We start from the raw sequence: 144,179 nt of genomic DNA, 5'->3' as shown, positions 1-144,179 counted from the left end.
CCAAATTCTAAACTTGATTTCAGTGGGTCTACTCTGAATCTGATTTAGGTAGATCCAACCATGCGTTTTTAGGCCATTGCTTTTCATATGTACGTTTATGCAGGTTGAGTCAATTAAATAACCACTTTCTCGGCTGAGATTTCTTGATATATTCTGTGCAACACTCAAAATAGTGAGGGGTAAGATGCTGTATATAGTGCATTGCTATATTTGTTATCATGTTATATGAAATGGTGCCTTCGTGCCAGTGGATCTGTCTCATGGTATCAGTTGCGAGCTCGGTGGCTGATCTAACAACAGCAGGAGGGCTGTGAACCTGGCAATCAGTCAATGTGGTGCTATGGGTCTGATTGCTCAATTAAACTCGCTACAGTTTGTGCCTCCTGATGTTCTGCGGGATAATGGGGGGTGATTGACAAACCAACACACATTTGAGCTTCTTCAGTATCACTCCGCCGCCGCCCAGCATGTGCAATCTTTTGATTTAGAGATACTCAGCTCATTCCCTCTTTCACGATCCCAATCTCCTTTCTCAGTGTGTATGTTCAGCAGCTGAGTAAGTCCTGGTGGTAGTTATACTGGCTGTCATTATGAGAAAGGACGTCTCTCATTTGTTACGATCCATAAGAACAGAGGAAGCTGCCATCTACTGAGTCAGACTATTGCTCCATCTAGCTGAGTACTGTCCACACTGACTGGCAGTGCTTCACCGGGAATCTCTCCCAGCCTAACTTAGAGATGTTGGGGATTAAACCTGGGACCTTCTGCATGTAAACCAGATGCTCTACCACCCTCCACTCTTTTCTCTCCTGTGCCACCCTTTTCAGGTCTGTATGTGATTCCATCTGGGCTGCCTCCATGTTTCAGGTGATCCTTGCCAAAGTATAGTGGCTATCACAGTGGCTGCAGTAGGCAGCACCAGCAGTGTTCCATTAAATGTTGGTGGCGTCATCTAGAGCTGCCACTTGAATATTCCACAGTATCTTCAGCATAATGGTTCCTGGGGCACTGTGGTAAATTAAAGTGGCAGGTCACACATCCTGCCAGCTGGTGCTGATCAGAGCGCCAGGAAAGAAAGAAAAAAGCATTTATTGGGGAGTCGTGAGTCGCTGTCAGTGGTGGGCCTTGTGCTGAGGCTGGGCTTGGGCTTGGGCTTCATCTTTAACTTGCTTTAAGAAATTACACCTAAAGATAGACAGAACTGTCATTTTCAGTTTCTCTCACTTTCTCATTTTTCCATTTTTTAGACCATCACATTTCTGCATCAGTTCCCATTGATTTGTTTTGGGGTTGTTTTTTTAAGCTGTCAAAAAAATAATAATCAGCATCTTAGTGCGGATTTCTCCTATTATACTTATTTTTGCATGCAATTTTGCCTAATATACACATTTTCCAAGCAATTTTAACTAATATAATGAATTTTTGTACATCATTTTCACTTTTTTGTGCATGCTTTTTTGTGCATGCTGTTATATGCAAATATGCAGATTTTGTACCCATTTTTTGGATGGAGAACAAAATTTTGAGAAGTGCAATTTGAAAGAATAACTTTATGTATTGTTCTGGGATGTGCCAATTATGTAAGCCTTGCATTAAAATGTAGACTGGATCAAATTACTGTCTCATCAACAATTGTATCTATATTTCCCTCCTGCTATTTTCCACTCAATTCTTCCTTCAGCTATAGCTCCTGTTTTCTAGTATATACTCTGCAAAAGCTGGTTTCTTCACCTTCTTTTTTACCTTCCAGCAATCCTTGCCCCTGTACTGCCCCAAAAGATAGTGAATGCAAATGAAATATTTGGCATGCAAAACCTGGAATGATTAGAAAAAGTCATCTCTTAAGTGCTATACCACATCAAACAGCCAAGCGACAGGGCTGAAGCAGGTTTGCACGTTAACAGGAAGCACCAAGAGAGTATCTCTCACCACTAAGAAAATCCCTGGAGACTCATCAAAACCTCAAAGTGAGTTCTTATGTTACTAAGAAGTGGTGATAAGCAGATAGACTGGTGCTTTTGCATCTTCTCAGTGTTTCAGTGTATTGTGTAAACCATGGGTAGGCAAACTAAGGCTTGGGGGCTGGATCTGGCCCAATTGCCTTCTCAATCTGGCCCGTGGACGGTCCGGGAATCAGCGTGTTTTTACTTTAGTAGAATGTGTCCTTTTATTTAAATAAAATCTCTGGGTTATTTGTGGGGCATAGGAATTCATTCATTATTTTTTTTCAAAGTATAGTCTGGCCCCTCATAAGGTCTGAGGGACAGTGGACTGGCCCACGGCTGAAAAAGTTTGTTGACCCCTGTAAACTGTAAATGAGGAAGTTTCTTGATCATGAAAAGATGCTGTGCTCTCAATATAGGTACAATGTTCATGTATCCCTGCAAAGAACATGTGCAAATGTTTCTTTTTATACAGCACCTGATTAAAAAAAAAAAGGTCATGCTTGTAACTTCTGCTGAAACTTCTTGGTATGTTGACATCGGGAAAGCTTTGTTGGCTCTTCACAGGAAGGGAATTCCTGTGAACAATCACTGAGGAATTTTTCTACATGTCTTGCTATCGGGACATGTTCCATTTTTAAAAAGTCAAGATGGCATTCTTAGCACATCTAATACACTGGTCTTGAAAGGCCAAGGCCTAAGAATAGGCTGCCCCTCTGGCTTCAGTCTGGTTCTTTAGGATTTTAAATAATGTTTCCCTCAACTTTGGTTGTTTTGCCAACTGTGGCCTTGTCAAGAGAAGGCTTATATCAAGAGAAAAGGGAAAGAAAGAAAGAAACTAAAGAAAGGTAGAAGGTAGAATGACTTCTAGCTCTCTGTCTCTTGCTTTCCTTTCCTTTCTTTTTCTTTTAGGTGTCTCATTCTCTTGTCTTTTTTCTTTTTTAGACTAAGTAGCTGCTTTATCTTGGTATACAGTGGTACCGTGGTTTATGAACTTAATCCGTTCTGGAAGTCCGTTCTTAAACCAAAACCGTTCTTAAACCGAGGCGTGCTTTTCCTAATGAGGCCCTTCCACCATTCGGATTCCATTCTTAGACTTAGACATTAGTAAAGTTCTCAAACCAAGACACTATTTCCAGTTTTGCAGAATTTGTAAACCAAATCGTTCTTAAACCGGACTGTTCTTAAACCGAGGAACCACTGTATTATAAAAAAGACACTTTGCAATCAGTATGGTTTGTTTGTTTTTAGGTGGAGAGAGGGAGAGGGGGGGTTATATAAAAATAAGAAGGCATATTTCACCTCACGGGCACATACATTGGTTACATTTAGCCAGGATTACTGCAATGCGCTTTATTTAGGGTGGCACTTAATGCTGCCCCAAAAGCTTCAATTGGTGCAGAGTATGGCAGCCAGAATTCCTGTATGAGCTAGGTAGTCAGGCCCTATTTCACTGACCCTGTGCCACTTAGATTAGCCACCTATTCATTTCCTAAATTTCATTTAAGGTGCTGGCATGAATCTTTAAAGCCCCAGGTTGCCTGAAGGACTGCCATGAACCTGCTTGAGCTCTAAGACTGACATATGGTTCACCACATGAGAATGTTAGGTTGGCAAATATCAGAGATGGGGCCTTTTCTGTGCTGGCCCCATATATATAGAAAACCTTATGCAAAGTGCTAGGTATATCCCTTGCTCTGTTGGCCTTTCAGGAAGCCCTAAACACGTTTTATTCTGGTCTGCATTTTATGACTCCTATATTTTTAACTTGCTGCTGTCATTTTTCATGCTGTTGTGTCGTTCCTTTATTGTGATTTCAATAATTTGGCTCTAGTATATTATTATTTTGACAATGTTGTAAACCATTGCATGGGGGTAGATACTGGGTGCGCTGAAAAGCAACTTGAAAATATGTATCAAAGAAAGAAAGAAAAAGAAAGAGTGAAGGTAGATGAACACGGGAAATGGACAAATACAGCTTTAAAAGACAATTAGACAAATTCATGAACAATGAGAGATTAGAGAGGAAGACACCCAAACATGGTAAAAAAGAAAAGAAAATCCAAATCACGTTGCAGTAGATCAGGGTGCGGATAGGCCCAGGGTCTCATTTTCTACTGCCAGAGGCCACATGCCAGTGGTGGGTGAGGCCAGAGGCAGAAGTAGGTGCTTTCTACAGTTACAGTTTTTTACACTTGGCCCCTGAACCCGAGTTCCCCAACCCTGCTAGGGGCTAAAGGTGGACCTGAGTTCTGAAATAGCTGGAGATTCTGGCTCAGGAACCACTAGTTCCCCATGCCCAGGAAAGGGAAAAGACACTTGAAACTTTGAAAAGCAGATTCTGCCTAGCCTTGGGAATTTGCAGTCCAAAGTTGGAGAAGGAGTATCAAAAACCCAACTCAACATGCCCAAATTCTTGGGCACCCCCTGGATGCCTGGTTGCCAACCTATTGATCCAAGAGATTGCAAATGGCTATAGTGCAGGACATGGTGTCTATGATCAGCATAGTTTATTAAAGGCTTTAAAAAGCAGAGGTTTTAAAAGCCTCCCCCCCTCCTCTTTTGTGCTCTTTAGATAATGGCTTTTCCCCATTCTATTCCATGCAAACATGCATTTGACATTCGGATTAAGTGTGTTTCATTTCTGAGGGTATAGTTCATTGAGTATTCAAAGCCTTCAGAACACTTTTAATGCTACTCTTTTCAGCTGGCATGCTGAATCGGGCAGGTTTCGCCATGCCTTCTTATCTGAGCTATTAAGAATTCCTCTCCGAACGAACCCCACACGTCTCCTGTTTTACATGCTCATGACTTTCCTGCAGGGAACCTGTGGCCCTTGAGCAGGGCAGTCTGGAGCAGGTCGGGCGCCCTGGCGCTGAGACACGGAGAATGCCCCGGCGCCCCCGCCCCCACAGCGCCTCGCCTGGTTTCTGCACGGCTCCGCCGCGCAGCACCCCGCCTCCTGGCCCGGCACCCTGGCGCACCGTGCCTCCAAGACCTTACCAAAGCCGGCCCTGCCCTTGAGCAGCACGTGGACCGCAGGCTAATATAATTGGGGTGGGAATAAAAACCTGGGAAAGGTAGTGGCAGAGAATGAGGGGGAGGGGGAGAGAAAAAAAGGATGGTAGAAAAAGAAAGGGGTACTTAGGAAGCTGCCTTATACTGACACAGATCAAGCTCAATACTGTCTACACAGATTGACTCAACAATTATCCAGGATTTTAGATAAAAGTATTTTGCAGCTATACATGAAGATGCTGAGGACTGAACCTTCTGCAACCCACACAGATGCTCTACCACTGAGCTGGGACCCTTCTCCATTTTTAGTTCTGATTTCACCTGTTTTACATTCCAGCCTCATGCATTATGCCCCACCCCCACCCCCACAAAAAATTAATGAATGCCACAGTTGCCAGGGATAAGAAAAAGTTTGACACCCCTGCATTCTGATTATATATCATTTTCTAGCCAGTATTGTCTTTCTCATTTAAGAAACACTGTATCCCCCTGCACTACTATTTGCTTTCAAGGACTTTGATTACAGACACAGTATTTTGATGGTCAATGAGGCTTATATGGCCTTTCATGCGGAAAATGCATAATGGTGTGGTAACCTTGTTATCTCCCACATCATTCTGCCTCTAATAGAACTTCCCTTAACCGTTCTCATCAATCTCCACACATGGTTGGCACTACATGATGAAGAAGTTGAAATTTGCTCTCAGATTTGATTGTACTGTTATCCATGTTTGGTTTATGTTATCGAAGGACTGTCTGCTTCATGCTCCACATGTTATCAGGGCTGTTAAAAATAATAATTACAGTAGGGTTTTTTAAAAAAGTGTACAACTGCGGTATTTAAAATGTACACCAAAAAATATGAACATTTTTGTAGAAACAGGTTGGTTAAAAAGAGAAAATCATATTGTTAAGCCCTGGTTAAACAGTTCAATTTCTAGAAGACATGTGAAAAAGACAGGGATGGTTCCTGCCAGGCCTCTACAAGTAGGGAGTTCTTGCCACACCAAAGGTTCAGTCCCTAGTGGAGGCCTTCCAAACCTCAGGGGTATTAGGAACCATCAAAAGTGCCCCATCAGAGGATTACCACAATCAAGGTGGGGCATATGGGACCAGGTGACCCTTAAGGTACTTTGGGGCCAAGTTGTTTACGGCTTTGTGATTTAACACAAGTACCACGAAGCTGTTCCTGTGAGCAGTCTGGCCACTGCATTCTTCCAGACCAGAGCGGAGGGCAGCCCCACATAGATCTCATTGTAGTAATCAAGTCTTGAGGCTACCAGTGCATAGACCACTGTGGCCAGATTGTCACACTCCTGGCCCCAGAGCTTCAAATGACAGAGATGGATCGTGGAGCACTGCCAGACCATGTACCTGGTCCTATTTCCTTTTTGGTGTGTGTGTGTGTGTGTGTGTGTGTGTGTGTGTGTATTTGCCCAGGTTGATCAATACTTGGATTATTACTGGAAACAAGGCCTTTTTATAATGTTGCATATTTATTGTGCTTACTTCATTGGCTTTTGAAAATGGATTCTTATAGGTTTATTGCTGGCATTAATTTTATTAGTTTGAGATAAGCTGATCTGAGAGCCTTGGCTGCTGAAGAGAAGGATGGAAGTATCTCAAAAGAGGAGTATAGGAAGCTGCCTTATGCTGAGTTAGAACTTTGACCCATCTACCCAACAATATTGTCTACCCTGTCTGGAAGTGGCTCTCCAGGGGTTCAGGTGGAGTTATACCCCAGCCTACCAGGAGTTGGAGCTGGATGTTTCTGCATACAAAGTAGATGCTCTACCACTGAGCTATGGCTCCTACCATAAAGAAGTAGGTCCTAGACATCACACATATCAAAGAATTTTAGAATTAGGGGTGAGTTTGGGGGTCACCTAGTCCAACCTCCTGTTTGCTGTGCAGGAATCTTGCAACTACAGTAACCAGACAGAAATTTGCCCAACCTATGTCAGTGCAAGAGAACTCACCACTTCCTGAAGAAGTCTCTTCCACTGTCAAGCAGTTACAACCAGCAGGAAGTTTCTTCAGATGTTTCACTGAAATATGATTCCTTGCAATTCCCACCCATTACTGTATTGATGTAGTAGCCTTGTCCTCTGGAACAGCATGCCAAAGGTTCTGTCTCCAGAATGTTTAGGTAGGGCCAGGAATGCTCCCTGATTGAAACCTGTGGAGAGCCACCTCCAGTCAGTGCAAAGGCAATACTGTGCTAGATGAACTGGTGGTCTGATTCAGTATAAGGCAGCTTCTTCCTCTTTTCCTATATTGTATGTGAGAGCCCTTCGGGATATTGGATGAGGTCAATCTGGTCTTCCACCCCCACCCAGCCCCACCGTGTCTTCTCCAGACTAAGTACATCCAGCTCCTTCAACCATTCATCAAACTACCTAGTCTGATTCCATCCATTTGGTTCCTCATGCCACCTTCCCCCTAATAATCACCTGGGAACTTCACTTGGGAATCACACAGAAATGCTTATTTCTGGTTTTACACTTTACAGAGAAGCATATGGTTAAGTGTTTTTGTGGAATCAGGACTTAAAAGACAAGCTGCCATAAACATATCTAATAAGTAAGTGTCAATGAAACATACCACTGGAGAACAAAGTGAAGTTTCTCATATCTTTTCAGAATTCCTTACATTTGGAACAGATTACCTTTTATCTCACTGGTGTATTCATTCCGTCGCACTCTGATGTTCGCCTGCCAACTTTTCAGATCCCTAAAACAGGTCCTTTTGGCAGCTGTAAATGCTTTTCCTTTTTTTTTTAACCAACAGCAACAGCACTTGAAATGCATCCAACTCTCCCACAGTTGTAAAATCTTGCAAATTGAAAAACCATGGATCTCGAGGGATGACTCTGTTGAAGATCATGTTTAACCTTGTTCTAACATCCTCTTGCTGTCTGAGATCCTGATCATGCTTATTAATATCCATGGAAACCCAGAGTAACCAACTCATGTCAGTATGAAATATTCACAAGCCAAATTCTAATTTACATATATATAAGAAAATAAATTTAAAATGATTTAATTGACCTTTTAAATAAGGTGGAAAATGTAAATTAACTTTTTTATCCTTCAATATTTGCTTTCCAACAAGAAGGAATATGTGTATGCATGTAGTGTGGGTATATGTATAGATTACAGATGTGCATGGCCCTCAAAATTCACCTTGTGTCTATATCTGTGCACTTTAAAAAAACACACCCAAAAAACCTTATCTGTTTCCGAATTGCATTGTGCTCTTTTGCCTTCAGTCTGTGCTTTGCGTTCAGAGCCACTATGGGGAAAATAAATGTTTTTATTTTTCTCCTTTCTCTTTAATGGGGAATCTACAAATAGCTATACCTTTACCCTCTTTTGGCTAAACTAAAACAATGTCTGTGAAGCATTCTGACAGCTACTATATCTACAAAGGTATTACAATTAGGCAGACTGAATATATTATTACTGCATTTTGTTTTGAACTGTGATTTTGTACCTGCATTAACACTCAACTTGTATAAATATTGTTATTATTCATCTGAAAGAAAGAAGCAAGCAGTTTTAGAACACCGTGCTCTTGGGTGTTATACCATTTGCAAACACCCGTAAACTTTCCACTAAATTATCTTGACATTGTTTGATAAGTCAAAACAATGATTTGTCCTGAATTTCAACGAAATGGGAAAACAAAATCATACCAGCCTCAGCTATCAGCTCATTAGGTGACTTAGCAGATATTTATATGATATAGTTACTTATTAGTAACTGCTGTTAATGATGATGATGGTGGTGATGATGATGCAAGAAGCAACACAATACTAAGAATTAAAGAAGAATGTCTGGGTAAATAATGAACTTGTCATGAAATGCTCAGTACCTCCATGAAAAAAAAATCAAGTGCTGTCTATGTGTGCAAACTCTGAGATTTCATTTAGTAATGGAAACATGATAGGAGAGGCTGAATCCATCAGCTCTCTGATTCATCATTTTGTTTTTGCTAAGAAATTAGATGCCACCACAACAATTGCTCAGCAGCACACAGTACTTAACAAATCCCCAAACATGTTGTTTGCCAGTATTGGCACTGAGGCAGGCTTTCCATGCTGGCCCATCACATCAGTGGTTTATTAGTCACCGATACTGTCCCTTCCCAGCATCAAGAAAATGTCCTTTTCATGACGATAGAAATAGCCTCATATTCCAGAACAAGAACAAGAAAAACTTTGAGGCATAACTTTATTTATTTGTTTAGGGCCCAATCAGAGCCAATGTTTTCTATCCTGCTGTGGGTGTTAAATTAGCAGAGCCAACCTATTAAGATTGGCTGGTTGTCAGTTGCTGCTTGCTATCATTTGGTTACTGCATTTCTTGTAAATATTTGGAGCTTTACAGACAAAAGTCACAGGCTATAATACTTGCATTTCAATTTTTTTTGGCATTAAGTTTCACAGTTTACATGATTCCCTCTTCAGTGTGTGTGTAGTTTGTTCCCCTATATTTTAGCAATGCTTAGTTCATATAATAAATTAATTACTATATAAACTAAGTGTTTTATTTTATGAATTACTCTATACTGATGTGCCACGCATGTTTGAAAAAAATAAATACAGTAGTTTATTATTGCTCACAATCTTATTCTATGTATTTGTAAGGCAGGACCCCAAAGAAGAGCTTAAAGCTCATTGGGATTGATATAGTAGGGGGTCTCCCTCGCTCTTCAGATTATCTCTTGCATACACACATACACACACACACACACACACAGAGAGAGAGAGAGAGAACACACACACACACACACACACGAGAGTATGAGAGACAGAGACTGTCCTGCCCCGCTCCCTTTTTGTGAAGCTCAGATATGTATACTAGAGCACAGGATTTGGCCAAGCCCTGAGACAAATCGGGGATATTTGAGGTCTGGGGCAAACACAGCCACAAATCACTGCAAGTCAGAATGGATTGGCTCAGAGTGATCAATGGTTGTCAAGGGGTGGGCCATTCGGAAGGAAGTAGATGCAAGCAGCAAATTGCAAACTGCAACCTGGTGTGGAGGAGTGAACTGAAGATTGGAAAAATGAGAGACGTTCATAGATTTGAGCTGCACTCCCCATTGATTTCAGTAGGAGAAATGCAAGCTTGTAGTTAAATGCTTAATATTGAAACCAAATCAATGTGACTTAAAGTGCCTGACTTTAGCAATATCACACCTAATTTAGAGCATGACAGAATTCAAATACAAGCCCCATCCTCATGGAAACTTACCATACCCCTCAACAGTCCCGATTTGGCCAGGACAGCCATGGAATTAGTTAAGCTCCCACAGTTTCTGCCTTGCTCCTTGGGGTGCCACAATTTCTCCTGCTAATGAAACAACCCCTGTGTTGCAGACTTGAGTCAAAATACCAAAAAAGAGGCAACATGTCGACCAATTCCAACGGGCGAAATATAACTGTTTTTATCTTTATAAACTATAACGACATGCGAGACAGTGATCCAAGGTAATCATACTGTTTCGGTTTGATCTTCTTCAGTTTTTTAACTACAAAAAAATAAATCAAATAAATATATATCATTAATTATGTCATACATTATATTAAGGCCAATGGCCAGCATGAACACTTCCTCCTGGCCAGCTGACGGGGGTCACAGAAGCAGCTATTGGGGCAGCAGCAGCAGCATTGAGAAGGAGGCATGATGGTTCCTCCCCAAAGCCTCTTTAGCACTTACTAGGCTTTGGGAAGAAGACGGGTGGACTCTAGGACCTTGTCAGAGCCCTCACACTTCTTGCCCAAAGCCATACAAGCCCCTCCTTTTCCCGCTTTCTTCAGGTGAGGGAGAAGGGGCTTGCCCACCCATCACACCGCTCCCACGCCTCTGTGTTGTTTTGCCCAGGCAGTTGTTCAAAATGGTTGTGTAAAACAGTGACTTGGAAAACAACACCCCAACCCCACCTCACTCCATTCTGCCTCCCTCCACCCCTGCAAAATGGAAAGCTCTTGAAATAGAAAAGTGTCCAGGAAACATGGCAGTAGATGAAAAAACACCTTCTGCTGATTCTAGCAGCAGCAGCAGTAGCAAAGAGCCATCGAGACCCCAGGAGGGACAGAGAAATAAAAGCCACATCATGCAAGGCTTGGGAGACAAGGATGAGGTGGGGGGGGGGAGAGAGAAACTACCAACTTTTTTCCAATTTTGAAAACTAACAAAACAAACTTGAAATGGTTTTCCTTTCCACCAGTGAGAGGTTGGATTCACTCACCCACCCTTTTAAATATTTGTGTACAACAGTAACCCCCAAGATGCATTTGTAATGGGGGGGGGAGAATAGTAGATATAACAGTGGAGTAACCAGGATGAGGAGGACTGAAGCTGGAGGGTCTTGGATTTTTTTGATTTTTTAAAAAAGAATTCCATTCCCTCAGAGCTTGATGCTTTTCAGCAGCCAACAAGAAGGAGATTGAGTGAAAAGAATGCAAAACAATAAAACTTTCTCCTGCAGGTTGTCAACTTTACCCTCCAATGTAAGCTTGCGGGGACAGGACTACATCGCCTCTTACAAAGCACTATGATTACTCATGGAGAAAAAGTGGGACGGGGAGCACTGAGAATGGCAGGTCACCGCCCCTTCATTGCAAGCCTGTCCAACACCAAAGTTTGTGGGCAGGACTATTCCCCAACCAGCCACTTCATGGCCTTGCTCCATTCTCGGGGAACTGGCACGTTTCTCTGTCCCAGCAATGGCGGCCCTAGCTGCAAAACCACGAGGAAGCTGAAGGTGGAGTGGGTCCTCCTGCAGAGTTTGCAAGGGGTCACATGGGGGAGGGGAGCTTGTGGAATCCATTTGTTTGTTCAAGCCAGTCAGTTTCACAAATCCCTGATTTTCATCTGAGTCATGTTGAAAGGCATGCTTAAGCTGTGCTCCTAAAGCCACTCCCTAGAGAATAATTCCCATTGAATTTGTCAGAATTTAGGCTGGAGTCCTATCACCCTGCTTACCTGGGAGTCAGCCTCATTCACTGACAATGGATGCACTATTATTAGTAAATTTGTGGGGGGCTGCACAGCATGTGAAATATTGCTACTGTACATTAGCATATCATAAAAGATTATTTCCCTCCTTTGCAAATTCAAATGAAAACGCACAGTTAAAGGCTTCAGCTTTTTATCATTATTATTTTGCCTTGCAGAGGAGCAGTTCCATTTATAATTGTTTCCTGAGAGGCAGAGGGCTACAATTGGGACAGTGTGCGACCTCTGGGATTGGTGCAAAATGGCTATTCATACAGCAACAATAACAGTGCCTCTGATTATGGCCTTGGATGGGCAGATAAGTACCGTAGCTATTGACTCATAGTGGCGGCCAATGGCACGAAGGCTGCACACACAAAAATCACAAATAATAATAAAAACCAAACCTGAAACGCTTCAGGTGCATGCTGGGCATGATTGACTGTCTCAAGCTGTGGGCATTAAATGAAGAAAGATCTTTGTGCCAGATAAGCGTGACTGCCTGGTGTTCATCAGTACAAAAGGGTTAGCAACATCCTTCTCTCATAAATCTATTTTGCACACGTTTGGGGCCCTTTGCAACCTGAAATCAGATGTAACGCAAAGACAGCACAAAATGTGGCTGGAATCTGCTTCTGGGGAAAACCAACCAGAGGCTGGTTTTTTGTTTTTTCCTTTTCAAAAAGAAAAGCCCACACGGAATGGAGCTAAGAAGAAACGGGGAGGTTTTTAAACATCCCTTTGTTATGTGCTCGAATAAGCAAAGCTATTAATTATATAGCACAGGCTGTACAATAGAAGTGACATTTGGATTAGAGAGAAATTAGATCCAGAGTTTCCATAACAGGGGATTCCAGCGACACCACACTTCCCTTATAAAAAGTTACCCTGCGCGAAATACCCAGTAGCTTGTCAGGATTATTTGAGAGCTAGGTGAGCAGCAATTCACCCCCACAACACCTTCTTCAGGGTTGATGCCAGCACCTGGCATCCTTGGGCAGCTGCCGGTGCCCCTATGCCTAGGCAGAGCCAACTGTTGATGACTGCCCTTGCCCTTGGGGGCTGGCTGCCTAGAATATATTAGGAGCATTGCAGGACATGAAAACAGTAGCTACCTACATCAAGTCACTTGGTGCTGCTGGGAGCACTCCTGTGCTGCCCTCTACCACCAGGTAAATCCAGCTGGTCCCACTGACAGAGAAGGATGGTCTAAACACTGAGCCTCCAGGGATTGGCGATCAGAAGGTCAGTGGTTCAAATCCGTGCAATGGGGTGAGCTCCTGTTGCTCTGTCCCAGCTTCTGCCAACCTAGCAGTTCAAAAGCACACCAGTGTAACTAGATAAATAGGTACCGCTGTGGCGGGAAGGTTAATGGTGTTTCCATGTGAAGTAGCAGTTTAGCCATGCTGGTCACATTAACCAGAAAGCTGTCTGTGGACTAACGCCGGCTCCCTCGGCCTGAAAGCAAGATGAGTGCCGCACCTCATAGTCGCCTTTGACTGGACTTAACCATCCAGGGGTCCTTTACCTTTACCTTTGTTGACTTCCATGTAGGCAACAGGATAACACCCCCCTACCCAGTGGACCTGAGGGTAGCAGCCTTGTTAGGGGGTTTATGACAAGCCTTGGAAATATCTATATCTCTGATCAGGCCCTTTACCTTTTTACCTTATATTTGACATTATTCTTCCACCCGTTTTTATATGATTATGATTACTGTATTATGATTACATTTTCATTTCACCCACCTTTTCCCCAGGCACTACATTGTTCTCTCCCTTTCCATTTGTCCCATTCCTATGAATTAGGTTACATTGAAAGACAGCGACTGACCCAGGGTCACCCAGTGAACTTCATGGCTAAGTGCGGATTTGTACCCTGGTCTCCACACTGAACCTTGATCTGTTTTATTTCAAATATTGAACAGATCAGTAATTTGTTTTTAGTCTTCTTGCAAGCAGACCTGTAAACTTGGTTACAGAGTGGCATATGTATATTCAAAATAAGAACACAACAATAGCTCCATGGGACCAGACCAAAAGCCTATCTTCCAAAAAACTCTCTTCCCCAAATGGCCAACCAGATGCCTAGGGAAAGCTCATTAACAGGACATGAGCCAAATAGAACTCCCTCATTTGAAATCCCTGGCAGTTGGTATTCAGAGGCAGACTGGAGCTTCAATGTAACTGTCATGACTATTAGTCAATGATATCTCCATGACTTCAAAACTGTTCAGATTGGTAGCCATCTTGCAATAGCAAGTCCCATAGTTTTAACTCTATGCTGCATGGCAAATGGCTTCTTTTTAGTTTTCAAAGAACAACAACAACATAAATTCCCCAAGGATTAAAATGAAACAAAGTGTTAAGGTCACACCTCATGTACAACATTTGGTTAAGAAACATATATATATCTCAGTGCCTATGACAAAAAAAATGCTTTGGTTATTGTGGTTCTTAATATCTCTATTTTTAAAAAAGTGCAATGTCAGGAACGAATGAAGCTCAAGTTTCTAACACTAAATAATACCGTATCTAAATAGGAAATCTAGCTTTATGACCCATGTCTCTAAAAGCCCATTATCAAGAGCGGTGATGCATTAAAAAGTTTATGAGGTCCACCATACAACATACCACTTCAGGTTTTGTTTTTAATTCTTCAGCAGTTATGTTTTTTTTAAAAAAATTATACTAGGTTATCAATATAAGGAAGAAATTGCTACAAATCAGCCATGCCATCTAAAACTTGGACCTTCACCAGTTTGGTTTTCTAATAACAGGTGTTGCCTGTTCAGACCCAGAAACCTCCCCCCTTAATAAATTCACACATGACTCAAATTTTGGTTTGGTTTTTGGCAGAATTTAGGCCACAACTTTATTGATTACAGAAAATGAGTTCGACTGGTTCGACTAGCTCCCTGCACCCTTGCAGGTAGCACTGACCCAGAGCGCTCTCATAGGTCAGCCAAGGGTGAACACCTGAGGTAGGTAGAAAGCCCTGGAACAGACTATGTCCACTCCCCCAGATGCTCCCCTGGACTCAGGCCCGGGCACAACCCCCTCTTAGGGGTTGTGTAAACCAAGTTGAGTCCCTGGATTCCTTTAACGGAATACCCTTCACATAGGGATGACGAGACCGTTCTCCCATCCCTATCACCTCAACCAGAGCCTATCTGCAACCTTACAAGTTGTGACGATTTGCTATGCGGTGGCAGGCAAAACCCAAATGGCAAGAGCCAATCAGCCAAGTGGGGAAAATTCCTGCCGTGCCCCTGTCCCAATGACAGTCGACACACAACGGCATAGCACGGTCAATCACAAAATGCCCTAAATATAGGGAGAGGTGGGCGGGCGTTCTGATGCACGTGCCGAAAGAGGAAGCTCTGGGTCACGTGCATAGGTATATATAGGTCCCTCAGTCCATTTAGACTGCACCCTATTGGCCAAATTAAAACCAGCAATGAGGGACCTACCAATCGGGTGTTGTGACTGTCCAATAGACCTACCCACAACCAGGAGGTGAGTCTCCAGGTCTCCAATGTGGTGTAGTGGTTAAGATTGGTAGACTCGTAATCTGGGGGACCAGGTTTGTGTCTCCGCTCCTCCACATGCAGCTGCTGGGTGACCTTGGGCTAGTCACACTTCTCTGAAGTCTCTCATCCCCACCCACCTCAAAGGGTGTCTGTTGTGGGGGAGGAAGGGAAAGGAGAATGTTAGCCGCTTTGAGACTCCTTTGGGTAGTGATAAAGCGGGATATCAAATCCAAACTCTTCTTCTCTTCTCTTCACCGCAACACTCCTCTTTTAGGGAGGACACGCTCTGCCAGTTGGTGTAGACAATACAGAACTAAATGGACCAATGGCCTGACTCAGTTTAAAGCAGTGTTTCTCAACCAGTGTGCCTCCAGATGTTTTGGGACTACAACTCCCACCATCCCTAGCTAGCAAGACCAGTGGTCAGGAATGATGGGAGTTGTAGTCCCAAAACATCTGGAGGCACACTGGTTGAGAAACACTGGTTTAAAGCATCTACTTATGTCCCCATTCCCTGTGATCCTAAGGCCCCTTGCTTCCCCTTGGCCACTAATCACATTGCATCTACGTACATAACATCACGTCTAGTTTTGCCCTTGGAGAATGTGAATAGTGGATCAGTGGTTATTCTGGCATCCTTCATCCAGTTCAAAATGCTATGATCTTATATGTGCACCCTAGAATTCTTTGTTCAGTGAATTCCCACAGCATCCTCTTTCATTCCCTTGCTTCCTTGCTTTAGTCTAAGCATGCTGTTTATTCAAGACAAATACGGAGTATCTTAGCATGAAAATGAACTACATACTGTTGGTTGTATTGGAGTGAGGCCACATGTCTACCATTTGCTCTTGGGCTAGCTTGGGGAAGAGCTGGCGTGCCGGACATGATACAGATCAGTGACTCACCCAAACATTTCCCCTCTCCCCATGTGGCCATTGCTCACTTCATTTTGTTACAAATCTAAAGGCCTTGAGAGTAAAATCAGAAGGAGAAAAAGGTGATGCTTGTGTGATGAGATTTGTTAGTTGAGAAATATTTTGCATTACCGCATTGTCTCCCCCCCCCCACCCCAGCACATGTAACACTCCTTTAAAAAGGACCCTCCTACTTTGCCCTCTGCCTCTTTTTCTGCTTCCATCCTTACCCCCACCTACAGATTGTTCTCTGAAACCAAGGTCACATGTTGTAACTTTTAATGCCAAGGAATAAATTTTATTCTTCCAAATACACTTCCCTTTTAAAAAAAAGGGGGGGAATCCATTATTTGTCTTTGTGATTTCATAGCAGCTGGGCCTAATAGTGCTTCCTACCATTAAAGCACTTTTTTCCCCAGGATGGTTAGCGATGCATCACATGCAAACACAAGAATTCAGAAGCAGTTTTAAAGAAGGAAAATATAAAGGGAATATTTCACCACCCAAAGGCGCAGAGATGCAGCAGTAGAGAAGGAAGGCTGTGTAGGGCCCCAACCCCCTCAGGGATATTTCATGACTCTCCCTGAACGTTTAGTTTCACTTTACCCCTTCACTCGTGGAATCATAAGAAAAAGCATTTCAGGAAGCTTTCTACCCCATGGCTCACTAAGATGCAACTGATTAAGCTCTCTTCCCCTGTTCTTCTTCTTCTTCTTCTTTGGCGATCACTCGTAGCCGAGTAAGATTGTCTTCCATAAACACGGTTTTAACAATGTGTCCGTAAGTGACTGTGGAGGCCAATTCTGGATCCACACATCCTTCCACAGTGGGGACATTGGTTTCCAGGCGGAAGTTGATCACGGTGTGGATTTGCCAAGCGTGCCTTCCTCTTAGCATGTTATTATTAAACCTGTAGTGGTAATAGAACTGGGGTACCTATGCTGTGACTCTTTTATTCTGCTATGGATCTAATAGCAGCTTTCAAGAGGGAAGGAAAGAGGGAGGGAGTGGATTTAAATTTGGAAATGGCACAGGAAAGTGCTCACCCTTTCCTTCACTACCATTCTGTATTTGGGTAAACACATCAGGCAGTCTAATGGTATCTCATTTTCTCTGGCCATCACAGTCATAGCTGCCAAGTCACCCGACAATCACAGTCATAGCTGCCAAGTCTCCCGTATTCACTGGGAAACCCCTGTTTTTCCAGCCGTTCCCAGCTGGAAAAACAGATTTTTTTGTTTTTTCCTGGTTTACTTACTGGCCGGGGGAGGCTCCTTCTTTGCATGTCTGGAGTCTCTGGACATGCGCAGAAGCGATTTCTGGTGTGGCGGCCATTTTGGAACTGGGCAGAGCATGCTCAGAAGTGACTTTCGATGCTGCTCTGCCCAGTACCAAAATGGCCGCAGCGCGACTTCCGGCGCTGTGGCCATTTTGGAACTGGGCAGAGCATGCTCAGAAGCGACTTCCGGTGTTGCTCTACCCAGTTCCAAAATGGCGGCAGCGCTACTTCCGGTCTGCCGATTCCTTATTTTTCCGGCAGGAACTTGGCAGGTATGATGACAGTGCACCAACCTTTTCCCCTTGACAAACCTTTGCACTCACATGGTCTCCCAGGACTATTCTCAGTCAGAGCCAGCCCTAACGTCAGGTAGAGGTAGATTACTACCTCAGGTGGTGAATAAAGGGGATGGGTAGCAGTAGCAAGAGGTTGGAGAACAAAACTGCATGTGCCATGTGGCTTTCCTTATGCTACCCTGTTACCCTCAGGACTCTCTCCTGCTGTGAGTGCCCACAGGCCCTGTCCCTACCTCTCTCCACCTGGTCTAGGGCGGGGCCTGGAAGGCCTCATAAAGGACTGCTGCCGCTGCTCTGCTGCTGGTGCTGCCCAGGACTCTCTCCTGCTGTGAGTGCCCACAGGCCCTGTCCCTGCCTCCTTCCACCTGGTCTAGGGCGGGGCCTGGAAGGCCTCATAAAGGACTGCTGCCGCTGCTCTGCTGCTGGTGCTGCCCAGGACTCTCTCCTGCTGTGAGTGCCCACAGGCCCTGTCCCTGCCTCCTTCCACCTGGTCTAGGGCGGGGCCTGGAAGGCCTCATAAAGGACTGCTGCCGCTGCTCTGCTGCTGGTGCTGCCCAGGACTCTCTCCTGCTGTGAGTGCCCACAGGCCCTGTCCCTACCTCTCTCCACCTGGTCTAGGGCGGGGCCTGGAAGGCCTCATAAAGGACTGCTGCCGCTGCTCTGCTGCTGGTGCTGCCCAGGACTCTCTCCTGCTGTGAGTGCCCACAGGCCCTGTCCCTGCCTCCTTCCACCTGGTCTAGGGCGGGGCCTGGAAGGCCTCATAAAGGACTGCTGCCGCTGCTCTGCTGCTGGTGCTGCCCAGGACTCTCTCCTGCTGTGAGTGCCCACAGGCCCTGTCCCTACCTCTCTCCACCTGGTCTAGGGCGGGGCCTGGAAGGCCTCATAAAGGACTGCTGCCGCTGCTCTGCTGCTGGTGCTGCCCAGGACTCTCTCCTGCTGTGAGTGCCCACAGGCCCTGTCCCTGCCTCCTTCCACCTGGTCTAGGGCGGGGCCTGGAAGGCCTCATAAAGGACTGCTGCCGCTGCTCTGCTGCTGGTGCTGCCCAGGACTCTCTCCTGCTGTGAGTGCCCACAGGCCCTGTCCCTACCTCTTTCCACCTGGTCTAGGGCGGGGCCTGGAAGGCCTCATAAAGGACTGCTGCCGCCGCTCTGCTGCTGGTGCTGCCCAGGGGAACTTGAAACAGCACAGAGTTCTTTTTAAAATGCTTTTTAAAGAATTTTTTATGTTTTTATCTTCTTTGGGGTGGTAGGTGGGAGGGATTTTTAGTTGGGTGTGGGAATCTGTTAAATTTTAGTGTATTTGTAATTTTTATTGTTTTTGGTTTTATTGTTTTATTGTCTTTTTTGTGTTCTTCTTTTGTTGAGTTCTTTGCTGTTTTTACAGAGGTTTTATTTTGTTTTTAAGGGGAGGGGTCAGGGCTGCCCGGGAGGGGGTCCCAGCAAGCAAAATGGCTGGGGCAGATTCAACAGGGGTGTGTGCACTGGAACAACCAATCTCAGTGGTCACGGGTAGGAGGAGGAGTTACGCTAAGACCAGACCATGTCATTACCGAGGAGGCAGACTTAGTCGTTGTCTGAGGACTATCCCTGCCTCCAGGTCTGGTCCTGACCGGACGGATATTGGAATAGGCAAGGGATACCCACATGACCTGAAGGTGCTGCTGTGCAATGCCAGGTCGATGATGAATAAGACCACCGCCATTCACGACCTGATTGTGGATGGAGGATTTGACCTGGCATGTGTGACAGAGACCTGGTTGGAGGAAGCCGATGGGCCCGTTCTTGGCGCTGCTTGCCCACCAGGTTTCTCTTATGCACAGCAACCCAGGCCATCTGGGCGGGGAGGGGGGGGTGCAGTGATTTTTAGGAAGTCATTAGTTTGCACCAGGCGTCCTATTGGGAAGACCCAGTTCTCTGAGTGCATGTTCTGGAAGTTGGGCAATAGAGGCAGTACAGGATTCCTTTTGGTGTACCGACCTCCCCGCTGCACCAAGGACTCCCTGCCCGAGCTGCTTCAGGTCGTGTCGGATGTGCTCCTGGAGACACCTAGCTTGGTTGTCTTAGGGGATTTTAACATCCATGCCGACACGACCTTACAAGGAGCCGCTCGGGACTTCGTGGAAAGCATGGCCACCATGGGGCTGTCCCTGAATAAGTCTGGCCCAACTCATAGCCGCGGACATGCCTTGGACTTGGTGTTTACCTCTATGGATGTTGGTGATCTGACATTAAGTAAAAGCGAAACAAAAGAAGTGCCATGGTCAGATCACTTTCTGGTGCAACTGGACTTCTCCGCAACCCTTCCCCTCTGCAGGGAGGTGGGACCGATTCGGATGGTCCACCCCCGCTACTTAATGGATCCAATTGGCTTCCAAAGAGTGGTAGGGGATGTTTTATCCCATGTTGATGGCCTTTCAGCTGATTCCCTGGTGGCCTGCTGGAATGCGGAGTTAACCAGCGCTATTGACTGTCTGGCTCCGAAGCGCCCTCTCAGATTGCATGGAGCCCGGACAGCCCTGTGGTTTTCCCCGGCGCTGAGGGCAATGAAACAGTCGTTGAGACGGCTAGAGCGCCAGTGGCGGAAAACTCATTTTGAATCAGACCGGACACGGGCTAGAGCTCAACTTCGAGCCTACCAAGTGGCAATGGCGACGGCGAAGAGGACCTTCTTCACCGTCTCCATCGCATCTGCAGAAAACAGCAGCAGGAGACTCTTCCAGGTGGTTCGCAATTTAGCGGAACCACCTGCTCCATCCGGGCCCAGTACGGGCCACATGATCTCCTGCAATGATTTTGCAAAGTTTTTTGCAGATAAAGTCGCTCAGATTCGGGAAGAGGTAGACTCCACCGTGGGAGCAGGGCCGGGGCGGGGGAGTGCTAGAATCCTGTCTAGTCAAGTTTTGTGGGATCATTTTCAATCTGTTACCTCCGAGGATGTGGACAGGCTGCTTAGACGAATGAAACCAACCACCTGTCTCCTTGATCCTTGCCCATCCTGGCTTATAAAAGCTAGCCAGGAAGGGCTGGGCGATGGGCTTCGCGGGTTGGTAAATGCTTCTCTCCATGAGGGAGCCTTCCCAGACCCGCTGAAAGAGGCGGTTATTAAACCGCTTCTTAAAAAAACCATCTTTAGATCCGGCCAATATGGCCAACTATCGCCCAGTCTCAAATCTTCCATTCTTGGGCAAGGTGATTGAGCGAGTGGTTGCGGAACAACTCCAGGCACGCCTGGAAGAAGCGGACCATTTGGATCCCTTCCAGTCAGGACTCAGGCCTCATCATGGGACTGAAACTGCCTTGGTCGCACTGGTCGATGATCTCCGGCGGGCTAGGGACAAAGGTAAGAGCTGTTTCCTTGTTCTGCTGGATCTCTCAGCGGCTTTTGACACCATCGACCATAACATCCTTCTGGACCATCTAGAGGGCTTGGGAGCTGGGGGCACTGTCATGCAGTGGTTCCGCTCCTTCCTCCTGGGCCGTGTTCAGAAAGTGGTGGTGGGGGATGAGTGTTCAGACCCCTGGGCGCTCACTTGTGGGGTGCCTCAGGGTTCTGTCCTCTCCCCCATGCTTTTTAACATCTATATGCAGCCGCTGGGAGAGATCATCAGGGGGTTTGGGCTGGGTGTCCACCAGTATGCTGATGATACCCAGCTCTACCTCTCTTTTAAATCAGAACCAGTGAAGGCGGTGAAGGTCCTGTGTGAGTGCTTGGAGGCGGTTGGAGGATGGATGGCGGCTAACAGATTGAGATTGAATCCTGACAAGACAGAAGTACTGTTTGTGGGGGACAGGAGGCGGGCGGGTGTGGAGGACTCCCTGGTCCTGAATGGGGTAACTGTGCCCCTGAAAGACCAGGTGCGCAGCCTGGGAGTCATTTTAGACTCACAGCTGTCCATGGAGGCACAGGTCAACTCCGTGTCCAGGGCAGCTGTTTATCAGCTCCATCTGGTACGCAGGCTGAGTCCCTACCTGCCCACTGACTGTCTCTCCAGAGTGGTGCATGCTCTAGTTATCTCTCGCTTGGACTACTGCAATGCGCTCTACGTGGGGCTACCTTTGAAGGTGACCCGGAAACTACAACTAATCCAGAATGCGGCAGCTAGACTGGTGACTGGGAGCGGCCGCCGAGATCACATAACACCGGTCCTAAAAGACCTACATTGGCTCCCAGTACGTTTCCGAGCACAATTCAAAGTGTTGGTGTTGACCTTTAAAGCCCTAAACGGCCTCGGTCCGGTATACCTGAAGGAGCGTCTCCACCCCCATCGTTCTGTCCGGACACTGAGGTCCAGCTCCGAGGGCCTTCTGGCGGTTCCCTCATTACGAGAAGCCAAGTTACAGGGAACCAGGCAGAGGGCCTTCTTGGTAGTGGCACCCACCCTGTGGAATGCCCTCCCACTAGAGGTCAAAGAGAACAATTACCAGACCTTTAGAAGGCATCTCAAGGCAGCCCTGTTTAGGGAAGCTTTTAATGTTTGATGGATTTCTGTATTTTAGAATTTCTGTTTTTTTTGGAAGCCGCCCAGAGTGGCTGGGGGAACCCGGCCAGATGGGCGGGGTATAAATAATAAATTATTATTATTATTATTATTATTATTATTATTATTATTATTATTATTATTATGGAAGTTGAGGTAGGATTCAGTGACCAGTCCAGTTGGCTTTTTCTGTACATGGAGTGGGAACCCATATTTGCCTCAGGCAGCAAAACCTCTGTCTGCAGTCACTTCTTTCGTGGGCTCATTAGAATTATCCTGTGGCCTTGGAAAAGTCACTGTCTCATTTCTCAGCCTCACTTCTCCTATGTGTGAAAGTAGGGAATTGTAACAACAGACGTTGCTGTTGTTGAGGAAAATGAACAATGAAAACTGTGAAGCATTTTGGGAACCACTGGGGAACCCGTGGACTTCTTTAAGAAGTTGGATCGCAACTTCTATTATCCCTGATCATTGGCCATTCTGGCTGAGACTGATGGGATTTGGAGTTGAACATTTGGAAACACCCAGCTTCCCCAGCCCTGCTTTATACAGAGGTAAACAGTAAATATACACTTATATAAAACATAGGTATAGAAATCTTTATTTTTCCCCCTGTGAAACTGAATGAATGAATATGTTGTTGTTGCTGAAATATCTTAAATAAATGTCACAACTAAACAACAACAAAAAGAGACCATCTACATTCTAGAAAACACAATTAACAGCTAAATATCACATCCTCTTTAGCATCAAAGTAAACATTACACATAAAAATCAGCTACAAAAATACAAGGAAAATTACATGTATCACAGAGCAGTGATTAAAAAACAGGAAATCAGCTACCTTGAGGCTTTCATCTGTTAGAACACAGTCAGATGTTGGTTTGTTTGTTTTATTTCATTTTAAATATATATAGATAGACTGTGTTAACTTGGGAAGCAAGCAGTGGATCTTTAAAATAATCTCTGAAATGAGCAAATGTCAAAGCACAGAACTCGCAACCTCTTTTCCCTTTAAGTCTTGCAAATCTGTTATCACAGATGTTCCTAACTTTAAGTATATAGACAGATATGGCTGCATAATGTCGAAACTATGTATAAACTTCCTGTGTTTATGTCTGAAACGTATGTCACTCCAACAGTGCATGAGAGAATCTGGGGCATCTGGGCAAACTTTTTTGCTGGAGGGTAATGTATGTTTTCCTTTTGCTAGGGATACACTGAACTAGATATAGGTTGCAGGCATTACTTAATCCTAGGACAGGGGTGGCCAACTCCCAAGAGACTGCGATCTACTCACAGAGTTAAAAGCTGGCAGTGATCTACCCCCTTTTCAGGGGTTCAGGTCAAGGTTGTTGAGCTTTTTTTAGGGGAGCCAAAGTTGTTGAGCTTCTTTGGGGGGAGCCAGTGATCTACCAGTGATCTACCACAGATGTCCAGTGATCTACCGGTAGAGCACGATCGACCTGTTGGACATGCCTGACCTAGGAGATCCTAAATTACTGCAAGCTATTCCTTACTTATGCTTCGGGCAGTGATGGAAGAAGAACCATTAAGAGAGGAAATGTAATGTAAGAAGATTCCCATTAAAAAGTTGGACCTTGTAGGGATGGGGAAGAAATTCAGTTCAGTTCACATTTAAAGGCAAATTTGAATTCCACTTTCTGAAATAAGGTGTGAAGTGAATATAACCATCCTTCTAAATTTGCGCTTCTCCAGATTTTGGGACAAAGTTTTCCAAAATGTATACATATGAGTGCCAGTGTGGGGAAGTAGTTAGAATATTGAACCAAGGATCAAATCCCCACATCGCCATGCAACTCACTGGGTGACATTGCGACAGTCGCTTATATTCAGTTTAACACACCTCACAGGGTTGTTGTGGTGATAAATTGGGGAGCAGGAGGACTATGTATGACGCTTTGAGATCCTTGGAGGAAAGGCAGGTTGTAAATGCAACAAATAAATGAATATACTAGGTTAAAGTGTAACAATGCACATTAGTGAAAATAACGTATAAAAATGCATTAGAAAATACTGCTTTGCAAAAATGTGTGTTAAGGTAAAATGTCATATGGAGATGTGGACAGGAAAAATTCACACCACAATGCTGATGAATTTTCATAAGGGGAGGGTATGACCCAACATACTCTTTAGAGTCCCATGGACTGCAAGAAGATCAAACCTATCCATTCTTAAGGAAATCAGCCCTGAGTGCTCACTGGAAGGACAGATTCTGAAGCTGAGGCTCCAATACTTTGGCCACCTCATGAGAAGAGAAGACTCCCTGGAAAAAACCCTGACGTTGGGAAAGATTGAGGGCACAAGGAGAAGGGGACGACAGAGGATGAGATGGTTGGACAGTGTTCTTGAAGCTACTAACATGAGTCTGACCAAACTGCCGGAGGCAGTGGAAGACAGGAGTGTCTGCCGTGCTCTGGTCCATGGGGTCACGAAGAGTGGAACACAACTAAACAACAACAACATGCCCCAACATTTCTTTCAGGTGTCATGAACTGGCAGGAAAATGAGGAGGAGAAAGAGGATCCCAATGAGGGGTGTAGCCAGGACTGGGATACACCAGGACAAGCTGGGGATGGGGAAGGAGAGGTTGGGGTGACGGAGGAGGAGGGGATGGCCGTCAGGGCATAGGAACCGGAGCTGCAGGGTCCATCACCAGAGCCACAGGGGCCCCTGTCTTCACAAATATGGCAGGATCTGAAGCACAGGAAGCAGTGGGCAGGGTGCTCCAAGAGGCTGAGGCAGGCAAAAGCCCCCAGCCCAGCTCCTTAGCTGGCCAGGTGGGGCTCACTAGCTCTGGGAGGAAGTGTGTGGAGTAAGCTTGTAACAGGTGAGGATCACATGCCTCAGCAAGGCCAGATGCTGCAATCAGCAGGCAAAATATAAAAAGGCTATGGAGCTGAGGCACTGTGTCTGCTTAACTGCCCATATTGATGGATCTTGACTTGGATACTTCTGGACCTCCACAGGATTCTGCTTCGGGTTTGACTCTGGAATGTATCCTGATTTTACTGGACTTTGGACTTGGCTACTTGGATTGGCCCTCAGCCTTGTTTCCTGACTTTTAGACTTGGCTTGTGTGAATTGACCCTCAGACTTGGAACTTGGGACATGACATACTGACTTACTGTTCAGGACATCAGGTTGGTGGTGGTTCTGCCAGGGGAACTGGAGGTATGCATGATCCAGACCTAGGCTTCCTCACTTCTGCTATCCCTTAGGTTACACAGATCTTTCATAAGCAGCCCCAGTGAAGGTGCTGTGATCTCAGGCAAAACAAGACTCAGGTTGGGTGCAATGCAGGGGAGGCCAAATTCAGGCTGCACTGTTGGACAGTAGGGTTATGATATTTCTTCAGCATGCAACCAACTGAGCCTGAGCCTTATATAGAACAGCTGCTGCATCCCATTTGCTTGCCACACCCCCACTGGAAGATGCCTTTTCAATTAAAGGACCCCAGCCTTCTGCACCAGTCTCACTGGGACCTCTGCAACAAAAACCTCTAAGTCTGGGGACAACAACAGTACATCCTCAGGCTGAAGGGGCACTAGCACCAAAGGCTTGCTTGGTGGAAGTGCTTCTGAAATGGATTCTGCAAGCCTTTCCATCCTGTTTCCAAGGTCTTGTCTTCATCTCAAAGAATAGGAATCTGATTCTGGAGTTGTGACAGGTGGAGGAGGGGCTACTCTGAAAGGCATCTCAGACTTTAAAGCAGCCTTTCTCAAATTTGGGTCACTAGATATTGTTGGACTACAACCCCCATCATCCCTGACCACTGGTCCTGGTAGCTAGGGGTGATGGGAGTTGTAGTTCAAGAACATATGGGGACCAAATGTTGAGAAAGGCTGCTATAGAGGGTTTCATTGGGAGCCAATGGCATGTGTGCTTTCTGGCCTGGGCTCCCTCACTTCTGCATTCCCTCAAGTCACACAGGTCGTTGCCTCAGGGAATGTAGGGGAGTACCTGCTCAGGTAGTTCTCTCAGACCATTAATGGTTATCAGGAGATGATGGGACATGCTCCTTGGCCTGGGCACCCCAGCTTGTTGAGGCTGTCACATGGTCTTGGTGAGATGGCAGATCAATTTCTAGCTATGAACCTAGGTGCAGTTTGTAATGCTAACACAATTGGGTATTTCATAATACATCTCCTAAAATAGCATTTTTATTTGTTTCTTTCTTGTAAGGGCTTTGATAGCATTCATGGAAAGGCCCATTGCATGACCTCTATTGCGCCGAAACATTTTATCAGCGTTGGTGCTTTTCAATTCCAAAATACGGGTCAGTTTGTATTTTAGTTTTTGTGAATATTGTTGATTCAGCTGGACACACATGAAGCATCTCTTCAAGCAGAGTCTATTGATTCTGAAATGAAATTTTGCTTGAGTATCATCTCCTGGGTTGTATCCTCAAACTTATAACTCCTTTAGAAAGTGGAGATGACAAGACAAATGTAATAGGGAAGACACCTGATTAGATTCTGCCTTTGAGATTCCAGCCTAGGAAGCTGAAGCAAACTCTGACCAATCACTAGCGCCCCATGTTATTGTATTCATTTGTTAACATGCCTTTTGAAATGGATAATGAAAGGTTTCATTAATTCATCAATAAATGGGTTTTGACTTAAGCATATTAAGCAGGTGCTGTTTTCAGTACTTCGTGCAATTCTATTGGGTTAGCTTTGGCATTTCTTCTATCTCCCCATTCCATCTTTTATTGTGTTTGTGGCTAGTTGAGTTGAAATCTGGGTGACTACGTGTGTTCATATACATACCTGCATTCATACCCAGTGGGAAACAGCGTAATGTGGATTGGGGATGGTAGAGAACTTTAAAGAAAACAGAAATGGGAGGGGAAATTGCTGGTATCTGTTTATCTGGCCCATATTCAGAATGGAAATCAATCCAGTGAATAAGATCAGTGTTTGCTGCTGTTTGCTTTTAGTTAACAGGCAGTACGTGATTGATTGTGCTACCTCTCCCCCATTTGCGTTGCTTCCTTTGCACTGAAATGTTTGGAGTAGAATCATACAATTGGAGTTGCAAGAGACACCTGGGCTGATGAAGCCCCCCCCCCCATGCAATGCAGGGATTATGTGGAATGAAACAATAACTATTTGACTTACGTAAGTTAACATAGTAATTACATAAATTATGTACATTATGTAATTTAGCTACAGTGGACAGTGAAACAAATAACATAGTTTCTGATGGAAGATGAACTGCCCTGGAAATTGAAACGGTGTGGCATGCAATGAATACAATAAGAAACTGAAAATCGTGCTTGCTTACTTCCCTAATGTGGATACACGCTAGTCCTATTAATGCATTTAGGATGAATGTGTGTTGGCTTAAAATGGGGTAGAGAGCAGGGGACTGCACACAAGGCCTGCCCCCAATGCCTCCCTACCTAGCTCCACTATGGATTTTCCTGCATTCAGTGGCAAGGCCTAAAGCAGGTGTCCCAAACTAAGGCCTGGGGGCCGGGTGCGGCCCAATCACCTTCTAAATCCGGCCTGCAGACAGTCCGGGAATCAGCATGTTTTTACATGAGTAGAAAGTGTCCTTTTATTTAAAATGCAACTCTGGGTTATTTGTGGGGCTTGCCTGGTGTTTTTACATGAGTAGAATGTGTCCTTTTATTCAAAATGCATCTCTGGGTTATTTGTGGAGCATAGGAATTCGTTCATTATTATTTTTTCAAAATATAGTCCGGCCCCCCACAAGGTCTGAGGGACAGTGGGCTGGCCCCCTGCTGAAAAGGTTTGTTGACCTCTGGCCTAAAGTGAATTCTAAGCATACCTCCCCCTTGCATGTGAACCATGTTCTTCTGGCTATACAGTATAAGAATCAACACTTAGAGAATGTGTTTGCTCTTAGAATAATGGAGTGGGAAACCATTTTAAAGAAAACAATGTAGCTCCTCAGCATCCAAATAGTCGGAGTTAAAACTGGGTTTATCTGCATGAAAGGCTCTAGCACTGGAATGGTGCCCCTTCTCCTACTGTAGTCCCTGGACTCTGTTTTTGCTGATCTCTCATTAGTTCCACTCAGCAGTGAAACTCACTGGAAGCAATATTAGTAGGCCTGGGAGACAATGGAATTAGCTCTGTGTCATCAAGATACGTTCTATAAATGGCCCACTTGGTTTGAGGCACAAACCTGTATGGGACTGGGAGTCATAACAGCTTAAACAAGACAGTCTCATATTTTGTTAAATGTGTTTGCTCTAAATGCAGAACACATGATAAGAAGAGGGGAAGGAGGAGTAAAATTCAGGCTGGAACAAAAAAAGTCTTACTGAAGTTGGTGAGTATTTCCAACTGTGATTCATTAACTTCAATAATTCTACTTTGACTTGAACTTTGTTGGCTACAACCCATAGGCTCTAACTTTGGTGAGTCTCCAAGAAAAGGGATGTCCATAATTTAGGGAAATCCATTGAAAAGACCTCTTCTTGCCATGGTGGTACAAACTTGGCACATGGGTAATACCAATGGGAGGTCCAGGCCAGAAAGCTGGTAGACCACCAGTGGTCTGAGAAGAACCCCTTACAAACACACTGGGGGTACTTATAACTCAGTGTGTGCTCTGAGAGAAAGCAGGAAGTGAGGAAGACTAGGTCCGGAAGCTCATTCCACCAGCTCCTGAAGCTGTCCTGAGAATACTTTGTCTGCTTTTTATTTATTGTAAAAATTATTCTAATATTGAAAAGCACCTTGGGTGCCTTGTCAGAAATATAAATGCAATCAATCAATAACAGTTAGGAAAGCACCCTTGGCTGATGTCAATGACGGCAAAAAACTTCTATAAAACGGATATTTGTGTTGCACACTGAAGTTTGCTAGAACGAGACATTTTGAAGTTCTCATACATCATGAGAAACACAGGTTTCTAAGTAGCTACTTCTTGTGGTTAACAGAAGGGGAAATCTTTTTTTTTATGGCAATGCCACCTAAATGCTCAGCATTCAGAGCAGCTTCAAAAGGTATTGCAAAGCTTCATCAGCCAAGTTGCTTCCACAGTCACCTGGCGGTGCTTTGGGGGCAGGACAATATCTGAGATTGCACAATTCATTCACTGTCTTCTGTGTAGCCTGTCCATTTGGAAGTTTGCACTTCTACCATAATGGACATACAAAGACTTCTCCTTTTGAATGTTACAAGGAGCTTCTTCAACCAACTTCTGTCATTCATCTGGAAGCAGTGCCTTCTTTGAAAATCAGGGGCAAAGGAAGCTTCCTTATACTGAGACAGTCCATTGGTCTATTTGACTCAGTACTGTCCACACTAACTGGCAACAGCTCTCTAAGATTTCAGACAATGGAGTCTTTCCCAACCCTTGCCACTAAGCCACTGCCCTTCCCTAGTTACCAGAGGGGCATGATGGGAACACAGCCTTTTGTTCTCTTTCCCCACATTTGACTCACTTCTCCAACGCTGCTCCCGCTGCTCCCGCCTCCCTTGCACAGCCCTTCCATCCTGAGGACAAAATCCTCAAATCAGAATACGGCATGCAGATTGGGTGTATGCATGCAAATGTCTCTGATTTGAATAATTTATTCCATCCCCTGACTACTTTGGAATGTTTGTTTATTTCATTTTTGGGACTGAGAAATGGGGCTTTGCCTAAGGTTGGTGTGTGTGTGTGTGTGTGTGTGTGTGTGTGTGTGTGTGTGTGTGTTTGTGGCTGTAATCTAGTTTGTACTGAGGTTATGGGAGAACTCATTTGGATTTCAGTGGCATCAGATTGAAAAGCATCAGACACTATCTGCTTTCAATAAGGCAGAAATATTCAAGCAGCCTTGTGAATAATCTTGTTTTTTTAGGAGCCATTGCAGAGCCTGGACACATATTCCAAAGCTTTAACTGACCAACTCTGATTGAAGTAAAGTTCTTCCCCTTTCACATTCGTAAAAACTGCTTTACAGACACATTCCTTTATTTCCCAGCAAACTCCCCTAAGCACATTCCTTTCATTTAAAGAATAACCATCTGGACCTCCCATATCTGTTTATATCTATAATGTACTTGGGTATGTTCTGTTCTCCCCACCCCCCACCCCTCTCATTATATCCTAATATTACCATCACAGCCAAAAGACACTGAATCCAGGACATCTAGAGTTCCAAATTACAACTGGCATGTTGCTCATGCAGAACCTGGGAGCTCACTCACAATATGTAGAATTTCTAAAGCCATTGCTTTTTTCCCCTAAGCTGGTGAAGTTTCTAGTCCTTAAGGCAATGGAGGAAGCTGTGAAAGCACATGGGAGATTTCTGCTCAACTCGCTGATGCAAAATGCATAGTGATCATTAGAGTCTCCTTGTTCTATTTATTTAAGTTTTTCTAGGCCATCTGTTAGGACAAAGCCCTCACAAAGCAGATTACATAAAAAAACACTATAGAATACAATGTCACCATTTTTTATTTTAATTTTTTTTAAAACTGCACTCTGGAAAAAATCGGAGGTCAGCAACACATCATTACAGTGGACTAAAATAACTTAAAATAGTTTCAGATCAGCAATGCTATAAATCCTTAACAAAAAAAGTGCAACCTGACACCAGTGTTTTTTAAAGACCCATTACAAAGTCTGTTCCTACACAAATAACGGGAGGGAATTCCACAGATACTGAAGGCACCATTGGTCTCTCATGCCCACACCAATCTTGCTGATCTTACAGGTGGAACTATATTCAGGGCCTCCACAGCTGATCACAAGGCTTGAGCAGATTTGTACAGGAGAACCAGTCCAACATCCCACTGTGTGTTGATACCCTGCATTCCACCCTTCCTGAATTCTAATTTCAAAGAATCACAGGAGTTGGAGGGCACCTCACAGGTCATCTAGTCCAACCCACTCCTGATGCAAGAAATCTATAGCATCGCTAATAGGTGGCCATCCATTTTCTGCTTTAAACAAAGGAGTGTTTCTCTCCTTCCAAGGCAGTCCAGTCAACAGAATTTTGAGTTAACTAAGAGAGATTAAAATTAATTCCAGAAATAAATTGCGCTTGCAGAACCTTTGAGTGCTTTCAATTCTATCTCTATCTTCTCTTCCCTGCTGACACACAGACACACTGATAAAGCTCTGCAAAAGAAGCAATCTTAAGATGATTGTATGTGAGGGTGCATCCAGGTTTGTTTATTTTTGGATGCACTGCTGTGCTTCAGTAAATTCTCCCTCTACTGTACTTTCTTTTTTCCTTGCTGTATTGTTTGTAGTGTTCTGTCGCAGTATTCCATTCTTTGTTCTCATGTTCACTCCAAACTCTGGGAAGAAATCCTGAAATACAAACTCTGGCAACAATTCTATTAGCCATTTTCCTGGGAGTAAGCCCTGTTGAACGATGTTATGAACTTCTGAATGACAGGGGTAGAGATCAGTTTATTTGAAATGCTGCTAACAACACATCATTTATCAGCTCAGGATGCCTTATCCCACTGGTTCAACTTACTCAGCTGCCCTGCTGTTCCAGGACTCCCCCTCCCATTAGTGTGGAACAAGAGGCTGTTGCTAGTGGCCTTAGAGCCTAAGGTTCCTTAGCATCTTTGCCCTTTCTTGATTTGGTTTGTTATCTAAATCAGAAGGGACATTTCGTGATAAGAGTGACAGGTCATTAATTTTTTGAATGGTGTGGAGAATACAAAGAATTGTTTTAGCAGAGTCAACAACCTGCAACCTTCCCCCCTTCACCCAGGGTGTCTATATCACACCCCTTGTCACCTGTGTTATAACAAGGATATTATCAGACATTATATGCAAGTAACATGGAACCCAACTACATGATCAGCTGTGCCTACTGGCATATCTGCTTTGTTGCTGAGTTCTATGGTTTCAGGAAGATGAATCGTATGGGTGAATGCGTCTTCATGTTAAATCAGTTTGTCTCAAGATATCAGTCTGTCTCTTAGTTCTCAACACTTTAAAGGTGATGCCGGTGTGTCACTTATGAAAGAAAAAACTTCTCAGAAAAATAAAGTTATGTAAACATGAGTAGCTTGAAATACATTAAGTTGTGGCCCCTGCCATGTTTCAAGCAAAAATTTTAATGGTTCTATTCATACCAGAGAGGGGGCAGAGATGTCTTCACCCAATTACCAGATTTATTTAAGTTGTCATCAGCGCATACATTGTCATGTGCAATGGCTGCCTGAAATGTACACACCTCGGCTTAACTGCAGCTTCTGTTTCCTAATCAGAAAATGGGAGCTGGTTTGAGGGAAAGTGCATCAAAGAGTAACATTTCTCAAGAAATACTACAGTCTGTGGCTAGCATCATACTCAGCATCAAACACTAGTGGTGGAACCACACTGGAGCTGGAGCAAGCGATATTGTGCACGCAGCCTTCTGGAAAAGAAAACACTGCACTATCCTGGCTTTTCCTTTTTTAAAATTTTTACTTCATCCCATGTGAAGATGGAGGATGGTTTCTAAACTGCCAGTCGACATTTAACATGTGGGTGTGTTCTTTTTTGGGGTGGGTGGGGCTGGGGAGTCATAGCAACAGTGTCATGGTACATGCAATGGTTCCCATACTTAATATTCTGGAAGAGGTGACTCCTTCATGCTAGCCATCACACCAATGAAGATTCATCTGCATGATTTGGAGAGACCATCCTGTCCCATTTCCAAGGAAGCAAGAGACTAGAAACATAGGATAATGCCAGCCAAGTGAGACCATTTGTCGTAACTCAAGGTTTGTCTACATGAGGGATAGGAAACCCTTTGGTGTTGTGGGACACCAAAGGCCCTAGCCAATGGTCAATGGCCAGACCAATGGTGAGGGATGATGGGAGTTTTATTACCCCAACAGTATTTGGTGGGCCACAGGTTCTCATTCCTGGTCTGCATGGACTGGAAGCCACTTTAAAGAGTTTCAGTTGGGGGTCTTTTTCACCCCTGCTTTGAGATCTGAGACATTGAGCTTTGAATCTTCTGCCTACCATGCATGCACACTATCACTGAATCAAATGGTCCATCTCATGCATTGTGAAGGTGGCTATTTGCAGGTTGACTAGAGTGGGAGTTGCTTCTGAAAGTGCACAGATTGCACATGCCTTACCCAATGGAAACACCACCTCCATCCTTTGTGCATCTGGGCTTAGGATAGAGAAAAGGAGGCTTCCCCAAAAGGAGAAGAAAAGAAAAACGAGCAGGGCCTGCGATCCCACTTTGTTGTGTGGCCGAAGATCTCCTGATCCACTCCTGCTTCTCCGTTGCTCTGTGGCAGAGCATCTGCTCAGCAAGCAGAAGGTCTCATGTCCAATCCCCAGTGTCTGTAGGTAAGGCTGAGAAGCTCCCCTGCCAGCAATCCCAGCGAGCTGCTGTCAGTCAGCGCATAGACCATTCCTCAACCAGATGCACCAGCGTTCTAACTGGGTACATAGTAAAGCGTCCCATGTTGCTAAAGAGTGAGCATTTCCCCAAATGCGAAGAACGCCTTTCCCCAGAGCCTGCACTGCCTTTTCAGGGAAGCCCCATGGAAAGGGAGAGATCTGAGGCCTTGCTGTCCCTTTCTGCCAAAAGAGGACAAGTCAGAGCCTCTAGCTTTTCCTCTTCTTCATCCTGCCTGCCTCCACCCTCCCTCCTTCCCCCTCTCTGCTCTCTCCCCTCCCTTCCCCTTTGCCTCCCTCCTCTCTCTCACTCACTCTCTCCTGTTTCTAATTCCTTCCACTAGCTCGAAGCCTCATTCAGCCGCCGTTGCCAGTGGAGTGGAATTGGCTGGGGATGCTGCTGCCGCTGCTCCTCCTGCGCCTCTAGTTGTGAATGGGACTTGCCTCGGCTCGCTTTCCTCTTGCCAGAGGTGACCCAAGGAGAAGCAGGCAGCCGGACTCGCAGGTAAGAGCTGACTCTCCGCTTGCCTCCGCCTGTCCTAGATTGTGGGGTTTTTTTTGGGGGGGGGGGACTTCTTATATTCTCAATTGGAGCGATGCTCTTTGCTGCATCCATGGAGATTTTTTTTTGGGGGGGGGAGGTTATCGGGAAAGGGCTGAGGGTGGATAGGGTGAAGATCTGCAAAGTGGAGGCTGCTGGAAAGAGGGGTTTTGATGGGGGCGCAGAGTTTCCTCTGCCACCGAGGCATCTGAGATTGCAGGGGCGGCGCGGGGAGGGGGGCAAGGGAAGGATTTGGAAGCCCGGGGGTGGCTGGAAACTGACCTGAAGCCAAAGGCGAAGCTTGGAGGGCTGATCGTCGGATTGTAGCTGGCGGCGGGGAGCGGGGAGCGGGGGGCAGAGACAGAAATTATGCACGCAGATCAGACACCTAGACAGGCAAGATCTCTGGGTTGTTTGGGCTCCTCTTATCTCTAGCTGGCTGTGAAAGTGCGTGGACGGTGGAGATAGAGCCATATGGGTGTTGTTGTTTTTCCCCCAAGCAGAACCTCCGGAGCAGCCCAGCAGCGCAGCTGGCTACCCCAGAGCAAAACGCTATAGCTGGCTTGCTGAGCATCAATTTGAGGCAATCAGATCAGTACAAATCGAGGCTCTGCGGGCAGGGGGACATTGCACAAGAAACGGCTTCGGGAGTCTCACGGGTTCTCCTCTCCCTCAAATCTAGACAGCACCCCAGCCTCAAATCTTTGAGGTTTTATCTCTCTCGTTAGGTTTTGTGCAAACGTCTCTCATGTCTGTTACTAGATTCTTTGCAAATATCGCTCTATCGCATGCATTGGCAAATGTTCTTTTTTGCTGGGGGGGGGGAGATAAAGTGGGTCGATAGGAACTGTGATTAACTCTGGGTTACTTCTGGAGCCTTCGGCGGTGTTTTTTGTTGGGGTGGGGGCGGGCGACGGCGGAAAGCAGTCGTGTGTGTGTGTGTGTGTGTGTGTGAAGAAGAAGAAGAATTGTGGGGATGGAGAACCCTTTCAAAACATTATCCCAGAGATTCCCTTTCAGAAGGTGCATGGTTGTTACCAGAGAGAGTTTTTGTCGTTGTTTGTTTGGCCAACCGCTCGCATCTTGCAGCCGCATTCACAAGCTACCCGTGGAGAGGGAGCGAGAGAGGGAGTGATGTGGCTTGGCTGGAAAACCGTTATGCTCTTTGGCTGATGTGTAGGTAATCTCAGCCCAGGGAAGGTGAAATAAATCAGGCTTTGAGGCTGCCAGTCCATCTACATAACGGTCACTTTTTGAATAAAAACCCTCTTCCTGTGGAATCCTCCCCAGAGCCCATCTTACAATCTGACATCACCAGGCAAGCAACTTTACCTTTCTGGGGCGATGCCCATTTATCATCAGTGCCTTTAAATATTTATTGGGCCAGTACCCAAGCAGAGAGGTGCCAAGTTGGCACAGAGTAAGGAATGGGGGGATATCCTTTGTTATATATATATTTGGTACAGTTGCTTTTGCAAAATAAAATAAAAAGGGCAGGTCTCAGTGATGTGACTGAGTTCTTTGCTCTGCGAGGACAAAGGAATCCCTTTAGCAAAATGCAGGTCAGTAGTTCAGGCGAAACAGCAACCTTTAATTTGGGAAAGGAGAACTAAGTGATGTTTTTCTTCTTTCTCTTCTACATCCCCGTGGCTCATAGTTCAGCTAGGAAAGACATGATTCCTGTTGATTCATTTTGATGACACAATAAGAATTTCACGGGCCATTGACCCACTGTTAAGGAATCAAATAATTTTAATGGCTTAATAATGAAACTGCAAAGTAATAAGGCTGCAATAGACCTACTCAGGTAGGCTGAACCAGGAGCAGGAGAGGGATTTCCTCCTTGGCTTTTTGTGTACGTATTTCCCCCGCTTCATGTATCCACTTCTCTGGTTTAGAAGCTGTTTTGTCAGAGTTTGGAAAACATGCAATGCTCATTAGGAGGTAGATCTGAAACACTTGGCCTCTTCTCAGATTCAGTTAAGATTTGTCAACAAAGCCAAAGTTTGCCTTGGTGACCGTCACCTTTTGGGATTTCAGATGCAAGTTATTATTGCAAGCTCCAGAATATGATGGTGATGATGATAAAAGCTGTTTGCTTGCATGCCACGGTCCTGTAGCATTGCATCAGCACATTTCATGGTAAGGCAGTAAAGTAGACTTTAATGCATGGAAGAGTTCTTCTTTTGTTTCCAATCCCAGAAGGCTGTTTCAGCACATTTTAAAAGGTGCTGCACCCCAGAAAATGTAAAATTGGCCACAGTTTGAAAACATTTTGCCTTGTTGCTTCTTGAACAAATAAAGTTAGAGAAGGAAGAATTTCAGTCTGCAAGCTTAAAAAAAAATCAAACAAAGACCTCTATGCCCCCAAGAAAACACCCGTATGATGGATGTTTCCTTGTTCTACTTTATATAATTTATATTTAAAACCCAATCTTCTGATAATGCGACCAGAGGAAAAGGGTGATAGGGATGTGCTATTTATAGGCTTCTTGTCAGTTCTGACTTTGCAGAAAAGAAATGCACAAAGTTTGCACATTTGGGTGAGTTCATTAGCATAGGAACTATTACAATAAGCTCTGTCAAGAGCGAGGCAAAGAAATTCCCTTTGCAGAGATGATAGTTGATCTCTCATTGGTGGGTGGGGTGAGGTCAGCGGACCAATAATCTGACAAAGTGCAATGATTTATGTTGTGGAATTATATATGGAAGATGGAATGCATATAGAATGGTGACAGAGGATGGTGGTTCTTGCGATTTTTTTCTTCTTCACCTGATTATATCATGTATTTCCCCCCATTTATCTGACAAAGCATGTTTAACATCAGCCTAATAGGAGGGGCTACATCCTCGCTAATGAATCGTGTTTAGAGTCCAGGCAACTTAGGCTGCATTTTTATACACACTTCCCTGAGAAATAAGGCCCGTCGAATCCAATGGGAATTACTTCCGATCAAATATACATAGGACTGCAATCTTTCAAAGAAATGCAATTTGACCAAATAAGATAAATTCAATGGAGAGGATTCCCCCCTCCTTCTTGTAAAACAGTTTCACTCATTGTTGAATATGGATCTTGCAGAAAGAGGAATTTTGTAACTCATCAACAAAATTTTGTGAAATTGCAAAGGATGTGCAGATTTCTTTTATTATTATTATTATTAAAATCACATTTAAATAAAAACAAAACAAAAGACAATGAAATGAATTTTAGTTTCTGGAAATGCTAAGAATTCAGGTGTTTTTCAAGAAACCAAACACAAAACCCCAATGTCTTCTGTTTTCAAAACAATTAAATGAATTGTATGTGGGGCACTTGACCAAGAGGTTTTGACAAAGAAAATCACGTTTTCACCTAAACAAATGTCACTGGTCATTTAAGAAAAAGAACAACAACCAGTTTGGTGTCAAATCAGATGCCTATGTACTGCTGTTAATTCACACTTCACACGACCTCTCTGGTGTTTATACCAGTGAGCTTTAAAAAACCCACTGTTTGATCTTCTTTTACTTTTCATTTCCAGCCTCAGTGAACAATTCCTTTGGATGCCCATGGATTCTTGAGTGAGACAAACCCCCATAGGATTTTTAGTCTGCAATAATACTATGGATAAGTTGTTCAATACTGGAGTGCCATAGCCAAATTAAAATGAAATGGATGAGTGTGTCTATTGGTGGGGCAAAATATCCCAAATTTAAACATCAATTAAGGATACAATCCTAAGTAATGTTCTGGAAAGTAAGTACCACCAAGCTCAGTGGAACTAACTTCTGGGTAAACATGTGATTTGTTTATGTGATTTGATTTTGTTGTAAACTGTCCTGCGGCTTGTGCAAAGGGTAGCATCTAGTTCATTCAAACAAACAAACAAACAAACAAACGTGCATAGGGTCAGGCTGTAAATGACAAAGGAAATACAGAAGCCTAAAAATTGTCAGAAGCTGCAATTCTATGTACACTGGGAGTTCTATCTATGGGACTAGTTTCTGAACAGGCATGCATAAGATTGCACTGTGAGAGTGACAGAGTCCTCATGATTTCATCGAGGATATTGTCCCTTGAAAGCAAATCTCCAGAAAGCATAGCAAAAAACAATAACACATTTTACTTCCATGTACACCAAGGGTTAAAAGCTCTTTTAAATCTAATTTTTACTGTGCCTGCTTTGTTTATGAATCCTACCGTAGTTGTTTTTAAGAAAGGGCCTTGTGTTTTGAGAAGGTATTGCTAGACCTAGACCCCCCCCCCAATGCCTTCAGGGGCATTAGCAGGAAATCTGTAGTCCTGTCTATATTTAGCAATTTGTTTCCCTAAGAGCCGGGCCTTGTGTGCACTAGAGGGCGCTGGTGCTCTTCTGTATGTCCTTGCTTGTGGCCCATCTGCTTTTTAGGCCACTGTGAAAAGCTGTTTTGTTACCACCGGCATTGCTTGCCCTCTCAGGGGAGACTGAATTCAATCTCTCTGTGGTTCAGGCTAATGCTCAGGCAGTTTGTCAGAATTAACATCTTTCTAGTCGGTCTTTCTAGTGTTACCCGTTCCCTGCAAACTTCTGGAATTCTGTCACCCTGGATTCTCTGAAGAATGAAGAAGTAGGCATCGGTCCCACTAATATCTTCAATTGTTTTCTCTACTGCAGAGAAAGCATCTCCCCAAGTGCGGCTACCGTTGTGAGGCTCTCCTCCAGGCTGCAGCCCAGGCCAGCCAGAGTCCCTGAATTAGTGATATAACTGAGGCCAGGTTTTATTGGCCAGGGAGAAATTGCCCAGAGGAGGGACAATAGCTCAGTGGCAGAGCACATGCTTTGCCTGCAAGATGGTTACAGGGTTCAGACCCTGACATTTCCAGTTTTAAAAGGACCAGGTAATAGAGAATGGCAGTAGCTCCGTGGTAGAACTGCAGGGGTTTATGGAACGCAGTCTGTGACCTAGTCAGCCCACAACCTCTGATATGTTTTGACACGTAGGCAATGGGACTTACATTTGATTTGGGTCCCATCATCTTGGAACCCATTGAGTGTACACTGCAAATGTTGAGCTATTTACAAACTGGAGCAGTAAAGAAACTCCAAACAATCTCCCCACAACACATACACACTTCTAATTAAGAAATTCAGCATCTCAAGTAAGCTGAAAGAATTCGCTGTAAGGGCTGAGCCAGCAATAAAACATGCTCTCTGATGGTGGCTGCCCCATGATAAAGAACTGTATGGGATTCAATCAACAGGATTTAGCTGGGGGAAAGGATTGCAACTTAAGTGAATGCTGATTTAGTCACCTCGCGTTCTCCAAGGAATGAAATGCCTCTTCTTTCAACTCCTGCAAAATGGTTTATCAAAATACTTAATTGTTCTGGGACGCATCCTGGGCTTCAATAGCAAAAAAATATATCTGTGTGTATGGATTTTAGCAGGAAGGGTTAAGTAATCTAGTCGAAAAGCTGGAACTTCCTACATGCAGAGCAGGTGCTCTACCACTGAGCTATGAGCCCTCCTCCCAATTTGTTGCAGGTGTAGGGAGTGGGCCCTGTATACAAATGGAGGTGGTGGGGGTGGACGACACAGTGAGCTCACAGATCTATGATGACGTATCTCTGTGAGGGATCCCTGTTTTCTTCCTCTTGGCACAACACTGCAATTCAGAAGGGGGCTAAAGTCTTTCACTGGCCACACTTCCTTAGGTTGGGCCGCCTGAAATGCTGACTTATTCATTCTGTACATTTAATGGCTCAATGCAATGTCAACTGGTGAGGTGTGTGCTTTAACTGTGTCACGGACCAAACACCACAGGCACAGCTTCCAGGTCACCCAACTTCAGCTCAAAGGCAGTGCTTTATATTGGGAGTCACACACACACACACACACACACACACACAGAGAGAGAGAGAGAGAGAGAGAGAGAGAGAGAGAGAGAGCTTTATTGTGGCCCATAGACACAAAATGCACAGTGTTTGGAGTCCATTTGCACACTGGGTCACAAGTCACCATGCATGAAATATGAACAGATGTATGGCAGGATAGAGATACAGTTTTGCAGATGCAAACCCATTCATTGTGGTAGAAGCTTTAGTGGACCAGAGGGCTGGCTTTGTCAAGATGGCAGTGAGAAAAACGAAATGAGAAATATGAATTACTATAAATAAGTTGCCTAGCAAACATGTGGGCTAATGTTCTAGAACTTTATTCCATTTTGTGATTGAAGGAGGCTCTGTGATCTGTGTAGGATGGCCTCTTGTTTCATTGTCAAGAAGATAATGTTTTGCATCAAATGTGCATATGCTAACAAGATTGATAGGCAGTGCTATATTTCTCTTATAATGGCAATGGTGCCCACAAGAGCAGAGCTTTGTTTCTAAAAAAAAAAATGTTTAGGGGTACTCTCGTTTTGACTCAAGAAAATCACCATTTTATAGTTCAAATTGGGGAAAAATAAATACAATAAATGGACAAAAGTACAAAGATTCACAAAATGTTTAGGGTATGCATACCTCTGCGTCCCCCCAGAAAAAGGTACTGCACAAGAGAGATGCCAGAATTTAGTTTCTGTGAGATCCAGCTGGGGAAAAAAAGCCCTGTATAGATTCACAAATAACTATAACGGGGGATGGGATTTATAACCATAGTCTCCTGGTCAGCTGCAAACTTTTGATAGGGAATTTCATAGTTCCTACCTTCCCTTCTTAGAAGCCTTTATCTTTAGACTGGAACTCAGCTGCACAGCCCGCCCAACAGAGGCTGCCCCTTGTAAAGTAACCCTCGGTCTGATTAGGCACAGGGCCAGGTTTCTAGGCTGTAAGAATTGCAGTTCAGCATCCAAAGTCCCTGACTTGAGGCCCACTCTTATAAGGCAGCCACTTCACCAGTGGTGGGGATATTTCTTTATGGGGAACATTTCAGGGGCCACATTCCCATTGTGGGCAGAACCTAAGGGGAAAGTGGTTGGAACGATGGACGGGGCTCTCACTGGCTGCACAGAAGTGGCTACAAACCCACTCCAATAAGGCAAGCAATAGGTGTTTTCGGACACATACCAGGTGGAAGAAATACTCCAGGAGGACACAGAGCAGGGCCAGTGAGTGGTGTGACCTGGGGAGCGGGCATGTTCAGGGACAGTCACAAGGACCAGATTGGGCCACCATGCTTGAGATTTCCTACTGGTTTCTCTGTTCCCCCAGCAAGATTGCTACCTAGGTTTAAAATCCAAGGGTAGAGGAAAGAGATGGGACCTGGAATAGTTCCAAAATACAGGATTGAAAATAAAAATAAGAAAAAAAATAATGCCGGTTATAAAAGGGCTAGGGAGATCGGCTTCAAGTTTCAAATATGTATAGCTAGCCCCACAGCTCAAAGCCTTTATGCATTTTGCAAGTAATTCTACTCTGCCACCTTGGCAGCTTAATGTATTGTATATACCTGCATGCCTGGAAAGTCCAATTATATAGATATAATAGTTCTCCCCTGCCATTAAGCACAGGGGGAAGAGAACCTTAAAGAGATGAAGCAGTGTATTTCAGGAATAAGGCATTTTTTTAAGAAAAGCAAAAATGATACTGAATTCTTCCATATTCTAATCATAATTAGAATTATTCTACTTAATTTAATCAGATTTATTCTAGTTAAGAACATGGCTACCTCTCTAGAATTTCTAGTTACTTTAATAGCTGCACCAAGGTACAGGCAAATCTGATTGAGCATTTGAAAGCTGAGTTGAGCTCAAATAATATCGCTGCCCTACCCCCTCCATGTATAGGGCTACGTTTTACACCAAAAGAGGTTTTTGAACTATACAGTATTAAACATGCAATCTGCATGCTAGTGTATATGAGAAATTGCACTAATAGAAGTTTAATTTTCTGATCAAATTGGACCAGAAATGAGGCTTGCTTGAAATAATCAACTAGATAGTAGAAATGTGAATGCTGTACATACAAAAAGATGAGACAGAGGCCTTTGATTATGACCAGAACTAATGAGTTCATTTATGCCGAGTGTGTTCTGACTTTGTTTTCATTTCCAGAGAGCCATTTTTTTTACTGCACATAGTAACATTTATATTCTATGACCAATGGCATACCTCCTACAATTTCCGATGTCTAGTCCAGAGGTCCCCAAACTCACCTCGCTGAGGGCTGGTGCCACCAGCGCCAATCACACTGTGGGCCAGAGTGTGTGGGGAGCGTGCGCCCATATGTGTGTGCACACGCGATTTCTGGCACACTTCCAGGTCGCCAGAACACTGGAAATAGCTTGTGTGCATGCGCATGTGCCTCCTCCAGCCCAGAAGTACCCCAGGAAAGACGCTCGTGCATGCGCACAAGCTATTTCTGACACTCCGGGGACTTGGAAGTGGGCAGCCGGGCCACACCGTTAAGAGCGGGCTGCGGCAGTGGGCGGCAGGGGTCGCTGGGGGCCACATAAAAGACCTCACAGGCCGCATCCGGCCCCCGGGCCTTAGTTTGGGGAAGCCTGGTCTAGTCCATGCTGAGATATATAAACACAAGATCCCAGGTGTCTTCTGTAAACCAGCCCCACTAAGTGCACTTGTGTGTGCGTGCGCATGCGTGCGTGCGCATGACAAGCATGGATCAGGAAAAAGAAAAGAAAAATTACCTTTCCTCATTCCAAGAAACAACTCCTCAGTTGCATATGAGTTAAATGGTGTTAGGAATTCCTGAGAAGGCACCTTCCAGAGAAAGGCTGTTGGATAATGTTACCTCCCAAGAATATCCAGAAAGATCCCCTCAACTCCAACTTCACTGCCCATGAAGAATTCTGGGAGGCCTTTCTTCAGCCCTTGTTTCCATTTGTCAACTACAGTTGACTTAATCAGAAATTATTATTATTATAAGAGTATTCAGGGATTCCTAAATACACTGTATCAATAGATGTGCAGAGGTATAAATAGTTAGCATTGAGGGCGACTGGGCTGAGCCTCCACCAGCACCCGAGGGGGAGGCATTGATTAGCAATAGCATGCTTCATTAACATCCCACTTTCTCAATCATTGTAATTGTGACTCTCCTCTTAAAAAATAAAATAAAGTAGAAAAGGTTTCATCCCAACCTAATCATATCTAATGTGTTAACATTTGCATAATTTCCCCTTTAATGTTTTAAAAAGCAGCAGAGTGGGGTTTTTTTTAAAAAAAAAACATTGTGTGCATAGACTATAATCAAAGTGTTAAACAGTGCAAGGTTTACATTTATTATATGGTGTTAAACAGTGCAAGGTTTACATTTATTATATGAGGTGCTAAATTTACCTTGTGGGGCTCAATGAGATGAGCCTTTCCTCTTCTGTTCTGCCTACCTCACCTTATCATATGAAAGGTAGAAGTTTTCTCCAAACCTCAGGGTCTAGCGTGATTGGCATGAAGAAATAAGTTGCTAATAAAAAATAAAATGTGGAAACCGAGCAAGTGCAGAACATCAACCCCCCTTTTTGTAGGAACATGGTAAGAGTTCTGGTGGATCAGACTGAAAGTATAGGCGTCAGTGGCACCATTGAGAATGAGCCTGTTCAAGGTGGCTCCCCAATTATGGGAGACTTTCCCCACAGAAATCTGCCTGGTGAGAGCATGGTCTTCATTTGTGCATGAGGCAAAAATGATTCCTCATTATCCAGACTTGTGCATCTTAAGCCTCATCTGCACTATACATTTAAAGCACTATCATGCCATTTTGGGGGGAAGCCCCAAAAGAATTTTGAGGACTGTTGATTGTTCAGAGTGTTAAGAGTGGTTAGGAAGCCCTTATTGCCCTGACAGAATGACAGTTTCCCGAGTGGTTTAAAAATCAGATTCCTCTTCCCAGGGAACTCTGGGAATTGCAGCTCTGTGAGGGGAAGAGGGTCTTCTAACACCTTAACACTTTTAACAAACCACAGTTCCTAGTATTCTTTTTTGGGGGGTGGGTGGCAAGAGAAGCCATGACTGTTAAAGTGGTAGAATAATGTCTGGTAGAGATGTTCCCGTAGTTTCAGGAAACTGTACTTCGCTCACCTGTCAATTCCCTTCATTTCCCCTTTTTATACAAGTAAGAATAAAACCAAAAGACCACATATATCAATCCCCTTGTCTAGCTTTCCATACTAGGGTCAAACTCTCTTTTTTAAAAGATAACAAGTGCTTAACAAGACTTTAGGCAGACTTTTCCACTACAGTTAAGTAAAATGCAAAATCTTGATAATATCTGTCCTGGATGAAAGTGCTCATGTACAGATCAGCATAATCCATCCATCCATGGGCCTGGGTGCCCAAAGTCTGCAGATTATCACAAATCCAACAAGAGTCCAAGATTTTCTATTTGCATTTGTGTGTTAGTGAAGATATACATAAGAACACTGAACTTTAGTTAGCCTTCTCTCTCTCACACACGCTGCTTTTTAGAGAAAATGTGTCTGCTGTGTCTTTCAAATTGCCAGCCAAAGAACAGTATATTGTGTTCCAAGCACATGTGGGTAAATTCCTGGTGCCCAGTCTACTGCAGTGATAGGGAACCAGTGGAATCTCCTGTTCCTGCTCTAAAGGCATTTGACATAGCACAGAATAGGTCAAATAAATATATTACTAAATAGGTACAATGTATCTGAATGTTAGGGATGCGGGTGGCGCTGTGGTCTAAACCACAGAGCCAAGGACTTGCCGATCAGAAGGTCGGCGGTTCGAATCCCCGCGACGGGGTGAGCGCCCGTTGTCCGGTCCCAGCTCCTGCCAACCTAGCAGTTGGAAAGCACATCAAAGTAGTAGATAAATAGGTACCACTCCGGCAGGAAGGTAAATGGGAAGGTAAATGGTGTTTCCATGCACTGCTCTGGTTCGCCAGAAGCAGCTTAGTCATGCTGGCCACATGAGCCGGAAGCTGTCTGTGGACAAACGCTGGCTCCCTCGGCCTATAGAGCAAGATGAGCGCTGCAACCCCAGAGTCGTCCGTGACTGGACCTAATGGTCAGGGGTACCTTTACCTTTACTTTATCTGAACGTTGCAGTTTCTCTCAGACTGTGTATGGTTGTTTCTAACTTGTAACCCTGAGTTATTAAGAATTGGTTCTACTGAGGCTGTTATTTTGTCTTGCTTCATATTTTAACTTTGGTTTAATGGTTTGTCGATGGCAACACACGTTTGGTTGATCGGCAATTTGCTGAAGCTAAGCAGGTCCAAATCAGGCTAGGTCCGTGATGAGATATTTCCATGCATATTGCTTTGAATCATAGAATCATAGAATCATAGAGTTGGAAGAGACCACAAGGGCCATCCAGTCCAACCCCCTGCCAAGCAGGAAACACCATCAAAGCATTCCTGACAGATGGCTGTCAAGCCTCTGCTTAAAGACCTCCAAAGAAGGAGACTCCACCACACTCCTTGGCAGCAAATTCCACTGCCGAACAGCCGAGTTCATAATGAAATAAAAAATAATATAAACATATGATGAATTTTAATCTATAGATAGAGATTCATGTATTTATTGTACATCCTATCTCTGAGGTGTACATGATTTATCCCCTTTTAACCCTCACAAGAATCCTGTAACTGTGAAGTATAGTAGCTTTAGCTGAGAGTGAGGAAATAAATGGCCCGTGGTCACCTAATCTATTTCCTTGCCAAGCAGGGAGCTCCACCCAATCAAGTCCAGCAAAAATCCAGTCCACTCATCTCCTTCTTGTGGGTTTCTGATAGGCACTTAGGTGGCCACCGAGAGAATACAATGCTGGACTAGACAGGCCCTTAGCCTGATCCAACAGGGCTTTGCTTATGTTCTTATTCACACACTCAGTAGACAGCTCCAGAGAGAGGTACTGTATGCGTGTTTGGGATCTGCAGTTTTACCCATGCTCAAATAGTTTCCCGATGTGGCATTCACAAGATTTGTACATTTTGTTCAGTCGTCCTTCCTTTGGTTGAAATAATTGAAATCCCTTCTAGGCATCTTGCTGTCACAAATGTACGGTGCACTTAGAAGTGGGCATTTATGATTCTTGACAGCGTAATGGTGTATGAAAGAAATGGAGGAGGACTGCAGTCAGTTTTTCAAATATAATTTAGTGGGTAAGAACAAGATTTGTTTTGTTGTGTATGCACCTTTTTGTGGTGGTTTGTTTTCCTCCCTCTTCGATTTATAGGGATGAGAGTACTTGGAAGGGGTGCTCCTTGGAGTGGAAAATGGTGTGATTAAGAAGAAACGGGGGGGGGGAGACACCCAAAACTATTTTATGCTTCCTTTCCCTCCAAACTAGAAGACTGAGAACACCATTTTACAGGCTTAGGTTGCAATCCTAAACCCACTTTCCTGGGAGTAAGCCCCGTTGAATTTAATAGGGCTTAGTTCTGAGTAGACATGGTTAAGATTGCACTGTTAGTTTCATTGTGATGAGAAAGTTCTTGTTTCTCTTACTTCTCTGGTTTTCTGGTTCTTCTGATTTTTTTTAAAATAACTTGGCAAGTTAAGGGGACAGTCCCACATGCAGCATTCTCTCAAACTGTCCTAGTTTGCCAGGTACAGCCTGGATTTTAGGGTAAAAACCAAAGCAGATATTGTGTTAAATGCAAATTCACATTTAATATGAAGATTAGTGTTGTTGTTTTTAATGCAAATTGGAGGGTTATGACAAAGCTCTGTTCAGAGAGATGCCATTTAAGCAATGCAACCCAACAGGTGATTATTCCTCCTCTGTTGCCATGATTATTCCTCCTCTGTTGCCATTCTTCATATATATATGTGTGTGTGTGTGTGTGTGTATATATATATATATATACACACACACACACAGAGAGAGAGAGAGAGAGAGAGAGAGAGAGAGAGAGAGAGAGAGAGAGAGAGAGAGAGAGAGAAGTTAATACTCTCAAAATATTCTTGGCTGATTTTTTTTGTGCTTCTCCCCCCTCCCCCCTCCACTTCACTCATACACATTGTTATGACCTCTCTTTGAAAAACAAAACAAAGTACAAATATTTACCACCCTTCTCCTTTCTGTACTTGGGGTATTAAATACTCTAGCATACCTACCCACTTAGAATAACACTTCATGCATTGAATAAAGATTATGCAATCACAAAGATGGTAGATTTTAAATTAAGTCTTTCTTTCTCACACACTCGGATTCATCCTTGGTCTTTCTGCCAAGACTGAACACTTCAAAATGGCTTCCTTTAGCACCCACAGAGGCATATGGTGAGTGACAGACATTCCAAAGGGTTGGAATAACCAATGGCCCTGAAAAAGTATTGATCATGAGCCTATTGTCTGCCATAAAGTTCAGAGCTAAGAAAAGGAAGGCTGGGTAAGGCAATGCAGCAGCCTATTTCTCTGTCCACATTTAGTTATAATCTTTACCAATGAAAATAGATATGCCCTTTTTCCATTACAATTTCCTTCCCTTCGAGAAGGCTGCAAGCCTCTCACATTATCTAGCAACTTCTCTGTGCTCTCTCTCATTTGTCCCAGGCAAGCCCTCTCCTTTTCAAAAAGCTTCTGGGATCTTTCAAGCAATGCCATAGTTTAGAAATAATGTGGCAGGAAGAAACACAGAATACAGGGGCTTTGAGGCAGATGATATCTACTAAATCTAACCAGGAGGTTTGAGTTTATAGAGCCTGCATTTCTAAGCAAACCTGAAAGGCTTGGCATGATTTCAGCTCCTCCAAACTGAGCTCTGAACAAGCTTTTATGAACTAAGCCTTTAGGTGAAACAAGCTTTAGTGAACTGAGCTTTCCAAGAGAATTATGTTGTTTTTACCGTCTTCTGCTATTACATTTCATAAATAAAAAGGTGACCCAAGAATGTTCTTCCATTTCTTTGGTTTGAAAATAGCACCATAATTGCATTGCAAGTGGATCCAAAGGAGAATGAAATGTCTGGTCATTTCTAATTTAAAAGTAACAATAAGGATATGGAATTACCTCTTGAGTTCAAAAGTGTGTCTACCTATATAAAATGGAAGGAAACTTAATTTCTCCACCATTTTTCTTTTTTTAGTCTACACTGTTCTTTGGTAGATACTACATCTTTTTTTTTTAAAGTCTACACTGTTGCTTCAGTAGATACTACATCTATTTCCATTGCGAATGCACCAATTTGCTTCTGCTGGTGGTGAAGCACCTGGGGGGATTGCCTGATCTTCCCCAATGTCACAGAGGGGGGAGACAGGCTCTGACTAGCATTGGATAAACTGCTGGGATTCTGGAAGGGGATTAGTTTATACTATGCTAGACAATTTGGACATCCACCCAGCCCATATTTCTTCAACCTGGTGTCCTCCAGATCTTTTGAAATACAACCCCCATCTGCCACATGCAGCATTGCTAATGGTCATGGGAGTCATGGCCCAACACATCTGGAGGGCACAAGTTTGGGGATGGCTGATCTAGTCCAATGGTGCCTACTCTGGGTAGCAGAAGCACTCTAGTCAGAGGGTCACCAACTAATACTAAATCATTTTAAAATAGGAGAAGCCAGGGACTGAAACTAGGACCATTTATATGAAAAGCAGATGCTATGGTTCCTTCTCTAGATGATTATTTTGGCATTGCTAACTTGTTTTACTGGAACAGAGAAAAGAATAACAGCAGTAGTGGCACATGCGGTTGGGCAGAGCCACTTTCCCAACGCTGTTGTTGCTGATGATTGCCTGGACAGGGCTGGGGTAGGGCAGCAATGAGATTTTGGACCTGTGGTTGCAACATCAGGAGCTCTGACATAGCAGTGCTGTTCATGCCTTTAGGACCATGTGGCCAGACCTTGTCACTGCTCGAGCTGAGACCTGTTCAGAAAAGCAGCAAGGATACTTGTGTTGGGATGGAAGACAGCTCCAGCTCAGCACATGCACCACTATTGGATGAATGCCAATGGGAAGACACACCAGCTCCTCTCTACAATTGGAGCAGCTGGGAATTGAATCTGGGATCTTCCGCATGCAAATCCTGAACTCCACAGCTGGGTTATGGCTTGTCCTCATAGAATTAGCTCAGACACAAAATATCCTATGGAAGGAGAGGTAAGATACAGTGATGGTCAAAAAGAAAATGCAACACACTGATTATTCTTATCCAGGTGCGCTGGATAAATGGGTGCAGAAGGAACAGAGTAAAAGAGAGGAACGTGAATGTGCATAGACAGAAAACAAGAGTCCTTAAGACAGCTGAGACTCATAAAATCAGTCAGAGGGATTCTTGTAGACTATCTAATCCAACTGCTTGATGTAGTAAAGCCAGGCCTAAAGCAGCCCCAAGTGATGGTTGTGCAGTCCCTGTTTGAAGACCTGTAGTGATACCTACCACAACCCTTCTAAATAATTGGGTCAGTTGTCAAACTGAAAAGATGGAGACAATCTTGGTTGTGAGTCCTGGGGTACCTGCTCCCTTCCTTGCAGGCTTTTTCCCACATGGGCTGGGAGGGAGGGGCTATGACTGACTCAAGCTACAAAAGCTGAAGCTGCAGAAAAGACTGTTGGGCTGGAGTATTGTTTAGGGAGGGTTGTTGTTGTTATTTGTGTATCTTTAGTTTTAGATCTTATGATTTCTGTGGTAATTGTTCAATTTAGTTGTGTACTTTTTGAAGTGTTTTATTTAATTTTTATAAATAATTTTGCTATGTTTGTAATTATCTAAATACCTTTATTTTGTAAGCTACCTTGAGTTAACGATGGAGAGGCAGCATACAAATAAAATTATGATGAAACTGCTCTTTGGGGAGAGCCTACAGCTCAGTGGTAGAGCATCTGCTTTGCATGTCGAAGGTCCCAGTTTCATTCCCCAGCATAGAAGCCAACTCCTGGGGGCCGTGGGTGCTTGGGCACCCACAACAATATACTGTAAGTGTGTGGGCTGGGCACCCACAAAGTCAATGAGAAAAGCAGTGGTGCTGCCTCTAAGAGAGAAGCATTTCAACTCTGCCCTCTGCAGCCAGCCAGTGTGCATTGGCGGAGAAAGCACACCTCCCCCATCACCACAATCCCGGTGGGGTGCCATCGTGGCTCTCCCCCTCCCGTGCTGGACACCACGCCCCCACAGGCATCATGCCACAGCCTCAGGATTTGTGCCGCACCCCTGCGGGCAGCGCACCATGCCCCCGGGATGCACACCATGCTCCCAGGACACGCGCCAGCTATGAAGCTCCGCCACTGCTAGCAAGGCGCCCTTTTCGGGGAGGGGGGCTCAGACATGGAGGCAGAGCCTCTCTACCTTCAACAGCAAGCCTCTCCCCACAGAAAGGGGTGCCGTGCTGCCTGTGGAGAGGAGGAAGAAGAGGAGCAGCTACCACCAGCCACCGCAGCACGGAATTGCAACATCCATACACACCGGCACATAGTGCATGTGACGTCACATGCAGACATGTGTGTGTGATTTCACATGGAGAGCTGCTGCTAGTCAGTGTAGCCAGTACTGAGCTAGATGGACCAATGGTTTGAGTTAGTGTAAGGCAGCTTCTGATGTCCTTATCATCTAGCAATTTCCTAACATTCAACCAAAATCCAATCTTCTCCAACTTAAGCCCATTAGATGCTACTCTGGGCTCTAGAGCAACAGAGATCAGGGGAGTGCCCAGATGTAGTACCTCCTATCCCAATTAGAAATAACCAGCCTTTTTTTTTTGGCCTCTCTAGTTGCTAAATGTCTGCGGGTGAGAAGACCAAGAGTTTAATCTAAGGCTGTAATTGAGAAGCGGAATGACTTAACAGGCTGCATCCTGTAATGTGACAGATAACAGGAACTAATTGCAGAGATCGAGCGATGGTCATTTAAATATTTTAGAGCTGCAGTATGTGCAAATGTGCTCTTGCATTCAAACATACACAGCTCTTTTCTTTAAGCAAGCGCTGCTGACTTAAAGGGATGCTGTCATCTTGAAAATGATTATATCTGAAAATGGTGTACTTACTGTTGCTATTGATTAATATAACCGAAGGATGTTAGAAAAATCTATTTTCCACAGGCTGTTTATTTTGTAGCATAGCCACTCTTTATGGTATTACACTGTTTGCCTGGAGCTGATCTATTTATTCCTGAAGTATGGATGTTCTCAAAAAACCCTCAGCCACGCAGTTGCTGCTTAAAGTTGTGCAATTGACAGTCACATCTCATGGGGATATGGCCTTCCATAACCACTGGTCACACAATTAAGCCCAAATTCCAATATGTCTGCAACTGGAAGAAAACAGGAGGGTCTCTTAACAATGTAGCTGGCAGTGCCACCACACAACCAGCTATCCATGTGGAACAGATATAGCTAGGCAGGGAACCTTGGGTCTGGGGGCCTGCTCCATGCCACCCTTGGGTGCTTTTCCCTAGATAGACTTTGTCTTTAAACTGTGATTATGTCTATTGCCTGCATGGATGAAGGAGAACTCTCTCTGCCTCTGTACACACACAAACACCTCAGACTTTTGCATGGCTGGAATGCCGCCTATGGCACAAAGATAAGGATCACATCTGTTGCTTCACCCACTTCTACCTCTGACCCTGCCTACCTTAATAAGAGAATTAGACACATTCATGGAACAGAGGGATATAAATGTCTACTAACCATGGTGGCTATGAATATCTGCCCCCCATAATTGGAAGCAGCAGTGCTTCTGAATACCTGTTGCTGGAAACCACAGAAGGGGAGATTGCTCTTGTGCCCAAATTCTGCTTGCAGGTTTCCCATAGGCATCTTGTTGGCCACTGTGAGAACAGGATGCTGGACTAGATGGGCCACTGGCCTGATCCACAAAGCTCCTCTTATGCTCTGATGATGAAAACAAACCATGGCCACAAAATGCAGCTGTAAAATTTGGTTTCCTGAGCTGGGGTCTTACTGACTGTGCAAGATGTTCTCGGTTCCCTCCTCACCGCCTTTGTTTTTGAAATTTACCGTTGTCACAAACAGATTGGGAGCAAATTTCACATGGCTGCCTGACCTGCATTCACTGAAGCACAGCAAATCTAAGCGAGCTTGTGAGTCCAGAGACAGCACCATTAAAATAAAAAAAGCAGATACCCCACAAATGCCAAAGCTGTTGTTAGCTGCTGCTTGCTGGTGTTGCTTGATCGGAGAACACAAAACAACTCTTCCGTCTGTGTCACTAGATTGAGAAGACAGAGCATCCCTTGTTTGCCCCTAGCCATTTATATGAAATCTAATTGTGTGCCGCGAAGACTGTATATGAATTGTCCTACAAAGATCTGCAGCGCTTCGTTTAGTTACATGACATTTCATTTCTCTGTGTTCCTCCAGAATAAGCATTGCAAGCCATATCCTTGATCCTCCTCTGATTTAAAACCAACAGCTCCCTGAAAACCTATTAAATGCTGAAGATTGGTATGTTTCCTGAACTGAAACAGGATAAAGGCAGAATCAATGCTTACATCAGGAGTCTGTTCGGGCCTGCTAGCCTGCATATTTCCTTTGGAATTGAAAGTTAATCCTAAAGGAAACTATCAACTGACTTACCATATCTTATTTGTATCATGATATCCTGAACCAGGTGGCTGATTTAAAACAACAAGAAGCTTCTCAATTGTGTGTGCAGAACACGGCCGGCTCTAAGGCAAGGCTGGGGGGTGCAGGGCGTCAAGGGGGGTGCCGCGCGGCTGCGCCCGCCAGACAGCTGCGGTGGGAAACAGGGCGGGGGCACGCCGGAGCGATCTTCACACCACGGTGCCAGGGTGCCCGATATGCTTAAGACTGCCCTGGTGCAGAACCTACATAACTTGTTAGGGCATAGTTTGGTGATAGAATGACGGTCGCTCTCGCTCTCCCATCAACTGGAGGGCGCCCTTTGCATGGCCGTGTGCAGCACCCTGATCCCTGAGACAACAGCAGAAGTTCCTGGTCTGCCTCCCCACGTCACAGCCCTTTGAGGTTCCCGCCAAACCTCTGTTCTAATGAACCTATCTGTGGCGGGGGGAGGCGGAGCTCTTCACGTAGAATGTCTGCTTTGCAAGCAGAAAGAACAAGGTTCAATCCCAGGCAAGGGTTACTATTTGGTAAATGACCAACTGCCTAGCCCTAGTCTTCTGCTCTTGACTGCTCATCACAAGTTGTAACTTTGGCACAAACTGTAACCTGCACGTAACACTCCCCAAAGACTTTGCTGACCTTTCATGTGCAATTAGCTCAAGGGTGAGGAAGCTGTGACCCTGCAGACATTGTACTACAGCTACCAACTTCTTGACTGTTCCATGTGGGTTGGGATTAAGGAGAGTTGGAGTCCAACAACATCTGGAGAGCCACAGGTTCCCCAGCAGCAAACTAAGTGCTCCTGGTTTTGATTTTTAGTAAGTGTCCTCCTGCATTTCCATTTGCAAACAATGCCAAAAATAAATAAAATAATAATAATAATAATAATAATAATAATTAATAACAATACTATGCAACAAGCTTAGATCTAATGCCGTCATCTTCTGAAGAAGGGAAGCTCTCATAGCCTCTTGGGGATCTTGACTGTGGCAGCTGCCAGGAAGGTTAATGAAGAAGATTTGAATTATTTATGCACGAATATTAAAGAGGTATTAAACCTGAGGAGATGTCAGAAGAATGCCTATTGCTGAATGATCAAGATAGAGCCTTTCCAACATTTCCCATTATGTGTCGCATAATTACTAAAACCTGAGCTGATCCTCAGGCACATTTTATTTTATTTTATTTTTATTTAGTTCATATACTGGGGAACTTTTGAAGCCTAAACTGCTGGCAAGGCATAACGGTGTGCTGTATCTTCAAAGTAAATTCACCAAAGGGCTGAAGTAGTAGTGATCTTGTCCTCTAAAGTTTGATATGGGACACATGGACTAACTTCTTGATCAAGACAGCACAACTTATTTACAACATGAACCTAAATGTTTGCATTGGTGTCTATATTTGAACAGCCAGATAAACATTCCTTCCAATATTTATGGGTGAGGAAGTCTTCAGTCTGGACCATTGAGTATCATTATCAAGTTTGAGTAAGAAACTGTCTATAGGTTAAAAGAGACTCTGTGTAATTCCTTTCCAATATCTTCATTCGGGAAATTCCTGTAATATTTTCATCATTTCATCATCCTGTTTGGTGGTGGGACAAAAGTTTAGTCGTTTAGTCGTGTCTGACTCTTCGTGAACCCATGGACCAGAGCACGCCAGGCACTCCTGTCTTCCACTGCCTCCCGTAGTTTGGTCAAACTCATGTTCGTAGCTTTGAGAACACAGTCCAACCATCTCGTCCTCTGTCGCCCCCTTCTCCTTGTACCCTCAATCTTTCACAACATCAGGGTCTTTTCCAGGGAGTCTTCTCTCCTCATGAGGTGGCCAAAGTATTGGAGCCTCAGCTTCAGGATCCGTCCTTTCAATGAGCACACAGGGCTGATTTCCTTCAGAATGGATAGGTTTGATCCTTGGGACTCTCAAGAGTCTCCTCCAGCACCAAAATCCAAAAGCATCAATTCTTTGGCGATCAGCCTTCTTTATGGTCCAGCTCTCACTTCCATACATCACTACTGGGAAAACCATAGGTTTAACTATGCGGACCTTTGTTGGCAAGGTGATGTCTCTGCTTTTTAAGATGTCTAGGTTTGTCATTGCTTTTCTCCCAAGAAGCAGGCATCCATGGAGTTTTCTTGGCAGGGATACTGGAGTGGGTTGCCAGTTCCTTTTCCAGGTTGATCACGTTTGGTCAAAACATAACTTCTCTAAGTTATTTAAGCCTCTTCGCCATGACAAGGCAGTGATCCATGAAGGGGAAGAATTAACCATATGAATGTCAAATACTTTCACAATCATGGGGCGTGTGGGTGTGAAATGGAGGGTGAGTCATGTTTTATTATGGTTTTTATATATGTTGGAAGCCACCCACAGTGACAGGGGTACATCTATTTATTTATTTATTTATTTACTTACTTACTTATTTACTTATTTGCTACTCCACTATCCAATTTAACTACAATCCTTCTCCCAGTTGGATGTTAAGCAAAGAATGCGGGGAATGGTGGGGGATAATGGATGCTGGTGCATGTGATGGTTAGATGGCTATGATCTCCAACTTTTCTCCTTGCCCACCAACAACTCAATGTGAACGGAATGTGGTTTACTTCTAAGTAAACAGGTTTGGAATTGCAGTGTGCATTTCAGGTAACTTTTCTCATGTTGGTTAGCTGAAGCATGACAGATGTGAATCTATGTGGAAATTGAGTGTATTGTGACATTACTATATTTTGCTCCAAAACCACCTGCTTTGTGGGTTGTACATAGTTGGATATTTTGAGTGAATGTGGTTTGTTTTGCATAGGAGAATGGGCAAATGAAATTGACTTAACTGAGTGGAGTGGATAATAGCTGGGTTTATGATTGCTAAGGAATGATTTGTGAGATGTTTCTGTCTTTTTATTATTATTGGCTTTAATTGAACTAAATCATTGGGGCACACAGCTTAGTTGCAACCAGCTAAAGTCCCATTGATTTCAGTGGGATTTAATTGTGGCTAATTTCTGCTAAATCTAGCCATGTAGCAAGCAGAAATATGCTAAAACACCTGAAAAGGTGGCCATTTTCTTGAAGTTTAATTCTTTTTTTAAAAAAAATAGTGAGGACTGAGAAATGTATTTTAGTTCCAGGTTTGTTTGTTTTTTTTTTTTTTTAAGAAGTAGTGCTGTGAGTTAACTTTCTCATGATTAAGGCAGATGATTATGACAACCTAAATGGTCATTTTCTGAATGAGCTGTAATTGAATTGTGGAAATATAGTAAGAATATATACACAAAAAAAGTTAGAAAGAATACCATAGCGTTCATTGTGTGAACTGGGACTTTATGCGACTGGGACTTTAATTCTGCAAAAGCATAGGGTTTGCTAATGTAGCACTGATCAATAAGTCCACTTGTACCTCCTATGGGTGTCATAGGCAGTGTCAGAAAATATTTCCCCTGAAATCCACTATGCACAAAAAACCATTTGCTCTTCCTGATCAGTTCCTGTTTGCACTAGCTCTGCCTCTTCTACAATGAACACACCTCCTTAAACATGCCCACCTTTCATTCAGTGCTATTACTGGATATTCACCTTCCCTTTTCTGAACAGAAGGGAGAAGCAAAAAGCTTCTCTGTGAGCAAGCATCAACATGACTGATGTAGACACTTTCCCCCCCATGAGGGCTGCATGCCTGCATCATTATTTGGTCTCTTTCCCCACTCTTTTAGATGTGGCAGCCATTTTTTGTAATGCCACACCATGTCAATGACTAAAGAAGTTGGAGTTCTTGATTGGAGCACACACAGACAATGTATAGGACAAGAACTCTGGCCACAGAGATAAAATAGGGCTGGATTGTACATTCTTGTATATATACTTGTAAATCTTTAGATTTCTTTTTTATACATTATTTACATGTTAGTTAATGAGGGTCTCTGACGAATATATATTCAACTTATTCCAGCTGAAGAAGAATTTTCGAAACAGGGCCCAGTCCTGACCATAAACTTCACCTGGTGTATAAACCTCAAGAAATCTATCTAAAGAGCCTTTTTGAAAAATTTTGAATCATTTGAACTATTAATCCAGCACTATTTTATCTCTGCTGCCAGAGTTCTTGCCCTCCTATAAATTTTCTGTGTACAACGGACATTTTTTTTTAGGCCACCCACCTCAACAACAACAAAAAACCCAGCAATTTTGTGAAAGGCACCCACAACCCTTCCTCTAAATTCCAAATGTGCCCGACACCCAAAGAGCTCAGTGATGGCTTTTCATACAGATTGCTCTTCAACACTATTCAAAAAAGCACAAATACATTTTATGATTAGTGAGTATGAATAAAATCTTGCTCAAAACATGAGTTTGATCTTTGAATTTTGAACATACTGTGGAAGCAGTTACATTTCAATAATTATATGAAAAAGAGATATCAAAGCAGGAAAAAAGAACACCTGTAGTTTGTATTGATTCATTATCTTGTTGAAGATCAAAGCATTCCATTTCAGAGCGGTAAGAGATAATGAACAACAAGAGAAAGATGCCTGTTAGCTGAGTTAAAAGTAAATAATTTGGGGGTTTTTTGTTTGAAAATATGAATCAAACTTTGCTGTTTTCCTTCCAAATATCTGTGTCATTCTTTAATATGTGTGTGATCTCATCAAAGTTAATCAAGGTTTCTGTGTCCCATTGTTTGTGGGGATTGTAAATCACCATCACTGAAAAAAATAGCGAGATGTAAAGATGTGCAACTTGAACTGAATCGGGTGAATTATTCACTCACATATTTTGTGTTAGTGTAAGAGCCATTATAGAATAAATATTGGTTTGAGGCTAGGAAGACTGGATTCTAATTTCTGTTCAGCCATCAAATGTACTATGGGTGACTTTGGTCCAATTCCTGTCTCTCAGCCAAACTCTCCTCAAAGGCTTGTTATCCAGAGGAGGACAATGAAAGCCCCAGCTGCACTATACATTTAAAGCAGTATAATGCCACTTGAAACATCCATGGCTTTCCCCCAAAGAATCCTGGGAGCTTCAGCTCATTAAAGGTGTTGAGAGTTGTGAAAAAACCCTATTCCCCTAAGGTTCCAAGAGTGGTTAAACAGGCAATTCCTCTTCACAGGAACGCTGGGACTCCCAACTCTGTGAGGAAGTCTCTTAACCATGCTATGCACCCCTAACAAACTACAGTTCTCAGGATTCTTTGATGGGAGTCATGGCTATTTAAAGGGGCACAATGCTGCTTTAAATGTGCAGTGCAGAAGAGGCCAAATATGAGTGGCCTAGAAACCATATCCTATGAGGAATTGTTGATGGTTCTGGGTATTTTTGACTTGGAGAAGATATGATAGCATATGGTATTAAGCAGTCATATCATAGAGGCCTACAAATATCTGCCACATAGATGAGCAAATGTGTTTTGTTTCTGTTGTTCCAGATGGTAAGACCTGAGTCAAAGGGTTCAAATTGCAAGAAAGGGGATTCCACTAAGCAGCAGGAAGAATTTCCTGACGGCATGAGTTCTTGGACTGTGGAACAGACAGCCCGTGGGTGGGGTGGGGTGGGGAGGGTGGACTCTCCTTTATAAAAGAATTTGGGGTTGGATGAGCAGCTACCAAGGAGCAGTAAATTTCCTCCATCAGTAAGGAGTTGCAATGGGTGGTTCTTGAGGTACCTTCCAACTCTGTGATTCCACGAATAGGAAACACCTTCAGCTCTTCTTAAATCCTTGGGAGAGCAATGAGACACAAATATGGTAAATAAATAAGAACACATTTTATTATCAACGGCATATACTTCAGTCAAAGTGATAACTAGTTAATAAAACACATTTAAGATGGTGCAATAAACGAAACTGAATATTATGATTATTTAATTTTAGTTATTACACTTTAAGTTATGTTTTTTCAATATGGAGACAAAAGTGAAAAGGACTAGTAATACCTATGTAGAAAGCAAAACAAATAGCTTATTGTTATGGAATTATGAACCCCTTCTTCTCTGGAAAGAAAATGACTTTTTAAAAATTTCTTTTGGAAAATGTGTAGTAATAGATGTTTCTATCCATCCTGTGAACATTATTTACCAGTTTAATCTCTACAAAATATTTGAAGTCAGCTATTACATTTATTGATGCCCATAACTTTTCAAAGGAAGCAACAGAAAGATGGGATTTGTTGCACACACAAAAATTACTGCCTGTAGCTTATTTCCAAATTGTTTGTTTGAAATTGCCCCATTCTGAATGAATATACACGTAAGGTGTGTAGATAAAATACTTATGAAAGCATGCTTCTGCACTGTGGTTTATGAAATATGGAGAGCATGCTACATTCAGAGGAGATTGTGTTCAAATAACTTTTGCGGCACCCCTCGCCTGGGCGGGCTTGCTAGGTGCTGTTGGAATGGCGGTTAGCAAGCCTGCTGTTGCGAGGGGATGTGGTGGGAACAGTGCACCGAAAGGAGGCCATTCGGGTACTGCTCCCGCCACCCCCCCTTCGCCTGGGCAGGCTTGCTAGGTGCCGTTGGAACGGCGGCTAGCAAACCTGCTGTTGCAAGCGGACATGGCGGGAACAGCGCACTGAAAGGAGCCCTTTCGGGCGCTGCTCCCACCACCCTGAACATGAGCAGCATGTGGGGCTGCTGGGCGTCCCAACCCAGCGCCCCTGATGGGGAGGTGTCCTGGCGCACCGCGCTACTAAGCCAAATGGAAAGGAAGACCCTGCGTCTCACAAAGTTTGTACAAACAAATTAGGATGGATGTTTGATAACCCAGACATCCAGATGTAAGAAAAGCCTGCTGGATCAGGCCTTTGGCCCACGTGGTCCAGTATCCTGTTCTTGTAGTGGGCAACCAGATGCATCTGGGAAACCTGCAAGCAGGATTCAAGCACAATAACTCTTTCCCCTCCTATGGTTTATAGCAGCTGGCGTTGAGAACCATTACCGCCTCCTGGAGTAGCCATCTATTATGGAAAGCCATCCAAAATTGTACTGTATCATAAAAGCTGGGGGAGGGAGTGAAAAGTCATTGCTTAGCTTCGAAAGCACAATGAAGTGAATTTCAGGAAACCTGCCATGAGGGGAGAGTGTTCCACACCTGGGTTCCTACCACTAAGAAAGCCCTCTCTCTGAAAGTCCACTCCCTCACCTCAGACTTCAGTGGCACCAGAAATTTCATTATTACTATTATCATTTTGCTTCCTAAATAATGATGAAAACAATAATTAAAAGGTTAAATAAAATGTACCTGAGATCATGAAATGAATGTTCAGTCATAACTATTAACTTTGATCATGGTCAATATGTTGGCATCTTTTTAATCCTTTTCTCCCTGCCCCCCCCCTTCCAATTCTACCTTGCTTTGCTCCTAAGTCTTCATTAGAGACAGCCTGTGTAGGCATGTGATTTAGAAATCATGACTTATTAAACTGCCAATTGTTTGTTCTACAAAGGATCACTGGAGACGCCAGCTTTACTGAACTTCTCAGGAACTTAAATTAAAATCAATGAGAAGTGTGTGACTAACATCCCTCATGGAATTCTTTGAGAATTTAAGGGTTATTTTTAATTTGCTAGCAACCGGACTGCTTTATCCACTTTAGAGTGGAGCCTTATCATCTGCTGACTTCAGTTCTTTACTGCTGTTTCCCTACTGAAGCTTCAGCAAGTTATTTTATTCTGTGCATGTTATTTTCGCTGCTCCTGCAGCATCGTTATCAGTTAATAATATGGCTTGTTTTCCATATCTATCAACGTTAGATTTAGGCAAAGCACTCTGCTGGGCCATATTATTAGTTCTCAGCTGCTGCTTCCAAATTATTGGCAACAGCTATATAGCTGCATGAGCCAGCCAAATAAATGTTATGATTCATTGATGTCAATAGGGAAGATAAGGGTGTGCTTAGATCCAGCAGTGACACACAAAGGGGCTGGAATTCCCTGTGGTGGCACATCATTTGCCAGGCAAAGGGGCTAGGATGATGATGGTAGCCCCACATCTGTGGGACAATCAACTCCACCAAACTGGATGCCCCCTGCCTTTGGGCCTCTTGACTTCAGCTCATCCCACCCCACCCCTCTTCCAGCTAGTTTAAGTGCCAGAAGCGCTGGGAGGATGTCGTGGCCACTCCACCCTCCTCATGCATACTGCTACTGCTTCAGTTTCATTCAATGAAATAAGTAGGGCATAACAGCCTTGCACATAGTGCAGGACTGGCATCAGCCACTTCACAACATCAACTTAAAAACCACCCCTTGCGACATACAATGACCAGTAAAAACAGCCAAACTTCACAAAACAGAACAGAGTTGAAAGAAGGTGGTGCTTGGGGACTAAATGGAGGTTGCAAAAGAACTGATAGGTCTTAACAGTCCTTCTCAATGTCAGTAATGAGGGAACCAATCACATTTCCTAAGGGAGGCAGCTTAACAAGCAGGGCATCACTCCAGAGAAGGCCAACTGGAGTACTGATTGTAATGAACATCTTATTGCCATCAGCTGGGAGCAGGGCATCCAGTTACAAATGGGCATCCAGTTTGTATGTGGACAGGTCATCTCTTCAGCTACCTTGGTCCTAAACCATTTATGACTTTATAGGTAATCACCAATGCCTTAAATTGTGCTAGAAATGTAATGGTAACCAGTTGTGCAGAGAAATATACTGGTATAAGAAGATACCCATTCGAAATACTCCCCTATGTAAGAGATTCCCGTGAAACAGAAAACTAGCATAACAGGGGGAGGTTCTAGAACCTTTGATCCTATGGTATGTTTTCTACTTCCAGAGATATTGGGAACTATTCAAAATTGGAACCCCCCTCCCCTCTTATCATCTGAAGTGGTATAGTCCATCCACCCTCAGTTTCATTCTTTTCTCATTCTGCTGTATGTCTAGACTCGGACCCAGAATTCTGCAGATAGAGACATTGATACTAGAGAGAGAGTGTTACTGAAGAACTGCTCTATAAATACAATAGAATGAGAGAGTAATGAATTCTGAAGTAGTATAATAGACTGCTTCATTTAAAATTCTATATTAAAATAAGACACTTAGCACTGTAGTTTAAAAACTAGTTCAGCAGGGAGCGGATAGGGATCGGCCCTGACCCACTGATGGGCTAGCCAGTGAATTGCAGGAGGTTTAGTACATGGGAAAGCACTTAAAATCATTTCCATCACTGCCACTACAATCTGGTGACTTGCAGTTGCTCTCTGTGTTTTCAAAGCAGGGGTCTGTCTGTCTCAGCCTTACCTGGAGGAGTAAGCAAAGCAGATGATATACCATTGAACTTCACCACTGCCACCTCCTTCAGGTCTGAGTGAGGCAATAGGGGAACATGTCTTGAAGCCACAGGGTGGGAACCCAACCCAACCCTGCAGCTTCCCTTCCATTTAGCTATGCCTTGTAAAAATGCAGGCAATGCAGTAACTGGTATTTATGCATCATTTTATTCTGTGAACTAGCATTAATAGCAGGAACAGGGAATTTTGGGTTTTGCTATTTTGAGTGCTGAATCATTCTGACGGAACAACAGCACCCAACACATTGTGGGAGAAAACCAGCTAAATTTCAGTAAACAAGTTTTTATTTATAATCTACCAAGTAATGATGGCTGCTGCTGTTCCGTATTGCAAGCATAGTTGGCTTCACAGTCGTGGTGGGCAACAGACATTGTTTTCTGGAAATTACAGTGGTTACAATTGGCTAGATCTCTCTAGCCTTGTTGTTTAAGTGCCGTTCAGACACACCTCTGGCTTACTGGCCAGCTTCTGCCTGATTGACTGTTGGGACAATTTAGCAATCCTTTTGGAAGATATTGATAGACTTGGCAACAGATGTTAATGTTACGGCTACATGTTTAAACTTTAAGTCATTCTTATCTGCCAGATTCTGCTTGCATATTTCACCTTCAAACAACTCCCACCTCAAACAATAATAATGAATCCAAAACCAAGCACATTAGTATCCATGATCAACATAGGTGCCCATCTTGCAGACACAGATTCATTACCATATCTTGCAAATATTGTTGAACAGCCTGCGAACCCTAAGCATGGTAGACTTACTTTGGAAAAAGCCAGCATCTGAAGTCAACATCTTTGGACATCTGCTGAGGCCCATACCTTGGCAGCCGTTCCAGTGATGACCTCCCTTGGTCTTGCTGCTACTCCCTTCCACATTTGACATCTACTGGTTTACTCATTTTTTGCTGCTGTGGTGGAAGCAAAGGAGCAGTAGCTGCTGTCGCACCCTCAACAGCCTTTTATTGGTATTGTTGAGCACACTGGCAGAGGAAGAGGGGGTGGGGGGAGCGCCATGCCCCCGGCACCATGATCCCAGTGGGGTGCCACCGCGGCTGCCCCCCTGCACGCTGGGTGCCATGCCCCCACAGGCTACACGGCACACCCCCAGGATGTGTGCCACACCCCTGCGGGTGGTGCGCCATGCCCCTGCCTGCTCTCTGCCCCCAGTGCCGGAGCATGAAGCTCCGCCACTGGTTGAGCAGTTAGCAGCAATGGCAATGAGTACAGTGGAGTCTATTAAGGGAGGGGACAGCTTGCTCAATCCCCAACCCCAAATCCTAGAGCCAGAGCAGGCTTTTATTTTCAGTCCTTGGGCTATCTGCCACCAGCATGCCCTTGACAAACAAAATCATGTTTTAACCATCTTTATAAGAACTTATGGCAGGACTGGGGGATCCTGTGGTCTTCCTGATGTCAATGGACTACAACTCTCAGCATCAGCATCCCTGACAATTGGCACTGCTGGTTGGGCCTTATGGGAGTTGGCGTTCAACAACATCTGCAGGGGACAAAGTATTGCTTCATTGTGAACAAGTCTTTAGAGCTTTGTACAGATGAGGTCTGGGGAAATCAGCTTCTCATTTCTCTGCTACAGCAAAGATCCCTTTGAAACTTTTTGTTTACTCAGTTCAGCCTGGTAAACATGCATAATCTTTTTAGTTTCTCTATTATTTGCAGCTTTTGTTTGTTTTCCGAGACACACTGCTCTAATATAGATTCATTACAAATGTATCAACAGAAATGATCATCTTAGAATCAATTTTGGCTTGGGCATATTGTTATCCCAAACCAATTTGGAAATGCTTATTGTTCCTCTTTTTTTATTTCTATCAGGATTAACTAGTATAAATCTTCTTTTCTCTAGCATCCCCGAGAGGCACACTTTAAAGGCAGCCTCAATTCAAAATTCTACAGCATGCTTCAAATCCTATCAAAAATACCCTGAATCTTTAGCTCTTGATGAGGTATCTACCATAACTGATTGCTGGGACCAGTTGCTTGCATGCCACATCCCTTTGCCTCTTCAGCCTGCCAGGAATTTGCTCCTGTGAATATCTTCTCCTGTCAGAAGGCATCAGCATTCAAGAAAAGGGCATAGGAATAAATATCTGGAAGGACTGCAAAGCAATCTCCATTTAACAAAGGCCTCACATTAAACATTGTGCTGTTAATCAAACGAGTCCTACCGAATACTTCTGCATAAGGAAGGCAATTGGATGCCTTGCATTGGCCACATAATTAAATATAACAGAAAGGCAGATATGTATATCCTCTGCAGCTCATTTTAAGTAAAGGTAAAGGTAAAGGGACTCCTGACCATTAGGTCCAGTCGTGACCGACTCTGGGGTTGCGCGCTCATCTCGCATTATTGGCCGAGGGAGCCAGCGTATAGCTTCCAGGTCATGTGGCCAGCATGACAAAGCCATTTCTGGCGAACTAGAGCAGCACACGGAAACGCCGTTTTCCTTCCCGCTGTAGCGGTTCCTATTTATCTACTTGCATTTTGACGTGCTTTCGAACTGCTAGGTTGGCAGGAGCTGGGACTGAGCAACGGGAGCTCACCCCGTCACAGGGATTCGAACCGCCGACCTTCTGATCAGCAAGCCCTAGGCTCAGTGGTTTAACCCACAGCGCCACCTGGGTCCCTGCAGCTCATTTTAACAACCACTTAATGACTGTGGAATTTGTGACACAACCCTGGAAGGAGGCGAGAGAACCAGAGAGGGAGAGAGGAAACAGTCTGTTACAGAGGAGTGTTGGAGGGAAAGGAAGGCAAGAAACTTTCAGCCAATATTGGGACACTCCACCAAGGAGCCCTTCCCTTTAAGGGTCATCAAGTCACTTGGCATTTGTATATCTGGGGGCCAATTCACATGGTTGCCATGAGGAAAGCCTTCCTATTTGGCTGAGCCTGGTTCACTCATGTCAACACCACTTGATTTCTCAGCATTTGATCACTGCACGTTAAGGGAAATGGTCCATAGATAATTGGCAGAGGACATGCTTTATGTAAAGAGGGTCCCAGGTCCAATACTGGCAATTCCAGACAAGGAAGATACAGCACATCCTTTGCATTCAGAGCATCCCAAGTTCAATCCCTGGCATGTCCAGTTAAAAAAAAATCAGGCAGTAGGTTCAATGTAAGGCCAGTATGATTTGTTTCAGGGACTGAGCTGGCAGTGAGTCACCAGGAGTCTTGGTGGCTTGCTCAGTTAAGAATGCTGTTAAAAACCCATTTCTCTGTGTCAGCTAAGAATATTGTGGATTTTCAAAAATAGGGTTTTTTGCTACTTCTGCCCCTTCCCTCACAAAACCCCACCACCCTTAAATGTCTGTATTTATGCCCAGCATTCAGGGTAGCTCAGTGCTTTCCCTCCCATTAAATAAATAAATAAATAATGCTTAGGAGTCCCTTGTGGCTTGAGAATGTTTCCCTTCCCTTGAAGATAAGCTAAAAGCAGAGGGAGCAAAACCTCTTACCTACCCAAAGGGATCCCAAAAGGTAGAGAAGCTGGGTGAGTTGTCTAAGTCAACAAGGCTGTTGTGCTAACAATATTATTGTTGTAATATTACATTCATTGGTCACTCTTTTACCAAAGTAACTCAAAGTGACTTACAATATATAAACAAGAACATACACAAACACAATCCTGTTTTTTAAAAGGAGGGGTGAGAAGGGGTGAGGTTGTCTGGACAGCAGACCAAGCAGCCACACAGCAGTACCAATCGGTGATTTTAGACTCTGGATTTAATGGTCTATGGTGGCAAGAAAACTCTTTAGATGTGTTTACTTCACTGGGGAGGGGACCCAGGTGGCGCTGTGGGCTAAACCACTGAGCCTAGGGCTTGCCGATCAGAAGGTCGGCGGTTCGAATCCCTGTGACGGGGTGAGCTCCCGTTGCTCAGTCCCAGCTCCTGCCAACCTAGCAGTTCGAAAGCACATCAAAATGCAAGAAGATAAATAGGAACCTCTATAGCGGGAAGGTAAACGGCGTTTCCATGTGCTGCTCTGGTTTGCCAGAAGCGGCTTTGTCATGCTGGCCACATGACCTGGAAGCTATACGCCGGCTCCCTCGGCCAATAATGCGAGATGAGCGTGCAACCCCAGAGTCGGTCACGACTGGACCTAATGGTCAGGGGTCCCTTTACCTTTACCTTACTTCACTGGGGATGGGAAAGAATCCCACCACCAGCTCATAATTAAAGGCGAGCCTACCTGTTTTACATTTTCCAAAACAAAACAGGAACAGGAATTTAGCTACCCTTCAGAATTTACCCTTCTCTAGATTTTATGATGCAGTTCTGCGGTCAAGTAAGGCCTAGAACAGGCATCCCCAAACTTCGGCCCTCCAGGTGTTTTGGACTACAATCCCCATCATCCCTGATCACTGGCTAGGGATCATGGGAGTTGTAGGCCAAAACATCTGGAGGGCCGCAGTTTGGGGGGTGGGGTGCCTGGTCTAGAAGAATGCATTCGCCAAGGTAAAGTGTGCATAAAAATGAATATATTAGTAAAATAGCATATAGGGGAAATGGCTTTGCAGAAATGTGTATATTAAGCAAAACTGCAGATTATAAAGTCCTTTCATGAGGACTTTAAAAAACAAATCTGCAAACAGGTATAGAAATGCCAAGAATTGAATTTAAGATTTGAAAAATGAGAAACAGAGAAAGACCAAAGACTGCTGCATATACTTCACAAACTTCAGAATGTACTAAGATAGCTCTGATGCATTGGGTGGGCTCTTGTTCATTCTGTTGAGAGGGACAAGGGTCTTATAGCCCAAAGTTCAGCCCTGACAGCATCACTGCACACAGGTCACCTTGTCACAGTTCCCCCAAGTATGGTGAGATATATTTCTATTTAAAAAATTGTGTGTGTGTGTGCATGCATATGCAATTTTAATGCAAATTGTCTTTTGTCCTCTTTTGATGATGCTCAAGTGGCTGCCCTGATGTACACCTGTGAGGCACTGTGAAATAAGCCAGGGTCAACGGGTTGTATCCAATGCAGACTTCTATACAGAGTTCACCCACTGAAAATAATGGACATGACTAACTTAGAACCATTACTATTCCAAGTACAACTTAATTGGATACAACTCCATGTCCCCAGGAGATCCCTGACGGTTTGTAAATGGTGTGTGCGTGCACAAGGGTGAAGGGATTAGTCAATTCATTATTTCTCTATTGCTTTTCTACACACACACACAGGCTTACAAAGTGAAAAATTAAATACATCAAATGAAAAAAAACAAATAAAATAGATCTAGTAAAACGAACTGAAAACACATCAACCAAGAGCACTAAATAATGCAGACTACCACATCATAAATGGAAACAGTTAAGGCAGCACAACAGTAAACTCACAGCCAACAGCCATTTTTTTAAACCAAATTCCATTTCAAAAGGTGGCTGGAGGAAGGTCTTCAGGACTAATCTAAAACAGGGATGGGGGACTTGTGGCCATCCAAATGCTGTTGGACTCCAACTCCACTTGCTCCTCTAGCATGGCCAATGACCATGGACAAGGAAACACTAAGCGGAAAATGTTGCTTTTAAACAACAGCTGTAGTTTGAATGAAGCAGGATTGGAGAAAAACTGTAATACGGAAAGTGGTGATTTTAAACAATGGCAGTGGTTTGAGTAGAGTGAGCAGAGGCAGACAGTGGAGGGGGGAAGTGGCAGCTTAAAGGAAGGTTTGAGTACAGGGAGAAAGGAGTTGGGAAAGGCTCTTCTGTGTTAGGTTTCTGGTGTCAGCTTCTGTGTTGAGCACATCTTTGCTATTTTTCTCCTGTTAAAACTGGCTGTTTTGTCTGAGTGGAATGGTGGGGGGCTGGTGAGCAGTGTGAACAAGGGTGCAGCTCCCAAAGTACCATCTTAAAGAGGTCCTGGAAACACACTGAAAAATGGTTGAGTCAATGTTTACATATTCCTTCTTTATAGAAACAGTTCTGCCATGGCAAAGAGCAAATTGTTTACAAAAAAACACCACCCCCTGTATGTCAAAAGCCAACATTCTTTCCTCTCTGAAAGGATTGAAGCATTAAAACGTGCAAAAAGTTAAAGGAGATTTCTAAAATGCAATGTGGATGCAGTTTTGTGTTTTTTTTTTTTGTTTTACTATAGATAAGTATGCACATTGAAAGATGGGCTGGGACAAACATTTGACAATGGCTGAAATAATGTTTGAAGAAACTGAGAATAACTGTGAAGTGCCAGAGTTTTTTATTCTGCTGAATGAAGCTTATGTGGATTCAGAAATGTCTAGTAAATAGAAGTGTCAAATACATTTCCCCCTTTCTCTCCTAGGCCTCTTCTGCACTATACATTTAAAGCAGTATCATACCACTTTAATCCCCTTCCGATTAAACTAGCCACTACTGGGCCAAAGCTTTCCCCTTCTGTTTGCCACAAGTTTCTGATTTAGAAAAATGCCTTCTTCGTATTTGCCCAGGGAGTTCCTTGGCTGATCTGTTATGGTCAGGTCAAAATGCATCAGGGGCTGACCCAGAATTGACAAAGGTCAGCTTTGACCATTGTAATCGACAGTCTGGGGGAATATTCATTGAGCCATGGGTCTGTTCAACCCAGCCAAGTCCATCTGAAAGTAATTAGTTTGCTGCCACCAAGCTTGGAAGCAGCCCAATGGTTTCGTTGAGATTTGCAAAACTAAAGCAAGAACACGGCCCTGAATATTTTATAAATTGCAGGGGGCAGATTTTAAAAAAGGAAGGGGGAAATTGGTAAAATTGTGGATTCAGTTGTGGTGTCAAGGCATATAAGAATTTGCAAGGCTTCTCTTGCTTAAGGTATCACACGACGTGAAAATTTGTTTTTAAAAAGTGATAGACATGAGTGTCTGAGGAAATATTTTTATTTCCTATTGTTTGCTCATTGTACATTGAAACTGGATACAAAGGTCCAGATATTTGAATTAAATATCATTCCGCAACATTAGTCTGAACTTCTGATAGGCTTTTATTAAATATTTAAGAATTATCTCTCTCTACTACTACTTTTTTTTAAAAAAAATGCTCTTATTTCAAACTTTAAAAGTGTTTTAAACTTACCTATTTACCAGTTCTCCCCCCCCCCTTTTTTTTCTTTTTTTACTTACTGGATTTTCCCTGGAAAGGGTACATCTGGATTAAATGAGGGGGGAAATGCCTGTAGGCATTTTGTTGCCAATGGCATTTAGGGATGCAGCAAGCAAGAAAGAAAAAGCACACACCAGGACCGACCGTCAGTCTCAGAACCACTACCCATCTGAAAGCACCCTAAAACTGAGAGTGATGTGCCACGTTAATGCATATACATCTGGCATATACAGTAATGATAAATGTGGGCCTGAGAAAAGGAAACTGCAATGGTCTCATATTTTGTTATAGTCCTTGTTCTTATTGTTACTATTGATGCAGTCATGGTGGCAAACATACTACAAATCTGCAAATATTTATTTAGTTCTCCTCTCATAGGGTTTTTTTTTCTAATAGGGAATTATTTGGGGACAATGAAAGACATTTGTAAATTAAGCAGATAAGCCCTTTGGCAGACAATGATTGTTTTGTTGAACACAAGAATTCTATTGTCTATTGCTTTAGTTGTCAAGAGCCCAGGGAGCTGAGGATTTATGAGGATGTTACAATGGTCTTTTCACTCTGCAGTCTAAGAAACTGTGAGATTCAGTTCCTCTGCTTTTCAGCCTCTAATCTTTTTATCATGCAAGGACAATACAGGATTCAGCTGGTTCTTGGGACCCAGGACTGTCAATTTAGCATCAGGCACTGTGAAGTAATTACTACAGGGACAATGGGCTGGTTTTTTGGACACCCCGTTTCTTTGCATCCAAAGTACCAACAGTTTCCAAATCCCTACGGTTGCCACTCAGTATAAACCAACTCCTCAAGAAATGCCTTACTTAAAAAGAGAAAAATAATAATATTGTTATGAGTTGGGCTAAAAGTACCACTATATCAGTTCCATTCAAATTACATGTTTATTGGTGATGAGTTATTGATGATACTTTCCACTACCCCCTCCCCTTGATTGTTGCATTTTGACTTTGAACACTGCAACCTGGAATTGGAATAAATAAGCTGGGCTGTCAAAAATAAATCCAAAAATGGCTGTTATGGATTTTCCATCTGTTGCTTGGAAATCATAATCAATGCCCGTGGTTCTGTCTTATGACAAATATGCTAATCCATAATATGTTATAAAAGTTATGTATAATTCTTCTTAATGAGTTATTCCTAAGAAATATACCTTAAGAAGTATCAGCTAGTCGGCATTTCTGCATTATGCATCCATATTATGCATCCATATTAATACCATGAGAGAGGAAAATACAGCTTTCAGTTTAAGTTTCCCATGTTTACCACCTGGGTTTACCTTTCCTTTGGGGGGGATCATAATTAATTATTTTCTGTAATGTACAGGTTACAAAGGTCAAAGGCAGGATATAAGCCCATGACACATTATAGTAGCTATGTCAGAATTCAGAAACTGCAGTGCAAATGCAAATATATGCATATCTCTCTCTCTCTCTCTCTCTCTCTCTCTCTCTCTCTCTCTCTCTCTCTCTCTCTCTCATCTATCTGTCTATCTATCTATCTATCTATCTATCATCTATCTATCTATCTATCTATCTATCATCATCTATCGTCTATCTATCTTCTTGTGAGCCAGTGGGAAAGTAAGTCATCTGAAATCTTGCAACTACTGTAGCCTGTGAAACAATGTGTCAGGGTGTCTGGGTGTTAAGCAAAAGTTTGGTGGTTCGAGCCCCCTGCCCCTGGAATGCCTGTGGTCAGGATTCCTGCATTGCATAGGGTTGGCCTAGATGATGTCCCTTCTATCTTTACAATTCTATAATATAATAATAATAATAATAATAATAATAATAATAATAATAATAATAATAATAGTTGCTGCTGCTGCTGTTGTTATTCAAGGCTGAATGAACTTTCCTCCATGCTTTCCTCCTCTGCATTCTACCACCCACAGAAGTTTGATTGGTGGGTATATGGGACATGACCTCCTCAGATGTAGTGCCCAGGCTATGGAACTCCCTGTCCCAGATGGCTCTACAGATAATATCCAACCACAGTGCTCATAATCCCTGACCACTGGCCATTCTGACTGAGGGTGATGGGAGTCCAACAATATTTGAAGGGTTCCACAGTGGCTACCTCTGCCATATCATATTCCATCAAGTACCCCCAGGAAGGAAGGAAGGAAACCACTGGAAGAAGGTATCCAACCTCTTCTTGGTTTTCTTCTTCTCTGATTTCTACTATGCTAAACTGCCATGAACCAAACTGGAAGTTTCATTCTCATTTCATGCACTTGCTGGAGAAAGGAGGAAGGGTCAATTAGCCAGGCAGTTTGGACCATGACATCATCACTTGGAAAGAAAGAAAACATGTCCAGAAGTTGGACTTCTGCATTCCCTCTCTAAGATGCCGATTATCAAAGAGCACCTGGCTGGGGCTTTAATCTCATCCTATATTGGGGTTTGACCCCACATCTCCATGGAACTATGGTCGAAATTCTAACTACAACACTACATTCACTCTCAAGCATCTATATAGGTCTGCAGTCCACAAGAGCAAGCCTGTTTCCCTCTCTCTTCCCTTTCTAATTTGCCTCACAGTGCTTCGAAAGGTCTGAGCTAGCAGAATCTTCTAATTGGCTGCTGCTTCAAGACTCTAGCTGTTACTTTTGCAACAGTGTCTCTTACACATGGTAATGATTCCAGAGCCCATTTTCTTTCATGATACTCTGTTTTGTCTCGAAGGGAAAGAGAACAACATGTGGGATATTGACATGGCCTCCAGCACTTTAATTATGGGAACTCACCCCCCCAAAAAATGTCTGTACTGGTTATTTTTAAATATTGATGTGGAGAGGCTCTTCCCTCCTTCAAAATTCCCCAGGGTCCCAGGAAAGGGGGAATGCTTTAAAGACTCTATTCTTTTATTCAGCCTGTATTGCCATTCTGAATTTCAACTGAACTCCACCCCTCTTTTCTTTTCCAGAAAGAATTGGGATACTGGATACGTTGGCATCACAGAACGTGACTCTTCACTGGGAGTGCTGACTTGCTGAAATGGGTGGAATATGCTACTTCAATTGGCAATGGGTTTCCAGTGGGTGAAGGTAAGATGCCTGATCACAACAGCTTTCGCTTCAAACAAGGATGGAATCCTATTTTTCCAGAGAGAGAGAGAGATGTAGTTTCCATTTATTTCTTATATGGAAACCCTACATGATTCTGATGATTTCCCTATTAAGAGCACCTGTGTGCTTCCCTTACATGATGGTACTCACAGAATATCAATACATGTTAATTTGTATGCATTTGAATAACTTTGGCCTACTGACACAAAGAAATTAGTAATGGAAATAGTTGCTAGATTTCTTTTTTTTCCATTGCTGAAAAGCATTTTGCTGAATAAATTGTAACTTGGTTTATTTATGTCCTTATTTTATTTGAGCACAACATATTTCAGTTTAGTGTATGCTAGAAAATGTACGGTATTGATGTATACATGTTTTTTTACTGGCTCTGTGACCAGATAAATAACTTTGGTTTACTGTTGTTGGATTCACATGAGAGGAAGAGTGCCCGAACATGGCATGACTGGCACCCTCATCTAAAGATAGGCACAGCTGGGAATCAAAATGGCGCACGCCAATCTCAGAGCGGCAGCATCCCACTCAGAGTGTGTTCAGCAGCCTTCCCTGCTCTGTGGTATATCCTGTTGGAATGTGACTTACTACTAATTGGGAAGCATGCAGGCCATTATCAATGAAGCTTTCCCAGTTAGGGCCAACATGCCTTTAAAATTGCACACCGCTGGTCTTGCCTTCACTGTGACCTACAGTATTTCTGCATTAAAGTATGATGCCGTGAGGAAGTGGTTAGGGAGCTGTCAGGACGTTACGAAGTTGTGAGGGGTTGTACAAGGAGAATGGGTGTCGGAAAGTGGTTGCAGAGGAATAGTCAGAACTATGGTAACCTCACTCAAAGCACAAAAAGGTGCAAGCTATGCCAGCACTCCCTTAAAAAGGGGGGGGGGATACCTCCATCGGTGCTGAACCATTTATCTCCTTGAGGTTTCTTTTCTATAATAATAATAATAATAATAATAATAATAATAATAATAATAATAATATATTATTTATACCCCGCCCCCAGCCACTTTCCCCCAGCCACTTTGTAATTATTATTATTTTAATCACTTTGAGATTTCTGGTTGCTATTGTTGTTAGAAATACAGTAGTGTTGAGCTAGACCAGGGGTGAGGCAGCCATGTTCCTCTCGCTTTGCACCACCCTTGGCCGTTTTTGCCTGGATGGAATACATCCTTAAACACCAATTAATGTCTCTTGCTTGCCTGGATGGAGGATTGAGAGTTGGTGTGTGTATATATATATATATATATAGAAACTAGCCTCCTGTGTAAAGGTACAGTTTGTATTCATTGATCTGCCCACTTTTGCCTCTAGTCTCATCACTGGTATGTGGCCTTCAAAATGCCTCTGAGCTAGAATGGACCATTGACTTGAGATAGCTTGCCAATCTTTGCATATGTTTCGTACTTGATGTGCAGTTATTACATTTTGAGTTTGTTGATAAGCAGTTGCGATTTTAATCCAGAGTGATGGTTCTTGTGTGTGACCCAAATATTTCCCAGTTTCCTGACTGTAAGACTTATCTTTTGAGCTCATTTTTGTCTCATTATTTCATCGGCTCATCATGAACTACTTCATAGAGTGCCAATAATTTCAAAACTGCAATAGCTCTGTTGTTCACATGTGACTGGGGAAAGAGGAGGAATTTGATTCATTTAAAGGCAAAACAATCTACTTTGCATTTCCCAAAATAATATGTGAAGGTAACATTTTTAAAAAAGTTACAGGTAAGTAGCCGTGTTGGTCTGAGTCGAAGCAAAATAAAAAAATTCCTTCAGTAGCACCTTAAAGACCAACTAAGTTTTTATTTTGGTATGAGCTTTTGTGTGCATGCACACTTCTTCAGATACACACTTCTTCAGGTATCTGAAGAAGTGTGCATGCACACAAAAGCTCATACCAAAATAAAAACTTAGTTGGTCTTTAAGGTGCTACTGAAGGAATTTTTTATTTTAAAAAAAGGTAAAGGTAATATGTGAATCCAAACAAAGGCATCCTTTGAAACATGCAAGTCTTCAAATCTTGCAATGCAGCCTTCCAGCCAAGTAATGGGTACAAAAATAGATACACTCTGGTATATTGTGCATGGAAATACATATATTAGTGAAAATTTCATTTAAAATTCATCATTTTAGGGAAATTGCTTCACAAAAAATGAAAATTAGGGGAAAATGCATACAAAAATGTGTACATTAGGAGAAAATTGCACTAAAATGCTGGTGAATTTTAATTAGGACTAGCATTCTTAAACTGATGTGAAAATGTGGGGAACTGAACTTAAGATTTGAAAACCAAGCAAAACTGCAATTGATAGATTTGTACATCGCTACATGTGAGCAATCAATGTGTTTATTTTCCTCACTGTTCCAGCCTAAAATCTGGAAAGCAGTGCTGGAGTGTGAAGCAATTAGGAGAATAAGGAATTTCACATCCCTGCTGTTCTCACTTTTTTTGCAGCTATTCTCTGTTCAGTTGTGTTGGTTATTTATTTTTATTTTACCATCTGAGACTCTGTAGATTCATGTTTTCTTTTTTTCTGCTGAAACATAAGAATTTTCACATTTTAACTTGCCCCAAACTTTTTTCTGCATTGGCCATAATAGATATCATGCCAGTAACAGCCTTCTTAGTTGCCATCTGATGTTAAGTTCCCAACTGAATTACAATGCTCATAATACAGTGCTTAGGCCTATGACATTACAGCTTAGTGCTTAGCTGACTCATTCATATTGTTTTGCAGGCAGGGTAGCAATGTTCTGCTTGACAGCTGCTTCATTTCTGCTCAAAATGTCCTTGAGTGTTGATAATCTTATTTCTGGCAGCTAAATGCCCTGTGCGCTGTGACATCTCTTTAAAAAAAAGAAAAAGAAAAACCCTCAATACAGAAGAGCGTATGTGACATTCATTTGCCAGTTAAGGTAGACTGTAGCAATTAGTCTCGAGAGTTAGTAACATTGATTTGATGCTTAAACAGACAGTGATCAATTTGATTTGGTAATGACATACATGTGTCATCTAAGGGGAAAATACAGCACTTCAAGTCTCTCTGTGTGGTCCATGGGACTCTACCTAGGTTACATCTCTCACCAGGGTTCCTTTGTACTCCGCTTGAGTATTCTTGCCTGGCTGGAATGAGTCTGTGAACTTTGCCGGTGCTTCTTCCTTGCCTGGATGGTGGGTAGAGAGAGGAGCTTTTTGTGTGTGTAGAAATTGGCCTAACGTGCAAAGGGCTGCTGTACAAATTCACAGTGCTGCTGCTCTGCCAACTTTTGCCTCTATCCACACCTACCACTTGCATGTGGCCCCCAGAAGGCTATTGAGGGGGGATGTGGCCCTTGCCCTGAAAGAGAATCCCTATCCCTTTCTTAAACTATCTTGGGGCCGTTGAACACATTTAATGGCAAACTCAAAGCTGTGAAAGCTGAAGAATGTTTCCCTTTTGCAAATGTGTGTATATGTGTATGTGTGGAAGTGATAGTCTCCACATGTGTGTGCTTAGGCATGTGGGTTTTAGTTTTAGGTTTTTTTTTAACTACCTCCTGTCAACATTTCGGCTGTCCCGGGGGCCAGTTGTCAGACTGGTCCCACAGGCCAAATATGTGATTGCTCTCACAAACGTGATGAACAACACACAAGTCAGTAAATAAGGCTAAACTGCTTTATTTACATATAAACAAACTGGGAGCTCTACATCATGGCTCCCTCTCTCTGGCATAACAGCCAGTAAAGAGAAAGAACAAAGGAACAACAGTCTACGGCACTTCCACTCTGTGGGAATGAAAACACATACAGTCATATGATACACAATAACCCTATGACTGCAGACAGGGAATGAATCCTAACACCTCCACCCCATACTTTTCTTCCACCTGTCTCAACTGAGGAAAAGAGGCTGGGGAATGAGCTTCTAGAAATCCCAATTTTGGAAGTGTGGCGTAAGAGGAGCTCTTACTAATCTGGTAAACAAAGGTCCATTTCCTGAAGTTACAATGGAAAAATAGAAGGCTAATTGTAAGTTTTGTGCCTCCATCACTCAAAGCTGTATCTACAAATTCATTTTTCATTTTTTCTTTTGCCTTGGTGGCCTTGTTGAGAATCTATTTTAGTCAGCGGGGGAGCTCATGAAGCATGATCACAACCTTGAAATGTCAATACATGAGGAACAGCAGGAGATTATCAGGTTTCTATAGGTACATGAACATCTATCAGGAAATTGTGCTGAAATTATGGAGACAACATCCAAGAGCCACAGCAAAGCAATAACTTTTTTATCAGGAACAGCTACCATTTTTTTGAGTTCTTTAAGAACAGTTACTTATTCAAAAATCCTAATTTCAAATATATGGTAATTGGAATTGAGTTGACAGAGCAAGACTAAGACTTTGGGAGTTTGGTGAGTAACCCAGTGAAGATGTTGACCCAGTGTGTGGCAGCTGTGAAAAAAGGCGAAATCCATGTTAGGGATTATTAGGAAAGGGATTGAAATAAAGCTGCCAATATCACAATCCAGTTCTAAAAATCTTTGTGCAGCAACATGTGGAATACTGTGTATAGTCCAGGGGGCAGCATCTCAAAAAGGATATTACAGAACTGGTAAATGGTCAAGGAGGCAATGGTTATGACATTGGAGCATTATAGTTTTTTTGGGGGGGGCAAGTAAGGGGAAACATGGTAGAGGTGTGCAAGATCATGCATGGTGTAGATAATCTGAATAGATAGCTGCTTTTTACCCCTTTCTCACTAGAACCAGAGGCCACCCAATGAAGTTGAATGTTATAAAATTCAGAATACTTATTCACACAACACATTGTTAGTCTATGGAACAAGACGTCATGATGATGTCAAACACCTTGGATGGCTTTAAAATAAGGTTAGACAAATTGGAAGCCATATGTCTTTGAAGACCGGTTGCTAGGAATCACAAGTGGGGAAGAGTGCTGCTGCCTTCAGATCTTCCTTTACAGCTTCCCAAAGGCACCCGGGTGTCCCTGGTGTGAACTGCCCCAAGATCTGTGGATGGAGGGCAGTATATCTTTTGCCAAATGTGGGGCTCAAACCCATTACTTTGGGATTAAGAGTCTCCTGTTGTACAGACTGGATGGGCCTTTGGCCTGATCCAATTTCTTAAAGGAAGCGAGAGAAAGTGTGAAGTGTCAAGAAAAGGGGTGGGGGGGGGGAGTTTGAATCAAGCAGCATCCAGTTCTGAGAAGTGCCCCATTGATTTTTGTAGGGGCTTTGAATTTGAAATACAGAGGAAGCTGCCATGCCTATAATAATTTCTGAGAGAAGACTCCCTGCTGGTTGATTTTAGGTGTCCACTCTATTAAGAATTTCAATTGTCTTCCTACAAAGAAGAACAAACAAGCACCACTTCTGTTGATTGTCATGTAAACTTGGGTGTCCATATGGCATTTACTTTCTCTGTTTCACTTCATATTTTGTTCTCCCCTGAAATGATTTTGTTCCTGCTGTGCTCATTCAAGAATGCAAATTTCCTGTTTCTGTATCTAAATCATCAAAGAGCAGTCAAAGGTGAAATATACAAAAATGATTATGATTGTTGAGGCAAAAATGAAAAATAGCAGATAGAAATGCTCCATCAACGGGTGACTATAATGAGGCTCAGCTTGGCCTTATTTGATTGTTTCAACTTTGTTGGACTCTTCTTTTCCCAAATCCCATACTCTAGGTGGGTCTTGGGGACAATTTAGCCTAGTAGGTGCTGTTGCTGGAAACAATATGGAAGAATCCTTGACTGAGCATACAGATTTCTAGTATGCATACTCGATCTTAGAATTCTGGCTGTAGGCTACAGTTCAGATGTTTGTGTATGTGGCTTCCATGGTCAGCAATGGGATGACCTGCTTGTATATATGAAGATTGTTTTATGAATCACAGTAATTACTTTCTGATTCATATTTTAAGTAAGTGCAGGTCTCATTTAATGAATCAGCCCATAGAGACAATTTGGTAGAAGGAAATTGGAATCTACTAAGTGGTAGATTAGAGGATATCATTTAACTTTTGGCTGCCATTGTACTTTGGGTCATTTCCTATAAAGATGTATGTCTTGATTTTTCATCACAGTACTGTACTACTTATTATTTTTTAATGTGTAATGCTGAATGTCTGAGCAGACTGCATAAAAATGTAGTGTTAGAAACAATATACCGGTAACTCAGGCATAGGCGAACTCAGCCCTCCAGATGTTTTGGGACTACAACTACCATCATCCCTGACCACTGGTCCTGTTAGCTAGGGATGATGGGAGTTGTAGTCCCAAAACATCTGGAGGACCAAGTTTGCCTATGCCTGATATAACTCATTGTGGTTTCCAATGCTTAGTTAGGAGTGATATTGCTTTATGTGGCAAAATAGTACAAGAAGGAGGTATATGGAACAGCTGCATATTCCTGCATTGCAGGGGGCTGGACCAGATGATCAGCAGGGTCCCTTCCAACTCTACAATTCTATGACTTTGGTTTGAAGGGCCAAAATATTTAAGGATGTTTTTTTAAAAAACAAACAAACAAACAAACAAAAAGCAACCCTAAGTGGGTGGGAAGAAACCCCTCCCTCCAAAAAACAGACCTATGAAGATGTACGGTATATTCTCAATGGACATTGACTGATGTGTGACATTTGCAGGGGGGACAGTAGAGGGGGCTGGAATATAGTGGCTGACATCTTGAGCAGCAGCCTCCACACTTTTGTTACGCTTCCCACTTGAGCATGATCTATTTGCAGGGTTTAATTTGTGATGGTTCATTCAGAAGATGCTAATGTAATCAAGTCATCACATGTATCAGTTGGTGGAAGCCGTAGGAGAGAGGGATGTTGCACTCAAGTCCTGCTTTATTTATTCATACTATTTAAAATACAAAAATAGAAAAATGTAAGTGTGTGTATATGTGTACAGTGGTACCTTGGTTCCCAAACTTAATCCGTTCCAGAAGTCTGTTCCAAAGCCAAAGCATTCTAAAACCATTCTAAAACCAAGGCATGCTTTCCCATAGAAAGTAATGCAAAATGGATTAATCCACTCCAGACTTTTAAAAACAACCCACAAAACAGCAATTTTTACTATCTAATGAGACCATTGATCCATAAAATGAAAGCACTGTACTATAAGAGTATTGTAGATGATAAAAATTAAAATTAAAAATTTTTTTCTTACGTGCACTGATGATAGTAATTGTTTGGATGGGGGGGCTTTTATCCATTTCTGCAGTCACACAATCAATCAATCAATCAATCAGCTGAATAGGGTTCCACACAGTCACAAAAACAAGTCAAAAAACGAAGTCACAAGCCACAGTCACAAGTCAGTCCCATAAAACAAAGAACAAGTCACAGTAAAAAACAAAAAAAAAAACCACGAGAAAACCACACAAACAAAAATGCCAAAAAAAGAGAGCAAAAGCAAAAACTCCAAATATCACCTCTGTTGTGTGGGTGCTCGGGACTCAGCAGCTGACAGACTCAACAGGAAGCCTCTAATTAGCAGTGGGGACTCAATTTACAAATGGAACACACTCAACATGTTCAGCTTCCAAGGCAAAGTGCACAAACCGGAACAGCTACTTCCATGTTTGCAGTGTTCTATTTCCAAGGTGTTCATAAACCAAGCTGTTCTAAAAAAAACCCTCTCTCTGTGTGTGTGTTTGTGTGTGTGTGTGTGTGTGTGGTGTGTAAAACATGGGTAGGCAAACTAAGCCCCAGGGCCCGGATCTGGTCCAATTGTCTTCTTAATCTGGCCCACGGACGGTCCAGGAATCAATGTGTTTTTACATGGGTAGAATGTGTGCATTTATTTAAAATGCATCTCTGAGTTATTTGTGGGGCATAGGAATTCATTCTTTTTTCCCCCTTTCAAAATACAGGTATAGTCCGGCCCCACACAAGGTCTGAGGGACAGTGAACTGGCCACCTGCTGAAAAAGTTTGCTGACCCCCGGTGTAAAATATATAACCTTCTGAAACATATATATCTAAGTGATGTATGGAAACTAAAGTAGCGACACTTTTTCCAAAAATACATATAAAAAGGTTACATTAATGCAATGTAACATTTAATGTAGCATGTTACATTAAATTAAATGTTACATTTAATACAAAGTTACTAATGCACACTAATATCAGTTCCTTCTCCCGCTGACACATGCCCTGTTTCAACTTCCTGGCTGTCACCCAGTCTCCACCCATCCCCCCCTGGCTCTCAGCCCAAGCAAACACAAAACTCTTACATTTTTTTTTAAAAAAAAAAAATCTCACAAAGAAGGTCCCTGGAAACGCCTGACACCAACCTAGTCTTTCATTCTAGTCTTGCATTTTATGGGCAGGCACCAATGTAGAAGGTAGTGCTTCTTCAGGCTGCCCCCATCCATTCTGCAGTCAGCTGCACTCTCACTTCCAGTTCCAGGTACAGCAGGTTTGGTGTGTTTGTGAGCTTCCCACTGGAATCTGGTAAGAACAGGATGCTGGAATAGACAGGCCACTGGTCTGATCCAGCAGGGATCTTCTTATGTTCTCAATGAACATGTGTTTGGGATCCTTGGTACGTTGTAGAAAAATGTCACTGCAGTGTGTTCCTTTGGATTAGAGGAGGGGATTTATTTTTATTTTATTTAATCGTGAGACCTAGTCTCCTATGGGTACTCATTTCAAGGTCACAATCCAGTGGTGAGAGGAGCCAGAGGAAAATGTGGGCAGGTAGGTGAGAGGAGCCGGTGTGGTGTAGTGGTTAAGAGCGGTAGACTCGTAATCTGGGGAACCGGGTTTGCGTCTCCGCTCCTCCACATGCAGCTGCTGGGTGACCTTGGGCTAGTCACACTTCTCTGAAGTCTCTCAGCCCCACCCACCTCACAGGGTGTCTGTTGTGGGGGAGGAGGGGAAAGGAGACTCCTTCGGGTAGTGATAAAGCAGGATATCAAATCCAACCCCCCCCTCCTCCTCCTCCTCCTCCTCCTCCTCCTCCTTCTCCTCCTCCTCCTCCTCCTCCTCCTCCTCCTCCTCCTCCTCCTCCTCCTCCTCCTCCTCCTCCTCCTCCTCCTCCTCCTCCTCCTTCTTCTTCTTCTTCTTCTTCTTCTTCTTCTTCTTCTTCTTCTTCTTCTTCTTCTTCTTCTTCTCTTTCTCCCGATAATACAGAGAGAGTTCAATATGCACACATCTCTCTCTCCATCCAGGCAAGCAAGAGGCATGATCATAGTTCAATGACATGTTCCAGACCAGGGAAAATACTCAACCAGGCAAAAGCAGGCTCATTGTAGTTTGGCAGGTGTAGGGCACAGGGGGCTGCATTCTGTCCCCAGGCCTGGGGTTTTATTTGCTTACCTAAAACTTATAGGCAATTGAAACTCTACCAGGTGGGCCTAGATGCAGCATACCTCTGCTGCAATGTGAGGACAGAGAGCAACCATATTTTAGGGTAAAGTGTGCACAAGCCCAGAGAACAGCTTTGCTGATTTCCCTAGATGAGCCTTATTATGCCTCTATTAATTTACTAATTATTTAGACAATTTTTCAGGGTTGCATAGATGAATTGCTAATCAGAAGTATTAGCAATCCCAGAATGTGGTAGCAATTTCTAAAGTATGTGCCTCTTTGCATATAAATAAGGGTTTTAGCAGCTTGCATCACAGAGGGAAAATATAATAATATACGTAAGTATCATAAATTGAGATCAAAAGAAGGCAGCACATGTCAATTTTCCGAGTTCATTAGATTTGGGTATGCAAGGAAATAGTGTAGATACCATGTTACTTAGAAAAAAATGTTTTATTTATTCATTTATTTAAAATTATTTATATCTTGCTCTTTGGCCCTCAGGAGATCAGTGTGGCACAGTAAAACAGCATAAAATATGAACTAACTATAGAAAACTGTAAAACTCACAGCAGTCTAAATAACTAGGGCACAGAAGCTTGACTGAATATAAATGTTTGAGTGCCCTCTGCCCCAAGTTCCGGGAGGAAGTTACAGGGGTGGGGGGGGGGATGACTGCAGAAAACGCCCTCTCACATGTTGTTAGAAAAGACAGTTCTCTGGCAACATTATATGGAGCAAGGCAGCCTTTTGAGGCTGCAGAGCACCTTTGGGATTTACTACTGGGTGACCTTGCCCTCCTGTCAAATTTGGCCCCACAATGCTAATTTCACTAATGATCTGGTCTGTGGAGTCAAAAATACATGGCCCTGAATCCTTTGCCCCACATGGTTTGCCTTCGTACAACGCAAATCTGAAGGAGAATTTATAATTGGGTGTGGTGGTGTCAAGAATGCATTTCTGATAGAGGATCTGCTTCACCTCTGGCAACTTGCCTTTGCAACCACTCCCCATGCTGTTCAATAAGACTCTGGTGCTGGGCGGGTGGGGAAGGTTTTTTTTAAAATAAATAAATAAATAAATAAATAAATAAATAGATAGATAAATTACAATAATAGCAGCAACAACAATAATAGCAATGAAAACAAATGCACCGAATAAGCCATTTATATTGCAGCTCCATCACAGTTCCCATTGCTAAAGCAGACTGGACAGTTCATCTGTCAAGAATGCTTTGATGGTGTTTCCTGCTTGGCAGGGGGTTGGACTGGATGGCCCTTGGGGTCTCTTATACCCTATGATTCTATGATTAGAAAGAAAAATAGCACAAAGTTGGAGGGAAACAATAACAGATTATGACTACCCTGTAGCAACCTTCTGCCTTTCACATACCTGAATAAAAATGATCTCTCTCTCTCTCTCTCTCTCTCTCTCTCTCTCTCTCTCTGCTAATGAAGAGCCGTTTCCAACAAATTTGGCAGAGACCAGGTTTCAAATGCTTGCTATGAGCATAAGGAGAAAATCTTTGTTAACAGTGACAAAAGCAAGCCTGCATGATCTGGGATCCACCAAGCTGCCAGCCAGCTGTGCTCAGTGGCCGCTCAAGTGCCATTTTTGCTGCCTGCCTCTATGCTATGGGACTGCCCAGTGGGTAGCTTGCCTAGTAGGATGGCTACTTATGAAATAGGAAATTGCCTATCCAAAAACAAGGACAAAGGCACACGGATTCACATATAAAATGAAATAAGTTTGCAAATGGAGAAGTAATTTAAGGCAAAACATTTCACCATTATGGGGTGACGAGGTGACCTGTGCGCTTGCTCAGTCTGCTGACCAGGCTAGGTGTGTAGATGCATGGGGATCCCCATAATTTTTTTTCTTCCAGGGGAAGGCAAATATCACATTTTTCCGTGTATAAGACTAGCCCCCCCCAAAAAATAATGTCAAAAATTAGGGGGGCGTCTTATACATGGATACATCTCTCTCCCCCTATTTCTTAAATCTGAGTCTCTTTAAATGCAAACTGAATCAAACTTCTCCCATGTCTGTCCCTATGTTCATACTGAAATATTGCTATGCTTTCCCACTCCACCACGAATCTCAGCCGCTGCCACCTAAAATGGTACCCCTGCAATAAGGCAGAGCTTAAACTAACTGGAACACTATTCCAGCACTCTGAAAGTATCTTAAGTTGCTTTGTTTAATTGCACATCATAAGAGTATATTTCCCAACTGCAACAGTGGATGCATAAAAGGTTTTCATCAATTAAAATCCAATTTCTGCCTTATTTTTGCCTGCTGCTACAGTGGTACCTTGGGTTAAGAACTTAATTCATTCTGGAGGTCCGTTCTTAACCTGAAACTGTTTTTAACCTGAGGTACCACTTTAGCTAATGGGGCCTCCTCCTGCTGCTGCACCGCCACCGTGTGATTTCTGTTCTCATCCTGAAGGAAAGTTCTTAACCCGAGGTACGGTTTCTGGGTTAGCAGAGTCTGTAACCTGAAGCATCTGTAACCTGAGGTACCACTGTACTATTATTATACACAAGGGTTGTTTTGGACAGGGAAGAGACATGGTTTGGTTCAATGACCTTTTTCAACTTCCAGAGGTTGTATTAATCTTTAATAATCTTCCTCTCCTGTCTCCCCCCCCCCAATTTTTATTTTTCAATGGGGCTGTTATTCTCTCCTTCCCCACTGCCTGCCCCCACTAGCCTGTAAATACAGGAGAAAAGAGACCCTTACAGGAAGCAGCCTTCCATTCAATGAATCACAATGTTTAAATGGCACCAAGCAGAGCTGAACAAAGATTCTGTTATGCTGTAGTGCAGCACAGCCAACCACAACTGCTGCTTCTGCTGCTTTCTTGCAGCATAAACAAAATGATCCAACAGAAGCCAGTTCAAGACGTTTGCCTGCTGAGTATCACACCCCTTGCCTGATTGTTTGTGAACCTGTACTAAGCCATTGTCTCCCCTGCCCCCACAAAGGATATATGGCTATATTTCATCAATAAAATGAACTTGCTACAGAGAGATGTTGCACTCTTGGGTCCCAGGTCCTTGGCAGTTGCAAGAAGCAGCATGTTGATGTCTCTGATGGGCTTGGGTCAGAACTCAAGCAATGGTGGGTGGGTGGGAAATGGGTACATTACCTAGACTCAAGGATCTTGACCCATTAAATAAGCCCAGTACTGAGATCGGGGAAAGGGTTATGTGGCATAATTGAGGGTATTCTTCTGTCAGTGCCTCTATATGGGATATCCAGGGCATGGGAATTCTAGTGAAGTTTGTTACAACCAAACAGAAGCAGATGCAGAAGCCAGTCAAGAAGTGCTGCAACAGAAAATGCAATATTCTGAACAGTGAGCCACATCTAGCATGGATGAATGTGTCAATTTCAGTTTCTCTCTCCCCCCCCACCTTTCTCCAATTTAAAGTTCACTTATCCACATTTCTACACGAGTTTCCATTTTTTAAGTCCTCATGAAAATCCATCAGCATTTATCCCAATATGCAAATTTTATGTGCAAATTTGCCTACTATGCACACTTTTGCAAAACCATTCTCCTTAGTATTCTGCAACTGTTGTTGTTGTTGTTGTTGTTGTTATATCCTGCCTTTTCCCCTCACAGGGAATCAAGGTGGCAGATAGAATGGGAACAGCTAAAAACATTGGGGGGGGGGGAGGAAGAGAATTTTTTTAAAAAAAAACAATAAAAAATGTATGTGTGCTTATTGTAATTATCTGTATTAAAACATACAGATAATTACAATAAAAAACAACACAGCGTCAGCCCTTTCATTAAAACCAGTCAGCGCTCAAAAGCCTGTTGGAATAATACAATGTATCTGTTTGTTATTTTTGCTAATATATGCATTTTTATGCATGGTTTATCATTTTGGTGCACATTACTTGGCTGGAGTACTGTACGGCAAAATTCAGAGAAGTGCAGATTTCCATGGTTGGCTCTGTTTCGGTTCACATATTGTTTCACGTAGGTAGGTTTGCCTTTAAGTAAGACATTAATCCAGTTTCCTTCCTTCTATCTCTAGGTATGGAAATATGTGGCTTTGAATATGTCAGCTAGATGTTTCAGAACACTGTTTTGAATTACTAAAGGACAAAAAAAAACAACCACGTTTGTGTTGACTATCTAAAGCAGCAGTAATCTTGGCTATGTTTGGCTGTGGATAGAAAATCAAGGTCAAACTTCACGCTTATGCTTAATGGGTACCGTACAGCTTTTTCTCCCTTTCTTCCTTACTAAATAACAAGTGGGAGGAGGAATTGTTACCTATCAGGACAGCAGTGCACCAGGAGAAAATGTTTATCGTTTCTCTTTCCAGCCACACAGCCATCACCGCCAAATGGCCACCATCATGGCTACCAGGGTTAATAAAAATGTTCTTGAGGCTTTATGGGTGGCAAGATGGTTGGCATGTCACAGTTCAGGAGGTAAGGGACAAGTCTCATGCCACTGTGCACTGAAGTCTCTATAACAACTGTCCTTCCACATTTGTACTTAAGGCAAAGGCAGTCAATGTGACGCTCTCCAAATGTTGTAGACTCCCACATCCATAACCCTTGGCTGCTGACTGTTAGCTGGAGGTCAATGGGATTTGTTGTCCACAACATCTGGCTTCACCACATCCAATATCTCTGAAATAATGAAGAAGAAATGAGACCCTTGGGTATAGGGAATTATACAAATTTAATTAAAAAATAAAAAAAATGAGATGTAATAGCACACTGTGCATTGAGCAAAATATGTAGTATGGCCTTTCAGCCAGGCACTTCAACAATGCACATTCAATAAAGCAAAAAGGAAGCCAAGCAATTATCCAATTTTTCAAACCAACAATGAGGTTATTGGATGTTTTTAAGAGCAGAACTGTGTTATAGGTTTGCACTGGGCCCAGAAAAACAATTTTTCTGTTCTGGGCTGAAATATTTTGGTCTAGTTATAAGCCAATTTCTGAATAATGGTTTCCACAACTGCAAATTCAGTACAATGAAAGGCATCAGCTCCGAGTTCTGTGTCCAGTTCTGTGGGCACCACAGTTAAAGAAGGCTGGAACATGTGCAGAGGAGAGCAACCAGGATGATAAATGGTCTGGGAAGCAAGTTTTATGGGGAACAGTTGAGGAAGTTAGTGTGTTTAGCCTGAAGAAAAAAAAACTTAGAGCTGCTGCTCCAGAGAGTAGAAACCAAACTACAGTCGTACCTCGGTTTAAGTCCGCTGCGGTTTGAGTGCTCTTGGTCTGAGTACTCCGCGGACCCGGAAGTGTTTGCTTCCGGGTTCCACGAAGCATGGATGCGCAGAAGCGATCTGCACAGCACGCGCATGTGCAGAAGCAGCACTCTGTTTGAGTACTGCTCGGGGAGCGAACAACTCCCCAGAACGAATTGCATCCGTAAACCAAGGTACCACTGTAATGGATTAAAATTACAAAAAGGAGATTCAGAGGAAACATTAGGATGAACTTGCTAGAGCTCTTTAACAGTTGAAGAGGACCATGTTGGAAGGTGGTGGACTCTCCTTCATTGGAAGTTGTTGATGTTTTTTTGAGAAGGTTGGATGGTTAACTTTCAATAATTGCTTAATTGTGTATTCTTGCATCCTGTATCCTGTATTATGCTACATCCCAGCTATATAATTATATCATCACTTATCCTGGGATGGAAATGAACTGATTAAAGAGCTCCAGAGCTTGCCAAGAATTGCTGACACTCATCTTCTGAATCCCCTATAAAGAAATTAATCATCGGTGAAGGATTAACAAAGGTGTCTTTAAATACAGTTACACGTGGTAGTTATTTTATTTTATTTTTAAAAAATAGCCTGTACAAATATGGGGGGATTGCCATAGCTCTCCCCACCCCCTGGGCATAAGGTAGTGGGGGGGGGGACATACAGTGTGATGCAGTTGTTACAATGTTCATGTAGGAGCAAGGAGACCAGGGTTTAAATCATGGGTCACCTTGGGCCAGTCACTATCTCCCAGCCTAATCTACCTCATAGGGTTATTGTGAGGATAAAATGGGTAGGGGGAGAGCCCAAGTGACTTCTATGGCCAGCAGTGCTTTCCACCAGCTTCAGATGGTATGCCAATTGCACTTATTCCTGGACTTGGATAGCCTGACCACAGTGGTCCATACATTGGTAACCTCAATGCTTGATACCTGTAAAACAGTATCTGGTGCAAAAGCTGCAGCTAATTCACAATGAAGTGGCCATACTTCTCAAAAGAGCAGGCTACTGGCTACATTTTACTCCTTTGCTGAGAGTACCAAATTGCAGTCAGACAGTTCTTGTGTTAATTCACAAAGCCCTGAATAACTTGGTCCCAAAGCGCTGTAAATGCCATCTGATTTCTTATGATCCACCTCAACTGCTGAGATCTTTGGATGGGGCACTTTTGGTGACCTGCCTTCTCCTGAGGTTTGGCTGGCCTTCACCAAGGACCAAGCCTTTAGTGTGATGAGCCATGCCCTGTGGAACTCCTTGCCAACAGGAGTCATATCCACTTGTTTTTAGATGTCTACTGCAAGGTGCATTATTCAGACAAGCCTTTTAAACTTGAGATTCTTTGCCAATTAGCTTTTACATTATTATTTTTTTAAGTTGTATGCCACCTTGCAATATTCCTTAGGGGAATGGTGGGGTACAAAGGGAATAATCAAATATATTTCATAAAACCATAAGGAAAGCCCCATCTAGTCCAGCATCTAGTTCTCACAAGGGCCAACGTAGATGCCTGTGGGGAACTTTCAAACACCATCTGAGAAAAAGAGCTCTCTTTGCTTCTGTACTCTTCAGCAACTGCTATTCAATACATAACTTCCCCTAACTGTGGAGGCAACGCATAGCCATTATAGCTAGTTGCCATTGTCAGCTTTCTCCTGCATGCATTTGACCAATCCTCTTTTAAAGCCATCTAAGTTGGTGGCCATCATTGCCCCTTATGGATTTAAGTTCCATAGTTTTACTATACACTGCATGAAGAAGTACTTTCTTTTATTTGTCTTGAATCTTCCAAAATTCAGCTTCATTGAGTGTCAATGAGTTCTAGTGTAATGAGACAGGGAGGAGCAAAAAAACAAAACAAAAAAAAACTCTATCCTCTTTCTCCATGCTATGCATACTTTATAAACTTTTACCATGTTGTATCTTACTCAGCTTTTCTCTAAACCAATTAAGTCCCAAACATGGCAACCTTTCTTTACAAGGGGGTTGCTCCACCACCTCAGTCATTTTGGTTGCCTTTTACTGAACCTTTTCCAACTCTACAATATCTTTTCTGAGGTACGGCAACCAGATCTGTATATACTGTAGTTTTCCAAATGTGGTCAAACCATAGTTTTGTATAACAGCAGTATATCTTGGATGAGACCTTCTGATTGTTACAAGAAAGACCCATGGATCAAACAGCACTCCTCTTCAGGAGATGTCTAGAAACAAAACAAAACAGTCAAGCAGTTATATCACTAGACCCCTTCAGTTGCTCGCTTTTGTTTGTAACCTTTGCAAACATACACTCCCCTCCTATAGAATTAGCTTCCTCCAAAGAAGGTGTTCATGATAATCGTATCTTTGCTTTGGCTGATGAGGAGAGCTGCACTTTTCAAAATCCAAAATGTGCAAGCTGTGTGATCTTTAAAAGGTTGCCTAACCTGACTGTGGAGAACCAATTAATTCTCACCGAGTTTAATTAATCTGCACTTAATAGGTAAACATTCTGCATGTGTTTACTTTAGCAATCTTGGCACATCTTCACACATATGAAAATGATGACTGTGGGTTTTTTCTCTTTATAGCATGACATTGCCAGTATCTAGCTGTTTCATATCTAAATCCATGTGGTATGGTTAATGGGAGATTTAGGCATGTGCTTAATCCCCTCTCATGGTGATCAAGTGATTTAAAAGTGCTACATGCTAACTAAATTGTGTCCATAGTGTGTAGCATTCCTCTTCAGTCTTTTGTTGCCACCTTGCCCATGTGTGAGGCCTCTCCACATGCCACACATCCTAACCCTTGATCATACCACTCTCTAGCACTACTTCAGACCCTCCTTGAAGGTTTTGTTTTGTTTGGCTGGAATGTGTCATTCAGCTCTGATAATGCCTCTTGCTTCTTAGGATGAAGGCTAGAGAGAGGTATATGAGTGTGTGTAGAAACTAGAAATGTTTCCGAGCACAATTCAAAGTGTTGGTGCTGACCTTTGAAGCCCTAAACAGCCTTGGCCCAGTATACCTGAAGGAGCGTATCTAGTCTCATCACTCAGCCCAGACACTGAGGTTCACCACCAAGGGCCTTCTGGCGGTTCCCTCACTGCGAGAAGCAAAGTTACAGGGAACCAGACAGAGGGCCTTCTTGATAGTGGCGCCTGCCCTGTGGAACGCTCTCCTATCAGATGGGACAATAATCTGACTTTTAGAAGACACCTGAAGGCAGCCCTGTTTAGGAAAGCTTTTAATGTTTAATGTTTTATCTAATAATAATAATCATCATCATCATCATATGTTGGGAGCTGCCCAGAGTGGCTTGGAAAACCCAGCCTCATGGGTATAAATTGTTGTTGTTGTTGTTGTTGTTGAGCCAGTGTGGTACAGTGGTTAAGAGCAGTAGACTCGTAATCTGGGGAACCAGGTTCGTGTCTCCGCTCCTCCACATGCAGCTGCTGGGTGACCTTGGGCTAGTCACACTTCTCTGAAGTCTCTCAGCCCCACCCACCTCACAGAGTGTTTGTTGTGGGGGAGGAAGGAAAAGGAGATTGTTAGCCGCTTTGAGACTCCTTAGGGTAGTGATATAGCAGGATATCAAATCCAAACTCTTGTTGTTGTTGTTACTGTACAGAGACAATATTTGCATTCATTGCATCACCTACTTTTGGCTCTGGTCTTGCCCACCACTGATATGAGACCCTTGGAAGGTTGCGCAGAAAGGAATGTGGACTGAAAAGGTTTTCCCCGTTCCTGTAGTACAAAGGACTACATAGTATAAAGGACTGTTCCTGTACACCTCAGCGAAAATGGGAGATGCACAGAGGCTCTTGCCCCCTGAAGAATTTTCACAGCAGAAATTGTGAATGTTAGTTCTGTGTAGTTTAACTGCTGTTTCTTTATGGTTATCTGGGGGGGGAGGGGTCAGGACTCAGAGTGGCAGCAACCTCTCCTATTACATAATTACTCCAGAAGCAATTGAAAAGCAGAATGTGCAGATCCCAATTATGCAAAGTGATGCTCTGGCCCATTCAGTGAATGAAACTGCTCCTAATTCAAATCTGCAGGATACCTTTGGTACTATTCGATTAATTGAAATTCTTTGGGGCTTTTTAACAGACTTTCAGCACCTTTTGATCAAGACAGTCAGTTCCAGGTCAGGGGATTCAGCTGCAGTCTGTAATTTCTGGCCTCAAGAAGTAGGGGGTTGGGTTTTTTCAAAATTTCTGTGTTCATTGACCCCTTGTTGAGCTTATAAAGTTGTCATCAGCACCAACCCAAATTCTTAGGAATGTAAATGAAATAAAGTCAAGAAATACCAACATGTAATCAACGTTTTTCACTCACCAATCTTCATTACTAGAAATCACTATGTGTAAAGAAGAAGGGGATAGTGTTGTATTGTGGAGGTTCCCCACTAGCAGGGGGACACTCTGTACATGCCCATAGCCTTTATTTCTGAGGATTGCAGTTCCTAATTAATGCTTTCTCTTTATATTTCACAAATGTATTTTCCATCCTTGGCCCTTTTCAAACCCCGGGCACTATTCATCCCAAGGGGTCAATGCCAACTGATTTCAGAAACCAGGGGTTAGATCATCTTCCTGTTTATTTGTATTCTGAAGACAATAAGCTATTACTTCTATGAAAAACAGACAAATATGTTTCAGTTTTGGTTTCTCTCTTCCTATTTTCTCTTCCAGTCTTAATGGCTGTTCAACATATATATCTGTTTGCATAAACATTAAACATGGACCCCAAAAGTTCCTCTTCCCATCCCTAGATTCTTTTGCTCTGTAAGGTTATTTATTTGTAAATTCTGTCTCTTTTGAATATTTGCTAATGCTATTTTTAACGCTGTTGTGCTGTATTGTGGTATCTATCCATTTGTTTTTAATGATAGGATTATTGGCTCTCTCCCTCCCTCCCTCCCTCCCTCCCTCCCTCCCTCCCTCCCTCCCTCCCTCCCTCCCTCCCTCCTCTCTCTCTCTCTCTCTCTCTCTCTCTCTCTCTCTCTCTCTCTCTCTCACACACACACACACACACACACACACACACACACACACACTGCTTTGTTAGCCCCTCCAAGCATCTCCATTGGAAAGCAAAGACTGCCTCCTTTTGCTCTGTACTAGTTTAGATCTAAAGCATGCAAATTCTGTTGCATGTTGAAATTAGGCAGCTATTTGGGCTGGAAAATTTTATAGACTTTTTCTGCATAAACCTGCAAACAAAAAGACGAGGTCTAAGGTTAATTTTACCTCCTTACATACGAGCCCTCTTGTAAATGAAAAGCACTCAGAACTGGCTTAAAATGTGAATGCAACATATAATAATTGACAGCTTCTTGACTTAGCTTATTTCTCCCTCAGGGCCCCATCTACAACCACTCACTTATATAATAGAAAAAAGGCTATGGGAATGGGCAAAGGCTAGGGTGATATTGGATTTTGAGCACACGGTAAATTATGAATTTTCCACTTAGCTCCAAGTCGCACAAGTATACAATTATTATTTAAAGTAAACTCCTCCAAGAGCATAGTCATTATATCAAATGATACTATCAATCATTGTGTTCCTTAGTAAGACTCCTTTTCTTACGCTGGTTGTTTTCCTATTCCTGCTGAGTGTGTGCTTAAAAATAGACAGTCTATGTCACATTTATCTAAAGCGCATTTCCCCAGGGCAGTTGAAGGATGTAAAGCTCAGTTTGCAACCATTTTTCATTTCCCAATTCTCTTTCTCTCTCTCTCTCTCTCTCTCTCTCTCTCTCTCTCTCTCTCTCTCTCTCTCTCTCTCTCTATTTTGAAATCATTCAGTTTGGGGGCTTTTGTTTTGTTTTGTTTTGTTTGCACTTTCAAATTGTGCCTTTACTAGACACTGTGCGTGCTTGAAAATGAAACCAAAACCAGAGAAATAGAATTTCTATGACACCTCTGATAAACTATTAATATGTTAGTTGCAAATTTAGAAAGTAAAATATTACAATTTAAATTGAAACACAGGACAAAAGACACAGCTTTTGTCTTAGGGTAGAAATACTGGGCAAAAAATACAGACTTTTGTAAATAGGTGGGGCCAGGCAGAGGTGCAGAGGTGCCTTCCACAAACCACAGTGTATCCTTTGGATTTATGCACATGCACTCAACCCCTACAACCACATAGCCTTCCTTGCTTGCTTGCCACAGGTCTGCTACTCTTGCAAGTGAGAAATCACTCTGTTACCTCCCTCCATGCTTCTTCAGTTCTCTCTATCTCCCATATGGTCAACAGAAAGATACCTTACTGGGATTTGTAGTCTGGTAAGAGCAGGGAAAGAGGAAGAGAACTCAAACATTCTGAATGCACTGCACTGCACTCCAACCTGCTTTATTGAGTTTGAAACCATCCAGTGACCCTCTGGAATTTTCAAAGAGATATGTGAAACTTGGATAGAACCTGGGCAGAAATTTTCACCATGAGTTTCTAATATTTTAATTAGTTTGACCAGCATACAAATCAACCAAATGTTTGGTTGATTGGTGAAAATTTAAGCTAAGTAGATAGTAAGATTATGAGATAAGGGTTTTTCAGGGTTTTTTTGAGGTGCTACTGGAATAAAGAATTTAAAAGACAATAGTAAAAGTAGCCTAACAGCAAATGATAAATTTTGTTTTTCAAATTAAGCTCTCCACACTTTCTCCAGTATTTCTAAAGAGTACATATTGAGGGTTTGTTAATATGCAAATACATTTGCATTTAACTAAGTACCCAATCAATCAGTTAAAGACTGGTCAGTAGGTGGCAATTAAGCAACAAAATATTCTTCATCAGTTGGCAGCCCTAGTTGGTACTCATAGACATCATCTGCAAGATGCTTCCCATATTTGGAAGTGTAGTACAGTACTGTATTCAAATCAGCACTTATTCTATCAGTTCCATATACAAAATATCCAACCAGCCACAGGGAGAAAGGAACTATGAAAAGCTATTTTTAGGAACAGTTGGAGTTTACCAGATTTAAATGTTTATCCAATACCAAGCCAAGAGAGATAATTCTTAAATGCAAGGGATTAAAATTTTCATTCATAACTTCACACAGAATGTAATTTTTAAAGCTGCCCCAAGAGATCTCCAAGGTAAAAGGGAGAGTATTAAAAGAATAAGGCTCTAATCCCTTCAAAGATTTACGTACAGAGGTTTATGCAGAGCATATTAAACTCACACAATTATATTGTGGTCTGAAGCAGCAAAGAATACCCTGTTGTTAGGAGAAGCTCTACGCAGCAGGTAGGGTGTGACTCTTGGGCACTCAAATGCTTGATTTTCCAAATTTCAGTTATTTCATGGACGTGTTTGCTTTGATTTCTAGCTACCCATAATAGCACGGGATAAACTGAAAAATTGGGTTATGCACTCCATCCAGTCAATTCCCTTTTTGCTTCTTTGGGCTAAGCCACTTAATTCTCCCCCTGCCTTGAATCCATCTTGCTCAATTGGTCTTTCGTCAAGCCCCAGCTACAGAGTTAAGAAATGACTTTTCATGTAACAGTCTCACTCCACAACACACACACAAACCCTGGACATTTTATGTACAATTCAGAGCCACACCATACGTTTAAAAAGCACTCAATGCACATATAAAGTATATGACTTTCCCTCAAGAATCCTGGAACTATGGTTTCCTCCTTAACAGACTATAGTTCTCATGATTCTTATCAATGGGATTACACCACTACTAACATCACTATGATTCTCAGAGCCATTTCTGTTAAGGAATAAGGGATTTTTTAATTTTATTTTTATTTTTACAGATTTCCCCTTTCTCCTGCAGCCCTCCACGCTGCTTTCACTTCTGTAGCAGATTGGAAGGCAGAGGGGGCTGCAGTGGACAGGGTGGGAGGAATCAGCAAATACACATGCACACACACTACAGACAAGCAGACACACATATTCCCAGCTCAAACAACCTGCACTTAGAGTACACTCATACCTCGGTTTAAGTTCACTTGGGTTTGAGTACTTTCAGTTTAAGTACTCCGCGGACCTGTCTGGAACGGATTAATTCCCTTTCCATTACTTGCAATAGGAAAGTTCACTTTAGGTTAAGTACGCTTCAGGTTAAGTACAGACTTCCAGAACCAATTATGTACTTAAACTGAGTTACCACTGTATCTGTAGAAACTGGAGATAGGAAACTTCAGGTTATTAGGCCACAAAAGAGAGCTTTGATGCAAAAACTAGGTAACAAAAACCCATTAACACATTAGTGCCTTATTATGTTTTCTCATGTGAAACAGAATAGAAACAGACCCCAAAGTGTCCTTCATATGTTACTGAACATTTATTTTTTAAAAGAGGGGGGGGGACCCATGTCCCTCCAGGTGTTGTTGAACACCTAGCTCTCATCAGCCCCAGCCAGCATGACCAGTTGCCAGGAATGGTGGAAGCTGGAATGCCACTGATTCCCCATACTGGCTTCAGCTAACTACATACTTGTGCAACTTAGTTACAACCATTTTTTTACATGTCTTCTCAGAATCAAGCCACACAGAGTTCACTGGGTTACTAGATATAGCCTCCATGCAAGCTGAAGTTGCTTGAAGTGTCAAATAATTCTTAAATTAGCAGGAAAATGTAAATCTGGTAATAGCTAAGCTGATTGAAGCCACAGTTTTTACTTTATCTCATGAAAATTCTCAGCGGGAGGTAAGCGTACTTAAACACCTTTCCATAATATTTCAGTTCGCTGAGACAGATGATAGGAACAAAGACAACGGTTTATGCTGAAGTGCAGTGAGCTTCTGTGGAATAGTGTCATTTATCTAGGCATAGTTGAATATATGCAAAATATATATCTGGATGAGATCCTCAGTATTCAGTAACATCTGCTTTTAATTAATTCACTTACATTGCAGTTCTGCACACACTTACCTGGGAAGTAAGTAACTCATTGGACTCAATGAAAGAAGTGAACATAAAGTTAGTCATATCCATTAATTTCAATGTGTCTGTTCTGAGTAGGAATGCCACCCAATGAATAGGATTCATAGGATTACATTGTAAATCTGCAATTCGCCACCCATTTTCCTGGGAGTAAGCTCCACTTAACTCAGCCCGGTTTACTTTGGAATTTAAGATTGTACTGCAGTAAATGTATTGCTTTTGAAATCACACACTCTGAGAGCTCTAGAAAGAGCTCATTAATGACAGCTACAGGGGACCAACCCATCTCCCTCTTTTTCAGTTTAAGAGTTACATTCATTTCTGGACAAGCTTCCAGTGGGGGCCAAGGGAATGCATGTGGTTAATGGGGCAAGAGGCAAAAGTGGGCAGAGCAATGAATGTAAATTTTACCTCTTTGGAGGATAGAAAGTAGTAGGCTACTTTCTATCCTCCAACCAGACAAGCAAGAGGCATTATCGTAGTTTAAAGACACATTCCAGACAGGCAAAAACATCATATGTGTGAAGGAGGAGGACTGGTGATAGGGGTGGCTTAGGGAGAGGGGTATGGCCAGAGAAGAGTTCTGAGGACCAGATAGAAAGACCTGAAAGGCTGTATTAGCCCTTAGACCTGATGTTTCCCACCCATACTATGCTGTATTGCGGCATGCTTCCCATTTCCCACACTGTTGGGGAGTTCAAAGGGCAGTGCTACTGGGCTTGATATTCTTTGGTGGAGACCATTGGAAACATTTTTGTAATACAGTAATTGTGTATTTTAAAATGCACAAGTGTGGTGAAAAACAGTACAGTAGTGGAAAACTGCAGGTGTTCTTACAAGCAGAAGGAAAACTACCCAATGTTAGATCCCTAGACTCTCTGATTCCTCTAGGTAACTTTTGCCTTCAGCCATTCACTTTCTGCCTCTTCCAAATTGCTTTATGACTTTTTATCATCCCCCCCCTCTCTCACACACACCTCTGTTTCCATCCCTGAGAAGAGGTGCCACTTCCCCAAACTCCTAGTGTAGAGGTGATGAACTGCCAGATGTTATTGGTCTCCAACTCCCATCAGCAGAGGTGGATTTGGGGAGTATGACAAGTTTTCCTGCCCTGGGTGCCAGGTCAAGAGGGCAACAATGATGAACAATGGAAGGCGAGAGGCGGAGGGACACTGGATTTTGGTGTTGTGCAGGGTGCTGCTGAAATTTTTAAAGCCCAAAGTCTGGCATTTCCAAGCCCCATCACATATGACGAGTGGTCAGGGATGATCAGGGGTGCCATGGGGGTGGGCAAGCCCTCCCCCCAATTTTCAAGGAAGCAATCAGGTTCCCTCAAATTTCTGTGGCAGCCATGCACACATGTCATGGGGCATGTTAATGTCAGTCGCACATGCTGCAGGGCACGCCAGCACTACCTTGCAGTGTTCGCAAGTGATGTCAGCATTCCCTGTGGTGTGTGCGCACATTGTGCACATGTCATGCAGCCCCGGACCCCTCAGTCATGAGGGCAAGCCAGTGTGCTTGGGGTTGATGGTAGTTGTAATCCAACAGCATCTGGAGGGCTATTGGTTTCCCATCAATTCTCTAGTGGATATTTTATTCAAAGACAGCAGAATACATTGCCAGGGTGTTCTGAGCTTCTCACCAGCATTTTAACTATCAAAGCAATGGCCATCCAGCTGTGCAACAATTTTATGGGCAGCCAAAACATCTAAATGGAGGTCTGGCAACCTTCCACTGGTACAGACCGAATAAGCATGAAGAATAAGGTCTACGTCTTCTGCCCCCTTCCCACTCAGTTATTTATGCAGCTACATTCAGTTATTTGTTCTGTCTTTTTGCCAGAAAATCCCACTTCCCTTATTTCTGCAAACTGTCTCAGAATTATGCTATCCATCATAATGTCATTATATAGCACACTCTAGAAATCTGTCTTGTTAAATACATATCCCTACGGAACAGCTGCTATTTTAATGTATCATGCAGACGTGGCGGTTAGACAAATCTAAGGGATTGTTTAGTCTATTGAGCTTCAGCACATGGTGTTTGAAATAAAGGCAGTCACTGGAAACTTTTTTTTGTCCTACTGGGATTATATTTGCTGTATAGAGAGCATGCTTGAGTACCATTGGTCAGACATGGTTTCCTAGACTCTAGCCTTGTCATCAAATAATAATCCCACTTGCCTCTTTGGGTTTTTGTCTGCAATTCATTTGTTATAATTTCCACCCCCGCTATGGAAATTTAAGATGGAACATTTGAAACATGGGGAAAAAAGATATTTATTGAATAGGAAGGAAACAGGAAAAGATTTTGCAAAGAGTTTTAGGGGATTTAACCTTGACAGTTTATATGTTAATATTTCTTTTACCATTTATTGTGTATGCTCCGTTTCAAAAAGCCACCCTGAGCTCTTAGGAACAAAGGAAAATTCATTCAAGTTAGTTGCACACTCTTCAACAACACATTTGATCAGTATTTCAGCTGGATGCTACTTCTATAGTAGCAATCAAAATTGGGCCAGCTCTCCACAACTTAGAACGCCGGCTCCCTCGGCCTATAGATCTACATTGGCTCACAGTACGTTTCCGAGCACAATTCAAAGTGTTGGTGCTGACCTTTAAAGCCCTAAATAGCCTCGGTCCAGTATACCTGAAGGAGCGTCTGCACCTCCATCATTCTGCCCGGACACTGAGGTCCAGCACCGAGGGCCTTCTGGCGGTTCCCTTGTTGCGAGAAGCCAAGTTGCAGGGAACTAGGCAGAGGGCCTTCTCGGTGGTGGCGCCTGCCCTGTGGAACGCCCTCCCAACAGATGTCAAAGAGGAAAACAACTACCAGACATTTAGAAGATATCTGAAGACAGCCCTGTTCAGGGAGGCTTTTAATGTTTAATAGATTATTGTGTTTTATTTTTCTGTTGGAAGCCGCCCAGAGTGGCTGGGGAAACCCAGCCAGATGGGCGGGGTATAAATAATAAATTATTATTATTATTATTATTATTATTATTATTATTATTATTATTATTATTATACTATAGAGCGAGATGAGCGCCACAACCCCAGAGTCGGACATGACTGGACCTGATGGTCAGGGGCGCCTTTACCTTTATTATACAATCCAATCACATAACTGATATTTGTTGTTGTTTAAATTTCCATACGACCCTTCATCCAGGGATCACAAGGTAGCTTAGAATATCAAAACATAAAAATACATAACATAGTAACAAACAAAAATAACAAAAATAGAAAAATGCTTTCCCAGTACAGGCAAATAGTCCCATTGAAACATCATTGTGTCAATCCTGCAAGGAGGATCCATGTATCAGAGCAGATTTCTACACATGAAGTCTGGATTGCAATGCTCATACATGCTCCATCGAACTATAGGACATGTCTTTTGATGAAAACATTTATCCACATGTTTTTGTCCCTAGATGCCTATAAGTATAATTGGACCAGGTAGGTCCAGCTCCTCCTACATAAACCTGCTGTTGAAAGGGGTAGAGCTCAGTGATAGAGCACATAAAGGTTCCAGAGTCATCTCAAAGTTGGGCTGGGAAGGAAACCTGTCTGAAAACCTGAAAAGTCATTGCCAGTTAGATAAAGCCCAATCATTTTCTTTTCAGGCCAGTGTCACATGCCATGCTTCTATTCATAAGCCTGTTCTGCTTCTACATGAATATGCTTCAACAAACCAGGATGAAAATTCTTACTTAAATACATATTTTATCTCAAATTATGCATTTTTCCAATATACACACACACGCACACACACGCACACACACACACACAGTGGTACCTCAGGTTAAGAACTTAATTCGTTCTGGAGGTCCGTTCTTAATCTGAAACTGTTCTTAACCTGAGGTACCACTTTATCTAATGGAGCCTCCTGCTGCCGCTGCGCCACCGCCACACGATTTCTGTTCTTGTGTCTGTAACCCGAGGTACCACTGTATATGAGAGCTCAGAGGTGCACTAGAACATCATAGATGTGTTCAAGCCAGTGGATAACTAATTTCTAATGCACCCATTATTCTGGAAGGTTTGGATCAGCTCAGCTAGTTTTAGAATTCACAAAATTAAACTTCTTTCAGCATCCATACTGCTATTAAGTATAGAATATCCTGGGCTAGGTGGATGAATGGGCAAAATCTGAGCAAGGCAACTTTCTATGCTCCCATAAGGTGTGTTTTCTTGCCCAGGTATTTGATAGGAATGTTTGCAAAACCCAGATAGTTGGTGAGGTAAACCAACAGGAATTGCACTTCTCTGTAGGTCAGCCGAAAATAACCCCAATGTGCTTTCTCCAGGCTGAAAACCTCTGTGTTGCATGCTAGAAAGAAACCCTAGGGTACTGTTATCATGTCAACAAGACCAGATACAACAGGACTTGAAAAAAGATTCTGGCCCATTCCTTACCCAACAGAGAGAGATTTACAAAGAAAGGGATTGCAGGCAATTACCACATTAAGCCCTAATTAGTAAATTAAGGATAATGGCTTAGATATGTGGTTAATGTTTTGTGTTTGGTTCTTCATGCCTGAACAACTGATAGTAAACACTTTCATATATCCACACATCTTTTCTATTATTCTAAAGAGTTGCTTGGTAATTACATAATAATCAAAGTAATAAAGTTATACTACATCTTTGCTGTTATTGGAAATATCTGATGATTTTCTTAAACTCATTTGTTGACGGCATCATTTAAAATTAATGGTCCGTGGAAGAAAATTCGCTTGTACGTTTCATTTGTCTTCTTTTAATTTCCTCTTATATCTCTCCCCAATCAAATGAAGATAATGAAGCAGAACATCCAAACCTTCCCTTTGTATGTACTTTCACATGCCCTGAAATACTCCCTTGTGGTGGTTGGAGGAAACTTGGGAGGAGTTTTGATGTGGACCTCCCGCAATATAGTCCGATTTAGTCACTTTTCTCATGTGGATCGTGTAAGGAGAAGGCCTGCTCTTGTGCTCAACCAAACTGACTGCTGTTCACCACCTATGGATTCTCATCCAGTCACATTCTTCTCTTTGATATTTGGGTTTTAGATGCTGAGTGTGTGACTGAAGTGAAAAGCAACCCAGTAAAGGGTGGGCGCTAATGTTTTATTCTTGTTGGAAAGTTACCCGGTGAAAGTGAACAGGGCAGTAGTGGGTTGATATTTGGCTTTGCTTGCTTCTATGTGATGTGTGTGTGTTTTTGTGTGTGTGTGTGTGTGTGTGTGTGTGTGTGTGTGTGTGTGTGTTTGTGTGTGACTTTCAATGCACTTTACTTGGCGAGTTGATCTCATGGTTCTGCAGCCTTAACTCTGGATGCTTGAATTTTGAAAAGGTACTGAGAAGTGGTGAAAGCAAATGCGGACATTAGGTCACGCACATTTGATGCAGACAGTAGCATCTGCCTTGCTTGCAAAAGGTCCCAGGATCAATCCTTGGTGTGTCCAGGTAGGGCTGGGAAAGGTTTCTGCCTGAATCCCTGGAGAACCATGGTCTATCAGCGTAAACGGTGATGAGCTAGATGGACCAGTGGTCAGACAGTTTTCTGTGGCAGCTTTCTACGCTCTTAGTAGAAAAAACAAAAACAAATTCCATTCTTCAATAATCATGAAACTAACTGTAAATTTTTCTAATAACCCAGTGAGTCTAGTACAGGGAAAGAAATCATTCATTATAATTAGAATGCGTACCTGCAATTTTAAAGAAGTATTATAATCTTTTCATATTCTACCTGATTTCATTTATTATCTTGCAGTTGAAAAAGAGAGAGCATATGCATCATCAAAAAAAAGGCATAGATGTGCATAAAATAATGCTTCTTAATATGTATGTATATATGCACACTTAGAAATAATTACTGTAATTTAAATAGATATGCAATGCATCTCACCATAGTGAGGAAGAGGATGACCAGGTTACTCTGTGTGTCTGCTTAGTTTGCTAACAGTTAATGGGCATCTACAAGAGTCCATCTCTCCTTTCTTAAGGCTCTTTATCTTCAAAACAGCTCTGAGCCAGGCAACACTCCAAATAGAGGAATGTCATTGTAATGTATGACACATTGGCCATGCTAACTTGCTTCACATGACATATATGAAATGATAATTAACTTATAATTGACACAGTGGGGGGAAATTAGCCTGCATTTCTCACCTTCTTTCTTTTTCTCTCGTTCCTCCCTCTAGGAAATAATTTGGGAATCTATCCAGAATTAAAGCGATGCGCTTAAGGAGTGTTTACATCTCATTTATGGAAAAGTACACCTGAAATTTCAAGAGGATTATATTATTCCTTTTTACTCTTCTGGTGGCCCTGTGAGAAGAAGTGTTAAGATTTGTGGATACTCTGGTGCCTATACATTAACCAAAAATGAAGGTGGACAACTGTTTACATGCTACCCTTATCTGCCTGGGAATGCTGTGCTTCAGCCTTGCAATAGAGATTGGGAAACTGAATCGTTTCAGGCCATCACTCCATGGCCATCATGAAAAAGGAAAGGAAGGGCAAGTTCTCCACCGTTCAAAAAGAGGATGGGTATGGAACCAGTTCTTTGTAATAGAGGAGTATACGGGACCTGATCCTGTTTTAGTGGGAAGGGTAAGAAAGCCTTTATTCTTTATCAGTTGTTATATTTTACCTCTATATTAAGCTGCAGTTCTACAAATGTATGTTCCTCCAGATGTTGTTGGATGTCTGTTCCCATTATCTGCTGCCCCTATATATTCTGCTGCCTGAAGCAGTTGCCTCACCTTGCCTCATAGCTGGGCCAGCCTTGCATCCAAGAGTCTCTCTGATACCCTCCCAAGAACCATATCCTCTAGAGACAGAGCTATCCTTTGAAATGTGCACGTCTTTGTATTTTGTAATGCAGTCCTCTAACCAAATAATGTGTACATTAGAGGAAAGAGTACACAAAAATGCATATACTGGTGAAAATGACATGCAGAAGTGCATCATAGCAAGTAAAATTGCTTGCAAAACAGTGTATATTTGGCAAAACTACATACAAAAATGTACATATTTGGCAACATAGGAGCCAACTCCTAGGGTCTGAGGGGTCTTTGGTCCCCCCCAATAAATTATTTGAGGCTGCGGGGCCCCCAAAGTTGATGGGCATTGGCTTTCAAATGGTATGCATGTACTGTGTCATGTGATCAATTATGTGGGGCGGGACTTACCTGCCCCCTGCTTATTTTATTTAAGTTGGCACCCCTGTTTGGAAAAGTGTGTGTTAAAATCTTTGTGAGGACCTTTAAAATTTAAATATTCCTATTGATGCATTTCGGTTGAGGGAAAAAATGAGAGAAACTGAAATTAACTGAAATTGACCCATCCTAAATTTACCCCAGGGTTGAACCTAGAACCTTCTGCATGCAAAGCAGCCAATCCACCATTGTGTGATAGTCCCTCCTCAGTCTTTCTCTGCTTGTCTGTATTCCCCTTTCCAGGGGAAGGTTCTTCGTGTGTATGCGCATGATGGATGATCAACATTTGTGTGGCAACTCACATGACAGAGCACTCAGATGACTTCTCTATTACAAAAGCAGTAGAACCAGACTTTTAAAAGTCATCCTTGATAGAAGAAAACTGTGTTCATACTTGAGTTGCAGCCTGCATTTGCTCTTACCCAGAATGCAACCTATTTTTCCAAGTTATAACAGAATGTACCTTAAAAAGTGCTGCCCTGCTTGCATCAAAGGACCTGCACCAGCATTAAACAGCAGGAATGGATTAACCATACTGAGTGGTTCTTCACTATTGTACCAGCTTGAACATTTGAGGAAGCGAAGATGGTTCCCAGTCTTATACATTACTTTTTCATATCAATTCACAGAGCCAGTGCCTGTAAGCATTATGAAAGTGAAGGAAGGCAAGTGGGGCTCCGATTTCATTTTATACTTTAATTGCTTTAGTGCCATTCATTAAAATATCACAATGGGCATTAAGTAGCTAAGAAATTGGAAATGAGGTGGAAGCCAATGGGTGGTTCATTTGTTGCAGCCCCATGCTTCACATATCTCATTTTTTAAAAAAATTCAGTTTAAAAAAGTATTTGATGAATATAAAACCTTTCATAAAAGATACTCTGCTTTTGCCTCTTAATCTCAACAACTAATAATCGGTTTTACTTTCCACATCCCCCCCCCCAAAAAAAATCCCAAGTACATTTTGAACTAATCCTTAGTTCACTTTGTGAATTCTTTCTTCAGGCTATTTGAAATTACTTGTCATTATATCCATGGCAGAGATGCCCAGAAGCATCATAGAACAGGAGTGTAGAACCTTTTTTTCAGCCTAGGATTCCCTTCTGCGCAAACTTTTCTGAGGCCACATGGCAGTGGTGGGCTAAGGGTTAAGGATTTACCTTTGTACAGTACAGTAAGCTCTCTCTCTCTCTCTCTCTCTCTCTCTCTCTCTCTCTCTCTCTCTCTCACACACACACACACACACACACACACACACCTCTATCTTGTATTCAGACAAGGAAGAGGCTGAGGAGAAGGTGTAGCCTGGGAAGAGTCCCAAGGGGACACATTGGGTTATCAAAGACACATTGGGTTATCAGACTCTCTGCCCGTGCTATGGAAAATCATTTTCTGGAAACAAATAAATTCTGAGTACATATCTGGTTTCTGCCCCATAAATTTACAATATATGGGCAAAAGGAATCTGGGAACCCCAGAAATGTCATTGATATGTTCAAGTCAGTGTGTTGATAAAAAGGATCTTAAAACAACAACAACAACAACAACAACAACAACAACAACAACTTTATCTGTGTGGGTTACCCCAGCTACTCTGGGCAGCTTCCAACATGTATAAAAACATAATGAAACATCAAACATTAAAAACTTCCCAATACAGGGATTAGGAGAAAGGGATTAGGAGAAGAAGAAACATGGAGGGTAATGCTATCAGTGACCCCTGATCACAATGGCAGTATTATCTCCAGTATCAGGGGCAACATGTAGCTGAATACCAGTTGTTGGGGACTACTTTTGCACTCCTGTCCTGCTTGCAGACTTCCCAGAAGCATCTAGTTGCTCACTCTGAGAACAGAATGCTGGACTAGGTAGGCTTTCAGCCTCATCCGTCAAAGCTCTTATGTACTTAGCATTTCATTGGCCTTGAAAACATTATGTGTGTATATCTTGCATTTTGCAGCTTCATTCGGACATCGATTCTGGCGATGGGAACATAAAATACATTCTCTCAGGTGAAGGAGCGGGAATCATTTTTGTCATTGATGACAAATCAGGGAACATCCATGCAACAAAGACACTGGATCGGGAAGAAAGAGCTCAGTACACATTAACGGCACAAGCTGTGGACAGGCATACCAACCGACCTCTGGAACCACCCTCAGAATTCATTGTGAAAGTTCAAGATATCAATGACAACCCCCCAGAATTTTTACATGAAAACTACCATGCCAATGTACCAGAGAGGTCTAATGTAGGTACGTAACAGAAAGCGTGAAATAACAGTTAGTTCTCAGGCTGACAAAGGAATTTCTTGGACAATCGCTATTGACCTGATCATCAATTATGGTTTATGCTTAGGACATGAAATTTCCATTCATGCCTATTTTTCACAAATAGCATATCCATGAGTAAACTTGTGTCTTGACTAGGGATGTCAGAGAATTCTGGTGATAGCACCAATGGGAGCAGAAATTGCCAATCTTAGGTTCTTCTCCTCATGAAGAGAAATCAATCCAGCAATTACTATACATATAATTTCCAGGTACCATGAAATGTTGTTTTTATGAGAGGGAGCCTCTAATAAACACCCCAAATAGTAATATTAAGCAATTGCTAATGAGGTAAAAGGTGACTCAATATAAGTTACTGAACAGTGTAATTCAAATAATTAATTGGACAGAGATTTCCCATAATCCCTAGCACAGCTGGTGGGTAACCAGTGGTGGTTCACTAATAATACCTCATCTAGAGAATTTGCAGTTTTCCAGTGCTTAATTAGTACATAATCTCCCAATCGTTTTGTTTTGTTTTTTAAATAAAAACGAATTTTGAAAATGTTCTCCATGCTTAAATCTGACATATATAGCTTTAACATGCTTACTTAAATCCTGAAATTTATTTTCATACCTTTCTGTTTTCAGGTACATCTGTTATTCAGGTGACCGCTTCAGATGCTGATGATCCCACCTATGGAAATAGTGCCAAACTTGTTTACAGCATCCTTGAAGGTCAACCGTACTTTTCTGTGGAAGCACAGACAGGTGAGCAATTTTTTTATTTTTTATTTGCTACAAGAGAAAGGTGCTTCCTGCACTCCCCAGGGTAACCGGGGCAATGTACCATTACAAATCTGGAAATGTGGTGATCAGAACTGAGCATAAATGAAAATCCAGATACTAATTCATTTTTTTTAAAAAAAGAATGGAGGTGTCTATCATTCTTTATATTGATGTGGCAAGTCCTGATACCCTTTAACAGCTGTACCAACATAATGGCATAGAACAGTGGTAACACATCTGCTTTGCATGTAGAAAGCCCCAGATTAAACCCCTGGTACCTCCAGATAGTCCCATGGACTGCAAGAAGATCAAACCTATACATTCTTAAGGAAATCAGCCCTGAATGCTCACTGGAAAGACAGATCCTGAAGCTGAGGCTCCAATACTTTGGCCACCTCATGAGAAGAGAAGACTCCCTGGAAAAGACCCTGATGTTGGGGAAGATGGAGGGCACAAGGAGAAGGAGACGACAGAGGATGAGATGGTTGGACAGTGTTCTCAAAGTTACTAACATGAGTTTGACCAAACTGCGGGAGGCAGTGGAAGACAGGAGTGCCTGGCATGCTCTGGTCCATGGGGTCATGAAGAGTCAGACACTACTAAACGACTAAACCACAACAAACAACACCTCCGGACAGGACTTTGAATGTCCTCTGTCTGAAGCCGTGGAGAGTCGCTTCCAGACTGAGCTACATGGACTAATGGCCTGACTCAGTGTAAGATAGTATCCTGTATTCCTAGAAGTTTTCAACCACAGATTCCATAATCATTGACCACTGACTACATGTGATGGGCATCCAAAACATCTAGTGATCTCCGGGCTGGTGAAGGCTGCTTTAGAAGAAAGGATGAAGTGCCAACAATGGGGGGGGGGGATACTTCTTCCTATTACCAAAGACCATGTGATTTACCTTTGTAATGTATCTACTGTCTATAGGAGCCTTAAAATCTGCCTTTGGGAGCATTTGACTAGTTCTGACTGAACAGTAATTAGTGTCCTGGACTTAGATTAAAAATCTAAACTGAAAACATTTTTGAATATGTGCAGTCTGATTTTGCTATAGAGCTGTAGAAGACTCTCTGAGGGGAAATGTCATTTGTCTTGGAACACATTCAAGCATTGTGAGAGAGGCAAATTCATATTCTGAACCACCTAGTTACAAACTTTGACAGCACCATTACTTTTCAGTTGTAGATACAGTCTGACATTTCATATCAACAACTGGCTCCAGACAATGGTTGTACAACATGCAATTCACCAAGCAAAAGCCGTCTATTAACAATGTATTTTAGCCTGCCAAATGCTTGGGATGTGCAGACCTGTCTTTTTGCTAGTCTGTAACACTTCTGCATGTCTTCACCTTTGTCTATCCCACTTCCGCATTTATCTTTGGAGTTGCTTTCTTAAAATACTGAATATATAAATTAAATAAAAATCTACATGAAAAGTCACTTTTAAATATGTGTTCTTAATAGAATAGAATAAAATAGTAATTTATTCGTCAAGTACTTACATACTTGGAATTTGCTTTGGCTAATTTTACAATGTAAATGTGCTTTATACAAAATATCTGTTAAATATCTGTGTGAGGATCGGAGTGTGCAGAACACTATTTCAAGCAAAGAGGAGCCACTCCGACTGCACCTGGAGCTTTTGCCTTCTGTCCCCGTAGTGAATTCAGAACAGGTTGAGGTGGTTGTTGGTGCCTCTGGCGCCGAGTGAATTGCTCTAGTTGATAATGCTTGACTTTGCTATAAAACTGATTCAGGTCGTTTGCCAATTTTTGACTCTCCGGAGCAGAAGAATATGTTCTCTTATATTCAGTTTAAAAAGATGTTCTCTTATACAGTATTCAGAAATGTTCTGCAAATTCTTCCGAAGAGTAGCCGAGACATGTTTGAGAATTGAGTCCGAATCATACGTTCGTTTTGTCACCATAATCTCCTTCGTCAGTGTGCTCCTAGCTTGGTTGTACAAATTTCTGTCTTAACAGACTTCCTCTAATTTTAAAGATGTCCTTAATGTTTCTTGAATGGAGAACTGTACTCTAATAAAGTCTGTACTCAAATTTAGAACAGGAACAGAAAGTGTGTCTATATTTAACCAGTATTATTCCGGCAGCATATCTTGGCTTCATCATTGTTCTTCCCTAGTATCATGTTTAGAGCTGTTTATATATGTCTTCCAGTTTCTCAAAAGTTTTATTTCTTTGAAAAAGCAACTTCCATTTTTTTCTCCCTCTTTCTCAGGGCACTCAAATTTTTTTAAAAAAAATAATTTTTGTGGGCGCTGGATTGGATTTATCATATTCAGGTTGCTGTGTGTGTGTGTGTGTGCTTCCATTAAATATTTCTCCAGCACGTTGCAGCTTTCCCAGATGCCTATTCTTCCCGATATAAAAAAAATCCCCATGGGATAAATTACCTGACAATGTCTCCCCCTGAGCTTTATTTGAAGCATCGTAAGCCAGGCAGCCTTGCTACTGAGTACATGAGTTCAGTGCGGTCACTGGTTTTATTTTAAAGGGAAGTCTAGATCATGGGAGAGTACAGGCCTCTAGAGAGATGATTTGTAGGATGAAAGAAAGGACAGTCACATACACCTCTTGGCCACCTTGATAGTAGCCCACCCAGCATAATTTCTCTGAATTTTTTCTCTCCCCTTTCATAATCCTCAAATACAACTTATTTTTTCATTAACTGGTGCAGAATAGCTGGGAAATGAGAAATTGTTGGCATAGACCTGAATATACCAGTCACAACCTCTCACCCAAATCTCCTGAAGCAAGGGATAGGATCTGAAGAGCTGAATATTACCCAGCCTATGTTGGGCTCATTCTTTCCTTGCTGGCAGTTGCTAGCTATGAGGAATCTGGACCGGTGCTGATGCATCTGAATATATATGGTTATCAGTGTGTATAGTAAATGTTTAAAGAATGTTTTCTGAGCCCCCCTTCTATCTTTTACCTGCAGGTATTATTAGAACTGCCCTTCCCAACATGGACAGAGAAGCGAAGGAAGAATATCACGTTGTCATACAAGCAAAGGACATGGGAGGACACATGGGAGGGCTCTCAGGGACAACCAAAGTGACAATTACACTTACTGATGTCAACGACAACCCGCCAAAGTTCCCGCAGAGTAAGTAAAGAACATTAGAAGAGCCCTGCTGAATCATACTAAAGGCCTATGCCAGGCATAGGCAAACTCCGGCCCTCCAGATGTTTTGGACTACAATTCCCATCATCCCCGGCCACTGGTCCTGTTAGCTAGGGATGATGGGAATTGTAGTCCCAAGCATCTGGAGGGCTGGAGTTTGCCTATGCCTGGCCTATGCAGTCCAGCATCACCCTGTTTCTCATGGTCAGTGAGATGATTCTGGATGACCCACAACCTTTTTTCTCACTGTTGCTACACAAACACACACACAAGTCACTACTATTTGGTGGCATACTACCTATGAACCAGGAGGTTCCTTATAGCCACCATGGATAATAGCCATTTAGGGATCTATATCCCTTGCTGTTGCCTGTTAGCAAGCAGCATTCAATAGTGCACAGACCAGGCATCCCCAAACTTCGGCCCTCCAGATGTTTTGAACTACAATTCCCATCTTCCCCGACCACTGGTCCTGTTAGCTAGGGATCATGGGAGTTGTAGGCCAAAACATCTGGAGGGCCGCAGTTTGGGGATGCCTGGCACAGACTCTGAAGTTGGTGTTGCAAGCCTTCTTAAGAATAATGCAGTGGGTTATGTATTCAGAAAATATTTGAGTGATCTATTACCATAGCACACATGGAACGTCAGCTGGGTATTTTGGCCATCCTGCCTAAGTGCAGTCCTATAAACATCTACCCAAAAGTAAAATCCCATTGATCTTAATGAGGACTACATTTAGGTAAGAGTTTCTGGGATCATTGCAGACCAGTGAAGCTAAAATCTTCTGGAATAGCTTTATTTTGGCCAAACAAATAAAGCTCCAGTAATAGAGTGGTTGGGCCTGGTGAACCTATTTAGGGAGTACAGTCCACAGTGTGGGTGTCACTACTGAGAATAGATTGAGCTTGATTAATGCTGCCATTTTCAGCAGCATCTCCATCTTACTCATAATGTGTAGTTCCAGTAGTGGATGGCATGGTGAACTGGAAGTGCTCAGTCACTCTTTGTTTCAAGGAAAGAGAGGAATAAGGAGATAGGGAGGTTGGCGTGCTGTAAATGCACTGGTCTAGCGTGTGCTCCTGCACTGTGTTTGCACTGCCCACACCAGTTTGCACTTTCACAAGATCCCTCCCCCTATCCTTCCTAGTAAGCAGCAGTGACTCAACTGTCAGGAGGTCAGGTGAGCACTGCTGCCATTCCACACTGTATGCCACTGTGTAGTTCATCCCTAAACAACAACTCCAAGGATCTACAAATGGGAACACATCGGCTGAACATCAACAATCCTAAACCCTCAACCAGTCATTGTACAATCTTAATGCACATTATGTAGTTTGGAAGTTAGCTCCAGCAAATTCAGTGGGGCTTAATACCAGCTCAGTGTTTGTAGGATTGTGATTTCAGCATCATTATTATTTATTAAATTTTTATCCCTCCCATCCAGAGTGGCAAACGTCAATACTAAACAATATAAAAAATTCCAAAACCAATTAAAAAATGGCATTCTAAAAACAGTTTAAAACTTGTCTTTTTAAAAGAATCCTCTGCTTTCAAACTAATTATTTCCAGTTTGCCATGGACATGACTTTAAACCAGGCATCCCCAAACTGCGGCCCTCCAGATGTTTTGGCCTACAACTCCCACGATCCCTAACTAACAGGACCAGTGGTCGGGGAAGATGGGGATTGTAGTCCAAAACCTCTGGAGAGCCGAAGTCTGGGGGTGCCTGTTTTAAACCATCATTTTCCTGGGTAAACCAGAATGGTTTAGGACATCTGTTCTAAAAGTTAATGGTGAGTGAGACAGACAAACCTCATTAAGAAGGGCATTCCACAAGGGAACAAACACCAAGAAGACCCACTGGGCCATTGCGACTTATCTCAGGGCCCAATATACATGATAGTGGGGAAAGCACCCTTTTAAGCACTTGGGTACCAAGCTGTTTAGAGCTTGTATGCTAGTGCTAATAGTTTTGATTTGGTCTGGTAGCTTAGGCAAAATGTATCAGTATCACTTGAGCTCCTCTGCCTCACCCTTAAATATGTAGACACATCTATATCAAATTGAGTTTAGGAGTCATTATCAAAACACCCTCTTTAAAAAGGGGGGAGGCAAGCTTATTCATAAAAGGATTAAACCACTTCCTAGTGACTCACAGTGAATTGTCCCCCCCCCAGGCAAGATTAAAACCCAGGGGGAGGTTTTGTGCTTTCTGTCTCACTTTCAAAACATACTGGACAATGATGTTTTAAAAACATACTCCTACTGAGATCAATGGGATGTGACAAAGACTTTTGTGGAAAGCACTGGAAAAACCTGTTAAATGAGACAGTTGAGACTGCACTGGATGAAAGCAATAAAAATATATTTGAGAGGGGGGAAATATCCATTGTAACAAGAGAGGGATGAAAGAAATGGAATCTCACTTCTTCCAGTTTGTATATTTATGAGTTTGTGCACACTGTGAAACTGACAAGGACACTGTTCTTAAAAGCAATCTCTGTTTAGATTTCATTTCTATCCCAGTGATGCACAACAATTACATCAGCTGTTTTTCTGTGAATTATCTGACTTTGGGAGGCCCTGATTTCTTAAGATTTTTGAGGGTTAGGTTGTTGGTTTTGATTGTGAATACCTATGCTCAAAGTGTGGCATGTCAAAAATGAAGTGTGCAAACATAATTTTTGGGCCCTGTCCTTCTTTGAAATGCACACAAAAAGAAGGTGTGAATAAATGTTCTGAAACCACCCTGGGAGTTGAAGGTTGTTCTGTGATTTGTTTTTAATGTGATTTTCTCTGGATTTCTGCAGTAACACCTGCAGCATAAATTACAGCCTTCGTGTCACAATATATTCTGCATGGTCTTATAGTGCTTGTGACTGAGATTAAGACATGCATAATTGGAAGGTAATTTTCTATAATTGGTTCACAGGTGAATAAGGTGTAGTTTACAGGCTCTTTTCAGAATTGTTGGAAATAAATTCTAGAAATACAGTGTGCTGTAGTGGTTAGTGTACCAGACTAGAACCAGTGGGATCTTGGTTCAAATCCCCCCTCAGCTATGAAGCTTGGGAAAATCTCTTTCTCTCTTATTCTAATTTACCTCACAGGGTTGTTATGAGGATAGCAAGGACAAGGGTATATTGTTGGTTGTGTCAGCTGTGCTGACAGATCTTGTACTGAAGGGTAGAATAACAATTTACTTAACTAACTAAACAAACCTTAATAAGGGCTAGCTTCTTAATCTTCATCCCAAATTGGAAAGCATCATAGCTGCCAAGTTAACCCTTTTTTAAGGGATTTTCCCTTATGCTGAATAGGCTTCCTCGCGAGAAAAGGGAAAACTTGGCAGCTATGGAAAGCATACCTCATAGGACTTGAATATATTCATAAGGGCTAAACAAAACTCAGGAAGGGGGGTTCTTTTCAAGAACATTAGAAATTGAAATATAAAACAAAATCAGTAATTTGAAAACATTTATGCCTACTAAAACCAGATTACACGCCAAACTTGCATACTTTGCTAGGTTTTCTGGAACAGAAAGGGTTTTAGCACATGCTGAAAATAATGTAGTGAAGTTGTCTGCCTATTGTAAATAATGCAGTGAGAGTATTTATTAATGGGCAGGGATTTAGGCGGTAAGCTCTTTGGCTCATCATTCTTGCCTTTGCATCTCAATAAAATGGCAAGCACACTGATGATTTTATATCCTAATTTTAAGAAGCTCCGGACCTTAGTGTTGCATTTTTAAGTCTGAAAATACGGTGATCAAGCTTTCCTTAGCACCTCAGCCCTTGCTCCCCCCCCCCGCTAGACCAATTGCAGTCATTAGCAGTCATTAACAGTCATCAACAGGTTTACCACTCCTATCAGCCCATCACCCATTCCCATCACCCCCACCCCCCACCCTCTGAATATATATAAGGGTCTGACTGCTTCTGTTTCAGTGTATCTGAAGAAGTGTGCATGCACACGAAAGCTCATACCAAAATAAAAACTTAGTTTGTCTTTAAGGTGCTACTGAAGGAATTTTTTTTATTTTGTTTGGGGTTGGTGTGGGTTATTATATTGTTGCATTACACTAGATTTGATCTATTTTGACATATCTACCAAGAAAGCCCTGAACGTCTGCCAAATAACTCCTAGGCATTTGGGAGGATTATTGAATGTGTTATGGAGGGCACTGCCAGTTCACCATCAAACCATGTGACCTGAAACTGCATTCTCAAGTGCACTCAACACTTTCATGCAGCTGTGCATTGCAGAGGAAAATTAGTAGTGGCAGGTAGACTGTCAGTAGGTCTATACAGAAGTACCCAACATACAGGAGTTATTTCCAGAGCTGTGACAGATGGTAGTCCATTGGAGGGCAGCACATTGACTACTTCTGCTCTATGAGATGTCTTGAGTTTTAGCACTTTCTGTGCTGCCTTTTGTGCATATAGTTTAAGCAAGTGAAAAGAATGCACGCAAAGAAACTAATAATGGCTCATTATTAATAAATGCTATTTGCCTAGGTGTTTATCAGATGTCAATATCAGAAGCAGCCATCCCAGGGGAGGAAGCTGGAAGAGTGAAGGCCAAAGATCCAGATATTGGAGAAAATGGCTTAGTAACTTACAACATTATTGATGGAGACGGTATAGAGATGTTTGAAATTACAACCGATTACGAGACTCAGGAAGGGGTTGTGAAGCTTAAGAAGGTAAGCAATGCGATCCTTTCATTCCTGTTAATGGATAATATACTTCATTTTCTTCCCATGCCTTGCAGAAACTATAATAGCCATAGATTATTGCTCATGGTAAGAAAATCACAGCAAATGCAGTTTTGGATAATTTGTTTATGAAGCTATGATTAACTTCCAGCATCCCATTTTACTGTTATCTGCTAATGCCTGGAGCCAGAATGGAAGGAAAGAGATTATGAAAAGAAAGCATTGATGCATAGAAGCTTCTTAACATCTTTTTAAAGTGAAGGAAGTACATTCTTCTTTTACTGATCTTCCACTTGAGAAATCAACACCATTCGTTCTTCAAAGCATATTGCGTATTAACTTGGAAGTAAATGATAGGATTGCTTTGGTTATAATCAAGCATTCATTTTCAAGTTGGCAGTACGGTGTGAATTTTTGGATAATGTGAAAATTACAAGAGATTTCTTTTTGTGCCTGCTTTTCTGATGAAAACTTAATTTCTGCTGTCAATATTCCTTCCAAATGCATTCAGTGCTGAGAAAAAGAAAGGGGGAGATGGGAAGAAAGGAAGCCTGGGCTGAACGGCATTATATTCCCATCAAGAGATTCAACCAGCCTAAGCCACTTATCTGCTTTCTGCTTGCAATTCAAAAATGAATTCTTTTATTGTACAGCTGATGTCACTGCTGAAATCAATCTGAACATCAAATAATGCTAAATCCCAAATGAAAGTAGCTATGTGCTCAGTGTCATTAATGAGAAACTTTTAACCAACACCGTAAACTGATTTCACAGTATATTTTACTTGGGCTGACTGCTTCTCAGGATGTCCTAAGAGGCCACCAACTTGCATGGCTTTAAAAGAGGATTGGACAAACTCATGGAGGATATGGCTATCAGTGGCTACAAGCTCTATCTGCTGATGGATGGCCACCCCTACTTGGCCCTGGACACACTGACCAGATGCTTGGAGGCTGTGGCTGGATGGATTTGTGGGAGCCAACTGAAATTAAATCATTCAAAGGCAGAGGTCCTCTGGCTGGGTCGGGATGGTATAGGGTTGGGGGACCAACTCCATTCTCTTGCGGGGGCTCAATTAGTGCCAGTGCCTTCCGTTAAGAGTCTGGGTGTAATCCTTGATGCCTCCCTTTCCATGGAAGCGCAGGTTGCAGCAACAGTCAAGATGACATTTTCCCATCTGCGCCATATCAAGCAGTTGGTCCCCTACCTTTCCTGCCCCAACCTGGCCACAGTGATCCATGTGACGGTCACCTCCAGGCTTGACTACTGTAACTTGCTCTATGCGGGGCTACCCTTGAAACTGTCCCAGAAACTCCAGAAACTCAGCAGGTGCAGAGTCCTGAGCCCAGTGAGGCTCCTCATGGGGACCTTGCCATGGGAGCATATTCATCCATGGCACCCGGAGTACCGGGTCAAGTTTAAGATGCTGGTTTTGACCTTTAAAGCCCTATGCTGCCTAGGACCCTCGTACATACGAGACCGCCTCTCCTGGTATGCCCTGCAGAGGACCCTAAGGTCTATGAATAATAACAGCTTAAGGGTCCCAGGCCCTAAAGAAGCCAGATTATCCTCCACCAGGGCCAGGGCCTTTTCAGTGATGGCACCAAACTGGTGGAATGCTCTATCCCATGAGACTAGGGCTCTGCGGGACTTGATCTCCTTCCGCAGGGACTGTAACACACAGTTATTCCGCCTGGCCTTCAATTTAGCCTGATCCCTCATTCCTTTTTCCCTTCCCTTTTTTATGAAGAAACCCTTCTGGGTCCCCACATTTAAATTCTCCCCTGGTCTCCTTGCTGGCCTTAGCAGGACCAACTTGGCCAGTTAGCCCTGGTGATGCTACATTGATGTTGTATTTTATGCTGTTTTAAAGCTGATTTTAAAGTCTTTTTAATCAATGTTTTATATTTTTTGTTAGCCGCCCTGAGACCAGTTTCTAAACTGGGAAGGGTGGGGTATAAATGAATGAATGAATGAATGAATGAATGAATGAATAAGCAATGGTGACCGTCTTATATCTTCACTGCCAGAGGCAGTATGCCTCTGAATAGCAGTTGCTGAGAATCACAGGTGGGGAGCATGCTGCTGCTCTCAACCTCTGCTTGTGGGCTTCTTGTGGCCATCAGGCCATCACTGTAAGAACAGATTTACAAGCAGGATTAAACCTGGGCAGAAACAAGTGGATATCAGAACTAGAAATGGGGAGAAAGTTGGTGTAGTCTGTGCTTTCCGAAACAATTTGCAAACCAAAACAGCCATCCTTTGCAATGCAAGCAAAACTATCCACAAAACTGCATATATTCATGAAAAAGCATTAAAATGTATTATATTGGGAAAATTGTTGTCCTTAGAGAGAGCAAACAAAAGAATCCTGGAGATAATAATAATAATAATTTATACCCCGCCCTCCCCAGCCAAAGCCGAGCTCAGAGCGTCTAACACCAAATATAAAACAACTGGTTAAAATACAACTCAACAACAAGACTACATACATCAAAATTAAATTAAAATTAAAAATGCAGCCTCATATAAAAGGGAAAAAGAAAGGGGAAATGGGGGGGTGGGTGGAATCAGGTTTGATTGATACTGGGGTGTCAATCTCTTGGTCAGCCCTGAGCCACCAGCCTCAACCTTGCTACCTTTTATTTTAACTTTTATTGTTGATAAGTTATTTCAAATATCCATATTCAAGATCATAATATCATGGGTCCTTGCTTCTTCATTCCTTTAAACTCAGATTTGCAAATTCTCAAAAATTGTGCATGCATAGGAGTCTTTTTGTTTGTGACTTATGTGTATGCGTGCATGCGCACACACTTCTGTAAAAGTAGCCATAGCACTGATTCTAATATGCCATGCTTCTGTCTTTTTCAGCATCTTGATTATGAAACCAAAAGGACCTACAGCTTGAAGGTAGAGGCAGCTAATATACACATTGACCCAAAGTTCATCAGCAATGGACCATTCAAGGATACTGTAACCGTGAAAATTAATGTGGAGGATGCTGATGAGCCACCAATATTTTTAGCACCATCTTATATTCTGGAAGTAGAAGAGAATTTGGGCCCGGGTGCTCCAGTTGGGAGGGTTCATGCCAAAGACCCTGATGCAAAAAACAGCCTTATAAGGTATGCTTGCAAAATGGGAAGGATGGTTTTAGTGATGCCCTTATGGAAGTCCCCCAAATGACAATTTAAAAACCCATAAAGCTATGTTGTATATATTTCCATTGTCTTGTTTGAGTTAAGCATCCTTCTCTCCTCTCTGCCTTCTCTGGTCCACCCCACCCCCCACACCAATCAACAAGAATCTGGGCCAGAAAATAAAAATATGTGCCCCAATTTTATTTATTATTGCAACTGGAAAGTAACCCCCTACCCAGGGGATGCTTTGAAAAATAACTCAGGGGTGTGGTACTCAATGCCACAATGCAGCCAAGATCTGCAATCTGATCATAATGGCACAACAAGCAAGGCAATTGCAGCCTTCGATAACATCACACTACATACATTGTACCAATGTTAACTATAAAGGGCACATCTGTTTTATGCTATAATAACAGTTCCAAAGGAGATGCCAGATTCCATAAAAAGTTTCAGTTTTATTATGCTTTTTATATCCAACTTGTTCAGATGCCAACCGCAATGTCCAAGATTACAGAGTCAGAGTGCATAGTTTCCCAAGACCTTAACAAAGTTTTCTTAGCTAATAAAGAGGCTGTATAGATAAATGTACAGTTAATTAACTAGCAATGTTTCAATAGACTGGCAAACCATGAAGAATATAATGATGTAAATTAAGCTGACACTGGTTGTTTCCAAAATGACTTCATGGGAAATTTTTAAAACATATGGGGAATGGGTTGCATCCAAATAGTCCTATTCAGAGAAGACCCATTGAAATTAATAAACTCAAGTTAGCCATGTCAATTAACTGAAATGGATCTATTTTAAGTAGAACTAGCATTGGATACCACCCAGTATCTCCACCTTTGAGGAATATATTCACTTTTCACACAATATAGTTAAGAATGGAAATACACATTATTGGGGTTGGGGTTCTGCTGAAAATGGCACACCCCATTGTCCAGCTCTCACCCAAGTGCTAAAACATGAAATAACACTTCACATCATTGATTTCCTCAACTCCACTAGTGGTAAACAATGATGTGCAGCAGGTGACAAGAGAACCCAAAGCATTTGTCATGTCATGGGGTTGAGTCTTGCTAAACATCACGGGGTTTGTAGAGAACACAACAAACAAATGGATGGAAGAGGTATTTGGTGCTTCCAATCCAATAGTTCTGCTATCCCAATCTTATTTGGGTATTCTAAATCACATGATCATTGTCATATGAAATGGAGGAACATATCATGTTGTCCACATACTGGGTGAAGGTTTGAAGAGAGGAATCTGGTTTATTCATGTAGGTTCCCACTGTAATGTGGCACCCTTATTGCACAGATTCCAAATAATATGGGGTGACTATGTACATACAGGAGGGTCCATTATTCAGGCATTCCCTCAACCTATGGAAATGGTAGCAAAGGAGCCATAATGTGTTTCAGTGGTAGATGTGGAGCCAACAGGTGCATCCCTGAAGTAACATGCCTCCTGCTTCACACAATTGTAATCACATGATTCAGAATGCACCAATAGGCAACCTATATCTCTGGCAATGCATAGCTCTACACTTATGTTTCTTTCTGCTAAAAGACTGCTATGAAACAATGGTGCTCATGTAGGTATTAGAAAAGAAAATCCATTTTGATAGTGATGATTAAGTTAAGTCTAATTACTATTTTTTATCTTGCTAAGCACAGTGCCTCCAAACAATCCCCCCAAATAATAATAATAATAATAATAATAATAATAATAATAATATGTGGTACACTGTCTAGGAGACACTAAATGGATTGAATAATTCTCTAATTACTTCATTTGCATCCCCTTTTAGTTATATAATTGATCGTCACACTGACCTCGACAGATATTTCAGTATCAGCGCAGAAGATGGTTCAATTACAACCACAAAGAAACTGGATAGGGAAGAGATGGCCTGGCATAATATCTCGGTGTTTGCATATGAACTCCGTAAGTATTCAACAAACAGTTATATATACTTTTCATGTAAATTATATTAAAATGACACAGACTCCATTCTGAGCAAAACTTGAGGTACATTTCAGGTAAATTTTGAGCCAATTTATTGGAAGACTTTTCTAAGAAAAGTTCTGAGATTCCACCCCCCCCCAACTCCTGCAGAGTTTTTTCTTCTTGATACTACTCACCATTTTGTAGTGTGTGTGTGTTGGTCATCTTAGGTCTGTGCATTGTGGAGGATGCAAAATTGTAGCCAGTCTACCAGTGCAACAAGAAACAGAGGTGCCAGCTTTTCAAGAGGGATATGAGACATCCTGATGTTGCATGTGTGATGTCCTGCAATGTCCTCTGGATATTAAGGGGCGCAGCCCCCTAATATATATATATATTTGGGGGCGGGGCTGAAACTGCTTCAGCCCATAGGAGTTGGTGCCAATGGCAAGAAATGAACTTTGGAGGAGGGATCTTAGTGGGGGAGAAAGAAAATGTACTAATGGGGAGCCTTAACCCACAAGAAACTGCTGGATAACTTACCCTTAGAGAAATTCAGTGAAATGTTACCCAGTATCCACGATTGCCCAGGCAGGTGCATTATGTGACCCATGAGAGCCAGACTGAACAACCAAATCAGACCAAACCTTTATTGACAACAGCAGGCAGGGCAAGGGTTGGCATGGCATTGGGTTCCACAAGCTCATGTTGATAGAATGGATTCTCTGGGTTTGGATCACTCCAAACCTGTACAATGTTGGCCAGTGACCTTGCCATAGTGCAAGCCAAGCAAGCAAGGTCTCACTGGGGGACCAGGGTGCAGACTCCAACCAGGCAGATACCGAACCTTCTCTTGGGTTTGCCATGGTCAATCCTCCCCTCAGGGCCCTTATGCCCCCCCCATGTACTATGTTGATCCTGATCAATGCCATTTCCGTCCTCATACAAACAAAGGTAAGTCATAATTTCACTGAGGTGAAGAAAAGCCCATCCAAGTGCCAATACAATGGTACCTCTGGTTACAAACGCTTCTGGTTACGCACGCTTCGGGTTACGAGCTCCGCTAACCCGGAGGTAGCTGCTCTTGGTTGTGAACTTTGCCCCGGGATCCGAGCGGAAATTGTGCCGGAGGTGCACACGCAGTGGGAGACCCCCATTAGTGAAAAGCGCGTCTCAGGATAAGAATGGTTTCAGCTTAAGAACAGACCTCTGGAACAAATTAAGTTCATAACCAGAGCTACCACTGTAGTAGATTGAGAGAGAAAAAAATCATTTCCGGCCCTGTCATCCAACGACCTAGCATTGCTCAGTGAAGGCTCTAACCCGAGGGTGGGCAGGCGGGAAGCTCTCAAAGCAAAATGGCTCTGAGCTCCAGGGGAAGCAGCCTTAAACAGGCTTCCCCTCCCCTCTGCAGCAAGGCTCATGGGGCAGCTTTTTCCCATGAGCCCATCACACAGAGAAGATACTGGACAAAACCTTGGGCCACAGTGCTGCGGGGTAAAGGTGTCCTGTGCTTATTGGGCATGGAACGGGGCATAAATTTGAGAAGATTAAGAGACCATTTGCATATAGCTCTAATTAGAACCCTGTTGACCTGTATTTACTCTGCTCCAACAGAAAAGCTGCTTTATGTATACAAACGTGCAAAAAAGAAAAGCTTTTTTTGGAATGTATGGAAACTCTAGGGGGAAAATTGGGCCAACTTTTGTTGCTCCCGAGAATCATTAATCCTATTCAGATCTTGTTAACTTTGCCTATTGATGTCTCCTGAAGGGCAGGAGTGGTCAGTGAGAAGGGACAGCACTGTGCACCCACCTGACCTCCCAGCAATGGAGTCACTGCTGCTTATCAGGAGAAGGGCATGTCAGTGAGGAGCTTAGCACTGTGGGGGCTGATATGCCCACAAAGCACTGATCACCCACCAATTTGCTCCTGTCCTAGTAACCAGCAGCGACTTTGCTGATAGGGGGCCCAGTTCACAGCACCACCCCTCCTCACCAACAGTTCCTGCTAATGGGACATTCTGACCTGAATTAATGCATTCCTTGATTCCCAGGTAGAATTATTATTATATTTGTTTTTATTTGCTCTTTGAAGTTGGTTAGGTTAGGGTTACCAGACGCCCCGGTTTCCAGGGAGCAGTCCCCAGATTTGCTAATCTGTCCCCAAATTCCGTCCCTGGAATGTCCCCAGATTTGCAGATCTGTCCCCGGGAAACGTGGCAGCGGCAGCCTCAGCAGCCCAGAGCCATCCTCATCAAGTATGCTTTGTGGCTCTGCAGGGAACTGAATGTCCAGGCTAACACTATGGATATTTCACCAGTGCCCGGATATATATAGAGAGAGGTTCCTGAAAAATTATGTTTTTATGTTAGTCTATGTAAGCTTATGCCTTAAGAAAACTTAAAGGAGCCACAGGGCTTTGGGAGCAAAGGCAAGAAAAGAGATTTACTACTCTACTCCTAATATCAATGGTCGAAGATAGGATTTATGTGGGTGGGGGAGCTAACTTTGTTTCTTGTGTTTTTATCCCATGTTGTGACTTTTTTTTTCTTCTACAAAACTGTTGTAGATAATCGGCACCAGGAAGCCAAAGTTCCAGTAGCAATCAAGGTCCTTGATGTAAATGACAATGCTCCCAAATTGGCATCTCCCAATGAAGCAGTTGTTTGTGAGAAACCACAGACCAATGAGGTAACCTCTGCCACACAAACCTCTCATTCGTGGGTGGGAGAGATGAAATGAGGATGTTCATTTTTCTTAAGTGCAGAGTCGCAGAGAAAATTCAGCTTAACATAGAAAGAAATTCTTGCCAAGTTTCTTAGAAGAGCCAATACTGTCTATCTGAGGGCCTTTTTTCCTATAAAAAAAAGGGGGGGTTAAGTTTTATTCATATTTTTCAAGGTAGTTACAATTATAGCACACACACACCCTTTTAGAATATAGAAAGCTGTTTTATACCAGATCACAGCTCTTTCTAGCTCAGTATTGTCTACATTGATTGGCAGTGGCTCTTCAGGTAACACAAAAAGTTTTTACCAGCCCTATCTGGAGATGCCAAAGATTGGACATGGGACCTTCTGCATGCAGAGCAGATGTTCTACCACTGCGCTGTAGCCTTTTCCCCTTTAAAAGGGGCTTAGCCAGATTGGTGGAGGGAAGGTCTGTCAATGTCTACAAGCAGTGATGGCTGGCTGCATTTTGCATCCAGGTTCAGAGGCTGAATGCCACTGAACAACCAATTTCTGGGGAGCAACAGTGCAAGAAGAAAGTTTCCCATGCACCTTGCTTGTGGGCCCCTTTGTAAAATTGGTTGCTAGACAAGAAAGGACTTTGGTCTGATCCAGCAGGGCTCTGCTTAGATTCTTAGGATGTAAGATGTGCTGGGCAATAGTTATATGAGATTGCACCCTAAAGGAAGCTGCACAATTTTCACTCAAGAGCCTATTTGGTGAGATGGGGAGAGGAATGACTTTTTAGATGCACTGCATGCTCACAAGAGCCTTTCTTTTACAGCCATTAATAACAATTACTGCAGAGGACAAGGATGATGCAGCTAATGGCCCAAGATTTATCTTTGGGTTGCCACCTGATATGATCCAGAAGCCTAATTTTACTCTCCGAGATAACCGAGGTTTGTGAAGACAGGAGTAAACTAATTGTTCTTATCATGCCATACTGTAATACTTCAGTTAGCCATGCCCGCCTATCTGGGGCTGAGACTTGTTGCAAAGGATGGGCGGTGGGGTGAAATGTGAAAACAATGTTCAGAGGCATTCCTTTAGTGCATCGTCACCAGCATTTATCCTAATAAATACATGTAGTATAGAATCTGTAAGATTAATGCCTTGGGATTGCAAGTGCTAGTGAGGAGAAAAGGCTTAATATGTAGGTTCTTCTTTATTAAACTGCGGCAATTTCAGGAACATCTGCTAGCACGTCATCTCTGAGCTGGTAACAGTGGCAGAGGAAGGGTGTGTGGGCCGCCCCAGGTGTCATCACTGAGGGGGGGTGACAAAATGACCCCCCCCCAAAGGAGAGAATTTTTAAAAATATTTTTTTAAAAAAAATGGGCTCCTGAAACTTTTTAGTTCAGTCAACAAATGTGGCTGGCACTGGGTGGCACACTGCGGGGGCCAGCAGTTACCATGGGGCCTGCAGTGTGCCTGAGCCACATGTCTCTCCTGAGAGTGACATGGTGGCTTGGGTGCCTGCAGGCTCCACACTGCCTGAAATGGCAGCGTGGGGCTTGCGTCTGCCCTCCGCCTCTCCCTCAGCTGAGGGGGAGGCGGCAGAGAGGCTCCATGCAGCGTGCCCCGCCCCCAGCTGCAGGATGCATGGGCCACACCCAGCACCAGAGCGGCTAGCTACGCCACTGGCTGGTAACACAAATAAAATGGTCACATGGCAGCCTTCTGTTTTGCTGGGGCCTATCAGATTGTAGGAAAAATGGTCTGTTGCTTCCAATAGGCGGGAGGATTAATTTTAAAAGAAAAAGAAAAATGATAAAGGGCTGAACTATGGTACTCACTCCCAAAAGAGGCAGTGATGGCCTTCAACTTGAATGGCTTTAAAAGATATCCGAAGAAGTGTGCGTGCACACGAAAGCACATACCAAAATAAAAACTTAGTTGGTCTTTAAGGTGCTACTGAAGGAATTTTTAAAATTGGCTTTAAAAGAGAATTGGATAAATTCGTGGCAGATAAGGCTATCAGTGTCTGCCAGCTATGGTGGCTGTTTTCTCCCTTCACTGTCAGAAACAGTGTGCTTCTGAATACTAGTTAGGTATCACAGGTGGAGAGAGCGCTGTTGGGCTCAGGTTTTGTTTAAGGGTTACCCAAAGGCACCTGGTTAGTCCCCATGTGAACAGAATGCCGGACTTGAGCCTTTGGCCTGATACAACAGGGCTCTTTTTTATGTTCTTATGCAATTCTTTCCACTATTGTCATTATTGTTATTTTCACTGGTGTGGTGGAAAATTCTGGGAATCCAGCACCAGTTGGAAGTTTCATTTTCCTTATCCTAATTGCTGCACATGGGTGGCAATTGTTTTTGTTTTTTTTAACAGGATCAAAGTTTGGGAAGGGGATTTAAGCTTCCTCATGTGTTGCAGGGTCAACCACAGTCACCCATCCACATGCACACACCTGTACTTTTTCTATTTAAAAAATTGCATGGTCACAAGGTCATGGGTGTGTATTCCTGCACAGCAGAGGTTGAGAGAAGATGATTCACGGGGTCCCTTCCAACCCTATGATTCTATGTCATTAGATCCTGAGCCATTTATAGGGGGGGGAAAAATCCCTACAAATCATTTCTCCTGTAATGTTAGAGGAAATAGAGGGAATGACTAACTATGTTAAAGCAGTTAAAGAGGAAGAGAAAAGCATAAACACTAATTTAGAGCTGGGCTTCTTGTTTTTGTCGAAAATAGGAAAACCTTAACACCAAGTCACAGCCCTGGTTCCTTATAACCCCATATTACGTATTAATTAAATTATTCAAATTACCCCTCCACCATATTTTTTAAAACTGCTTCAAATGCTGAAACTATCAAAGCAATGTAGATAATCTATAAAACAATAAATCTATTCCTACAGATTACCCTGTACCCAGCGTACACAGAATCTCAGGAACCATTGACACCAATCCTGCTTCCCAAGGCAGCTAGTGGAAATACAAGGGAAAGGGGTTGAACATGGGGCTACAAGAATGCCAAATATGTTGCTAAGCTATGGCTTCTCTCAAGGCAGGCTGGTGGGACCCATAATAGGCAGAGAGCCTAGGAGGTCCCCATCTTCTTTTGACTTTTATTTTCTTGATCTCTTACAACTCACTCACCATAAACATCTCGAAGCTATTTCATTAAAACAAAAACACCATCAGCACCCTAAGGGCCCCAATTCCTATACTGTACAGAAGGAACCTCCACCTGAGATGGCATCTTCACGAGCCCCTTCCCCCTTCAGAGCGCAGTGATCTTTTGAGTGTATAAGGGGTGAGACCATATTTAACTACCTTCAACTATGTAGTTATGAACCCTTGTACCTTCGTCCAACTTTTTCATTTAGCATTGCCTTTGGAATGTTTAATGGCAAGTATCCCATTAGAAGTTATAGATTTTAAAAACTGGCTTCCATCCAAATAATCACTTAATGTCTGGATTGTTTATGGGAGGCATGGACCATTAGTTGGGTCATGTATTAACTGAACTACAGCTAACCCGTGTCAAGCTGCTATTCATTCTCTGGACTGGCACTACTGGTTTTCTTTTTTCCATTGTTTTCAATGAAAACAAGCAGTGAATTGAATAACATTCCTAACCCAGATACTTGATAATCTGTTCAACTGACTAGCTTTAGCAGGCAGCACTCTGGCAGTTTGGTGTTTTTTTTTTTTAAAAAAAAACTCCTCAACAATTTAAGTCAATTGAATTTATCTGGATAGGAGGGCGGTATGAGCTTTTCATTTACTTTACCATTTCTCCAGCTAAATGATAAATTCTTTAATATATTCATGTCATTTTCATGAGTGTGTGTGTGCAGGAGGGGGAACCCACAGTGTAGTTAATTCAATTCTTTGTATGTGCGTATATTTTTAAAAGGTTAAACTAGAGAGTCAAAGTGAATAGGAGGAATTCTAAAGGCTTCTAGCGAGTAACCTTTTTTTTCTCCTGCGACAGAATGTCTTGCGATTTGCAAGTCAAATAACTTAAAATTTCTCCTTCTCCCCTCCCGCCATTTGTAAATCAGAGTAATCTTTGTATCATGCCTCCACACTCTTAAGGAATTCACTACTTTAAAAGAAAAATGGCTTTATTAACTGCAAAACCAGTTAATGAAAACTCCTATGTTTAGGCCCCTGCCAGAACTTTTAAAGTGAATACCATCCTATAATGATCATTTAATAGAGTTTCTACTCGTCTCCCAAAAGTAATTACATATTGAAATAATAAAAAAGTCACATTTTACATCCTGTTAATAGTCAGTGGCGTAACTGGCTTTCTCAAGCCCAGCTTGGTTCTACAGAAAGCATGGGATAATTGGTAATTCCATGCTGTGATAAAGCACGACACTGCTTTCATTCAGGGTGTTTACTCACATTGTATCATATTAATAGACAACCATCTTCTTACTTCACACTCTCTCTATACATCTGGTATCATTTTTAATTCCCATGGCAGTTTGGGACAGAATGTACCAGTATTGCAGGAAGATCAGAGGCAAAGCATTAAAAGTCAGTTGAAATGGATTCTTCATACAAAAATTAACTCCCTTCTACCGTGGCGAAAATTTTCCCTTTGGGGTTCAAGGATGCAGACTCGTATCCAATTCCCAATCGGTCAGACTTTATTTAATAATGTACTACAGGGCAGAGTCTGCAAGGACTTTCCATTAGGGCACAGACTGTACAGGCAAAACATGCATCACCTTGGCTTTTTCATCCTCTTCCCAGCCACCTTCTGCCATCCCCTTTCCTCACCATCTCTCATCCAGACACAATCCTTGTACACACTCAATGTTGTTGTTGTTGTTGTTGTTGTTGTTGTTGTTGTTGTTGTTGTTGTTGTTCTTCTTCTTCTTCTTCTTCTTCTTCCTCTTCCTCTTCCTCTTCCTCTTCCTCTTCCTCTTCCTCTTCTACTACATGCAAATCCCTTATTGCATTCTTAGGTTCTTCCTTAACTGGTTCTTGTGTAAATGACACTGGCCTCACTGATAATGGGTAGCAGAAATTCTACTGCAGTAGCAGTGCTCCTTTAGTCTTTAATGGTCAACATGCTTACATGAGGAAAAAAACATGTGCTTTTAGCCTCGTGTCTTAAATGTATGTCCAGGAATGCTGTAAGAAGGAGCAATAATAATAATAATGTCATCTTGCATGGGTCTGTGCCATGCAGCAGAAGTGTCTTGCAGCTTTTCGGGGATCTAATGTGTACAGCCCTCAAACCCTTCAGGAGTGGACATACCGGTACATAATTCCAAACTGGGTGTGTGTGTGTGCTTATCAATAGGAAAGTACGACAAAATCCATGGTGGCTATATTCTGCCTGCACTGTAAGAGTGCCTCTGAACACTGGTTTGTGGGAGTTGCAGAAGTGGAAAGAACTGTTGCACTTGGATTCTGCTTGTTGGATTCTCGTGGACAACTGAATGGACACCAAGAGAACAGGATCCTGGATTAGATGGGCCTTTGATGGTTGACTTGATCCAGCATGCTCTTATGAGCTAAACAGTCTCTTTCTCTTTTTCCCTCTCTCTCTCCCTCTCTCTCCCTCTCTCTCCCTGTGTGTGTGTGTGTGAGAGAGAGAGAGAGAGAGAGAGAGAGAGAGAGAGAGATCAGAGATCAGGTATTCCTTGACCTAAAAGTATCTGGTATAAACCATTGGAACATTAGTCTTGCCTGGGTAGCAAGTCCTAGCAGCTATGTAGAGTTGCTGTTCTGTTACAAACAAACAAACAAACAAAAAACAAACAAACAAATCTTGTTAAGGTTCTCCTGGAACAGTGAATACTCTATCCAGACACAAACCCACAATCTATTATACAAACAGTTATTAAATGATTTCCAAGCATTATTGATTTTTTAAATATAAAAAAAACAAAGAGTATTATATGATGCTGTTTCATACACAGACCGAGCATGTGAATTCCCTTGGAAGGCTTTTAAGGATGGTTAGAGAACTGTACCATAATGAATTGTCTGTGGTTTTTGACTTTTATTAATGTAGCCTAATTTGTTTAGTGGCAAAATTCATAGAAGCATAGAATTGGAGGAGTCCTTGTTGGCTTCTACCGTGTTTCCCCTTTTTTAAGACGTAGTCATTATATAAGCCATAGCAGGATTTCTAAGCAATTGCGCGATACAAGCCATACCCCGAAAATAAGACATACTGATAGACCCTTCACCCACTAGCAATAACCCCCCTCCTGCCAGCCAACTCCCCCCTTAAAAATCTCTCCCCATTTTGCTGTCGCTCCACAGACACGTATTTCCTTTAAAAGCTTGTAAAAATGCACCGAACAGCCGTAGCTGCTGGCTGCCGAAGCCTTGTGATTTCTCTTCCCCGTTTCTGAGAGCATTTTTTTAAATAAAAAGATCCAAAAATAATTTTTTTAGCCAAGCTGTGTAAGCTCTACTTGGTGAAGGGGAGAAAAGTGGGGTGGGGAGGAGATGAAGGCACGAGGAAGAAAAGAGGGGCGATTGAAGAATGCAAAGGCTGTTTTCCCTTTTAGGGAGAGACCTCCGTGCGCGCGTCTGTCTCTCTCCCCCCCCCCCGCGTCTCTCTCTCTCTCTCTCTCTCTCTCTCTCTCTCTCTCTCACACACACACACACACACACACACACACACAGCCCACCTCTCGCTTCCCCCCACCTTTCCCTAAATTCCCTTCCATTCAATGCACGTTGATTTCCTCTTAACGGGAATCTCCCGTGTCTGATTGTTGTCTCATTGCTTTTTTTTTTTAAACATACTTTTTATTAATTTTACAAAATACAAAAAAACAAAAAAACGGTACATACTTAAACCCCTTTTCCACCTCCTTCCTACCCACCCACATGGGTCCTCCCCTGCCACAGAAGTATCCCATGTTTGTGAACAGTCAGAAATGGTCCATTTTATGCTTGGATTTCTGTCCTCCTCCCCCTCCCCTGACCCCAAAGCCCCCCCCTGCCACCAGGGAGCTCCAGCAAACCAGGGCAGTACGCAGGAGGACATCCATCCAACCATCTATTGTTATACCAAAAAAAGAGAAAAATAGAAATAGGAAAAAAAGGGGAAAAAGAAAGGGCGAAGAAAAAAAAGAAAAAGAAAAAAACAATACAAAACAGAAAAATTTTTCTTGCATTCATAGTTGAAAAACCATATTTTATGGGCTTCCCCTCCCCCCCTTCCCCGGTTTTCATCCCTTTTTTATCATCTGCAACAGTTTCTTACTTTATAAAAATACACCTTTGTATCTTATACAACTTATAAATCAATTGTTAACATTTTCATCTAATATTCAAATCACTGAAAATTCAAACTCCCATTTTCTCTTCCCGTGCCTAATTTTTTTTTCTCCCTCTATAAGCCTCCATATTTTCACATTTTCCAAAATCCATTCACTTTTAAAACTATAACTATTCTCAATTTAACCTTACATCCCCGATTACCGGCTCCACCCCCCCCAATCCAGCAAATTCCAAAATCAGCAGACCAGTTATAAACCTGTTAATCCATCCTTATAATCACAACATCACTTTCCCTTCACCCCACCCCCTGTTTACAGTCTCTTGCCATCCAGGTCACCATACAGGACCCCTGAATTTCTTCTCTTCTCTGCATATTTTTTCCTTCTTCCCTGTGGGCGTTCTGGAGTTCCAATAATACCAATCGTGCCCCCCTCAAAGACAGGGCACTCCATCCAACTTTTTGTAGAGTAGAGTCATCATTTTTTTCATGGTGTGTTTCATTTTGTGTTGAATCATCACAGTCCTCATCTTCATCTTTTCCTTCCCCATCATTGTCATTCTCACATTGCTCTTTTTCAGTGTCAAAAGCTTCATCTCCTAGAAAATCATATTCCGCCATCACCTCCTGAAATTTCTGCTGTAACTCCTGTCGTCGTGTCTCCTCTTGACATAACTCTATTCTTGTTTCCCACATTAAGGTCAAAACAGACCGCTGGAACTCAGGGGAACACTTTTTTGTTGACATATTTCAGTCCTGCCAAGGTCAAAACTTATCACGTGGGGTGGAATATGATCACAGTTTATTTTCTCGACTCCATTTTAACAAGCTGGCTGCATTCTTCAAGTCTTGTTAACAATAAAGTTCGAACTCACATTTCACAAGCACTTAAGCCAAAAAAGAAATTCCACAAAGTCCAGAAATACAAAGTGAAGTAAAAATTGACTTATAAATCCTGATCAACTCACTGAATTGCCTAGGCTGCCGGCTCCCGAGGGAAAGAAAGGTTTTTCTTAGGCTTTACCTCATTGCTGCAGGGCAGTCATAAACCACAGTCTCTCTCCCCTTTTCACCCTGCATCAAAGGGGATATTCTCTTTGATGCCTTTGAGGGATCCTTTTGAATTACAAATCTTCTGTTTATGGCTTCGGGTTTCTATTTACTGTCTCTTTGTTGCCGTGGGGGGGGGTGGCTTCCTCTTTTCTCCCCTCTCTCCCAGACCAAATTGTTTTATAATCCAAATCGTGAGGTTACTTACAGTCTTTTCCAATCGTTTTATTTTCGGAAGAATCCAGCGCTCTCCGCCTTCGGCTTGAAGCTTCTCCCTGCTAGAATAACGTTGCCGCTCAAAATGGCCCCCGCGACTTCTACCCTCCTCGCTCCGGAGCTCTTATTAGAGCTAACCGAAGAGTTGGGGAGTCCGGATTGGGTCTATGCCGAGCAAATTGCCCTCGGGACGCCCTTCCCGAGGTTCTAAGGGGCGCAGCGTTGCTCTCGCTGCCCTCCCCACTCCTAGCAGAGACGGGCCGTCTCGGAGACGAGACGAAACCCCGCCGATCGACGCTGGCGCTGAATCCGGAAGCCCTGTTGTCTCATTGCTTTTACCGGGCATAAAGCAGCCTTTTAAAAATCCTGCTGCAGTTTTCTTTCTACCTTATGCTGCTTGGTTGTCTGTGGAGCTGCCCCTTTAAGGATTTGTAAGTAGTCTGGATCGCAGTCCTTGCCTTGGGGACTTTTATTTATTTATTAAGGACTTTTTCCTTCGCTGTTTGCGAGCTGCTAAAAGGAGCTGCTAAACGCTGCTTTACACAAAAGTTAAACTGCCGGTCCTAACAACACGTGCTTCCTCACCTCGCTGGCTCAATTGCTTCTCAATTGCTACCATTTACCAAGTCAGCAATCTTAATTGCTGCTTAGCTGGCTTCTTTGTTCTCAGCAGGTAGCTTCTTTGCTATCAGTGATAGCACTGCAAAGTGCTATGTTGTTGGAACTTCAGACAGTCTTGCAGTCTTGGGCAGCTGGCTGGTAGAGATCCTTACTTGCTTTAGGTATAGGCTACTGCTAGGACTGTATCACACAGATAGATTCCATTATACTGGTTTAGATTTAAGAAGCTCCAGTGTAGCAGATTGCTATTAAGTGAGTCCCCACCTTGGAGGAGAGAGAGAGCAGCCCTTCGCGAACATCCCAGGGCCGGGGAGAGAGGGCTGCACCAGGGACGCACACACCTCCCTTCCCTCAGACTCGTAATAAAAATACTGGTACCAGTAAGACATCCCACCAAAAATAAGCCACCCTGTGGTTTTTTGAGAAAAAAAAGTAATAAGACGGTGTCTTAAAAAGGGGAAAACACGGTAGTTGCAATGCTGGAAACCCAGAGCTGGAGCAACACTAATGCATTGGATCCCCAATTCAGCCTCTACTTGAAGACTCCCGTCAAAGAAAAGCTAATCACCTGTCTAGGTCATTGCTTTATTGGTCTTACCATCAAGAAGTTCATCCCAAATTTTGGCTCTTATAAGGTCTCTAGATCTAGTCCTACCTTCTTCCATTAACTGCCATGAAGGCGATTATTCACACAAAAACTAGAAAAGAAGAGAAGAGCAAACAAAAAGAAAAGAATGAATAAGTATGAATTGCACCATGTTAATTGAATGACTTTAGCATGGAGTTCAGCTACACTATGGGAATGCTTTCTGAAGATGAATATGGCTTTGCTGTTATGAAGCCACTACTGCATCATGCCTAGCCTACAACCAGACATTTCAGAAGTATTAACAGACAATCCAGATGTCCATATAACCACTGTGAGAATCCTGACATACGTGAACAACAATGACCACTTCTGCAACACGGAATGATATTTGTGAATGTGCTAAAGCTGCCAGCCCCAAGCTGTGGACCTCCAAGCCACCACACTCTTATCTTACTGACCTCAGGAGAGCTTTCTTTTTGATGCATTTTGTTGTTGTTGTTGTTGGAGTACAGTCAATGATATTTGGCCTGCTGTACAGCAGGCGGTAAAATTCAATAATCTATACCAAACTTTCTTTGACTTGCTTAAAATGGAAAAAAAGAAAGAGCATTTCAATGAATAAACAAACCTATAGACTTTTTCCCAAGGTGTCTAGAGGAGCATCAAAGAGGAGGAAGTGAGACTTTCTGGAAATACCATAAACATATAAAAGAACTGCAACCAATCTATGAAGAAGAATCAGATCAGGAGATAGCAGCCACCTGCTGGTGCTTTTGAAAGGAAAACAACATTAATGGAGTTTGAAGTCGTTTGGAATGGATTTTTGCCTCCTGCTCTTCTCCTACAGTACATTCAGAGTGGATAATAAAAGTAGTGGCAACTTCATGATTCTGGAGGATGCAAGAATTAAGATTATTATAGATCTTGGAGTAATACATGTGCTTGCTGACTGGAGTTGGAGCCCTACAACAGCTAGAGGGCTGCAGGTTACTTATGCTTGATCTAACACCTCTGTTTGTGCAGATCACATGCCTTTTGCAGTACACAGCCATGAAATTTAGAATTGCTATTTCCCCCCTGTGTACGCATAGAAGGATTTCATGGCCTTTGAAAAAGGGGGGGGGAGGAAATCACACTGTTAGCAGCCCTCTTTTAAAGAAGGAATCCACAGATATTTATCCTGGTACTAATAAACTTACCACATCTGATTGCAATCACATGTCCAGGGTGGGGGGAAAATTACAGTAATATTTGGCTTGGACCCACCTCTTTTAAACAGTAAATAAAGTCTGAGGAAATGATAGCATTACAAATTAGCTTCTTTGTTGAGCCAAATTTAGTTCCAGGACTGGCTTTATTGGAATTATGCCCAGTGACATTATGTCTGAATAAATGCCATTTCTTTCAAGTGCTTGAATACTATGATGTCTGCCAAAGGCAATACACTGAAAATATAAAGAGGGAAAATATTTATTTTGACAGCTAAATTTAGGTAAGTATTTAGCTCCATTTAGCCATAACACATGAGTCATTTTTATTTTGACTACTATTACTTAAAGGACAACACCATAGCTTAAATTCAGCGTAAAGTTCTGCAGACTGCCATGCAGTCTGAAGGGTTCCATTTATTCAGTGGGATATGCATGAAATGATTATTTAAATTTAAGTGCTTTGATGCATACCCTCCAATGAAAATAGGGACATCCCATTGCATAATGATAATTTTACTATTTATACCCCACACATCTTACTGGGTTGCCCCAGCCTCTCTGGGTGGCATCCAACATATATAAAAGCATAATAAAACATTAAATAAACCCTTCCCTATACAGGATTGCCTTAAGAAGGCTTGGGGATCAGATAACTCCATACCCTCCAACATTTCTCCAATGAAAATAGAGTCATACTAAGGAAAAGTGGGACATTCCGGGATCAAATCAGAAACCGGGATGGCTTCTCTAAATAAGGGATGTTTCAACAAATAATGATGTTGAAATGGGGGGGGGGTGAGCTCTCAACCAATGAGGCACCCTTAAAATAATACCCTTAGATTCTCCAGATCAGGGGTGGAGAACTTTTGGACCTCCAAAAGTTGCTGATCTAGAACTCCCATCAGCCCTAGCAAACATGACAAATGACTGGGATGATGGGTGTTGTAGTTCAGCAACATTTGGAGGGCCAAAGATTCCCCACACCTGTTCTGTTTCTCAGCAAAAATAAAGATTGTACTAGGAAGAGGTGGTGATTCTATTCCACAGAAAGCCCCTATTAAATCCCTAGCATCTCCAGTTAAAGAAATCAGGTATGTGATGGAAAAGACCCTTCCAATAAAGGTAGAGAATACTAGAGGGTAGATGATAAATATTCTGATGTGGTAGAGCAGACATCCCCAAACTGCGGCCCTCCAGATGTTTTGGCCTACAACTCCCATGATCCCTAGCTAGCAGGACCAGTGGTCAGGGAAGATGGGAAATTGTAGTCCAAAACATCTGGAGGGCCGAAGTTTGGGGATGTCTGTGGTAGAGAGTACCTACCAGTAGTAATGTATGTTTTGAAATAAGGTAAATGTATGTTTTGAAATAGGGTAAATGACATGCAAACTATATATACAAATGTGGTGTGAGCCAATGGACATGGGAGGGGGATCACATACCGAATAGTCTACTGAAATGTACTTTTTGTGAGTCTGCCTTTAAAGATGAACTTTAAAGCTTCAGCAGGTATAGGCCCTGCTGGATCATACCAAAAGTAAAGTAAAGTAAAGTAAAGTAAAGTAAAGTAAAGTAAGGTAAAGTAAAGTGTTGCTTCCCTCTGGGAAGCCCACAAGTAGGACAAAGCCCCTCCTACAATTGATCTCCCATGGCTGGTATATGGAGACATACTGCCTCTGATCCTGGGGATAGGATCTAGCCATTATGCCCTTCATTTGTAAATCTCTTACAAAGCCATGTAGTGGCCACCATCAAATATTGTGGTTTTTTTTAAAAAAAAGTTCACAGTACTGTATATATGCCATAGCTGCCAAGTTTTCCCTTTTCTCGCGAGGAAGCCTATTCAGCATAATGGAATTTCCCTTAAAAAAAGGGAGAACTTGGCAGCTATGATATATGCTCACATGGTGAAAAGGTGATCAAATGAGAAGGATGTGTCCTTGTGCAGTTTAAAGTAATGATTTTAACCTGTAGAACTGGAAGAGTTTGTGATCTGGTTCCTTGAAAGATTGCCTGACTCTGTTTAGGGTTTAAGATCAGCCACTGATGCCCTGCTCACAGGGCTTTTTCAGTGGTGACCCCATATCTATGGAACACAAGTTAAAGATTCCCCCACCCCCACTCCCCAAATCTGCCTTTGGTCAAATTAGGAGCTGAATTTTTAAACTGGTATTATTGTCCATTTAAATTGTAACATTATTTTATCCCCCATCAGGATTAGAAATTGTTTCATTCTGCTTATTTAGGGTTGCTATTTATGTTTTTTGTTTGTTTTGTTTTTGTTTGTTTCGAAATATACTGATTTAAGGGATTTTCATTCTGCTGATTGGAAGATGCCCTGAGTAAAGTTTTGTTTTTAAAACCAGCATATAAATGAGTAAAATAAATATACCTCTTCTCTGATCTATGTGCATTTTTTTAGGGTTGTACATAGCCTACTTGCATGCAACTGTAGACAGATGGGACTTGCTCCACATCTTTGCAAATCCAACCTTTTCAGAGTGTGAACATGTGTAGGGCAGGGATGAGCCTCCAAGTATTATAGTACTCCCCACCTTAACTGTGTATTAAAGGACAAGGAGGGACATGCATTTTCTGCCTGAAAATGACTGACTGAAGTTTCCTAACATTGGAAACTTCCTAACATGTGCTTTTTGACTAGGGATGGGGCGGAAAGTTGATTCAGAAGCAAATGTAACTAATTTGCAGTCTCAAACAATGTGAAAACCAAAACAGAACCACCCTTCAAGATTCCTGCTTCTCTCTTTTTTCACTACAGTTATCATGTCAAGTAATATGTACAAAAATGCACATATTTGTGAATATAACAAACATAAATGCCTTGTACTATGGAAAATTGCTTTACAAAAATGTGTGCATTAGAGAAAAAATGCATTTCAACATGTGCAAAGTAAGATGAATTCACAAATTGATGTGGAAATGTGGAGACTGGAATTCAAGATTAGAATTAAATAGAAACTGAAAGGAACCAAAATTGACAGATTTACCTATCCATGTTCTTGGCTTGTGTCTCTTTTATACCGCTGCCATTTAGGGATGCGTGTCTCACATTTTACTTGCTCTGTGCAGTAATCAATAGTCATAAATGGGTGTGTCTATATTATTATGAGCAAAGTTGTGTGTTTTCTTTTCTTCGCCCGCTTTCTGTTCTTTCCACCACTGCATTTTATTCTCAAATAACTGAAATGAAGAGAGCACGGCAATATGCAGAAGACATAATGTTAAAATGTTGTCATGCCATTAGGACCGAAGTTCTGTGTTTATTTTGGACAAAAGGACAAATGCAAATTCTTTTTACAAAGGGGTGGTGCTGGAAGATGCCTTATAATAATAATCGTTATCTTATTTAAAACAGATAATACAGCAAGTGTTTATGCGAAACGCACAAGCTTCAACCGGCAGATGAAGGATTCGTATTCTCTGCCCATCGTGATAAGTGATGGTGGAAGCCCGCCACAGAGCAGTACCAGCATACTCACAATCCGGGTATGTGGTTGTGATGGAAATGGAATATTAATCTCTTGCAACCCAGAAGCCTACATCCTCAGTGCCGGACTTAGCACTGGAGCTTTAATTGCCATCCTTGCCTGTATTGTCATTTTGTTAGGTAAGGAAATTTTAACATTTATTTTCCTCTTCCTTCTCCTCCTCCTTCCTTCTCCATCGAAATAAGATGCATACCTGCCAAGTCCTGGACGGAAAAATCCGGGATCGGCAGCCCACGACACCAGAAGTTGCATAGACGCAACTTCCGGTGGCGCTTTGCCCTTCTATGGGCACCAGAAAATGGCGGCGCCAGCACCGGAAGTCGCTTCTCCGCATGACCGGAAATGCGTAAAAGCGACTTCCAGCACCGCCGCCGCCATTTTCTGGTGCCCATAGAAGGGCAAAGCGCCACCGGAAGTTGCGTCTATGCGTTTCCGGACACGCGTAGAAGCGACTTCCGGTGCCGCCATTTTCTGGTGCCCATAGAAGGGCAAAGCGGCACCAGAAAAATGGCTGCCGGCAGAAGCAGATTTAAGGGAGAATATCAGGATAAAAACCTAAACGGGAGACCGCTGGGAAACAGTAGGAAAAAAGGGGTTTTCCCAGCGAAAACAGGATACTTGGCAGCTATGATAAGATGTGTGATCCTACAAAAATATGTTGAACTCAGTATACACCAAACTGAGCACAGCACAGCAGCCACATCTTGGTGAACCCCATTGTTTTGTAGTGCCAAGTAGGCACCATGTGCCTTTAGTGTCTAGAGTCTCAGGATCTCCCAGTATAATCTCAGGAGTTCACCTTTCCCTTGACAGAGAGGGCTTATAAAAGCATCCAATCAGGGTGTCAGTGCCTGGTGTGTTCCAAATCCAGAAAGGAACTCAGATTGTGTTCCGAACATCCAGCAGGCATATGGGAAATTAACCTATTAAAATACAAGTTCACCCTGCAATTGGCTCTGCACATCTCTGTTCAAAATGGATGAGATCCAAAGGTTTTGTTCTATTCACTGAAAGGCTTTTCATGCATAGAAGAATTCTGTGAATGGAAGGACAAAAGAAGGCCTTCCATAAGCAGAACTCACTTTCTTAGAACAGAAGCTCATTATGTGAATGGAATGGAATCTTTGGATTCAACCCAGTATTTCTGCCTGTTATTCCAAGATTTGCCCAGTGCACAGGAAGATTGTTTCTTTCACTTGCTTTTTAATAATAATAAAAATAATAACAACCATCTCATTTCCTCCATCAGTGATTGTAGTGTTATTTGTAACACTTAAACGTCAGAAGAAAGAGCCTCTTATTGTTTTTGAAGAAGAAGATGTTCGAGAGAATATCATTACTTATGATGATGAAGGTGGCGGGGAAGAAGACACGGAAGCTTTTGACATTGCTACTTTGCAAAACCCCGACGGCATCAATGGATTTATTCCTCGCAAAGACATAAAGCCGGAGTACCAGTACATGCCACGGCCAGGGCTTCGGCCTGCTCCAAACAGTGTTGATGTTGATGACTTTATCAACACAAGAATACAAGAAGCAGACAATGACCCAACAGCTCCTCCCTATGACTCTATCCAAATCTATGGCTATGAAGGAAGAGGCTCAGTGGCTGGTTCACTTAGCTCATTGGAGTCAGCAACGACAGATTCCGATTTGGACTATGACTATTTACAAAATTGGGGACCTCGTTTTAAGAAACTAGCAGACTTATATGGCTCCAAAGACACTTTTGAAGACGATTCTTAACAATAAAGTTAAAATTTGGCCTTAAGAACTGTGTCTAATGTTCTGAGAAAAAAAGAAATCAGAGGAAATGTAAGCAGGTATTTTTTTAAAATAAAACAAGAAAAGGTTCGTATAAAGCATTTTTGGTTTGGTGGGGTTCAGGAGAGTCATTTAATTAAAAAATGGATGTTAATAAAAAGTGGTAAATACTGTGAAGAACCTTTTCATGCAAAAGGCAAATATAGGAGTTGGTTATCAACTTCACTAGAAGGGGGACAAAAATAACCACTTGTGAAATACAAAATATTTAAGTGAAGGGAAACTCTTAAAAAAAATCATCCTACAATCGGGCAATCTTTGTATGTATGATGAACAACTAAGTCTTTTATGTCAAAGAAGCTTCCACAAATTAGAAAGGATAACAGTTCTGAGCTGTAATTTCGCCTTAAACTATGGACACTCCGTATGTAGTGCATTTTTAAACTTGAAATATATAATATTCAGCCAGCTTAAACACATATGATGTATGTACAGGACAATGTACAATTATAATGTCTCTTGAGCATCCGACTTGTTTCTGCTGACTCTTGTAAATCTTTTTGCTTATACTTTCATCTTAATCTAATACGTGCCAGATATAAAACTCTGTCTTGTTGCAGTGAGAGGCGCCCTATTTCTATGTCATTTTTAAATGTATCTATTTGTACAATTTTAAAGTTCTTATTTTTAGTATACATACAAATATCAGTATTCTGACATGTAAGAAATGTTACATCACACTTATATTTTATGAACATTGTACTGTTGCTTTAATATGCGCTTCAATATATGAAGCAGACTTTGAAATAAAAAAATGATTCTTTTTTTACTTCTTGTTTTGTTTATTAAAAATTTAAAGGGAAAGTGTTGTTTCTAATGCCCCACTTACATATGTATATCTCCCCCTCACTACCCATTTGGCCTTTTAATAGCCCTATTTATTATGCGTTTGTAGTTCAAGTTGTTTTGTTAAGTGATTATTTAAAATCAATTACAAGTTGTTTTTTAGCAAAATACTGGCAAGCTGGCAGCTGCTCCAAGAATGCAGTAGCACCTTAAATGTAAAAATGAGTCAGCTCTGGATTCAGTTCAGTTTCCCAAAGTATTTTTGCCCTGTTGTATGCATTTATCTTTCCTCTTGACAGTCTCACAAATGACTTTATAAATGTGCAGGCATGCACTGTACTTATAATTTACTCAGTGCTTTTGAAGCTGACTATCCATTTTAGCCTTCTGCGGACTGCAAGAGACTTAAATCTCAGCCTGACCCAATTTGGGGATGCATGCCCACTAACAATTTTCTACCCAACTTCTACCTAAGAAATATATTAATTAGTGCTTTGATATTTTAGTAGTTGTTTATTTTTGTTCGCCAGGCAGGTATTGCTGCATCAACGTTTAGAATATAAAACAATGAAAAATAAATACGTAGCTTTTTTTTATTTAACATTTTCAATGTATCGATTTAATCAATTTTTTAAAGGGGCTATAGATTAGTTCTGGATTAGTTCAGACAACAGACCAGATTATGTTCATCTATTCTTTTAACATCTGGAAACCAATGTAAGCAAGCTAGATTTTAGATAGCTAGTAGGGGAAGGTCAGAGGTCTGAAAATGTAATATAGAAAACAACCATATCATCAGCAAATCCCATTTTAATGTCCCAGAGGAGATTGGACAGGGGGATAAATGCTGCTTCTGTCTTCAACTGGCAGTGAAGAATGCCAATAATGGCGAGAGCTGCATTGCTTATGGTACTTTTTGTATTAACTTAAAGATGTTGATTTAAATTTAATCACTTCAATATAGTTGTCTTTTGCCATTAAAGGTCTAAGATTGGTAGATGCCCCGCTAGTAGGCTTGAGTGTAAGGAAAAAAATGTAACTACTATATCATGTCCTATTTCAATACTACATATTAACAGAATGCACATTCTATATACTTTCACACTCTTTAGTTCAGAGTTCTTTGATTATTGTTATTGTTTTCTTACTTTTATAATCCAAAGACTATTTTGCTAGATTTGCACATTTCCGTGATATGAATTAAAACTTTGAAAGCTCGCAATTTATATTAACATACAGAGGAAAAGTGAACTTGCTGTTAAGTTGTCATTTCCACCTTTATCTTCAAAATGACAATAATCTTCATCATATTTTCCCTAATTGATAATGTACTTTTTACTGCATTGTTAGGCAAAAATGTAACACCTTTTCTATATGCTTCTGTTTAATTTTTAAGGGGAGAAAGTATTGTCAATTGTTTTTTCATAATTTTAAATATTTGGGGTTTTTCTTTTGTCTGTGGTTCTCTCTCTTTCTCACTTATAAGGTTGGAAATAAATTTACTTTCCCAGCTAGTTTTGTCTTTTTTAAATTTAGCTGTCAGAAAACAAATCTGTTTGTAGGAACCCCCTTTTAAAAAATTCAAAATCAAAAGTCACATTTGTGATGGGGAAAGGCAGTAACTGAGTGTTTTGCATGCCATATGTGCCAAGTTCAACCCCTCAGCATCTCTGGTCAGAGCTGAAATTTTAATGTCTGAAGCTCCAGAAAGTTACTGCCTGTCAGTACAGACAATAAGAGCTAGATCAAGGGTCCCCAAACTAAGGCCCGGGGGCCGGATGCGGCCCAATCGCCTTCTCAATCCGGCCCTCGGACGGTCCAGGAATCAGCATGTTATGTTTTTACATGAGTAGAATGTGTCCTTTTATTTAAAATGCATCTCTGGGTTATTTGTGGGACCTGCCTGGTGTTTTTACATTAGTAGAATGTGTCCTTTTATTACAATGCATCTCTGGGCTATTTGTGGGGCATAGGAATTTGTTCACACCCCCCCCCAAAAATAGTCCAGCTCCCCACAAGGTCTGAGGGACAGTGGACCGGCCCCCTGCTGAAAAAGTTTGCTGACCCCTGAGCTAGATAGACCAGTGATTTGACTCAGTATACGGAAGATTCCTGTGTTCCTAAACCTACAAAATCCCTGAAAAACTTGCTAAAATGTTAGAACACACTCACCAATAATATTGTTAATTGTACATTCCAGAGTTCTGTGGACTAGACACTGTCATTTCCATAGCTGCCAAGTTATCCCTTTTTTAAAGGGATTTTCCCTTATGCTGAATAGGCTTCCTCGCGAGAAAAGGGAAAACTTGGCAGCTATGGTCATTTCAACAGTGACCAGCTGGAATCATTCATGTTTCTTTTCATCTTTCGGTTTGAATTTAAGGCTAAGACTTCCTTTACCCACATGAAGTCTGCCTACTTCATGTGGTTCCTTCTCTGGCAAACTGGGTCTGTGAAAAGGCTTCCATTTCTTCTGCTCCTTTGTTTCACACAGGATGCAAGCTATTCCTGATCTTTCAGAGGGGAAAGAGTTGCTTGCAGGATTTGCTAAATGTTCTATACACCAAGAATTGCTACTGTGGCACCCATGGGCCCTTATTGATGCCTACATGATCTCCTCCCACCAGCTACCCAACTGAAATAAGGGTTGAAAGAAGCATTCTGATGTGGTTAATAGATTTGGCTGTGGTGCATGCTTGGTTGGTTGGGTGTGTGTGTGTGTGTCTGTTTTTGGAGCTCATAATGGTTTCTTTCCTCTGTAAATATGCCAAGGGGTCCTAAAGGTCGACAACCACTGCTTCTACAAGTATGGACCTTTATGTACCAAAAACAGAAATATCCATGAGAGGGAGGTAGCAATTGCCATAGAGACTGGTCCATTAGGTTTAATAGGCCATTGCCCCGCCAACTTCTGTCTCTTCTCAGCCAGTCCCCATCTGCCTGCCTTCTTACCAGTCCAGTGGGTGTCATTGGCTGCCATCCTCCTTAGTCTCCTTTTCCCCTTACAGAATTAGCAAGGAGGAGTAAGATGGGGACAGTGAAATAGTCCAGCATCTAGACCTGGGGGAAAGCTCTGTTAGGAGAGCATGAGACTCTGAATCTCAAGGTTGTGGGTTCCAGCTTCATGTCAAGCAAAATATTCCTTCATTGCAGGGAGCTGGACTAGATGGCCCTCATGGTCTCTTCCAACTCTACAATTCTATGAAAATTAGGATTATTATTTTTCTGCTTGTCATTGGCTTTGGTACCACCTACTGCTGATTTCCACGCCTTCCATTCAGTGGTCACCAGCCACCATTAATCAGCAGTCTTGTGGAAACCCTCCTACAGGCTTGATGAAGTACAAAAAATATGTAGATGGGGACAAAAGCAGCCCAATAGGGACTATACGCTTGTTGGGCATGGAATGAGGGAGGAATGAAATGCGGCAGGCAGTGGGGAGAGGAACAAAATGGAATGGACTGAGCTGGATAACAGTATGGCTGACTGACTGGAATCCTGAACAAGAGCATTGCACACTGTAACATTTTGTTGCAGTTCCTACCTGAACTATCAGAAAAGGAAGGAAGCTCTGATATGGATCCGGAGCAACTCACTAGCCAGGGCACTGTAAAGAGGCCCCTTTTGTTACTTGAGAATACAGACAATGAAAATCAGTGCAAATTAATCCAAAATAAATGGTGGTTCCAGCAGAAGTCGTCTGCAGCAAGATAGCAATACGGTAAGCTCTGTGGGCTGATAAGGCTTTTGCCATTGCTGGAAATAAGAGGCTCACACATACGTGGGAAAGTTATCCATTTCATTGCAATGAGTTTGGCTTTGGTTTCGCAAGCCTCTCAAAGAGAAAGGCTGATTTCATGAGAGAAAATGCTTTTTAAATCTCCCACATCAGGATGGTAGCATCACACTGACCTGCATATATGGCATGTTGCTGGCAAATTTTTGTACTCTTAGAAACATCCCCTACACTATTCTCTGATATGGAAGAGAGAGAAAATGATGATCAGTACTCAGCGTAAGAAATGCTCACGTTTAATACAGGGGGCATAGCTGTCAAGTTCTCCTTTTTTTTTAAAGGGAAATTCCCTTATGCTGAATAGGCTTCCTCGCGAGAAAAAAGAAAACTTGACAGCTATGACAGGGGGAGCAAATGGGCAGAGGAACTACCACTTCCTAAGCCCTGCCAAGCTCACACCACCCAGGTAGAAAAGTGTGTGTGTGCTGTGGGGTAGGGGGAACCACTCTTCTTTTTAAAAAATCATCTTCATCCTCATCATCATCCAATAGCAGTTAAAATAACTGGAGCTAGGGCAGTTGCTTCCATTTCAAGAGTGAGTCTGGAGAGCTTTGAGTCCTTCCCCATCTGCCCCACATTTTGCCCTTATCATCCATGGAGTACTGCCAGCTGAACAATCACAGAAGTTGAGCTTTCCAACACCAATTACTGAAGGGTTTCAACTGCAGACCTCCCTCTCTGCCCACAGAAAGGGAGGTCCGTCATATCCTCTGCCCCCTGGGACACCCTTCCAGGAGCCCCAGGGTTGCACCCTAAGTGCCTTTCTAAATATTGGAAATTAGACATAGTTATTTTCTGCTTTGATTTAACACTTGAGGGTTGTTGCTTGTTCCATGAACACATTTCCCTATGAAATTTTCTCAGATCCATTCCATTACTGTGACTCTGGTTCACTGTACAGTCATACCTCAGATTAAGTATGCCTCAGTTTGAGTACTTTCAGTTTAAGTACTCCACGGACCCGTCTGGAATGGATTAACCCACTTTCCATTACTTTCAATGGGAAAGTTCGCTTCAGGTTAAGTACAGACTTCCAGAACCAATTGTGTACTTAAGCCGAGGTACCACTGTACTCTCTATTCCATTCCTCCGAAATTCTAATTGTAAGCAGGACTTATTCTATTATTGTCTGCAATGACAGGCAGCAGCTCTCCAGCATTTCAGACAGGAAGTATTCCCTGGCCTACCTATACATGCTGGGAATCTAATCTGGGGTCTTCTGCATGCCAAACAGATGTTCTACCCATAGTGTGGGCTCCTTGCTGCCAGAATCCCCCCCCCTCATAGGGAGGCCCACTTCTTCCTCGACATAATGTGACCAGAAGGCTACTGAGCTTGAATATTATAGAGAGAGGGAGAAAAATTCCAACCGACTTTCGTAAAGAAAAAGAACAGATGTCAAACAGCAAATAGTGGTTTCTAGTGATGGGGAAACACCCTGGGTTGGTCTCTGGGATGGGGGAGAAACTCAGTTTTGTTTGGAATTTTAATGAGGAACTAGCCAGTTCACACTTATAGAATCAAAACACAACTTTTCTTCAAAACTTGCACTTCTCTGAATTTTTCAATGCTGTTTTTCATGCAATGTGTAGCGAAATCTATATTTTAGGGGAAAG

General features: G+C 42.5%; 1 protein-coding gene across 1 annotated transcript; it reads left to right on the top strand.

Annotated features, from left to right (window-relative positions):
* The first annotated feature begins 34,159 nt into the window (after positions 1-34,159).
* On the top strand, positions 34,160-138,748 carry CDH11 (cadherin 11). The gene is made up of 13 exons (XM_035118381.2): positions 34,160-34,329; positions 72,134-72,254; positions 101,960-102,371; positions 104,940-105,234; positions 105,901-106,020; positions 109,012-109,179; positions 113,716-113,903; positions 116,790-117,043; positions 118,873-119,009; positions 121,581-121,702; positions 122,525-122,642; positions 136,025-136,276; positions 137,407-138,748. The coding sequence occupies exons 3-13, from the start codon at positions 102,144-102,146 to the stop codon at positions 137,901-137,903; spliced, it is 2,379 nt and encodes a 792-aa protein (XP_034974272.1). The 5' UTR covers positions 34,160-34,329; positions 72,134-72,254; positions 101,960-102,143; the 3' UTR covers positions 137,904-138,748.
* The last annotated feature ends 5,431 nt before the right edge of the window (positions 138,749-144,179 follow it).

Source organism: Zootoca vivipara, chromosome 6, assembly GCF_963506605.1.
Source record: "Zootoca vivipara chromosome 6, rZooViv1.1, whole genome shotgun sequence".
Taxonomy (NCBI): Eukaryota; Metazoa; Chordata; class Lepidosauria; order Squamata; family Lacertidae; genus Zootoca; species Zootoca vivipara.
The sequence above is the reverse complement of the archived record's forward strand: the minus strand, read 5'-3'. Positions and strand labels throughout refer to the sequence as shown.

Coding starts and splice junctions, on each gene's coding strand:
- CDH11 (XM_035118381.2), top strand. CDS start 102,144: ATGAAGGTGGACAACTGTTTACATGCTACCCTTATCTGCCTGGGAATG. Junction 106,021..109,011: donor TTCTGTGGAAGCACAGACAG/GTGAGCAATTTT, acceptor TTTTACCTGCAG/GTATTATTAGAACTGCCCTT. Junction 136,277..137,406: donor CTGTATTGTCATTTTGTTAG/GTAAGGAAATTT, acceptor TTCCTCCATCAG/TGATTGTAGTGTTATTTGTA.